General features: G+C 33.1%; 8 protein-coding genes across 8 annotated transcripts in view; 4 read left to right on the forward strand and 4 right to left on the reverse strand.

Annotated features, from left to right (window-relative positions):
* LOC137928899 (bombyxin A-3 homolog) overlaps positions 1-1,431 on the reverse strand; it is a 2,033-nt gene extending 602 nt beyond the window's left edge. Inside the window, exons 1-2 of the mRNA XM_068771904.1 lie at positions 1,399-1,431; positions 51-249 (exon numbers count right to left, since the gene is read on the reverse strand). Coding sequence (XP_068628005.1) covers positions 51-249 — 199 coding nt within the window. The 5' untranslated portion in view covers positions 1,399-1,431. The remainder of the gene's footprint in view (positions 1-50; positions 250-1,398) is intronic.
* Positions 600-4,561, forward strand: LOC137928928 (uncharacterized). Its single transcript, XM_068771933.1, has 3 exons — positions 600-701; positions 3,239-3,838; positions 3,950-4,561. The coding sequence occupies exons 1-3, from the start codon at positions 600-602 to the stop codon at positions 4,559-4,561; spliced, it is 1,314 nt and encodes a 437-aa protein (XP_068628034.1).
* Positions 4,562-12,790: 8,229 nt separating this feature from the next.
* On the forward strand, positions 12,791-19,218 carry LOC137928748 (polyprenol reductase). Its single transcript, XM_068771702.1, has 4 exons — positions 12,791-13,240; positions 14,999-15,187; positions 17,547-17,854; positions 18,627-19,218. The coding sequence occupies exons 1-4, from the start codon at positions 12,913-12,915 to the stop codon at positions 18,717-18,719; spliced, it is 918 nt and encodes a 305-aa protein (XP_068627803.1). The 5' UTR covers positions 12,791-12,912; the 3' UTR covers positions 18,720-19,218.
* Positions 19,219-23,729: 4,511 nt separating this feature from the next.
* On the forward strand, positions 23,730-26,587 carry LOC137928929 (polyprenol reductase-like). Its single transcript, XM_068771934.1, has 4 exons — positions 23,730-23,808; positions 24,032-24,220; positions 25,547-25,851; positions 26,495-26,587. Exons 1-4 carry the CDS (start codon positions 23,730-23,732, stop codon positions 26,585-26,587), a joined length of 666 nt encoding a protein of 221 aa, XP_068628035.1.
* Positions 26,588-29,815: 3,228 nt separating this feature from the next.
* On the reverse strand, positions 29,816-37,004 carry Ostgamma (oligosaccharide transferase gamma subunit). The gene is made up of 6 exons (XM_068771782.1): positions 36,830-37,004; positions 36,475-36,756; positions 35,722-35,862; positions 34,592-34,880; positions 30,487-30,679; positions 29,816-29,934 (listed from the first exon to the last, which is right to left on the reverse strand). Exons 1-6 carry the CDS (start codon positions 36,905-36,907, stop codon positions 29,919-29,921), a joined length of 999 nt encoding a protein of 332 aa, XP_068627883.1. The 5' UTR covers positions 36,908-37,004; the 3' UTR covers positions 29,816-29,918.
* A 4,013-nt stretch (positions 37,005-41,017) lies between these two features.
* Positions 41,018-45,889, reverse strand: LOC137929052 (V-type proton ATPase 16 kDa proteolipid subunit c). Its single transcript, XM_068772112.1, has 3 exons — positions 45,629-45,889; positions 42,897-43,086; positions 41,018-41,979 (listed from the first exon to the last, which is right to left on the reverse strand). The coding sequence occupies exons 1-3, from the start codon at positions 45,717-45,719 to the stop codon at positions 41,772-41,774; spliced, it is 489 nt and encodes a 162-aa protein (XP_068628213.1). The 5' UTR covers positions 45,720-45,889; the 3' UTR covers positions 41,018-41,771.
* Positions 45,890-46,421: 532 nt separating this feature from the next.
* LOC137928664 (periodic tryptophan protein 2 homolog) lies at positions 46,422-68,673 on the forward strand. The gene is made up of 17 exons (XM_068771583.1): positions 46,422-46,525; positions 46,669-46,781; positions 46,859-46,953; positions 49,292-49,420; positions 50,497-50,927; positions 52,302-52,473; positions 53,633-53,800; positions 54,838-55,090; positions 56,020-56,167; positions 56,894-57,085; positions 57,435-57,580; positions 58,544-58,691; positions 59,355-59,498; positions 59,597-59,706; positions 61,201-61,349; positions 63,149-63,353; positions 68,544-68,673. The coding sequence occupies exons 1-17, from the start codon at positions 46,508-46,510 to the stop codon at positions 68,671-68,673; spliced, it is 2,751 nt and encodes a 916-aa protein (XP_068627684.1). The 5' UTR covers positions 46,422-46,507.
* Positions 68,674-74,128: 5,455 nt separating this feature from the next.
* LOC137929016 (sensory neuron membrane protein 2-like) lies at positions 74,129-115,794 on the reverse strand. The gene is made up of 10 exons (XM_068772030.1): positions 115,637-115,794; positions 105,458-105,615; positions 101,083-101,227; positions 93,318-93,486; positions 91,527-91,618; positions 89,186-89,403; positions 87,172-87,297; positions 80,269-80,455; positions 75,475-75,600; positions 74,129-74,857 (listed from the first exon to the last, which is right to left on the reverse strand). The coding sequence occupies exons 1-10, from the start codon at positions 115,748-115,750 to the stop codon at positions 74,627-74,629; spliced, it is 1,566 nt and encodes a 521-aa protein (XP_068628131.1). The 5' UTR covers positions 115,751-115,794; the 3' UTR covers positions 74,129-74,626.
* Positions 115,795-144,179: the final 28,385 nt, after the last annotated feature.

The raw sequence follows: 144,179 nt of genomic DNA on the forward strand, positions 1-144,179 counted from the left end.
GAAGTTGAATGAATCAAAGTTCTTTATCATCAGACATTCCGGTAACTTACCATAAGTAGGTCCGACATCAGATCGCTTCTCGTATCCATCTTCGTCGAAGCATAGGAGCGCAAGCGCTCTCGCTAAAGATCTGCCGCAGTACACCTGAGGGTTTACGTTCTGGTAAGGGCTACCTCCGCCGATGTGTCCTTGCCCGGACGTAATCATGGTCAGGAATGCGACGAAAGAAAGGATTTGGTGGAACTTCATCTAAAAGTAAAGCACTAATTAATAATAACATATATCTACCTACATACATGGCAGGACTTAACAAAGTTAATTTTGAAATTACTTCTTTCAATGAAAGCTTAAAAAGCTTCTTATTTCTTCTCATAGTTGCTGTACGAGGTTACAGAGGGATCATTTACCAGAGGATAGACAGCAGCGCCCTCTACATACTGCAACACCACACTGCGATAGCCAACCCGCTTGCCAAACGTGACGATTATGGTATATCCCCCCTAATGAATGGTATATCTAGAAAGCTTTTTCTTCTTCTTCTACTTTTCAGCCAATGGATGCCCATTGCAAGGCATAGGTCTTTCCCAAAGATCTCCACGATGACCGGGCCTGCATTGCCTGCATCCAAGGTCCACCCCACCCCAGTGGGTCGTATCCACGCAGCTTCTACCAGCTTGTGGTCACCAGTCGAGAATCTTTCGGTACCAACGGCCATAAGTTGCAAGAGAAGCAATTCTTCAAGTTTAGTGGATGATCTTGTTTCTTCTGTGGATCTCTTTACTTCTGATTCGATCTCACAGCAAAACTTCGAGCATAACCATTGCTTTGCCTACGTCTCGGATCCTTGTGTCATCACCGGCATCACATTGATCAAAGATCTTCGTTAAATGATCATTCTTTGATGAAACTAATGTAAAATTCTCTATTGCTGTTGACGTGCCTTTTCTTAATAAATAAAATTAAATGAAGCTTCAAGAGCTAAATGAATGCAACTCAATCACTTAGTTCCGGCAGAACAGGGCCACTAATCTGGTCCATCTTATGCTAGCATGGAGGTCTAAGATAAGTTCCCAAGAAGATATCGAAGAGAGGTGACAACTAATGACCTTCAGGAAGTCCAGATTTTCGATATCAAATTATGACGTGAATTAAAGGAATATTTTTTTTCTTTATATACAGATTACATTTAATAAATTGATATTATATGTAAACATATTTTAATCGGTAAAATAATAGTAAAGAAAAAAGATAAATATGTTTATAAATAACATATCTATTAGAGCCAAAATAATAGCAAAGTTCGTCATATTATTGCTGTAGATTATGTACTTAAAAAGAGATTACAATAAGGTTATAATAATTTAAAAGGCTTGATTAAAGAAAGGTTTTATGGCTTACCTTGTAAATCTACGTAGATCCTCTTCGGCTCACCTGAATCGAATGTGCTTAAGGGGTTGATATTTGCCATTATATACCCTGGCGTACCAGCATAATTAATATTAAACACCATGTCAAGTGAGGGTGTATGTTATTGCTAAATGAGACGTGAAACGTGCAACGTTTGCTGGAAAAATGAATAAATCATGTAAGTCGACGATTCACTAATCTGTTGAAATTATCTACAGACAACAAAATAATTTTATTGCACGATTTAAACCTCTTTTGATATATATTTAAACCAAGAAGTCTATCTAAAAATATACATACGAAACATTTGGATTAAAAATTCAACATCAAAGAGCTGAAAGTTCGACGGAGTTTCAGAAGGCAGCCTTGAGTGTTATCACTTTAGATGTAAAAGCTTTAAAAATGTTAATATATAACTTATTTTCTGATTATTAATATATGGTACACTTCATATAAAAATCAACCTTTTTCTACGTAATAAATAACTTAATGAAAATATAGTAAAAAAGCGTTATAAAGTCTAGAGCTATGCATACACTACTGTAAATATTTTACACCTGTTACCGATCATCCTGTTTAAGTTACATGTATTTTATAAAAGAAAATATTTTTTAATTAAGCGTTTAAAAACAAGCTTCTTTACAGAGGTAATGTTTTTCAAACCTGAAAATATGTCTTGGACTCTCTTACGTTTACATTTAAGTAAAATTTAAAATTAGTACATATTGTAATACAAAATTCGGTCTGTAAATTTTAAAAAATTTAAGGTCCATAAATGATGAAACGAGATATAAAATTAAAGTGGCTTAATAATAAATAAATAAAAAACTAATGTTTAACTCTTTGTGTGCTAGTTTAATTATAATACATGTGTATTTAGTCTTCAACGATATGTTTAGAATGCGGCCATTGTTAGATTTAAAAAAAAATGTCAAAGATGGTTCCATTCCTGAGAGAAAGAGAGAAGAGGAGAGAGAAAAGATTTCATTGATCATAGCAAACTTGGAGAATGGCGTGGTCGCCATCAGGCCATTTCAATGTTTATTATATAAATGTAATTTCGTAATATTCATGTGGTACGTACTCATAAACTCGAAGGTGCTACGCTCGAAGTTGTATACGACAATATACCTGCGACAAACCATCCGCCTTGGTATGTCCAACTTCAAGAAAGAAATCACTCGCTGAATCCAACTGGGTTGGACAGCGTTCAGGAAGCTCTAGAACAGAGTTCCCCAAACTTTTTTGTGTCGTAGACCCCTTGCCATGTTTTTCCGTGTTGGTTAGACCCCCTACTTACCTGATATTGATTTCCTGTAAATTTCTAACTGTAGTGAAGTTTAGTGTTAAAAACTTAATGTAAAAACACATGTTAATTTATACATTTATTAATTGAATTTAAATTAAAACTACTCAAAATAAAATTTTGTATCTACTATACCAACTAAACCAATCTATTATACCAACATCCTACAACTTACACAATTTTATAAACATACATATAAATAATTTAAATGTTTTGATATTATAAGATAGTATGATGTAATTAAATAGGTACTATCAGTGAATGTGTTGAGATCCACTATCGTGGACCCCCATTTTCATGACATGGACCCCCCAAATTTTTTTTAGCTGACGTAGACCCCTTGCAGGTTGTGATAGACCCCTAGGGGTCGATATAGACCACTTTGGGAATCGCTGCTCTAGAACCACTCGTCCCAAATACCGCAATATTTATAGACGAAGGTCTTTGACTAAGGCATTTTGCCGGTGATGACATACGTCACTTACTGAAGGAGCCTCATAAAAAAGCGCAAGGTGAAACAGATAGCAATGGAAAGGGCTATGCTCCGTACGGTACGCGGGGGCAGAGTGGGCCAGAGAGACCACCAAGGGGTGCGTGCACGGGTCCGTGGGGGGTCCAGCCTTCTGGACCCTTCTCATTAACCCCCTCCCGGAAGAGGTGGTAAAGGGCGGAACATACTGGCAAGCGTTCGCAGATGAAGTTGTGCTGGTCTTTTCGGGGCAGAAGGCTCAAGACATCTCGAGTAAGGCCAATGAGGTTCTCGCTCATATTCATGAATGGGGAGTCAAGAACAAGCTGCGGTTTGCACCTCACAAAACAAAGGTGATGGTGCTAACCAATAAGCTTAAATACGACACCCCATTACTGACTATGGGAGGTGAGCCACTCGGCCATACAAGGGAAGTCCGGATACTAGTTATCACGATCGACGATAGACTGACGTACAACAGCCACGTCAAAAATGTCTGTAGGAAGGCCGAGGGCCTCTATCGTCAATTGTGCAGGGCCGCGAAAGTATCTTGGAGCCTGAATTCCGAGGTGATCAGGACAATGTATCTGGCGGTGTTGGAACCTATAATATTGTATGGTGCGAGTGCATGGGCGCCGGCAGCTAGGAAGCTGATGGTGCGCAGGCAGCTCGAAGCGGTGCAGCGGGGGTTCGCACGAAAAATCGCGAAAACCCACCGGACCGCCTCACTGCACTCGGCCCTAATACTGGCCGGACTGCTCCCCTAGGATCTCAAGGTTCAGGAGGCAGCAGAGCTGTTCCCGAGCGACCGAGAACTGGAGACACTAGAAAGCTTCCTGAGACTACCACACCCGTCTGTTCAAATTGGTGTGGAGTTCTCATGTCTGGGGGAAAACGCGGAAGAGGTCCAACTTGCCACTGGGGCTACCGATCTGGCAATTTACACCGACGGCAGCATAGATGACAAAGTGGATGCGGCGTTCTGCGTCACGCGGGACGCCGTAGAGTTAAAGACCAAAAAACTCAAGTTGAGAAACTTCTGCACAGTATACCAGGCAGAGCTGCTGGCATTGATGTATGCGACAGGACATGCAGCCAGCGGTTCGCAGAAAAGAGTAGCGATCTTCAGCGACTCACGGTCCGCCATAGAAACGGTCGCAAAATCTGACACCCTCTATCCCTTAGCGTGCAGTATAAAAGAGAATGTGATGGATGCGAGAAAGAAAGGAAAGGAAGTGAAACTGTACTGGCTGAAAGCGCACGCAGGCACAGAGGGCAACGAGAGGGCGGACCAGCTGGCTAAGGATGCAGCCCTGAAAAGTAAAAAGAAACCGGAATACGAGATGATGCTCCATCTCATTTGTCAAGCGACAGCTTAGGCTGGACACGCTTGGCGAATGGGATAGGAGGTATGCGCATGGATGTACGGCTTAGACAACGCGGATATTTTTCCCGGACGTAGATGAAGCGTATCGCGTTCTACGAGAGATTCAGATGGACACAGTCTTGGTCCAAATGTTCACGGGGCACGGGGGATTCTCCGAGTACCTGCACAGGTTCAAACTCAAAGAGAGTCCCTCCTGCCTTTGTGATCCCGCGGTGGACCAAACTGTGTTGCATCTGATCACCTGCTGCCCCATGTATGGAAGAGCGAGGTTTGAATGGGAGATGGAGCTGGGGGTCGACATAAAGAGGGACATCTCCTCTATAATAAACGACAACCAGCGCCGTCCCATATTTTTACGATTCGCATCAACAGTAATTAAAAATTCAATCAGTAGAAATAAGACTAAATAGAAACAAGCGGGCTCAAAGCAGTCAAGTAGGATTAAGTTATTATTGGATGTATAGATATAAAAGAAATTAAGAATAAGTATAAGCACTAAGTTTTGTATTGTATAAGGATAGACAGATAGGAAATACTTAGTATTAAACGTAGAATTCACATATAAGAATAGACTAATAAAAACATGTGTAATATAAATAGGAGTTAATACTATAGGAATATTAGAAAATAAGCAAAATAATTAGAAACTTAATTGTAACAGAGCCGACGGTGGGGGGTTTTAGTCAGTAAAAGTCTGACACTGCCTGGGCCCTCCATTCCCAGGCGTCCAATGAGGATTTCCCCCCCCCCCCCCCCGTCTAGAAATTGTAATTTAGTAAATAAAGGCTCTGTCTATGTTAGAGGAAAATTTTGTAATAAAAAAAGGGCTATGCTCGGAATTTCGCCTGACTTACGAGAACGGGCAGAACTAATAGTGAGAGAAATTCAAATTTTAACACGCTGAATGAAAAGAAATCCCTGTGTCCGGAGAAGCTTCAATAGCGCCGACATCTAACAGAAACAGAGAGAAAGAGAGAGAAACTCTAGACATGACACAAACTCACGGGAAAAAAAAACCAAAGAGGTTAACTCAATTTTGTTTAGAGGTCATAGATGTCTTCCACCAGAAGACAAAATAAATTTTTCAAATATAATTTCAAGAACTTTTAACATATATTACAGATGCAACGTTGCGTCTCCATTCTTTATAATTCATAACTAAACTTTTTTGTGCTTCTAATTAAAAAATAACCTTATTAAATAAAACTAATTTTAATTAATTACGTTACTTTTTATTACTCTTAAATCCCAGTGCTTAAATGTCACAGATATTAAAATTTTAATGACGGCCATGGGTTCTTTAAAACAAATGTCAAATATACATACATATACAATATACATATAAATAAAATATAATTTGATAAAACCGTCTTAAAATTAATTTTATTTCAATCAGTAAAATTGTAGTTAATCTAATAAATAATTACAGAAATACATTATTAAAAAAACTCTGTTTTGATACATATTATTTTAAAAATGTTTTTAACGAAACAGTGAAGACATCAGAATCTGTTTACCCGTGTTTATGATAAACAGTCTGTCATATTTATATTCAACGAAGTTAGCGACGTCATCTCAATCTGGGCGACACTTAAACTGTCAAATAACAAGGAGGCGAAGCGTTACATCCGACTTGACGTCTGTGACCCTATTCCATGTCGGCGAACGCTTAGGGGGAGATTGAAAAGAAAACAAAACATTAATATTCATAAACGGAATACGTTGAATTATAATGTTTAATCGATTTAAACATACAGTAAACTAACTGATAATTTCTTATAACATACATAGTTTTTGTATGTCTAAATTTAATATAGTTTTTAATTGTTCATAGTTTATTATTGATTTTCGACACATTACATTCATTGATACTAAATGAAATGTACAAAAGGAGTAAATGTACTTTTCGTAAATATTCCCAAAAAAATCAATATTTTATCTGTATATTATACCTTTTTTAATAAACACAGCGACATCTATTGGCGAAAAGAGCAACTAAACATTTGCACTTTTGTCATAATAACTGTTGCGCTTTTTATGTTTATTTCTGTGTTGTGTGTGTGTGTATCCGCCAGCTTTCTGTTGACTAACGCATGTTGAAGCCTGAATCTGAGCCTAATAGGGCCTATGGATCAATTCCCTAGAAGGGAATAGGTGTTTTAAAATAGTTTAAGAAAAAAATCGACAAAATATATAAATATATATATATATAAAATATCTAAAAAAAACTTGAAATTATGAGGCATTTTAAATTTTCTGTAATAATCTCGTGAACAAATAAATTTCCGAACCCCAGTATGTAGGAAGTACATATTATGAGTTTTTAAGTAACTATGCACAGTTTCTTAATTAAACTAGCCATGTGCCATGTCTTTAGTGTAATAAATAAAGTTATAGTTTAAAATTACAAGTCGGGCCACAACAACATGAGAATTTCAATTTTAGGTAAAAATTTTTTTCCACAATTTCCAAATTTTGACGTTTCAAACAGCTGGATTCGGTTCCAACAAGATGGCGCGACGTGTCATACATCTATTGAGTTTTAGCAGTTATAAGCGAATTATTTGGTAGAAAACTGAAATGCAGATATGAATCCAATGGATTTCTCTGATCACAAAAAGCATTCTGGAATAAATGTCAGATATCTTTTGAGACTTTTCAAGAATTTATTGTAGTACAATACCCGGCGCTAAATATTGCACATCGACTTTTGGAACGAGACGACTGACTAATTTCGGCTTCGTAGAGCGTTATCTCTGTCGCACGTCTGACAAAACGTCACATAGGTAGTGTGGGATAGAGATAATGCTCTACGAAGCCGATATTAGCCGATTGTCTCTTTCCAAAGGTCGATGTGCAATATTAATCGCCGGGTACTGTATATACGTTTAGATAATAGACCACAGTGATATTTTTTTTAAAATGAAATTCTCGCCAGTTATTTACAATAATGTTTACTAAATTCTCATTTGTAAGTTGCGTAGTTTATTTTTTCTATTATTTTTAATAATTAATATTCCAACCTGTATTATACTACACTACAAGCATTTGGATCTGTATACAGACTAAATCTAATAGAAATTCGGTTCTGTACAGTCCATCAAACAGATTGTGCCGCGGCTTTTGTGGTAATACAAACAATACATATCCTACAGTCAGTCGATTCAAATATAGACTAGGTGCTGTTACGTATCCTTACACACGGCAACTCCCACAATATGTGTCCTCTGTACATTTAAACATGCTTTTGCTTTTGAATAGGAATGATATTCTACAAAGCTTCAATTTAAATAAAGCAAAACATGATCTCTATTGTCCTTTTTTAAAATTACTATCAACTTTTTCACTTGTATAGAGCTTTATGTTGCCAGGAATTTTCCAACATAAATTTAAAAATATTTAATTTTTTTTTACTATTGACTAGTCTTAAAAAGGTGACATAGGTAGATTATGTTTACACTACGAAAACTAGTGTTTTATTTTAACGTTATTTATCTGCGATCGGTTCTTTTCTTAAATTATTATTATTTAATCTGTGACTTTCTGATTTTTTTTCTGAATATTTTTGATTGACAGCCCGCTGAGCTCTTAAATCGCGTAGGCAGTTATCCTATGAAGTAAGGCAGCCGTAAGAGCCGCAGAGAAGACATCAGCTTGAATATCTTAACAGTCTTGAAGAATTCCGGCTCAATGACGACCAAGATGACCGAACCTTGACATGGCCGGATGCTATTGTCTATCTAATCATAACTACACTTTAAATACATTAAAGGTTTTTGGCCATTAAGAAAAAAAACAATTAAAAAAAATGAATGTTTTAATGATACACCAAAGTATGTAATGCAATTTTTTTTCGTTTAATTTTGCGTACCAAATGAATATTGTTATGAATTATTTTACGTTGTCCAGTGTTTGATATTTAATCTTAAGATATTTCTATTTATAATATCTAAATTAGTTTGATTGTTTGCCAAATGAAAACAAATCAAAAATGAATGAATTTTTAACACTACAGACATAACGCAGGGACAAAAAATGGCGGAATTTAAAATTCAATTCAATAATTAAATTTTCACCATTCTCTCTTTTATAGCCCAACTATAGCAACTAATGAAGGCGATAATCCTTTTTGGGCACCCGTTGAATCGAATTATTAAACATAATTGATTGACAGTCCAAGCCAAATTATATCTAGTCACTTCACGGAAGGTCCTCCAATAAACGGTTCAAAGAGGTTTTCATTCATTCATGTTTCCAATTCGAAGAAATATTTTGTTACTGTTAGAGTTTCTGATTTCGAGGAAACAATCATAAATAATTATCGAATAATAAATTTACGGAAATTGTAAATAAAACTATGGCAAACTATGGCAGTATTTCGTACCGGAAGGTCATGTAAAAATACGTTTTATAATATAACAAAATAACATTTATTTTCTTCTTTTCAGAAGTAATAATGGTCATATTAGCCAATGAAACTTTTTTTTCTACAAAGAAATTGTCTATTGTCTCATGTGAAGTTTTTGCTGCTAGCCTTGCGTCTCTTACAGTTTCATCAGAAACGAGTTCACGGAACGGTGGGGTCCGTGAACTATATAAAATTAAAAGATTTGAGTTTCCGAACCCGTATCAACACTCGGCGAGAGGACGAAGAAGTCACACAAGGCAGCGGGGCTCACCCAACCAGCCCCCGAGGACACAAACCCAGCGCGACCCAGTCGGCCGGCAGAACTCGCGGCTTGCGCGCCTGTCTGGTCAGTGTTACTGATAGTGTATTGAATGAGGAGTTAAGTGTGGAGGGCAGCGTGGACCACTCGGCAATCTACGGAAGGATACTGATCCTACCTCGGATCGCCCACGCTGTTCGCGGCGGCGGCGTCGGAAGGCCGACGCCGTTTACGTAACGGACGGTAGGAAGTGTGGTGAATGATCTTTGAGCATCGCACGCGTTTTTTCGTGCGGTGAGCGGTCGCCAGTGGAGTGGTTGCTGTAGTTGGTGAGTTATCGCTTGCAGTGTAGTGAGTGTCTGAAGCGTGCGGTGTGTGGTGAGGGGATTGTGGGAACCCTGCAATAGGATCTGTAAGAACGTCTTTAGGACGCCTTGCGAGGTATTCTGAAGGAGGTGCCAAGGGAGTAGCGAGAGGAGTTCGCTATGAGGGGGTTGGAGTGGGAAGAGGCCTTCGCGAAGAACGCCTTTAAGCATGCCTCTTGAACGGTTTCGAGGTTGAGGTCACTGTGGAGGTCGATGTTACGTTGGAACTACCTGGCGCCGGTTGAGAGCCGGGTGAAGTGGTTCTGTAACGTCTGTAAGGGTTGTAGTATATGCGCCGGGGCGTGGGCGAAGACTACGCTTGCGTAAGGGAATAAGGGTCTTACGCAGGTCTTATAGAGGAGGAGTTTGTGTCTGTGGGACAGCTTACTTAAGGGGCTGAGGAGGGGGTGAAGCTTGAACAGTATGGTGCGTGCTTTGTTTGCGACAAGATTAGTGTGCTTTCGAAATAGGAGCCTAGTGTCAAAGGTGACCCCAAGGTATTTTACGGTTTTAGTCCATAGGATAGGATGACCGTAAAGGGATATGACGCCCGGATTTTGACCGATTCTACATTTAAGTTGGCGGGATAGTTTGAAGACGATCGCCTGACTTTTGTCAAAGTTAACGTCTATACGCCATTTGCAAAACCATTCGCCTAGTCGATTGGTTGTGCGTTGGAGGGCGCATGTGGAGGTGGCTACATGTTTGCCCGTGGCGAAGAGCGCAGTGTCATCCGCGAAGAGCGCTAGGTTGACCTTAAGGTCGATGGGTATATCGCGAATGTAGAGCGAGGAAAGCAGAGGAGATAGGCAAGAGTCCTGGGGGACACCTGCCCTGAGGAGGCGGGACAAAGAAATCTAACGATGAGGTTTTAAATATAATCTGTGGTCACATGAATAAAACTATCAAACGTTGACACATCTTTGGCGACCAAAATAGAAGTTAATCAAAAAAGTCATAAACTAAAGAAAACAAAATGCAAAAATTAAGAAATTGTCATCTATTTTACATAAGGATTTTATTAAATCATTGTTTTATTTTTATATAACATACGTAGATTTAATTAAAATTTAAAATTATTTTAAAAATTGTTTAATTTACACTTATAGCTTGTGAGTTTTTTCAACTAAAATAAAAATTTGTTTTTTAGCTGACATTAGCTATATTCATTTATGTGTTATCTATGCCATTTGCGTGTAACTTTTGAAGGGTCAAATAATATATTTTTTTAAAATTTATAACGGTGTAACTTCATAGAACTTAATAATAAAATTAAAAATATATGCTCAAAAAGTGTAATTCGACTTCTATAAGGCTTCATTAAAATTATACACACATATTATCTTATACTTCTTTTACAAAATATTGATCTTTCGAAATGTATATCGCGATGACAGGAAAAGCAAATAATTTTAACTCCCTATGTGTGCATGACTGATTTTACACAGTCTCGAAAAGAGAATAATTGATTAATAAACAAACAGATGGCGTCGTGTTTATTTTTGCGCCATTTTTCTCCCTGACGTTGCCACCCTATCGCCTCATCTCTACGCTCTCCGATTTAAATTTGATTGAGACGAGATCCGATTGTCGAACAGAGTGAAAGTGAAATATAGTGTTTATATGTTAAAGCCTATTTACAATTTATAATAGCATATGAAAATATACTTTTTTTATTACAATAATATAACATTTCATCGTTTTGTGTATGGTTTCACTTATTTATAAAAAATAACGAAACATGTTTCTATAAAAAAGATAAATTATTCCCGGCTAAATATCTGTACTAATAACTTTATAAATATGGACACCATTACAGATGCCCTATGTCCACTGCTGTATGCACGCCTCTTCTATTCAATTTCTAATAATATTAAGTTAGAATATATATTTAAAAATCACAATAAACTCATAAATGGTATTGAATGTGAAATAATTTTTGAAAAATTTATTCAATCGACAAGTAAATCTCATCGATAAAGAGTTGACGATAACTTGTGACGGTCATTCTTTACATGCCCTATGGTATAATATTAGTACATATATGGTCGACAGGTAAACTACCGAAGTGATATATTGACCTCGGACAAAAGCCTTTTTATAGAAAACATCTATGTTTTTAATATATAGATTTGTTTTAATTTTTACTATAACCATTACTTTATCATATATTTAAATACGTAAATTAATATCGAAAAGAAAATTATTATTTATAGCTGTCAAACTGACAAAACGTCACTTTGGTATCCATCAAATAAATTTAGCCAAATCATAAGCTCAGTGTTAGAATCAGCTAATACAGTTCCTCTATGGAATCAGTTAAAAAAAATTAAAAACTATTTTACAGTGAATTTTAGTGGCATCTAGCGTAGGATGAAAGTACTTATTGTATCATTAAATCATAAGCTGCGCCATCTATAATTTTTCTAACAAATATGTGATTAACAGAACCCAAAAAATTTTAAATGAAATTATACGATTGATTTAGAATATTTATTAAATGTGTATTTTCATAATAAATGCCTAATTTAGCCATTGGGACATTATCATTTAAAATAACAATTTGAAGTCTAAAACACGTTTTGACATAACTTGCTTGAGTTACCTGTAACAAAATAATTCCTTAATTTATGGTTACTATCAATATAAAAATGTTATTACATTTGAACACTTTTAATAATTCTATCTTTGATACAAGGATATTTTATTGACACGTGCTTTATTTAATAGTTTTGTTAATCAATACCATACAACAATAAGTCGTTATATTTTAAGTCTTCATAAAACATAGATGTATACTATCCTGTAATTAATATTTACTTAATAAATGTTATGTGGCGTCAATTTTAAATAAGTGCTTTTTCATTTTTTACTTAGAATCTAGCAACACAAACCAATGTATTTTGAGAAAAAAATTCAAATTATATTAGTTGTTATCTTTTGCAGTTAACAATTTTCTTGCAATATTATTGTACTCTATTAACATGCTTGAATTTAAAACAAATCTTAAAGAATATATTGTGAGTTAATATTAGAAACTATTGTGTGCAACTTTATATTATTGACATTATTACTTGTCAATAATGCACGTCAAAATGCAATGTGTGTGTTAAATAAAAATACACCTAATGTATATGGAATAAGATGTATTACAGTTTAATAGCGTCTAAGAAACTAGGAATGTTTAAGAAAAGTGGATCAAACGCTACACTATTCGTGATTAGATATACCACCGTTATGTCCCCTTTACTTACTTTCAAACAACATTCTACTACGCTATATCACGGGAGCTTCACGTAGAGTTTACCAAAATGTTAAATATATTAGATTTAGTTTTCTTTAGTCTAGCGTTCATGGTGTCTTTTACAGGTTTTCTAATTAATAACTTCGAAAAACATGTCCCGGTTTTTGTTATTAAGAGCTTTAGATATGGTAGCTTCGCGTATCGAGGCTCTGGCGCTAATTATTTACAAATGACGGAAATCCCGAAAGAGTATTACCGGCACTTTTATTCATTTTCATCCGTTTTCAGTGCATTAACTTTATTATATGCAATTTTAGTTTATTACTTCGAATGCAATGTAAACTATTACATAGTTTTGATATTGAGGCTTATCATGGAGACGAATGAACCAGCAGGTGAGTTTTTTTTTAAACATAGTCATTGAAAATATTGTCAATACAATTTTGGTTATAGATCTTCGTATTTTTTACGTACTTTAAAAATAATTTTATACTGTTATTTCATATATAATTATAAAATTTTGATAATTTTTCGAAGTATATTTATCACATAATATATGTTACATTTGCCACAAAAAAAAACATAGAAACATACATGTCATAAACAATTACATTGAAACTTTTATCTGAAAACATAAAATATAAAGTAGCAGAAAATTTTGCACTTAACTTATTTTTTAAAAGAAAGTTTTATTTTTTCTCTAAATGTGCTATTGAGATCTAGTCTATTAATCTACAACAAGAAGCCATTACCCTACTTTCACTAAAAAGCACAGATTAAATCCTGGGATGCATATTTGCATTAAGTAATTTATGCTAAGTTAAATTTCTAATAGATAAAATGTACAAAAACCAACTATTTTAGGTTTCTGTGATATTTTGTTGTACTGTAATAGTTATCTTAGTTGTTTCATCATGTCAGTCTCCGCTACCAATTTTCTCTACGGCTTTCTATTTTCTGAAAGTTGCACTGAGCTATGCATGGTGGTGCAACATGTTATTAATCATTTTCACAAATATATAACACTTTGGTAATATATGCAATTTTAATAGATGAACCCTGGGACCCTAAGGTTCTAGAATGAAGACTACGGACCCTACACAAGTTGGTCAGCCAACCTTATTAAGGTTGTTGAAAGGCACTGGATGCTGGTGGCTTTATACCAGTCCTTATTACAATCTGTGGGAGAGGTCTAAGTCCAGATGTGGGCGTCCTGTGGCTGGAATAATGATGATTATTAAAAAAATATAGGTCTGACGGTGTATCAAGACATTGATTACCTAAAATCAATTCTAGCAACAGTTATTTTTTAAATAAATCCTTGTGTGACATTATAAAACTGAACTGTAACAATTTGATATAGCGGAATTGTTTGGCTTGAATTTTTTTTCTTAATCTATCTTTTAAAAAACCTGTTGAACTTGTCCTGTTTTGTTTTGTTCATAGATATGTACTATATAATTTATTTCATATGTTGAATAATTACTGTCATCATTTAATTTATAGTAACTTATTTATTTTATTGTATTATAATAAAGTTGTATATACACAATGTATTTTATACATTCAGAGGATATTAATGGGAGTGTAGATAGTTGTAGCGAGTAACAACAATTATAAAGAATTTTAAAGAAGCATTTACTCATGTCCACTTTTGAAACATTGTGTGCAAGTAATAATGGTTATATATTTTATTATTATTATATGAATGTCTATGTCCCTTTAAAGCTTATTTATCAAGGATGGCCAAACTTCGCATCGCGAAGCACTTGCGGTTTTTTGAATGACTATTTTTGATTTCGATTTATTGTCAAACTATTTCAATATCTATATTTATATTACCTTTGACAGCTTCTGGGAAATCAAAGCAAATTACTGGCGCAAACAATTATTATTATTATTCCAACATAAAGTTAAGTGAAATCCAAACGCCAATCACAATTAACTAACCGGCATCTTAAGTATTCTTAAGTGTGCTGTCATGTATGTGTATATCCAAATTCAATATGCATATTTTGTACTTTTGTTTAATTAATTGCAATAAATATGATTTTTGTAAAGAAACAAGATGGCTCTAACTATTAAAGTCCTGGGCTACCTTTGTTATATATAATTAATCATCCTGTACATGTATATATTTTAATTTGTTGCAGTGTCTGTAAAAGCTGTGGTTTTAGCATTAAGTCTTCTCACAGTGCAGTGTATCAGACGTTGCTATGAGACATACTGCCTCCAGGTGTTCGCTAAGTCCAGTAAAATGAACCTTAGCCACTATCTAGTGGGATTAGGTCATTATTTTGGTTGTGTCATAGCCACCGTGGGACAGGCGCCTTTGTTTTGTGGTAAGGATTTATTTACACTAAAAACTTAAATAGTTTTTTTTTTTTTAATAAAGCAATTCACTTGAACAGTAAACTAGGGGTGTCAAACTCAAAAGCTAACTTGGGTCAAATAAAATTTTCTTAGCTTTGTGCAACAAAATCAATGTTCACTGAAGAAAATATTCTTATTTTGACTTCTACTTTTCTACCAATAGATGCCTTATGCAAGGCATTGGCTTATCCCCAAAGCTTCCTTAGGCTGCCTGCTTTCAGCGACTTCCAGCGAACTTACCTATGTCTTCTGACCCTCTAGAGGAGAGTTACCCACTCGGCATTATCTTGACGAGTGATGTGTCTCGTTCACTGCCACTTCAGACAAACAATTCTCAGACCTACATCAGTGACCTTGACTTTTCTCGGATTTTTCATTACGCCACAGTAGACCCCTGTCTAATCTCCTGTAGACCCCTGGGGTTCTACCTGGAAGACTTCAGGAACTAATGATGAAAAATTAAAATTAAATTTGTTTATTCGAAATTGGAATTTTTAAAAGAATCTTTTTTATTTTTGACTGTACTGTGCATGGTGTTATAGTTGTGAAGAAGAAGCAGGAAGAAATTCCACAACGATGTATGCAATAACGTTTCATACAGATTTATACAAATGCAATTTATCAGAAATAGTTTAAATGAAATCAAAATAATCATTTAACCCTTTCCTTACCGCAGTCCGTTGAAGTGACGCTATCGAACCGGGCATGTGCGCCGCGAAGTAAGCACATTGCATGGCAGTACGCTGGTGTTCGAATTTATTCATTTGTGTCACATATTTAAAGATTTAATTGGTATATTAATTAAAAATAGAAGTAAATATAATTTTTAATAATTTATTTGGCTGTCATAAATCTTAAAACAGAGATCTGGGATGACGGCTAACTCAGGCGCTGGTAACGAAAGGGTAAAATTTTTTTTTTATTGAATAATAAGCTGTTTACGTCAATATTTTTAATATTCGTTTTGATTTTTGTGTTTTAACGGTGGGTTAATCTGGATAATTACACATTTAATTTATATTTTCAACACGTGTGAATATAAATAGTTTTTTTATAATCAAATCACGTATTTTCCGGCATCCGTGCTAATAATTGATTCTCGTAGACGATGACGCAGTTGTCTACTGATATTAAAACGTATTGGATTATTATTTATAACTGCTTTTTTTTTTTTAATAAAATCTGGTATAAGGAACCGACTAATATTTCTTAGCCTCTACAGACAAAAAATTACAACTAATATCCCTTGCTTCATTACTCATTGGCAGGCACACAGTCATTAAACGAGCCATGGAGAGTAACCCTATCGTATTTCTCTAAGATATTTAATCAATGTGGAATTTAACGACGATAAAACATAAAGATAAAATTAATTTATTTAACATTGGAATAGAAATCTTTTTAATCTGTCATTTTTTACTCTACTCTGCTTCGGAAGATTTTATAGTTGTGAAGAAGCAGGAGTTGAGTCGCTGGATACAGGTAGAGCAAGACAGGTTATCGTGGCGAAATTTGGGAGAGTCATATGCCTTACAGTGTGCATCAGCTCATATATTGGTGATGATCATTGTAAATTTGCACATGTGCCAAATCTAGGGGGGGTGATCATAATTGGATCATGATCACTCCATCTGACACAATTGACTATACAATGTGAATTAATATCATCTGAAATTTACAAACAAGAAACCTCTGAACAAGAAATACCGTTTGGTATTTTAAAAACCTAAATACCTTCGCTTTGGAATTTCCGTGTATATAACGACTTGTTACTTAATAGTAATTTTAATTTTATACTCTTTATTGTACAAGCTAAAAATATATACAAATTATTGCATAAAGGTAAAGATAAAGAACAATGGGCGGTCTTATCTCACGAGGTAATTTCTTAAAGACAACCATAGTATGGAAACAGTATAAATATAAATAATGTGTATATACACCACCACCTCGCTTTGAGTAGTTTCGTTTTGCGTTTTTTTTTTTTTGAAGTTGCGTCGCTGCTTAATTAGTACTAATTTTTACTGTGCGTCGTTAGATTTTCGAGGTTGCGTTGTTTTGGGTTCGAGTCTTTAATTTTTTTTAAATTTTATTTTTTTTCTAAAAGATGGCAACACTTTTGTTTCTAATTGCGCCGTGTCATCAAAACTCGGGGATTCCCTTTCTAACTTAAAACAACGCATTTTGTATAGTTTTATTTTCACTTTCTTTTGCTAATTTTAGAGTTCAGTTTCAAATTTTAATTAAGTGTCAATGTGCGATGCAGTTTATGAACTTTTGCAAATTTTAAAAATAATATTGAGTACTCTATTTATTTTTTTATTTCAGGCAGCCAAAACAGAGATAAAGTCATCTGGACTGATACAAGAACAACCTTCTTATCTATCCCATGCATCGCTGTCTTCCTCTGGGCGTGGTACGAACAGTATCAGAGTAACATTATATTCGCGAACATGAGAAGGGACAAGAAGACCGGTGAGGTTGTGACAGAAGATCACGGGATACCCCGGGGGAGGGTTTTCGAGCGAATCTCCAGTCCTCATAGATTTTGCGAAATTCTTCTGTATACGGTTCTGATAATTCTGATCCCGACTAAGACATTCTTCTGCATATATCTATGGGTGCTCAGTAATCAGGTTTGTTGGTTTAATTTTAAAAATTTTAAATTTATATTTTTTTGAAAAAATGCTAGAATCAAGGCTTTAAAGATAATAAAAGGGTCTAATTAGTTGTAAATCGGTTGATTACGAACATAAATTACGTTTAGAACATGGTTTGAACCTTATATATATAATTTCTTTTTATGGCCCTCTGTTTTTGAAACTGCGGTCCTCCGACCAAAAAGGTTGCTCACCCCTGGTTTAGACCACGGGGTCTATATATATGGTCTATAGTACCTTATGGCTTCTTTTGTGTCGTATTTCTTTTGTATCCGTACACAAACACAGTTAAGGACTTTCTTTTATATAAGTAACATAGTTGCCGGTCGTAGAGAGTACGGAGAGGAGCCGGTATCGCGCCGGCGCGAGATGACTACAGATCAACTTTTATGAGCCAATACAACGACGGCATCGCGAAGTAACATGCTAAGTTATATGCACTGTGCTTGAACGTTCTAACTTAGTTGAACTATTACTTTTTAGTTATTTTTTATAACTTTATATATATGTAAATATATAAATATATATATATATATATATATGTATATATATATATATGTATATGTATGTATATATAAATATATATATATATATGTATATATATATATATATTTATATATATTGAATATTATTTTAGCGTATATTTAGGTAAATAACAAGTTTTTTACATATTTTTTATATTTAATATGAGAAGATATATTGAATATGTATAAGTACAAAAAATATTAAATCTTTTTTTATATTTCAGATCCAAACGGCAATCCAGGCACATGAATGGTATAAGAAAACTTTCAAAGACTACCCGGTAAACAGAAACGCTATAATACCAAATATATTGTAATAAAAGACACATATATACATATATAAAGAGAGAGAAAGTGACAGAAAGAGATAGAATTGTGATAGAAATATATTTTTATATAAATTATTTATATAATTAATTTTTGAGCAGTTGACAGGCGATTAAAATATTAATTTATGTAAGGGATGTCCAGTGGTGTATTTATGTTTTTAAACTTAAATAAAAATTTTATGTTTGATACATAGTTTTATTAAAAGCATTGAACGATGGAATATAAATGCTGTAGTAATATTGCTACATAAAAAACCGCCATATGTAACAATTCCCGCGGACTTCGTCACAACGCTCAACCGTTCACTCGTCTCGCTCACTCGCACGGCGTGCACTATACGCGCTCTTGCTTGCGCCTTGGCAGGTAGCCAAGGCGCAGCACGTGCGCCCGCGGCCGTTGCAGTTCTCGGGGAGTCGGATTTGAACTAGGGAACAATGCGCAACCGCTCGTAGGCGCATTATTTATTTTCCGGGCACAAATTATGTTAATTATTCAGTAAACGTTTTTCCACATCACAATGCGTATTATATCTGTTAAAGTGTGCTATCCAAATGTCTTGTCGAGTTGCACGCACTTCAAAATGGAGCCTTGTATATTGCGCCACACGCTGAATTAAACTTTATTCAATTGACTTGGTTTCTCTACGAATATTTTCTTTAAAATTCACGAGAGTATGGGGATTGTTATTGTAAATTCTCTTTTTGAGGGTGCCCCGTAAAAAATCCATATCTCTTACAAATGCTACTTGTATGCTCTAATTTCTAGCTGATAGTATATAAATAAAGACAATTTGAATGTTAGTATTCGCAAGATTACAATAAATTTAACGCCTGTCATTTATATAGTAGCAAATATTCTTTATAGAAAATTAACTATGTAATTTTGTGTGTTAAGATGTATAATTTTTTTTATTGTTTTTTCTATTTCTTTTGCTAAACGCAATGTATTCCTTATAATTTTACAAGGTGCTATAGTGTTCTCGCTCCTTAGCCGCTACGGTTGCAATACTTTTATGTTAATAAAGTAAATAAATTAGAGTTACTGTTTACGTTGTATTATCTAAACGGCAAGTTCTAAAAATGAGGTATTAAATATCTTTTGTACTAATAAATAATCATTACTTGAATTGTAATACTGGCAACAAATTCAAAGGCAGCGCAGAGGAAATTTTCGCAGAAGGAGAGAGAACTATGCTCAGAGAGCCTCATTGTGAAAATTATCATCATTTGAGATGTATACTACTAGATTTAGGCGTCTACTATAGATTTCCAATAAGACAAGTAACGGCAAGCCAAGCGTCTTATTCAAATCGATCCTGCTGGAAATCAATGAAGGTGACATATGTCTAGCAGCATATGTCTTACGGCTGTAATGGTAATGATATTGACATCAATATACTATGACTGAATATGAACATACGTTTTATTTATATGTACATGTTAACTACCTGTTAATCCCTTTACTGTTTTAATACTATGGTTGTGTGTAAGAAATTGCATCGTGTGATTAGACCGACCATTGTACTTTTTCTTTACTATTTTGCAACTATGTATATATTATCTGGTGTGGAAAATTAAGTGTTAAATAAAAAAAAAATAATGATAGCTTAGTTCACAGAGCTTAATGTATGTTGTCGGCTCTCTAGAACGCTGCTTCAGCTTTCGTTACTTTCACTGCGTCTGGTGATAGATGTCATAATTGATCGTAATTTTTTTAACGAACAGCTGTTTACTTTAGGTGCTACGGATAGTCCATAGTTTAGCATGACTAGAAGAGGAGAGTGCTTATGACGTATTTATAGTTGTACAGGTCGGGCGGCAAACAATGCGAATTACACAACTACCACCGTTAAACCACTCAACACGTGTTTCACCCCTCTACGGGGCATCCTCAGGAGTAATGTTACACCGATTAGTGTCAAACACAGAGTGATTCTCTCGCCGCATGTGCATTTATCAGCGGGCTGGCGGGCGGTGCACTTTATTGCACAACTACTGCTGCATTGGCGGAAGTAGCTATATATTGGTCCTTTTCCTACTGAGCAAATCTTCGAGCTAGATCGGTGATCTTGATTCTTCTGCAGATCTCCTCATTTCTAATTCTATCTCGCAACGACACTCCGAGGCCGGTCGTAAGTGACCACGTGTTGGATCCGTAGGTCATCCCCCCAACACAAATTGGTCAAAGACCTTCGTCTTCAAACATTTCGGTATTTTGGACGAGAAGAGATTTCGGAGCTTCCCCAAAGCAAGTGGTCTCTTTCTCGAAGTTGGATGTCACTTAGACCTTCATATTTTTTTGCCAATTACCAAACCTGTAAGTCCCAACACCTTAATAATCGTATTTTGGACAGACGACGGGCTTCATTTTTATTTTTGATCTGACTTACTTATTCTACGGTGAAAGGGCAAAAAGTAGAGGGCGCTTAGCCTAAAATCTCTTTTAAAAGATGACCTTGATGATATTATTTTTACAGATTTATAAATAACCTTTGAGTATACAATCATTCCAAAATGATGTTCCAAATGGATCAGACAAGTGGTTCACTTTACACAAGTCTTGTTTCAATTAGGTTAGGAAACCTCCAGGGGTGTCCAACTCCTACAGGGCGAGGTGGTGCCTTTCCGAAATCACCCTTAAAATCAAGTATTACTCGAGGAAATAACATCGCTTGGTTGTTGGAAAATTATATTTAACTCAGTTCTTTATCACGTGATCGTCCCGTGAGATGCATACAGCGGAAAAAAATTATTAAACCACATACATATTACCTATATACAGTAATGAAACGGAACTTTTTTATGCACTGGTCAGGTAAGTTTGTTTTCGTCAAACTGCATAGGTCAATGACCTGGCAACGGGTTGAGTTGCAACGCAAATGACAGTTGGCAGGAAAAAAAAACAAAAATGGGGAACTTTTTTTTTATATGGTTTTTGCATTTCAATTATATATAAATATATGTATAAAATAAATAAATTATTCAGTTATAATATATATATGTATATATATAAATTAGGAATAAATTAAAATGTTCATGATATATTTTTTACATTTTTATCTATACCAAGAAAAAATGAACGGCAAATAATTCTCTACTCTAATCAAGGAAACAGTCATTCAATATTATTACAATCTAAATGTTTTTTTTTAATATTTTAATTTTCACTGGACAACAATAACTTAGACATAAAAATATGTTTTACGTTTTATTCTATACTTAATATATACCTAATAAAATAATTAAATATTATGTTTCATTTACAAACGCCATTGTCGTTAGAAATATGTTACTTATTTAGTCAACTTTCATTGTTATTTTAAATAAACTTTTTGTGTTTCGTAAAATAAAAATTGTCAAACTTTTACCGGTAATTTGTTTTTATGCATGTCATAAAATCATTAACATTTATTTTAAATTACTTTTTTTAAGTTTTTACATCAAGACTGATCTGTACTCCAACATTTTATTACATATTAATTAATTATTAAAAAAAGTTGATGAATGTACAGGTTAAATTTTGATCTTGACATTTAAAGGGGTGAATGTAAAGGTTATTTGTCAGCAAAAAGCTATTACTCCTATTCTCAAACATCTCACTTTTTTTGATTACTCTGAAATATGTTACATTAATTTATTTTTTTCTATCTTAATGCGACAAGCCAATAATTTTCGGCAGTATAAAGTCTACAAGGACAGATAGTAAACAATAAATAATTTTAATATGTAGCAATTCGAATTTTGAAATTTCTTTTACGTCGCCTATTATTTTTGAAACTATTTTATATAGGGTGTACCATATATTAATTAACATTAAATACATACATTCACATTCGCTTTTGTACCTATATCCGGGCGCCCTATATCACACTTCAGTAAGCGTACTTAACTTGGTATTTATACTGTAATTTTGCGAAACATTTGCCTTCGAGTGTTCACAACGTTAACATCCTTGTGGAAAAAAAATAATAATGCTTAACGTACTTGATTTAATTCTTCTCTGTTTAACATTCTCCATCGTCTTCCTCGGTAGTCTTATAACTAATTACGAGAAACATTTACCAATTTCGTTATTAAAACTTTATAAATGCGGCAGTTATGGTCACAAAGCCCACGCTGGTAAATTATTGGATTTAATCGAAATACCAAAGTATTATTATAGACATTTTTATATATTCGCAACGATATTTAGTTCATTTTGCCTTGTATATATGTCAATGGTGTACTTTATGAGATATCAAGTGAATAAATATGTGACAGTGGCTTTGGAAGGAATATTTTTACAAAACGAACCGGCAGGTATGTATTACTTAATTATTTATACAATATTTTGTACAACTAACTTGAATGTGCAATACCCGGCGATAAATATTGCACATCGACCTTTGGAAAGAGACAATCGGCTAATCTCGACTTCGTAGAGCACTATCTCTGAATCATACTACCTGTGTGACGTTTTGTCAATCGTTGTATTTCGTGCGACAGAGATAACGCTCTGCGAAGCCGAAATTAGCCGATTATCGGTCCAAAGGTCGATGTGCAATATTTATTGCCGGGTAATGTAATAAAGTGAACTTTTGTAAATAACAAAATACGTTATATTATATAATTAATAGATTTAAAAGCTTAGTAGTGACTGTATTATATACATTTGATATATTATATATATTATACCAGTAAATATGCGGTACATCATATCCAAATATATGTTATTTTAGAAAAAATAAATAACGTAACACGTAAAAAAATTTTTTAAAAAACTTTTATTACAACATATAAATATTAATTTTTATTTACTTATTTATTATCTGTACCTACAGAAGTGTTGTATTGTTACATTTCAATAGAAAAATAAATTAATGCAACATATCAGAGCGATTACTTTATACAGTATGATTGTAAAGAAATGTGAAATATAGCTTAATTCAATATTTGCGTTTTATATGTAAGTCATGTGATTTACTCAGGGGCGACTTAACCTATAGTGTAGGGTGTGCAATGCAAATGGGCGCCGCCGTCTCAAAGGGCGCTGTGCTCCCTGAGACAGTTAAGAGCATCGTCTTGGATCATCATGGCCGTAACTAATATCATAATGTAAGCTATACCTACTTATATAAGCTTGTTGGAATTTGAAAAAACTTTCTTGTTAACAGTTATAGCCGGGGGGGGAGGGGTCAGGCCTAGGGGGCGCCAGGGTTTCATTGCACACGGACGCTACACGAGCTAGAGCTAGTTCTCGTAAGAGAACGGAGGAGGGAGTAATCCTAAAATATTTTGTAATGATAAAATTTAATTTCCAGTCTCTGCGAGTGGTGCATTAGTTGCTCTAAGTCTGACCACGATGCACTGCGCCAGAAGATGCTGGGAGACGCATTACCTGCAAGTGTTCTCTATTGGCAGCAAAATGAATTTCCTACACTATGGAGCCGCTTTAGTACATTACGCTACTCTTATATTGGCTATAGTGGGACAGGCTCCTCTCTTCTGCGGTAAGATACATACACGGCAGTTGATTTGGCACGTCGAAAAAAATTTTTTTATTAACACCGGTCACCGTTATAGCTCGCGGGAAAATCATTCCCCAAAGGCCTCATTGGTCAAAGATTTTTCGAGTGCCACACAAAGGTGTACCAGGGTAAAAGTAAGGTGTATTCAGGGTCGCAAGAAGTTGCTGTTTTATCGTGGCGAACTTTGGGAGAAGGTTATGCCTTACAGAGGGCGTTTGTCGGGTGTCTTGATGATGATTGCCACAATCGGTGTTTATAGAAGCCGTCAGAGCACTGTGCGATAGAGATGTCGCAACAAAACCCGAATCCGGCTGATCTTTGCCGAAATTACTATTACATCAAATAAAATACCGATTACAATCCGTTTATTTACATTGGATTTTGTTCTGGAATTATTTTTAAATTTTCCTCTGCTTTGTTTGATTTGAAGTCCGTGAATGCGTCCGGAAACAAAAAAACATTTTTGATTTGCTAAAACATATCATATAATGTTATTATTTCATTTGCTTGTTTAACTTTTTTTCATGTATTTTTTCACATTTTTATGCAAGAGAAAAATGCACAGAGAGTCTAATTCGATCTATCGTATTAAATAAAAATAAATAATCATTACTAAATTAATAATAATTTCTAATGTATTACAAATATTTTTTTAAAATTGAATTAAATAAAACTGACTGACAACTGTCAATAATTATTTCCTCGCAAATATTAATGGACATATCTGCCCCAAATAAAGTAGGCTATATTAAGCCTAATCATTTTTAAATTCAGTTTAAATTCGCTTGCTCTAGACGTACTACAAACCACAGGGTCATAAACAATAATATTTCATTTATCATTTTAAAATAACTCGTTCCCGACACTGACAGACGTCATGTAGCGGCAAATGGAGGGTTAAAACTGCCTGGCGATAGATTAAGTCGTTGAAAATCGCAAACCAACGGGTCAACGCTTTCCGAAATAAGTCAAGCAATAATAACCGACCAAGTCGAGGTTCGGCCCTCTCATGCACTCTTGTTTGGAAATGCTAAATGGGTATTATCGACTGACGAGGTCCTCGTGGAGGCCATTTACCCTGGTCACATCCAGGGATGTCTGTCAAAGCAATATTGAGCTTACAGGCATTTCAATTCGGTCAAATAAAAGTTTGTGGCAGTCCGAGCCGAGGCTCTCTAGGAATCCCTCGAACTTCGCTACCTTAAAACATAAGTCTTTTTTAGACCTTTGCGCCCTGTTGATCCCACAGTCCGGTCTTAAAAAAATAGTTGAAACTTATTATTTTTTAATTAAAATGCATATTTTCAGGTAATCAAAACAGACAATTTCTGTGGAAAGATGGTCGTCCAAAAACACTATACGCGACATGCATTCTTGTGTTCCTCGTCGCTTCTTATGAACAGTATAAAAGCAACGTCATATTGGCAAACTTGCGTAAGAGCAAGAAAACAGGGGCAGTGATCACAGAAGAACATGGAATTCCACGCGGTAGAATGTTCCAGATGATCTCCAGTCCTCATAGACTTTGTGAAATCGTTTTGTATTTTGTAATAGCGGCTCTCATACCGACGAGGACAATGATCATTATGAGTTTTTGGGTTTTCTGCAATCAGGTAACGTTCAATCATCTTTATGCTGTTTCATCATCATTATTTCAGCAATAGGAAGACTATAGCTAGCATTAGCACCCGTTTCTCCACTTACATAGGCCCGCTATTGGAAATAAATTGAGGGGGGAGGAAACTTAGTCCATAAGTGGACGTCATGTTGCTAAAATGATAGTAATGATGATGGTTGATTAGATATATAACAATTATTCTTGTTTACATTGATAGTGACACCTTGGTGATGTGAGATACTCATTTTTTTTCTGTGCGGGCCAAAGCAACGTGTTACTAAAATTAAAAATTGGTTATTGATTTATTTTGTTTTGAGATTGTTATAAATTAAATTAGATAGATAAAACAATATTTTATACCACAATGACACACAATTACAAAAAAAAATGGAAAATAAAGGTAAATAAATACAATAAGCTACTCTAAAACATCTGTAGCATAGATCGTAATAAAAGTACCAGCTGGAAGCTTTGAACGCCATACACTTTGGTCAGCTCTAAATTTCAAAGATTGGAGCATCGGTGAATGTTGCCAGTTCATCGATATTCTGCATAAACGGGGCTGATCGGGGAAATCTAGGAACTGCCGACAGCAAATTATATTATTGATTTTTACAAACATGTCATTACTGTTTCAGATCCAATCCTCAGTGCATGCGCACGAATGGTACAAGAAAACCTTTAAAAATTACCCCAAAAGCCGTCACGCTTTGTTGCCTTATATAATATAAACATAAAACGGGATGAGACAGGCAACAAACATAATAAATTTTAATACACTTAAATTTGTTTTATTTATTTATTTTTTAAATAAAATTAAACTTAACGCATAAACTTTGTTTCAAAAAAGTTGACAAATCCTTCATGGAAGTACTAAATATGCGTACATATATGTATTACAATAGAAAAAAGAAACAGATATAAATTAAAAATCATTTTAGAACAAATTACGGAAAGAAAACTATATTGTTTGAAAGAGTACGGTTTACAATAGCGTACTTAATCATTGAGCAGAGGTTAAAAACTGTGTTTTGCGATCGTAGTTCGCGGGTTCGATTTTCAGGATACAATCTTATATAATTCACGTTTGCTTTAATTATAAAGGATCACTAAAAGTACTGTTATATTAGTAGGATTACTAAAGTTACTCTGTGTTTGGCAGTAATCAGTGTAACATAACTCCTAAAGATGCCTCGTGGATTGGTGAAACTCATGTTGAGTGATTTAACAGTGGTATTTTTGTAACTCGCATTGTTTGCCGCATGCGCATTTATCAGCGGGTTGGCGGGCGGTGCACTTTGTTGCACGACTACCACTGCATGTGCAGAAGTGGCTAAATATCGGTCCTTTTCTTACTTAGGATGGTCTTCCGCAAAATAACGCTTGATTCCATTAAATACTACAAAAGATTGCCATTACTAGTAATACTATTTTAAAAGTTAACAAATTTTTCATGTATGTACGGATATGTAATGAAATTCCACAAGATATCTTAGATCTTCCTTTTCTTAGTTATAAATCTAATATTAAAAATATATTCATAAATAAATCTTATTATAAAATGCTAGAATTTTTAGTCGAATGATATGTTTGGAGATTGGTTTGTTGACTCATTTCCACGATTATTATAATACCTAATTAACCCTTTCCTTACCGCAGTCCGTCGAAGTGACGCTACTGAACCGAGCATGTGCGAATGTTCGTATTTTCTTCATTTGTGTTACATATTTAAAGATTTTACTGTTATATTCATTAAAAATAGAAGTAAACATAATTTTTAGTAATTTATTTGACTATGATAAGTCTTATTAAAGCGATCTACACATAAGCCCACATTACAAGATGGATGCCTCCTAGTTTTCACGCTGGTAACGGAAGGGTTAATATTGCCTAGTGTATGTCGACTGAGAGAAATGATTCCTTTACCTATGTCGGCGAAATAGGAATTTCTCTAAGTGCATAAATATTGCCAGGTTTGGTAACAACTCGATTACTTAAACGTATCATATTTTTTAAAGGCGAATACAATACAGTTTTTAATAATTTATTATGAAACTGAAAATATTGACTTATTTGACACGATTAATATTATAATGTACACTGTAAAATTTATTAAATTTCATTTAAAAAAGAAACTGTTGAGTTTCAAGCATCTTACCAATAGATTAGAGGTCTGTGCCGGTGGTAGATTACTACTTAGTGTTATTATACGATTCAAAAGCGCATGTAAAAGTCTCCAATAAAGATATTTTCGTCGCAATAATTGATCAACATGGTATCTTAAAAAAAAATTACTATAAAGAGGTGCGAAGTTGGTTCTTCAAGTGACGTTAGCCATTTTGAACCAGTTCACCACTAGACATTTCTCTTTAGACTACAAAGGAACTACTACTACAGTACCCGGCGATTAAAATTGCACATCGACCTTTGAAAAGAGACAATCGGCTAATTTCAGCTCCGTAGAGCATTATCTCTGTCTCACACTACCTATGTGACGTTTTGTCAGACGTGCAACAGAGATAACGCTCTACGAAGCCGAAATTAACCGATCGTCTTTTTCCAAAGGTCGATGAGCAATATTCATCGCCGGATTTTTTATGGTCTCATAGTAAAAAAAACTTTTTGTTTCACCAAAACTTTTAATATTACTTGTGAAGTTGTGACAAACATGATGGTGGAAATAAAAGATGTGGATTAGGTAGTTAAACATGTATTGTGTTGGGTAGTTCAAAATGAAAAAGGGCTATTTTACATTACATATAAATTTAACAGCAGTGCATGCCAGACACTTGTAATTACGTGACCGAAATTAGAACTATGGATATTTAATGGATTCAGGCGTTACATTGCGGAAGTCCATCCTAAATAAGAAAGGACCAATATCTAGCCACCTCCGCACATGCAGTGGTTGTCGTGCATGAAAGTGCACCGCCCGCCAGCCCGCTCGTAAATGCGCATGCGACAGACAATGCCAACTACACAACCGCCACCGTAAATTCACTCAACACGTGTTTCACCCCTCCACGGGGCATCTTCAGGAGTTGTTACACAGATTAGTGCTAAACACCGAGTCTGCTAAAAACCGCCCCAAGGTAAGTGCCGCCCGGTGCGGACCGCACCCTCCGCCCCCCCCTAGGTACGCCACTGCATGGATCAGTTTCCTACCAGCAAAGCGTAGAATTTTGCTACTACTAGATAGATGGCAAAAGGTGTTAAATCAGAATGGCCTAAATATAATTTATTTAAATATTTATTCATTATACGAAGATCTTTCATTTTCACCACAAAAAACGAAACTACTTTCCGAACAACCCAATATCACAATTTGAATGTCTAATCTTATTATTTAACTAGTTAAAATGTAGGGAACTCTGAGTCCTTCCTCAAATTCTTCAGAAAAGTGGCAAAATACGCAATAGACAGGAATAAAACATAGCCAAATGTAAAATATTATAAATTTAATAAAATAGATTTCATTGAAATTAAAATAAAAAAATGTATAACAAATCTGTGATAAATATTGATGTATACAAGTAAAATAAAATAAATTAAATAAAATCTGTGATATTGTAATAGAAATAGATATAACTGACGTGTTTGAGAATGGATGAAAGGAATGGAATGGTTGAGAAAGAAAGATTGAATTGTGGTATGAGAGGAAGAAGGAAAAAAAGACAATGTGAAGTATGGAAGATGTTATGAATTTATGTGAAAAATTTGGTAAGAAATAAACCCTGTCCCAAACAAATATGGGTGGAACGAGAGGTCCCCAATAGCCGAGGCTATACAAAAAAAATTAAAAAATCTAGGGAACTCCCTAGATGGCGCTAATGAGCGCTTGTTATACATTACCATTTTTTACCATTAATTTATATTTAACAGCGATCCAACACACAAAAACATGTTTGAATGCTCTCAAGATTAAGACAGTAAGGGATGAACAAACAAAAAATCAAATACACACAATATTAAAACTTATATTTATTTCAACAAATATTCCTGGAATTGCACCAACTATTAATAACTAGTCTTTTTAATTAAAAATATACTCTTCTCATATTTTCATTTGAAGAGGAAACTGAAAAAAAAACGTATTAGTTATTAATTTTCTGTAATCATAATGGAAGCAGCTTGTCAATGTCAAAATCAAAACGTTAATATGAATTCGAATTTCAAATTTATTAGTACTAACTTATGTAATAAGACACACAATAACAAAAAAAAACTATATGTTATACTATATAAAATCATATATATATGTAATCATATCATATACAGCAGGGGTAGCCAACCTGCGGCACGCAAGCCACATGCGGCTCTTTAAAGATAATTTATAGCTCTATATTACAGATTTTATATATAGAATCTTTACATATTTATATAAACTATTATATTTACGTAATGTTTACATGTATGTTTGTACATTATAAATAGAAATAATTATATACGTATAATAAATAGTATCTAACTACTTACTAATGTTACCAATCTTACCATATATAAACATAGATCATCATCAATTTAGCCATTGTATGTCCACAACTGAACATAGGCCTCCTCCATAAATTTAAAACAGGTGCGGACATTGAGAGAAGGTAATAGAAGAAAAAATATATATATAATACTTTACCTGTATGGATAACCTTGCGTCTTAGCTCTGAACACCGACAGAAGAAGAGAGAAGAACACACAGACTAACACCAGCCCCACAATGGACTGGAATCTTCTTCTCTTACCCTCCGCTTGAGATCGGACCACCTCTGTATTTTTAACACCACCAGCTGCTTCTATTAGGAGAATCATGCCCACTACCACAGCAGCGTCTGATTGTTGAGTCAAGGTTAAAACATAAGATACATTGGCATTGTAACTTCTCAACATTTGATGCTAGGTCTATTGTGTGTCGAGTATGATGCTCTAAGCCAGTGATTCTCAACCCATGTGCCGCGGCACTTTTGTGTGCCGCGAGATTTTAAAAATGTGCCGCGAAAAATTTAAAATATATATAACACATATACAAAAAAAAATATTCAACGTAAATATTTATATATTGAACCAGCTAATTATATTTAATTTACAAAACGCTTTTCTTAATCCCTAATTATGATAAAGTCATGTTTATGTATTAAAAATTGTCTCAAGTCTACCACACTTGTCTTTTTCCAAATGAGCATGTTGTTTGTGTGATATTTTAAATTTACATGATTTTCCATTGTAATACTAATCTACCCTTTGTAAAATTAGAAAAGTATTTGATTCGTATCCTTATTAATTTGTTGGCATGTAGTTTCGATAAAAAAATAGGAGGTATATTGACTTTGCAATGCACGTATTCTTTGATTTACAATATCTAAGACTTTTCAGATTTTATTCCATTCGATGAATATTTCTGTAATTAAAAAAGTTTGCTGTTTATATCTAAAAAAATCCCGAGGTTTGCTGCTAAATTGTTTCACGAATACAATGGCAGCAATTATTTAAATAAAATTCGATTTTATGCATTAAAAATTGTATTTGTGTGAAAGTTATATAACTTCATAAGGGTTATATTTTTCATTTTCATAAATTACAAATGGTTACAGAATTTGTATATTTATAAATTTAAATTTATATATTCTTCGATTTTTTTGACAGTATTTTTTTGTTTTTTTCAGACCCCTTAAAAATGGACAAATGGATAAAGAAAAAAAAGAATAATGATGATGATGATGCAAGTAACAATAATGATGACATATACGACCAAAGTAATGAGTGTTCCTCTGTTTTAAGTGAAAATAGTTCTATTTTAAAAAAGTATATAATTCCTAGAAAATATAACGACAATTTTTTAAGATTTGGATTCACCTCATCGTTAGAAAATAACATAGTAGTCCCAGAATGTATTATATGCAATTTAAAATTATCAAATAGTGCTATGGTTCCTAGCAAACTTCTTCGTCACTTGGTTACCAATCATCCCTCTTTATCAACCAAAGATAAGAACTATTTTAAAACGTATCTTTCAACAAAAGTAAAACAAGGAAAAAATTTTAAAAAACAATTTTGTGTGTCCGAAAAAGCTCAGTTTGCTTCTTATGAAATCGCGGAATTGATCGCAGTAAAATTGAAGCCCCATAATTTAGCAGAAGAAATTATATTACCTGCTTGCCGTAAAATAGTCAAAACGATGATTGGTGAATCAGCCGATGTTGAAATTTCCAAAATACCCCTTTCTAATGACACTATACATCGCAGGATAAAAGATCTATCAGAAAATATCGAGCAGAATACTACAAAAAATCTTCAAAATTCCTTTTTTGCAATACAAATAGATGAAACCACCGACATCACAGGAAATTCTCAGTTAATTGCATTTGTTAGATTTATCTATGAAGATGATATTATAAATCAATTTTTATGTTGTCGGGAGCTGTCAAATTTTACAACCGGGAAAAATATTTTTGAAGTAATTAATTCATATCTAGAAAAAACAAATGTCTCTTGGAATTTTTGTATTGGAATTTGCACAGATGGTGCAACCTCAATGACCGGGCATATTAAAGGATTTGTATCTTATGTAAAAGAATTGAATCAAAATATAATAGTTACACATTGTTTTTTGCATAGAGAAGCTCTTATAACAAAGTTCCTGTCACCAGATTTAAAGATAGTTTTGGAGCAATGTGTTAAAATGGTAAATTACATAAAATCAAGACCATTGAAAAACAGATTATTCAAGGAACTATGTAAAGCAATGGAGTCCAAGTATGAATCTTTGCTACTCCATACTGAAGTAAGATGGCTATCCAGAGGAAAAGTCTTATCTCGGGTTTTAAAATTAAAAAAGGAAATGAAAGCTTTTTTTGAACAAAATAATAATATTGAATTTGTTGAAATATTAGAAGATTTAACATGGACAACGAAACTTGCTTATTTTTCAGATATTTTTGTCATTTTTAACAGTATTAATTCAAGTATGCAAGGTTCAAATGAAAATATTTTAAATTCAACTGATAAGTTGGTGGGGTTAAAAAGACAAATTTCTTTATGGAAAAAGAAAGCCCAAGAAGGTAATTTAGAAAAGTTCGAATCAGTTCCTAAAGACGGGTATAAAATTATTAAACAAATTGTTCTTGATCATTTGACAACATTAGAGGAGAGAATTGTTTATTATTTCCCGGAATTGGATATTAATAAGTTTGATTGGGTTCGTAACCCATTTCTAATTACGGACACTGCTGTATTTGAGTTAACTTTAAATGAAGAAGAAGAGCTTATTTTGCTTTCAACTAATCGAGATTTAATTTTAAAACATTCTGAAGAATCACTTAATACATTTTGGATAAAAATCAGATGCATCTATCCACTTTTATCTAGAAAAGCTTTAAATATTCTATTACAATTTTCCACATCTTATTTGTGCGAATTCGGATTTTCAGCATTAGCCAATATTAAAACTAAAAAAAGATCAAGGTTGTTAAATGTAGAAGACGATATGAGAGTAGCATTGTCATTTTTACGACCAAATATAAATGAAATTATCGAAAAACATCAAGCTCAAATTTCTCATTAAAGTAGTTTAGTTAATTAGCTTTTAATTTTATATCGTTAAGAAAACTGGCCATTTTGTTGTATTTTTAGATTATTTACATATAATACAATTTTTATGGTTCTTTTTATTCAGTTTGTCATGCCAACAAAAAAACTTCTGTTGGTTTTTTTTCTTTATGTGCCGCCAGATTTCAGAATAGTTAAAAATGTGCCGCAGGTGAAAAAAGGTTGAGAACCACTGCTCTAAGCTGTAGACCAAAATACAACATCTTCACAGACTTCTTCTCTCTACCAAATATTAAATCAACCAATGCTTTCATGGAAATAATAAAACATTTAAAAAACAATTGCACTGTTTTCACAGTTTAATTTGCTCAAATATAAATGTAATAGATGTATTTGTGTTAGTGTCAATATGTGACGTCAGCGGTACTCTGGCTGGGCAGGATTGATGATCTAATCACTGTGTCTCATTCTTTCTACCCGACTAATACAGAATCCATTACTAGAAAATTCGTTATCAATGTACAAAAGCCTGTAACTTACAGTACTTCTTTTTACCATGATATCCTCTTATAGAATTAAGTATAAGCTAATTAAATATATGTATATATGTTAAGGGTAGACACTCTCTTTGGTGGACAGACAACATAGTCAAGATAAAGTTTCTGGATGCAGCCTGTGCAAAGCCACCTCTATCAGTGTCACATGCTCTGAAACATGATGCTTTAGTGTTTTAGTAAATTTCATGGACCCTTCAGCTCCGTGAACTCTTGTTCGATAAAGCTGTAAAAGCATTGGGTCTAACAGCAGTAAATTCACACAAAACAATACAATACAAGGCAGCGCCAACCTGATCATTATGAGGATTTTTGTGGGAGATCTTTACCTTGCAGTAGGTGTCTATGGGCTGACTTGAATGAATGAACATATATGTACAGGGTCATTGGCTATAGATATAAAAGCGGTAAAGAGAGTGAGAGTTAGAAATTTAGATTCATACATTACAATTCCATTTCTCATCTATGGAATGTTTTACTTGCGTTAATTAGAAACAAACATTAGTATTTTTAGTTTTTAAAGCTTCATTATTTCAGAAAAAGTAATATATTTTATGAAGATATACATTATTTTTTCGGATAAAGAAATTAAGTTTAATATGCAAATTCTTCTATACACTACTACCAAACACATAAAAAGGATACTTAAGGCTGCAACAATATAACTCTCCAGAACAAATTGTCCATGTGAACCACCATTAATGTACACTGGGCCATTCTTAGAGCGGTGATAGAAAGGTGGTCCGCGGATCTGGTTCCACATCTGTCCGGAAACCATGCTGAAGCAGAAGAACAGAGCAGCACCGGCCCACATCTGCTTGTTGTAGAGAAACTCCAGGTTGTTGCGACGAAGGTATAGGAAACCAGCGACAAGGATAAATAGCATTGTGAAGGCCACTGCACCCGAGTAGTTAGGTGGACGGAATACTCTGATCTGAAAGAAGATATGAGAAATTATTAAAAGAACTCTTCTACAACTTTTAAACATTCATTATAAACTCAATTATAGGCATCTTAATACTATTATTAATGCATTAATTTTATTGTGGGGTGTATACACCCTATGCGGTGTGGTGAACATTTTTTTTTATCCCAAGTGTATTAAACTGCACTTCTTGTGACTTGACTTATTTATTTCGAGTGCCGTCGATACGACAATCACTGTTACTATAATTATAAAATATAACGAGTGGCGAAGCTCTTTGATAGTGCAATTCATTTTTCAAAATTTTAAATTTTTTGCAAGCCGCAATTGAATACATATTTAAAATACACAAAAGATAGTTCTCTTCTTTCACAAAAATCATATTGAAATTATTTAAATAAAAGTACAAAATATGTGTACTGTAGTTAGATATAATGGCACACATATATGACAGCACTCCTAACAATACTTAAGATACCAGTTAGTTAATTATGATAGGTGTTTGGATTTTGCTACTTTTATGGTGGAATATCCAGTAATTTGTTTAGATTTCCCAGCAGCTAACATAGGTTATAAATTTAAATATTGAAATTATTTGACAACCAATTGAGGCCAAAAATAAGAAGGATTTATATCATTTTTTTTTATTTTGTTACTGATGAATGTATCTAAATAACCCTTATGTATTCATGGTTTCCATATTCTGGCATATTTATGAAATATATACAATGCAAATACGGAGCTTTTTACTATATATTTAATCATTATATGAGCAACATTTGTCTTATTGTAATCTGCTAAATTAGAAACTTGTTTAGTCATATAAAATAAACATAGAAAGAATAAAGACCTGCATGTCAGTTCTATCTTGAATCCATTTTGCGATGGCTTCGGCATGAACACCGGCTCGCTCAAAGTCCATAGAGTCAGCCGGTTTCGGCTTGCCCTTTGCCGGGAAATGCATAATTACTGGTGCAGTATTTAGTCGTAACTGAAAATAAAATCTGAAACATTAGTATTTTTTTTCACAGGGAATTTTCTTCTTATAGGATGTCCTCTGGTGGAAACAGGTCTTTAAAGACTTCAAAAGGTCCAATTAAGAATAGCTTGCATCCAGTGTCTTCTAATGACCCTAACAAGGTTACATGTCTACTTTGTAGTTCTACCTGAGCATACCAGTTTGTGACCTCCAGAATCTGAATGCCCCAGCAGCTGTCTGTCTTGCCTGTTATGTGACCTGACCACTGCTATTTTATCTTGTCAAATACCAAAGGCAAGATTACAAAGACAGGGGATTGAATATCAATTTGTGATTTTAGGGAGATAAGAGATAGGTAAAAAAATGTAAGCAAACAATTTTCTTAGGAACAGGGGCATTGGATTTTTCTACTTCAATCAGCAAATGCATAACTAGGCGATTAGCAATTGTCTGTATACGATTGTTAATCGGCAAAACATTGAATCAATATGTAATTTAAAATAGTACAGTGAATAAGAGTTTACCAGGCATTTATTATTTTGGTGTGAAAATGATCATCTCTAAAGGCAGTGAAATCTCTGAATTAATCGCTGGACATATGTATTAAATTTCATTCAAGCTTACCATTTGGAAGATATCTGATCCATCATCAAAGTCTACAATCCCAAAGAAGAGCTTGTTGTTGTGCATTTGTGAGAAGCGGAACGAGTTAGCGACGATCAGATATTCATCGTATACGTGTTGGCAAATGGCACAGCGTCTTGAAGGAGCCATTGCAGTGAACATGACTATGAAAGAGTAATCTCTAGGTGGAGACTTAACATAATCTTTAAACTTATTTAAATTCAGTGTAATAATCGACTTCTTTGCGGTCAAATCAGACAATTGTTGGACTTTTTCTTCCAGCTGAAACCGAGAAAAACGTAAGAATACACGATAAAATATTCACCGGTGTTCAGTGATATTTTAGACAACTTACACCTTTCGGTCGATTTTGTGCATCACATTTATAATAAGTTAAAAGTATGGTGAATAATAATAAAGATTTATACTTCATTTTTAATACAAGTCTAGAAGATAATTAAAAATTAGAAATAAGTCCCTAACAGGCCAACAATCAAGTGCCACCTAAACGAAGTTTTTTTTTTATAATCTGTAACACTAGCCAATGAAAATCCAGCAAATCAATAATCTGACAGCTAACCAATAGCCTACAAAACTGCGTTCGTAAATATATAAAACCTTATTTTTTGTTTTCAACGATAAATTAAACTGTATATTTTAAGTAAATAAACTACGACGTTTTTTATTCATCATGTTAATCGTTTCGATAATAATAAAAGTAAAAACAATAGTTATCATTTAAAGAAATTATGAGTACAAAAAATATTCCATGGAAAGCTAACTGTTTATCTTAAGTAAATAAACTAGGACATTTTTAAATCGTCATGTTAATCGCTCCAATAATAATAAACTAGAAAGTATGTTTGATAGCGCTACAGAAATAGCTGTACCGCGTCACGTCAATAAGACGATTATTCTTTCTTCTAAATATGTCGACGTTCGAAAATTGTAGATTAGCAAGTGAACAATAATATATGTATGGTCAAATATGGAAGCCACAAATAATTTTACTGCACTGCTTCGAAGAAGTTAATGCTGCTAGTCCTAAGGCTTTTACAGCTTCATCTGACATGAGTTCAGGGAGCGGAATTTGTGTTCACAAAATTACATTGCTATTTATACACTAGCAATGTCGAGTTACTCAAAGAGTCATTCATTGTGGCGATATACTTAAAAGCAAGTCGCATAACCAAAAAGACTATTGTTCTATCTTCACTCAAAGCATGCCGTCGGTTGGGGCATGCAACTTAACAGTTGTGCGATTGTCGAGACGAAATACATTAACTTGCTTCTTATCTGGACTATAGATGTAAAAAAGCCGATTTAAAACGTTTAAAACCAAAAGAGGCGGTTTAAAACCCCAAATAAATCTTTTTAAACGGTTTAAAACTCGCCTAGTAAAATATAAGAACAGTGTTTTTACACATCATTATCGACCATACTTGGTCTTGTGTTAGTTACCTCTGCAGTTTATACCTATGTAGGTAAGTATATTACATATAAAGTACTATAATTATAAAGAAACAATATCACATACAATAGATTAAAATTTGTACCTAAATCATAAAGAAATTGTGAATAGGAGTTTTGACCTTTATTTCCAAGTACTTAAGGTCTACTCAAAGGTCCACTCCTCAATTTCTGTTCAAAGAGTTTGCCGACAGAGAGCCACCGCCGACTGCTATGCACACACACAGTCTGTCAAGAAAGTCATGAAAAGAAATAAAGTGATCATCATGTTGTCGAGTGGACTGTGTAAGATTAGCCAGTTTTTTTTATTACTTTCAAAAAAAGTCGGGTACCTAATAATCTAATTTTATAACAGCTCATTACATTTTAGTTATTTAGTAATGTTTGGCATATTAACGAGTACAAGTACCTTTATATTGAATGCAAATTTGTACATTTTTATACAATACTGGCAACACTGACATGTCCGCACGCAACACGCTATGTATGTGTGTGTGTGGTGTGGAGTAGGCGAGCTGGCAACGTTGCATCTTGACGTCTCTCCGCGTGAGAAGTGCAAGTGTGTGAGTTTGGTTTTAAACCGAATGAAACTGATTGATAAATTTTTTCAAAATAACCCATATAGTTAACTAGGTAATAGTTTTTCAACTTAGCTAGGTAATGTCTACGCTTGGAATAGATAATGTGTTTATATTTAAGAAAAACATAGTCGTCAACACTAAACGTTTAAAATCGAAAAAAATGGGTTTTTTCGGTTTTAAACGGTTTTTTTCGTTTTAAACCGATTGGTTTAATTCGTTTTAAACCGGCCTTACATCTATAATCTGGACAATATAATTAACGGTCGACGAGAGATTGTTCTGGATAATTGGTAATTCGGAATCTCTTCAATAGCGTGAAAATAATATACAGTGGGGCAGAAAGTCGTGCAATTTTTTTTTTAGGTATATTCTCTTTACACAACTGCATAATTTTGAAATCAGGACCTGGTTGCATTTAGAAGGGGCCACTTCTTATACTTTCAATGAATCTTTAGCAGCTGTAATCAAAATGTTTAGTGGAAAAATGATATCACATAGAGGGTACATTCCGTGGTCTGAAGCTCAGATGTCACACTTTTGGAGTTTTTCCTTAAAAGCCGCGTTTACGCTTATAAACCGACGACGGTTGCCCAGATCAAAAACAACATTCGCGAAGAAATGCTCTATGTTCCACCAGCGATATATCAATTTTTTTTAATGTACAAAAAAACGAATTTTTATAATGTACATTTAGGTGGCACACACTACAGGAATGTTATTTAAAAAATCCTATGTGATTAATATATTAAAAATGTTTTCTAAGCTTTTTTTGATTACTGCGTTTTAAGTGTACCACCACATATTGCAGCAAATCAAATTGCGACGGGAAAATACATACAATTCAATCAATAATTTAACAAATTAGTTATTTATACATAGACTTTGAGCCATGCGTAATGGAATTTTCACATCTTTCCAAAACGCGATAACGTAATGTGTGACGTCATGTACGCTTGTATGAGCCCTTACGCGGAAGCGACCAAGTTTAACGGCATCGTAATCTACAAAAAACCCCTTAAAATCCCTTGCCAACTCCAATCTCACACCTGAAACTGTAACAGTCATGGAGCAGCGTCAGTCAATGACAAAACCATTTACAGGCCGAAGGTATAGGGGGTTCTATTTTCGTCAGCAGTAACTCAGTAAGAAAAGGACTAATATATAGCTACTTTCACTATGTAGCTGTAGTCGTGCAATAAAGTGCACCGCCCGCCAGCCTGCTGATAAATGCGCGTGCGGCAAACAATGCGAATTACACAACTACCACCGTTAATTCACTCAACACGTGTTTCACGCCTCTACGGGGTATCCTCAGGAGTAATGTTACACCGATTAGTACCAAGCACCTAGTGATTCGACGTTTGCCATTGCAAACAACATAGCGGAAGTAGCTATATATTAGTCTTTCTTGCTTGGGATGGACTTCCGCAAAGTAACGCCTGAATCTATTAGATAAGTAGTTCATTAATCATGTAATATGAATGAGGAAATAGGAGTAATTTTTGATACAATACCCCAGAGGCTATTCCATGCCATCAAGACCATTTCAGTTATTGGACGTTCGCTTCTAGTTAGGCCTACACAAAGATTTCTTAAGTCCGGATGGCAGCTATCATCTAGCGGCCCTGTAGAAATCTTGCTGAGTTAGTTGGTCTGTCTCGCTAAAGACCCTAGGGGCTATCCATCATAAGTAATAAAGTATTAAGTTTTAACACGTTCCGTAAAATTTTGAAGATTTTCCATTCAGGTCGTGTGGCGTATTTGACTCACACTTTGAAAATTACCAAAAAGTAGATAAGGACGCATGCTTTACGCTTTTTCAATACTGCAAGGCCATAATTACCGGGAAAAAGTTACGTGATATGAAGTTATCAATATTCATCTTTTAAGAATCCTCATTTTTCAATAACAACAATGGCCTGAACGGAAAGTGCAGCGGGGGTTGCATACGCCCCACATGACAGGAATGTGTTAATCTATAGGATATTATTCAAGCACTATTATATTGTTAATACTATAAACATTTTTTTTTCCATTGTACTAAGACCTTTTCCTTGAAAAAAAAATAAGTTACAATGATAATTGTAGACGAGTTCGTAATCAAATAAAACAGGGGTAATTGAATTCAGAAAAAAAAACTAAACGTGAGAAGAAATACTCGATTCATAATTTACAGTAATTTTTAAAATATTTTATTAACACAATTCATTCAATAACACCAAAGATTATATAACATTCTCTAACATGAAACTTAAAATAGAATACAGTTTTCACCTATTCATTATTAATTACTTACCAATTTATTTAATCATTCAAACATTTCGACTATGAGGTATACATAATAAAAATACTTTGAAATATACTTCACATAGTAACTCGTCAGAAAGATTACGATTATAGTATATAATAGTTTTCAATATATATATGTTCCATATGATGCATGTCAAGCGTGTATTAGCTTATTGTAAAAGGAAAATAAAACACAGAACAAATAAGTAGAAACAAAATAATGTGGAATGTACAAATCATGTTTATTAACTGATTCCTGGCAATACATCGTTTGTGACTCGCTCCGGAACGTGTGGGTCACGTCAGGCGACGGCAACAGGGTAGCACAAGTATACAATACGCCCGCTATAACACTGAAAGCATGTAATTGCAAGCCAGGTCCAACGCTAACATTCTCAGTTACAGACGGTACACAGTACCATGAGGGCTGCGGTTTCATAAATTATTTAAGATAACTCGTTTGAACTTAAATTTCTACTCTAACTGTACATTAGTTTCGCCTTATCGCTAAAATAATCTAAAGTTGATATCGCAACGGATTCGTTTGGGGATGTAAACGCGCAAGTGCCGGGGGCGGTGGACGGTGAAGTCTTCACCAAACAAAATGTAACCGGGATTACCTTATTTATTTTCAATAAATTAATTAGCTTTATTACTCCGTTATCGCACGGTAGCGTTAAACTCATGATTGGGACTGAAGCGATGCAGTAAAAATTTGAATAGAAAAATTATTTATACAGTCCGCATCCCGGGGCAGGGCGTCGCCGCAGCATCTAGGCGGCGCAGTGCCGGGGATGAGCGGGAACCTTGTGGAGAATGAAGTTGGAAGTTTACTATACAGAATGGTAGGGTGCCATGAAGCTCTATGCCCCGCTACCGGCGATAACGTCCCTGTGCGCGCTTCGAGAACATTCTCCGTGCACAGAACTCCACGGCACGCGGGTGGTGTGTACAGATTTACTGTTTCGTGTACAAGTAGATGGCGACGATGAGACCGTAGAGACCCAACACTTCGGCGAAAATGAGGATAAGGATCATTCCGACGAATAGCCTGGGCTGCTGCGCTGTGCCGCGGACACCGGCATCGCCCACGATGCCTATGGCGAAACCAGCGGCGAGACCAGAGAATCCGACAGCCAGACCAGCACCGAGATGGATAAAACCTCTGAAATAGGGAATAAATCACTTTAATATAATGTGAGATCCACCAAGAAGTCATTGTAGCCATCATTAATTTTTGGGGGAGGCTCATGTCTTACAGGGCCCATATGTATGTTGATGTAAAAATGAAAAAAAGGATTAATTCCATTTCAAAAATGAATGAAGCATTTGAGGTTTCCATTTAAGAAATTCAGTTTCATTTTGTAATTCACATATACACAATTTGCATCTGAATCATCACAGTCAATTTGATAATGATATACATACATCCGAAAATGCTTTTTCTAATGTAATTCCATTGTATTTATAAAAGATTCAAGTTGTGCTACTGTAGTTAAACAAAAAAGTTTAACCTTGTCAGATGTCATTGCAATGATTGGTCATCACAAGGTCTTTATACACAAAGTATGGCAGCTAACCTTTCAAGCATGGCTTTGAAGGTTTCATTATTAATATTCTATTGGATAACGAAATTGTGAATGCAAATAAATGTATTGAGTTCATTCAAACACCATAAGACCCATTTATTTTTGAAATTATATTTTTGGATTGAGCTTCAAAACCAACTATAAATGGTCCTACCAATAACCATTTAAATTTTGTGTAACAATGTTATGTTAAGACAGAGTGAAGTCTGAAAGTGAATGCTAATGTATTGGAAGAAGGCTTTCTTAAACCTGCAAACCAGCTCATTGAGACAAGACAAGATTTAGTGGGTTATTTGCACAGAGTATTATAACTAAACCCTCTACAATATGATGAACCTTGCATTCACTTGGTGACTCCATGGAATGCTAAAAAATTTCATCCATTCAATAACAGAGCTCAATGTAATTGAAATTAACTTAAAGACAATTTTAGGTTAAATAATTTTGGAGTAAAAGAAATGTAAGATTTTTAAAAATTTTTGTAATGTATTACCTGAAGAGGGTGTAGGTGGGTGGGCTCTCAAGAGAGCCAGCAATCAGTACAGCCACGACCAACCCGTAAATGGCGATAATACCCGCCATGACAACGGGGATGATGGACTTCATGATAAGCTCAGGCCGCATCACCGACATAGCGGCGATACCGGTACCCGACTTAGCGGTACCATAGGCGGCTCCCAGCGCTGGAAAAGAACGACAATTATATAGGACATGGCATCAAATAGTCACAAAAAATCTAACAATAGTATTTATGCACTATGGGTATGCCCCCCCCCCCCTCTTTAGGTGACCCTTTACTATGACATGATCAGTATCTGTGCTAGACTGGTTACAGGATATGCTGATCTTTGGGGGAGGCCTATGCCTTTCAGTAGGGATTTATCAGCTGATGAGTCTTAATAATAAAAATTGATTTTTAATCAAGCTAATTACTGGGTAGCTTGCATTTATGTAAATTATACAGCCACAACCTATAAATTGATTCCAGTAAAAAAAAAATTATTCACCAGAGTTAAACACTTCTGAGAGAACCGCTTGAACTTAGTTGTCATAATTATGGTTGAGACTAGGTCACATGATAGATATTCTTTTTAACTTCACCATACTGCCAAATGGCATTTATAGTACCCGTTAGTTCGAGAGGACATATGAATGGTGCTTAACATATAGCCTTACAAAAGGTAGAGTCTGAGTGCTTCCTTGAGAACCTTGGCACAGGTCACATCTTGCTATATCACCAAATTGTAACATCCAGATTCAGATTGTATACTATACAAGTATGATAAAAGAATTTGTACTTTAAAAATGGCATGAATGCTTTTATTAAAAACATGGATAACTTCATGTCATGGTTACTTCCATTTTATTGAACTTTTTTCTCTACAGTATACACATACTTAATATCAGAAAAAGAATTTCTCATTTTAATTGAATTATCAAAAAAATTTACCTATAGTGACATTTAATCAATCAATAAATAGATAATTGAAATATGTCAAAATAAATTATCTAGAATATTCTAAATTGTCAATTCAGCTGTTATGTCATCAGAGTTTGCTAGAGAATTTTCTTAGATGTATTACATGAACATAATCTAAGTTGAACCATTACTTAACTAAGCAAAAAGCTCTTTCTTGAGGTCCACACCCTATTTATCAGTTCCCTTTGACTTTTACTCATATTTTTAGTAAAATTGTCTTAAATTTGTAGCTTGAATTGTAGACATTTTGTAGATAACTTTAGTGTATTTTGATATTAATCTCAAGTTAACATTGTTTCTGAATTAAACAAGCTTTATATTGATTTTAATGCTTGAATGATGATATATAGGTTTTGGATACGCCCCTTTTACCATACTATCCCATTTATACATCTTTATTATGTAATAGCAGTATTAATATTTTAATTAAATTCCTTTTTACTATCTCTTCTCTATTCTTTATTTCCTATTTTAAGAGTTTAAAGATTAATTTTGAATATCAAAGATATTCCTCTGGTAAATTCCTGTTAAACTAACATTGAGTTATTTGCAAATGCATTCAAGTACTTTCAAGATGTTTATTGGTTTTTCTTATAAAAAATGGTGTCTAGATTATTTTACTACATATTATATCATTGGATAGATAGTCCTTCTTCAGGATCAAGTCACATGACTGATATGACTTATCTTTTTTCAAGCTCTATACTTCCTTCTTTTATTATGAATGAAATGAAGAATTAAGGTGCTATGTATTGATTTTTTTTTACAAATTTATGGGTACACTGTCATATCAGGCTGACATTAACTAAATAATCCATTAGATGTGTAATTAAAATTCCGAACTATTTAAAATTATGCAATAAAACTTTATTACATTATAATCATTACATTGAAAAATATGTAAGATTATTAAGATGATACATAGTTGAATATAGTTAACTAAATCTAAAAGTTAACTCTGAAGTTACAAGTTGGGCAGCTGACTGATCACATGATAACTTATCATGTGACTTAAGTTATTGATTTTCCGCCCAAGCACTGAATCGCCCAGTGCTTAAAACGTAGACAGAAAATAGGTCGCAATAGTTATATAGGTCAAGCCTATAGTACTGGACGAGTTATATAGATATATATATCTAGTAATAACGTTCATTATTCGACATTTCTGTGGAAATATCCCATCATTGTCCACAGCTAACGATGTTGTAAGCTTTACTTTCATTGTATACGAGTTCGATTCGTCACAGGTTGAGAATTCATTAAAAAGAGAATGTTGATGAATTTGAAGCCTTCATGTATAATAAATAAGACTGAAAATACTATTGACAGTAATTGCAACGTAAATTGGATCGCGATTGAAGTGAAATTCCACTTCAACACGAGTTTTTTTCGCTCTTGTATTGGATTAGTGCTACCAACATATTTATCAGTCACATGACAAATGATTCACGTTTTGTGATTTAATTAACGTAAAACGCTACCAAAATCGAAAATTTTCATCCTGAAATGACTAAAAACATCAATACTCTTAAATAATGATCTACATATAGGCTAGTCTGAAACAAGGTGAAGCTGTAACTATAATTAGGGAGTCTTAAAATAACTAGGTTTCCGAGTTTATAAAATGTTACTTGTCCCGATAAGCATAAAAAACATGTACTATGTAAAAGAATGTCTGCAGTGCCAGATTTCGGAGATCGATAACCATTTGAGACAGCCATTACATCGAGACATTTAGTACTTACCGCTGAAGATAATAGCGGACGCCGCCCCCATGACTCCAAAGAAGGGTCCATAGATGGGACTTTCAGTAGATGCACCACCGGCTGAAGACATCTTGATTGTGTAGTGTGGGAGTATTTACAGGTCCCAAAAGCTGTGATGACTATCTGCACACACTCACTCCACGGAACTATTTCACCGCAGACAAATATGGCCCCAGCTTTGCCGACTCGATAGAATGGGTCATATGACGATGGACGTTCAAGGCAGAGCTCGATATGCCCTAAGATCTGATTGGCTTTGTTACGTCGCTTCCGAAATGCGCAACCAATCACGAGCCAAAGATTTCGCAGAGACGTGACGTACAACATTGATGTGGATCGCTGGCCAGCAAATGCATTCTGCGCATGTACTGTTTGAACATTTTAGTACTTTTATATTGTTATAATTATTAAATGTGTTATATAAACTAAAAATGTACTATAAGAAAAATTATTGTGTAATTAAAAAAGTAAACTAATATAGTTAAAACTATAAATAATTCTACATTTATTATAAATAAATTAAAAGTTCTTTTTACAAATTTCATAATTATTGCCATAACTTTATAACTATTGATATCCAGCATTATTTTAAAATTTATGCTAAATTTCAAATAAAAAATAATTCGTAAGTTCACCAATTAATTTTAAATTTGTATACTTTAACAAAAATATAAAAGTAATTAAGGTTAATAATATTAAATTTAACTTAAAGTTTGACTAATGCAAATATGTAAACACTTATATCATTGTCAGTGTCACTTGTCAATAAGTATCATGTGCGTATCACATTGTTTTGGTTACGAACGAGATATTGTTGTATAGGTTTAATTTAAAAGTAAAGTTTTATACATTTTAAACATGAAGTTTAATTATAAGGTTTGTCATATACCATTGTTTCCTTTATTATCAGGGAGTTTAACATTTTTTATAGATCAAAGAGATTGAGTAATATCGGTTTTATAATAAACCAGCGTGTTAATTTTAATAAAACTGTTAACAAACAATTCTTTTAATTCCAGTTTCAAAATTTACTCGGAACCGTGTATAGAAAGGGTGATGTACTTTTTACCAACGATGGGAATTGTGTGATCAGTCCAGTTGGCAATAGAATCACTATTTATAACTTGAAACAGTAAGAAAATTTTATTCAATGTAATCTGCTATAAATAAAATTCTACATTTTTAATATTTTTGGCGCAAATATTTCAGAAATAAAAGCAACACATTATCAGTGGAAAGTCATTACAATTATACAGCGCTTGATGTATCTCCTAACGGATCAGTTCTCTTGGCTGTTAATGAGAGTAAGTAAATTCAAATTTAGAATCATTTACATGAATAGGTAAGGCATATACATGCACTTATTAAATTATCAATTATATTTAATATAAAAAGGTCAGACCACAATTAAGCTACTACCACAAAGCTGGTCTGCTGAGAAGAGCTTGCCAGAAAGTCACAAAATTTCTACCAGTTAACATTAAACCTGCCTACTACCTCTTAACTTAAATCTAGAGTTCTTTACCTACATGACTTACATGATAAGTTACTTAGATCATTAGAGAACTTGAAATTGGTTATACCTGCTCATTCTACTATATATATGGAAAAATCTTTAACTATTGGTGATGTCAGGTTATGGAATGAGTTAGCAGAACCAATAAGATGTGCTAAATTGCTGTCAGCATTTAAAAATGGTAAAAGAGCAATTCCTTGGTCTCCAGAAAAGAATATTGTGTAGAATTTATTATTTATTGTCATAAGTGTTTTACCATTTCCACATAAATGTGTATAAATGAGTATATGTATATGTGTATGTGTATTCATGTATATACATGTTTTTATGTATGTGTGTGTGTGTATAGTATTTGTATGTACACCCTAAACTGCCATCACCTTCATATCTCTCATTTCCACCCAAAGGTTGTCTGGTAGAGATCACCTTGTGTGATAAGACTGCTTCCTTTTTTTATATTTTAGTTATTATCTATGGTGTGTGTGTACAAAAAAAGTGTAAATAAATAAATTTAACAATGTTTAAATAGTATCAATCATACTACCATATTTGGTTTAAGTAATGAAAGTCAATTTAAAGTTTGCATATAAAATCTAATTCATTTAGTGCGAGATTACCTTCAGGATAATTTCGTTATTTGTTTTTCGTTATTCGTTATATTCATCTATAGGATGATTGTTAACAGAAGTAAGATTTGTAAAGAGGTGAATGTATAGTACATTTTTCAGTTATAATACAACTTAGAAACGAATTGTTCCACTACTATATGTATTATTAAAATGACAAAAATAACCCGTGGGAGTTTCTCATGGGTTCTTCTACCAGGAAGAGTTTGGAAAGGATAAAGCTTTAATTTAAAGAATACCATTATCCAGGAGCTGGATCTGATTCTGGTATCTCTAACGTTTTCATGACAGACACAAGAGATACAAATATATGGTCCAAAGTGGATAGTAATTGTAATAAAGGAATATATTCAGATATAGAGTAGTGATATACAGATGACAGATTTGCCCATAGTATTGTTTGCCATTTATATGATCTTACATTTTCTTTTTATACCATTACTATTAAAAGTAGTTTATCTTGGCAATAATGAATTTAACATGCATGAGAGCCATTTAGTTTTTTTATTTTATTTAGTTTTTTACATTTAGATAAGTACATCATGCAGAGAACAAAGTGAAATTTATGAAATAATAAAACTATCCTGTATAAAAAATAAATGTATAAAAATACAACCAATCACAATCCTTGCTTTATAACCTATCACATGAGTCATCTGTGCGGGTCAACTGATGATGTGTGTGACAGAGAAAGATATATGTAAATATGAATGCTTCTAGTTTTGTATTGTGCAGTTGTTGGTGTTGCTTTAGATATAAGCCAGCATAATTATGACCAGTGCTGTGTACAACAGGCGAACAAATTGAATGTTAACCCTTTCATTACTTGCACCGGAGTTAGACGGCATTCACTGGACATGCTGTGTGTACCAGGATGCATCCATTTGCTGTTTCTTATATTACATTGTTATTGATTTCTCTAAGAGTAAAATCATGTTATTGAATGCGCCTTTACTCAATAACAATTCAATAGTATAGTGTGTATTTAAAAACTAAATTTAAAATTTAAAATATATATAAGTATTACGACAGTAATAATCTACTAAGGTTGACTGATAGACATTTTGCTTTCAATTTATAAATCAGTAGGAATAAATCGAAGTAGAATTTGCTTTGTTTGCAGTGCAAATGGCAAAACACAGGAATCTAAATATGAATGTAAAAATTGTAATGAAATATATGTGTAGATTCCTGTTTTAGGATATATCACAGCAAAATAAATTACTAAGAACTATCCTAACTTGTAATTTTAATTAAAATATCAGTAAAACCCGAACATCAGCTTTCCGCCATGTCAAGTGCACAGTTCGCTATGCGCTGCCAGGTTCAGTAGCGTCACTTTGGCAGAACATACTGCGGTAAGGAAAGGGTTAAGTTATATTATGTATAACTATAGGCATTCCTATTTGAAATAAATATTAATAAATAAATAAAATAGGAGATTATCTTAAATTAAGTGGTATAATTAGCTTCTTAATTTTTTTATTGTGTAAATTCCAGAGGGAGAAGCGCAAATGATCAGTCTCGTTACATGTGCTGTTATACACAAGTACAAGTTCAAACAACAAGTGAACGCAGTCAAGTTTAGTCCGGACGGGAAGTATTTTGCCGCTTGCTGTGATGATACTGGTGAGAATTAATTTATTCTTAGATTGGGCTGGAAGGTTCTCTAGTGGCGACCACGTGTCGGTAGATATTGCATATTGGACTCGGGAAAAAGTTGGATGCAGGTAACCCAGTGGTCAATGTGGTGATATTTGGTGGAGATCTATGTCTTTCAGTTGATGGCTATTTGCTGATATGGTGATAAAATTTAATTCAGAGTCTAGGTAATAAGATATACTGTTATATAAACCAGTGTTGATAAAGATGGTTTGTAGCGGGCGTCAATTCGAAAATAAAATCGACATGAGTTGAACACTGATCGCTATAAAAAAAAATATAATATGTTACATAGAGAGCATAGAAATTTTAAGATTGATCAAGATACACTGATATAGACAGAGATTGCATACTAAGTTTTATATATACATAAACCCAAAATGTTGGCTAATAATAAATAGAAAGCACTTTTAAAAATTCCGGAATGGAAAAATACGAGTGTTTGAGTGTTTAATTTCGAAAATGAAGCGGTGTTTCAATTAACTTTATTAAAAAATAATATTTTCTTTTGTTCCAATAATTCATAGGGGATAAAAAATTTTTTTACCATTTTCGTTGCAAATATACAGTTACATTTTTCTCACTATAATAACTTTCCGATTGTCATAACTTCAATAAAAAAAATAGCCGAAATGTTCGAGCTATTCTCAAGATTTTACTTCAGTTTCGTCGTTTCAGCCCATAGACGCCCGCTGCAAGGCATACAATATATTTATGGGGGGATATAACCTAAACGCCACGCTTGGCAAGTGGTTTGGCAAGTGTTGTATACAGAGGTATACAGAGAAGGCTGCCCATCCTCCTGAAACTTGTTTGCAGTGAGCAGTGACAATCCTATATAATTAATGTACAAAGTGTCAATTATATAACATTGTATGTAGACTCGAACCTGCGACCTGACAATCTAAAATCTAAGTCCCATTTCCTTCATCTTATATTTGACTATTTATTTTTGTTTACATGTATAATCAGTGTTATATATATTTAATAAATATAGTATTATTAAATTCATTTATTATTTAAAAATAAGTTTTATATTTCAGTGTTCATAATGACAGCACCATGTACTTTTACTGGAGAATTCCGTTCGTTTATAATGAAGAGAGTGTTTAAAAAGGCATATGATGACGTCACATGCTTAGACTGGTCTACATGTTCCAAGCTACTGGCTGTCGGCTCCAAGGACACGACAACGAAAATCTACACAGTTGATTATTTGGACAACTTAAACATGTACTCATTGAGTGGACATACTGATAAAATGGTGGGGGTGTTCTTTGAAAAGAAGAGCTTGGACCTCATAACGGTCAGTAGGAACGGACAGGTCTGTTTGTGGGAATCGAGCATAGATGCTGATGATTTGGTGACGTCAGCTGTGCAAATATCGCATAAGAAGAGAAGAAAATTGCAGAAGGAAGAAGACAGTGAGGATGATATAGACGAGAAAGACGTTATTGAGAAAGATAAGGAATATGTAAGTAAATTTTTATTTTGTCAATAATTTAGATAGGAACTTATCTATATTAAAATTTAATAAATCTATACAAATAAATAAAATTGCAGTGTCTATTTGTAATATTAAAGAACCGCTTTTTACTGCATATGAATGTATATATCAGAGTTTGACAACCTTTTTTGTGCCGTTATCCATCTAAAACTTTCTAAAGTTTTTTTGTATGTATAAAGTTCAGAATTTTTAAATAAAAGTAAAAAGGTTGAAAACTTGTCGAATCTAGTTAGGAAACACTGATATATGTATGTATATATATATAAATTACATTTTTTTTTTAATTTTTGACTGTCTGTCTGTGACGGGAGTTATATTGGCAGGTAGCTGATGTAATAAAGAGAAACTTAGGCTACTTTTATTCTAGAAAAAATCTTGCAGAAAAATTTTTTTGTTAAATTCCATGCAGACAAAGCTGCTAGCACAACCAGTCTATATTAAAAATTATATATTAATGCTTTATTTTGAACCCTTGATCCATGTAAGTACTACCATAAAATTTATAGATGGGTGCTATCTTATCAGCAAATATGTAGCTTACTTTATTTTATATATATATTATTTTCTGACATCTTAAATATAAAGCTTACTGGCTAACTGATGTTTTAGGTATATAAAGATTGGTAGATCATTAGTTAGTTCTTTTTGTAACTGCTTCCCTTTTTTAAAAAAAAATGTATTATATTAATGTAATTTCGGATATGATGTATGGCAGTTAGAGTTAAAATAAGATCTTGCAGGCCTGCTTAAAGACCTAAACTGCCTCTATTCACCCTAATCCACCCAAGAGGCGTCAAAAAGATGATAATCACCGATACCATCTTGGGGTTTCTACAATTCAAGCAATACATAGACTTCCATAACACTGAAAGCGCTGTTCCCATTGTATCAAAATCACCTGTGATGTCACATCATATACACGCGTGTGTTGCCAAGCCAAGCACAACACAACATACAAACTGAGGCATATAGAGGGTGGTCCAAGGTTGGATCATATATCCTATAAATTGCCAAGTGGTCCTCGCTGCCCACCAAAGCCAGACTCATATTTACTACACTACACTACCTTGGTTTACTGGTCCTGGTGGTGGTTGGACTGGTACTTTCCGATGATTACCGTTGTGGAATTTGGAACATGTCTTTATTTTTATTTATGAATAGTTCACGGATCCTTTCGTTCAGTGATCTCATTTCTGACGGACCTGTAAAAGCCTCCAGGGTTAACAGTATTATATTCCACTGATACAATAGTGCTGGGGCAGTTGTATTGGTATTCAGGTACAGCTAGGTATGTTGGCTGTCTCTCTTAATAACCTTAAAATTGAAATTTAATTATTCTAGCACAGCGATGGAGAAGAAAAGATTGTAAAAGAGAGTATTGTTAGCGAAGAGAAAAAATTGACATATAAGAAACTTGGAAGACATTACATTGGAGATGCAATCAGGAATGCGGATCGTACTGTTAAGTTGTCAGCGGCTCAGTACCATAAAGACACTAAAATGTTAATAACAGGTAATTATATTGGTCTAATAACAGGTAATTATATTATCTATATCAGGGGTGACCAAACTGTGGTTCTTTAAACTATTATTTTTGGCTCCGAATTATTGTCGAATTATTTCAATGTTTAAATTTATATTACCTATGTCAGATCCCGGGAAATCAAAACAAATTATTAGTGTGAACAATTATTATTATTCCACCATAAAATTAGTGAAATCCAAATACTGATAATAATTAAAAAACCGGCATCTAAAGCAGAGTTCCCCAAACTTTTTTGTGTTGTAGACCCCTTGCCATGTTTTTCCGTGTTGGGTAGACCCCCTACTTACCTGATATTGATTTCCTGTAAATTTCTAACTGTAATAAAGTTTAGTGTATGTTCAAAATGTATTGCGACCACAAAGCAAATACCAACATCCTACAACTTACACAATTTTATATACATATATAAATTTTTTTTTACTTCATAGGTACTTTTATAAATAATGTAAATGTTTTGATATTATAAGATAGTATGATGTAAGTTAATAGTTACTATCAGTGTATGTGTTAAGATCCACTATCGTGGATCCCCATTTTCATTTCATGGACCCCCAAATTTTTTTTCGTTGACGTAGACCCCTTGCAGGTTGATAGACCCCTAGGGGTCGATGTAGACCACTTTGGGAATCACTGATCTAAAGAATTATTAGGAGTGCTCTCATATGTGTGCCATTGTATCTAACTTGAATACACATATTTTGTAGTTTTGTTTAAATAATTTCAATAAACATAGTTTTTGTGAAAAAAACATACTTTTACATTTTAAATATGTATTTAATTGCTACTGGCAAATAACGCCACGCCCCACAGTGGGTCAATTTGAACGTTAGGTGGGGTAATTCGAAAATGGACTCGACATGTGTTTAATGCTTTTGCTTTAATATAAAAATTATGTATGTTACATAGGGTGAGGAGGGATGGTACAAACAAGTTTGGGAAACACTGCTCTTGATTGGTAACTTTATACAGGTTGACTAGAAATAGGTGTAAAAGATTTATTTAAAAGGATAAGTTTTGTTTTGTTATTTATTTATGTATATCAATGTATATATAAATAGTCAAAACGCCTCGACTTTTGGTAAAACATTTTTATCTAATATATCCTCGTCAATTTATTTATTATCAGGTTTTACGAATGGCGTGTTCTTCTTACACGAGATGCCGGATATGAACCTTGTTCATACACTGAATATTTCGGAGCACCGTATCAGTAGTGTAGCAGTATCACCACAAGGTGATTGGATTGCCTTCGGTTGTCCACATATTGGACAACTTCTAGTTTGGGAATGGCAGAGTAAGTTAAAATTTTATATTAGGGGGACCGGAAACTAATGTCGTCTCTGTCGACATATTTCACAGAAAAAGCGATTGATTATTACCGCTCTGATATTAAAAATTTGTATACTAGCAAAAGGTTGTTGAAAACGAAAGTAAATATATTATTCATTAGAAATAAATTCTTGTTGAAAATGCAGTCGTCCGAATTTAACTTTAGAAAGCGACATTACTTCTCGGTCACCCTTATAATGTATATTTTTTTGTAATTTAAAAATATATGTATACATATAAAGTACTTTACACACATACATGTATTTAACTATAAATAATTTAAAGACAACATCATTATTTCAGTTGTGTAATGTCCACAGCTGGACATAAACCTTCCCTATAGATTTCAGTTAGATCTGTAGGAAGATGTCTGCTTGCATTATGTTTTTTTACTTTATTTTACCCTAATCTAAAGCAACCACTTATAGAAAAAAATGGTGTATTTTATACAAAGAATAAAAATAATTATCAAAAAAAGCAAATGATACTTGTTGTAACAGCTCCTAATAGATACCGGACTGTTTGTATTTCGTGCGACAGAGATAACGCTCTACGGAGCCGAAATTAGCCGATTGTCTCTTTCTAATGGTCGATGTGCAAAAATTATCGTTGGGTACTGTACATTTTCATATGTATAATAAACATAAAATATGTATTACATATATAACAATTAGTGACAAATGTATGTAAATATCATCTTTATCTAATTCACTGTTCGCTCGCTTCATCCTCGTTCATACATAAATGAGTGGATTAATGTGATTAATGAAGGCGAGGAACAATTATCAATCATAATTTACACTATTATATAGAGTACAGTTTATAATAACCAGATTACTTTAAGGTTTATTTAAACTTTATTATGCAGATACATAATTATATTAACTTTGCAATGATCTTCGAACACAACTTGTAATTCATCACCATATTTGTGAATGTTACCATTATGCTTTTCTAGAACCTTTTTTAATTTTTTTTTAACCCAAACTTTTCTAACTCTAGGTGAACAGTACGTGATGAAGCAACAAGGACATTCTTTAGACATGACTTGCCTGGCATATTCGCCTGACGGCTTATATATAGTTACTGGTGGGTACGATGGTAAAGTGAAGGTATGGAACACCACAACCGGATTCTGCTTTGTCACCTTCCATGAGCACAAATCAACGGTAACCGGTATTGTGTTCAGTGCGAACAAGAAGTTCTTCGTGTCATCATCTCTTGATGGAACTGTCAGATGCTATGATCTTACGAGGTAATTTAATTTTCACCATATTGTTATCTGATAGTAACCTAATGCACCTTGTATAGGCTTCTCCCAGATATCCAACACGTCTGGTCCACCTGGTGACAGCTTCCATGCCGCGTCTATAAAGATTTTGTACTGTTAAAAGTTATTAGCTCTATGCCCTGTAATAGACAAAAAAATGTTTCAGAGTGGTCACTTTATTTTTTAATTTAATATATTAATAAACAAAAATCTGTTATCTTTTATTGTTTACTCTGTGGTACACTTTTAATATTGCTGTCTATTGACGTCAAATGTTTGACATTCGGTAACAGATATTTTAATTTACTCTTTGGTTTGTAAAAAAAGTAAAATGCTGGTAGTACTAATTCACTTTAGTTGTAACTAAGTTTTAAAAAATAGATTATTATTTTTTATATAATGTTATTATCTACATTGGAACACTAAAAAACAGTTTATAGCCCCAATATATAAAGTTACATATTTTAAAATATGCTACAAACTGGCCTCATTGAAATACGAATTTTAAGTTCTAAACTAGTGGGTCCATAAAAAAAATTCTGTTCCTTAATTAAAATCAATGTTAACGAGAGAATTATTAGATGAAATATTTCATTAATTATGACGTCATTAAAAGAAACAATATTAAAATATACGTGAAAGTGAATATAACACAAAATGCAATTAAATACCTATTCAAAAAGGCATTAAACATTGTTTTATTTTTTAATATTGTCATTGAGCCCAGGTCATTGTTTTGACATCTCATTCTGTCAAAAACATATATTTTTAATCTATTGAATTCGTCTAGATTTAAAAAAAAAACTCTTATTCTTTATTTAAAATTAGATGTAGATTCGGGTAAAAATGGGATTGTCACATTGGCATTAATCAATTTTAAACTTTGAATAATGGACATGAAATACATTTTTCAGGTACCGAAACTTTCGGACGCTGACTTCTCCTAGCCTGGTGCAATTCGGCTGCGTGGCTTTGGACTCCAGTAGCGAGCTTTGCGCCGCGGGGGGGCAAGATGTTTTCGAAATATTTATATGGTCGATTAAATTTGGAAAGCTTTTAGATGTGAGTATACCTTGACAAATGGCAGCTAGAGCTTTAAGGTTTTGGAGTATCACCACGTATCCACAAGGTGGAGAGATAATCTTGGTAACGTCATCGGAAGTCGGCTTCCAACCGGTTCTGTTGGATATCGGTGTAGACGAGTGGACCTCCAGAGGTTGAAATGAATATAGAAAAAATAATTTGTCCATCATCAGGGGATATAGCCATCATGGCGATGATGTCGATTCTTGTCCCTTCTATCGAAAGATACTGGCTATATCCTGATGATAGACAATCATGATTTTTTATAATTATTGATATTTTTATTATCTACGTCTACACAAATAAATAAAATTGAAGTGTCTGTTTGTAATATTAAAATAACCACATTTTACAGTACCTGGCGATGAATATTGCACATCGACCTTTGGAAAGAGACATCGGCTAATGGCATGCTCTGTCGCATGACTGACAAAACGTCACATAAGTATGGGACAGAGATAATGCTCTACGAAGTCGAAATTAGCCGATTGTTTCTTTCCAAAGGTCGATGTGCAATATTAATTGCCGGGTACTGTAGTAGTAGTTCCTTTGTCATCTAAATTGATTATATTGTAGGCCTTTATTATTTATATTGTGGGCCTTTATTATTTATATTGTGGGCCGTTATTACTTATATTGTAGGCCTTTATTATTTATATTGCGGACCTTTCTCTTGGGTTTATATTAATTATAACAACTCAACAGGTACTAGGAGGTCATGAAGCACCAGTAGCATGCCTCGCATTCAGCCCCACCTTGTCCAGCTCGCGTTTGGCTTCAGCCAGTTGGGACAAGACGCTGCGAATTTGGAACTGTATAGAGACCAGTTCAGACTGTGAAATAGTTCAGCTGAATTCCGATGCTCTTCAGGTGGCTTTCAGACCTGATGGAGAAGAGGTAAAAGTTTATTTTTTTTGTTTTAGGGAGATAACTTGTTTTGCAAAATTCAAAGTAAAGATTAATTGCACTATGTTTAGATTGCTGTGTTCACTACGGACTATTTTTTTTAGACTTGAGTTATTGCTTTGCTAAATTCGACTTTAACTTCAATAACATTATATCCAGATTGCTGTATCTACTTTGGACAGAAATATTTATTGTAACATTAATGACTTTGTGTTTTAATGAATTCGACTTTAAAATCTATTGAATTATGCTGTGACAACTTATGACGGAATGTTTTTTTATAAATGACGTCTCCTTGTTTCGCTAAATTAGACTTTAAGATCAAACACACTATGTCTAGATTGCGGTGTCGACTTTGGATGGAAACATTTCATTTTTCAACGCTACTACCTGCGACCAAAGTGGAAGTATCGAGGGACGAAACGACCTGGGCTCTGGTAGGTCTGACACCGACCTTGTCACCGCTGCAAAGTTGCTCAAAACAAAGTAAGTTGACATGATTTGTGGTAATTATTGTAAACAATATAATTTTTATTTCCCTAAGAGATTAATTTTGTAATCAATAAATACTGAACGACGCAGCTGACGAACGTCATTATATATTTACAGTGCGTGAACTGTCAAACATGCAAAGTTCATAGTGAACTGTCAAACGCGCAAAGTTCAAACTGAACTGTCAAATGCACGAAGTTCATAGTGAACCCACAAACGCGCAAAATTCATACTGAATTGTCAAATGCACGAAGTTCATAATGAACTGTCATACGCGTAAAGTTCGCACTGAACTGTTAAATGCACGAAATTCATAGTGAACTGTCAAACGCGCGATGTTCGCACTGAACTGTCAAATGTACGACGTTCATAGTTAACTGTCAAACGTGCAGAGTTCATATCGAACTGTCAAAAGTGCAGTTCATAGTAAACTGTCAATTGCACGATGTTTATAGTGAACTACGCGCAAAGTACTATATAATATATTATTTGTGTTGATTTTTTATATTGAAGGTTTTGATTGATTATGAATAATTTTTAATCGATTTTATTTTAATATCTTTAAATAACATTCATAAGAATTGTTTTATTACTATGAAGTGTATGTTATTGATTAAATTGTTGTATATTTGTATCACATTATAATGCTTGAACTCTTTGTTTACATTAGTCCCTGGTTTTATGACATATTTTATGTAAGACTAGCTGTGGCCGCGACTTCGGCCGCGTGTAATTAAATAAAAAAAATATTTAGTTGGTCTAGTGTAATGTTTAAGAATTTTTCTAAAAAAAAGGTCCTTATTACATCAGCTACCAGCCAGCATAAATCCTGTTAAAATAGGTGCAGCCATTTAATTGATTAGTCTGAACAAACAGACAGACAAAATTTAAAAAAAACGTTGTTTTGGTATATATACCGTATATTATTATTTATTAAAGTTTATAAATATTTTGCAGAGCCTTTACAACGATATGTTATTCGGCTGACGGAGGCTGTATACTAGGAGGTGGTAACTCGAAGCACGTGTGCCTATACAGCGTGAAGGATGCGGTGCTGATAAAGAAGTTCGTGATCACCCAGAACCGATCACTCGATGCCATCAGTGTGAGTTCATGACAAATAACTTGGGATGGGTCACCTTATTACATATTCACCACGTTGGATCGGACGGAAAACCCCATTAAACATACAATATCCGGCGATAAATATTGCAAATTAACCTTTGGAAAGAGACAATCGGCTAATTTCGGCTTTGTAAAGCGTTATCTCTGTCGCACGACTACCAAAACGTCACATAAGTGATAACGCCATACAATAGTGTGGGACAGAGATAGCGCTCTATGAAGCTGAAATTAGCCGATTGTCTCTTTCCAATCAAAACAAGTAATCTTTGGGGGAGGCCTGTCTCATATATATTTAAATATTTTTATATGTATATACGTACATAGTAAACTGATGTTCTGTGATGTAGTATGATGGCTTATTATGTATGTGTGTATATATATATATATTTGTATACATACATCCACCCATACATATATATCTGAAATTAACTATACATTTCTTGACAGCTCGACTAGTTAGTCGCTGAGTTCAGTGTTACAATGTTAAAAATGTAAATAGATACAATACTCCTACACTACTACACTATACGACAACATACCAATTTTGTAAAAATACAAATATAAATAAAGAAACAAAAAGTAACAAAATAGGCATACTTTAATATAAATATCTCTATATTTATTTCTTTGATGATACTTATAGGATGTGGTGAATCGACGGATGCTTACGGAGTTCGGGAATATGGCGCTGGTGGAAGAGAGGACTGAGCTGGAGGGCAGTGACGTCAGGATCCGTCTGCCAGGAGTTCAGGCTGGTGATATGGCGGAAAGGAACGTCAAACCCGAGGTACTATTAATTAAAAGATAACTCCTCCATAAGACTCTCCATAAAACAGAAGGAGAGAGAGGACAATGAAATTTCTTTAATTTTCTTTACCGTTGCAGGTTCGCGTCCATTGTATTAGGTTTTCTCCTACGGGAGAGAGTTTCGCCGTCGCGGCGACAGAGGGACTCCTCGTGTACAGTCAGAACGCTGGTATCGACGGCACATTTAGGTAACTCTTTTACTCTTTTTTATTTCTTCTCTTTTCTACAGATTAAAAATTTATTATAAATTATAATGTGGTGCTTTTATTATGTCTAAAAAAAGTCTATAATTACTAATAATAATTTAGTTTTATATTTTTTTTAAAAACTTAGTGTGACAATATTAAACCGATACCATAGATGGAGATATTTTGTGAGAAAAAAAAATATTTTTTTTACCACTCATAGCTTTCTCCAGTCGCAGAAGGATATCATGAGTTACATTGATATATACATATAAATAAAATAGGCGTGTCTGTTTGTGATATTAAAATAATCGCGTTTTACTGCATGCATATAAATATGTATACGGTATATATACAATGTATTTTTTTTTAATTTTTGTCTGTCTTTTTGCTTCGGATAATCTCTACAATGCTTGGATCGATTTTGACGGGACTTATACTGGCAGGTAGCTGATGAAATAGTTACTCGGGCTATCTTTATTTTAGTAAAATTTTTAACGAAAAAAAAGTGAATAAAGTCAATATTATTTCTTGTTAATTCCTCTTGAAGTCGCAGGCACAGCCAGTGTTAGATAAATGAAAATATAACCTTCATATCCTGTTCATGTCACTTAAATCTTAAATATTTAATGGATTCAGGCGTTACCTTGCGGAAGTCCATCCTAAGCAAGAAAAGGACCAATATTTAGCTACTTCTGCATATGCAGTGGTAGTAGTGCAATAAAATACACCGCCCGCCAGCCCGCTGATAAATGTGTATGCGGCAAACAATGCGAATCACACAACCGCCACCGCCAAATTACTCAACACGTGTTTCACCCCTCCACGGGGCATCCTCAGGAGTTATGTTACACCGATTAGTGCCAAACACAGTTTCTGTATCAGCGGGCTGGCGGGCGGTGCATTTTATTGCACGACTACCACTGCATGTGCGGAAGTGGCTAAATATTGCTCCTTTTCTTACTTAAATCTTGCCTTTTATCCGTCATCTTTTTATGATGTTACCGTAAATGCTATAGTATCTCATAAAACTAGATAAAGATGTGTGTATATATGAACAGGATGATTGGTTATAGGTGTAAATTTTTTGAAGGGATATATATGTATAAATTATTGGTATCAATTAATATATGATACACCATATCCAAAAATCAATGAATACAGACGCCATAAGAAGTTTGATAATAATATAGTAAGAAAATATTTTAAAAATCGACTTACTGAATATTAAAATTAATTACTGTTATATATATCATAGTGATCTCTTTATACAGGTTGCCCGGAAATATGTGAAAAACTTTTAAAATATTACACATATAATTAAATTACCTTGTAAGTAAGAAAAGGACCAATATTTAGCCACTTCCGCACATGCAGTGCACGCTCATTAAATAAATAAATAATTACCTTGTATATGTATGTATGTGATATAACAATACTCGATACATTGGCAATCATGAAGTGTCTTCGGGAATTAAATTGGTATTAATTTTTCAGACCGTACCGACTAGAGACCGGCTCAACGCCTCTTGCTGTAAAGAAGCTTCTAGAAGATGGCGAGTGGGGCAACGCCCTGGTGGGAGCGCTTCAGCTCAATGAGCATAAAGTTATACAGGAGTGCGTCGAAGCCGTACCTTGTTCTGATAGTGCGTTTTTATTTTTGATTTACAAAATTTATTTAAGAAAAGGACCAATATTTAGCCACTTCCGCACATGCAGTGGTAGTTGTGCAACAAAGTGCACCGCCCGCCAGCCCGCTGATAAATGCGCATGCGGCAAACAATGCGAATCACACAACCGCCACCACCAAATCACTCAACACGTGTACAACTTAGTGCCAAACACAGAGTGAGTTAATTGACTGAGTGCGCATTTATCAGCGGGCTGGCGGGCGGTGCACTTTGTTGCACGACTACCACTGCATGTGCGGAAGTAGCTAAATATTGGTCCTTTTCTTACTTAGGATGGACTTCCGCGAGGTAACGCCTGATTCCATTAAATATTTACAATATTTATGTTTATATTCTTAATATTCTATAAGGGTAATGTTAAGGCTAAGAAATTATGGAAACAGCTTCTTAATACCGAACTTCAAGGAGTTATAGAATTTGTATCAAATCTGATACAAATATATAAATTATTCAATGTAAACTGTTTTATTATACAGGATGATTAGTTATAGGTAAAGTTTGCCTTAAACTTGCATTTTGATCAATATAAATTTTGTATTTCTGATGTATTTCTTTTGAATGGTATGTTCCATTATACAGGGTGAGTTATAAGTGCTTTCAAAGGTTGAATGTAAATGTCATTTGTTGTCAATTATTGTATGTTAAATCCCATCTAAAATACAATGGTTGTGTTTACAGTGGGACGTCCTTTTATACATGGTGTCTGGTTATCGGTGTAAACTTTAAAGAGGTGAAGAAAAATAATATATAACTTAATGATATGTTAAACCTTTTCTTGAAAATGTATCTGTAGATATACATCAGAATTAAAAAAAATAGTGGCCTCAATTTTGAACGCAAAGTAATCATTTGTATGTGAATGTTTAGGTAATTTCTTAATTTTCGAACGCTTGTTCAGTTTTTTTCTGTTGGCAACCTTCAAAAGTCAAGTGGTATGAATATTAATGTAATATTTAAAAAAAATCTGCCAAGTTAAGGGTTAAGAAAAAATATTTTCAAAAATCGCATTACAACGTATTAAAATTAATTAGTGTTTAATATCTGTCCTTGCAGACTTTGTACAGCTAGAAGATGATCATCTGTCTCATTGTAATATAAAAACTAAATTAATGTAACATACTTCAGAGTGATTCAATATAGGTGTAAAAGTTGTAAAGTTTTTTTGCTGACGAGTGTGATATACATTCATCTCTTTAAAGATTTCATTCCTTTATTCAATCATCCTGTATACGTATAGGGCATACCATATATAAATTATTAGCAAATGAGCTATACATACACCATTTAAAAGCTTTTACATGTATTTCCAAGCACCATGTATAATACTACTACTCCGCTAGCTCAGTGACCCAAAGTGGGTCTTGGCCTCCGAAGCGAGAGACTTCCACTTTCCTCTATCTTGCGCCATTGTCTGCCATTGGCTGACATTCAATTCGCGCAAGTCTGCCTCAACGCGATCGATCCAGCGATACCTGGGTCTACCCACTGGTCTTCGACCCCTCGATTTTTCCAGGTACGCTACCTTCACGCTCCGATCCGATCCCATTCGCTCCAAGTGACCAAGCCAGCGGATTCGTTGAGCTTTATATTCGCCTATTGATGATATTTGGCTGTGCTACTATAGTCTCAATTTCGGCATTCTTTCGGAGCCTCCAAGATCCGTCTTGATTTCTCGTATAATATGTTTTCTTAATTACCATACAATTTTATAAAGCGTGTCATCTATGTGTACAATAATCTTAGCGTATTCGCAGTTGAACTAACGGTGAGGGCTTTGGAAGAGGAGTATGCGTACCGCCTGGCGAACTCCGTAGCCAGGCTCCTGGAAGACAGCAGACACCTGGAGCATCTCCTGCTGTGGGTGAGGGCGCTGGTGACGGACAAAACGAAGTTTCCGCCCAGTGTGCTACTTGCCTTAGAGAAAGTGTTAACAGTGAAATACTCCCAATTAAGTAAAATGTAAGTCAATTTTTTCATCATCTTTTTTCCCGTGTGGTGATCATGTGATGGTTAATTAGATGTAAGAAATATTAGAACAGATTGTTGATAAAATACTTTGAACTGTGTAATTTATTTAGTTTTACGCAAATGTGTCTCTGTAAGGCGTTCACCGCTGGGCAAAAGGCTTCCCACGTTGATTTCCAATATAACAGGTTAGCAAAGAGAATAGAGAAGGAGAATGTCGCAACACTGGTGAGTAAAGAATAGTGTTGCCAGACTTTTTTGGAGTTCTGAAAGATGGTAATAGGGAAAACTATAAAAATCAAATATATAAAGTGCGATAATTGGTAAGAAAATAAATAAGAATTACGAATAAATAAATTGTTAAATGATAATACGTGAAATTATACAATTCTAATGGGAAGGGATAGCAAGAATCAATGTATGTAAGGAAAGAAAGATATGGTGTAGGAAATTAGAGGAAAGAATGAAAGATAGAAGGACAAAAGATTGGAAAAGAAATAAAAATAAAAGATTATTATTATGTAAGTACATACCCTGTCCACCTATGATGGGGGTTAAACTGGAGCCTTAAAAGACAGGGTCATAAAAAATGAGGGTTTGGAAGCGACCAGCATCTAGTGTCTTGACCTTAAGATACATAACTATGGTCACCACTTCATACATTAGCAAGTTGAAGTGGCAGCGACAGACAGCGCTTAGAACATGTATTACCTTCATCCAGAAGAGGGACTTGGAAGACTATATGCAGTGTCATCTGCTCCTGACCGCTCAAACTGGTCTTATTGGAATTCTTTGATGAAGGCTGATATCCATCAATGGGTTATAAACTGTTCTAATTGTTTGGATATGGTGAAGAGGAATTGCATGAATATAGTAGGAAGAAAAGGAACAATATTTAGCCACTCTGCATATGTAGTGGTAGTCGTGCAACAAAGTGCACCGCTCGCTAGCCCGCTGACAAATGCGCATGTGGCAAACAATGCGAACTACACAACTGCCACCGTCAAATCTACAGGAATTATGTTACACCGATTAGTGCCAAACACAGAGTCAGACTCTAAGAAGTGGCTAAATATTGGTCCTTTTCTTACTTAGGATGGATTTCCGCAAGGTAACGCCGGAATCCATTAAAAATATAGTAGGAGTTCAATGTTTCATGTTTTTTTTTCCATTCCAAAGGCGTCCGAGCCTCTGTTTTAACAATCACATATAATATTTCCGAATTGTTTTTTGCTCACGTTTCTGCATTTCACAGTGTTTACTAAGCCTCTTAAAGCATTTCCTTACTTAAATCTCAGGTTTTTAAGTCATTGGTGTCTTGTCCAGTTTTTAAACATTACTGTTCGTGTGACCATTCCCTCATCCCTACTCTATATTGCCAACCTCCATTTCTGTTAGTTGAAAATACCCTATCACCCTAGGTGATTAATCACCGATCACCGTTATTACAATGAACTACTCAACAGAAATCGATGTTTCAGTAATTTTTCATGGTCATCATCTCAGGACTTCCACTTTTGGATATAGGCATCTCCATAGATTATTAATCTGGTTGGAAGCGCCCTTCATCCATCTCTGTGGCTGGTCGACACCTGAACCCCAAGGTCCCTGTGGCCAGCTGTTCAGCGAGATATATGATCTGTCACTATCTCTTCAATTTACAAATCCACTGGACTATGTCTCTCACTTTCGTTCCTGCACGGATTTCTTAGTTCCTAGTGCAATGTCTTATATAAAACCCCAGTGTAACCATCTCTCGTTTTAAATGTTGACGTATTGATTTTTTTGTGTAATTTTTTTAAATAGTAAATATAATCGATTTTTCTTTACGAATTATATCGCGATTTATTTTTATGGTCTCAACGTTTGTAGTGCTCTGAAATCTAATGAATGATACTAGATTATAATTCTCTGAAGTGAAATTATTCATTATTTAATAGTAAAAATGTATTATTAATATTCGTTATAAATATTACTCGGACATTATAAACGAAATAAAGTTCTTTGTAATTTTTATATCGACGAAGATTATCTGAACGGATCGTGTTTCTCGCGTTTTGCGTTACGCAACCAATCAGCTGAGTTTTCAATGTCTACATATAATCTGCTGACGAAATTCACGCGAAAAATTCTAATGAAATATATCTATTTGCGGATATCAAGTTATTCTATATACAGGCAACATTAGTATTATAATTTGATTTTAGAGAGATTTAGAGGCCTCTCGTACCCCTAATTAGTTGGGATCAGGGTCTTTACAAATAAGTTTTTCAGATTTTTCATCTTTATTCTTCACTCACTGTCATACTTCTCAATTTCTTTTATTCTTACCTTATTTCCATCACAATATCTTTCATTTTGTTCTTTCATTACTTCTTGCTTTCATCGCCTTTCTTCTATCATCTTATGACTCTTAGGTGGCTAGGTACATTTTTTTATTCTTTATTTTATTTTATTTATATATATATAATTAAATTTTATATATATAATTTAACTTCTAGTAATTTAAAGTATGTACAGGCAGATAGTAAACAATAATTAATTTTAATATGTAGTAATTCGAATTATGAAAATATTTATTTTTGGGTAGGTTGTATGTATGTAGGTTTTTACACGTATATCGTATTTAAACATTATGAATTTTAATACACAATTAAATTAAAAGTTGTGTATATAGTTGTATATATTAGAGGGACCGGAAAGTAATATCGTTCCTGTCGACATATTTTACAGAAAAACAAAGATTTTTACCGCTCCGGCTTTGCAAATTTGTATACTAGATGGCAAAAGGTTGTTGATAACGAAAGTAAATATTTTTGATTAGAAATAAAAACTTGTTAAAAATGTAGTCGCGCGAATTTAACTTAAGAAAGCGACATTACTTTCCGGTGTTCCTAATGTAAAAAAAATCTATGTGAATATGTGTGTAGATATCACAATTTGTACGAAAGCATTTTTTTACTAATATTCTATCAAGTGGTATATTTTATCTATTTATATATTATATATTTATATCCATTCATTCATTTTGCACGTTTTAATAAAGTAAAAAAAAGTATATATATATATATATAGTAAGTCGAATGAATATGAAATTGAACGTGACAAGGTTATACAGCGTTGGAAATCTCCGTTTAGTTACCGTGGCGTTACGTAAGGGAACATCGATCACCTGACAACGTCATCTGATAAGGTCAAGTGTGTGATAATTTGATAATGGTGATAAAACACCGACGGGACGATGTGTGTGGCCTATTTCTGGTTGAAAAAAAAAGATTTAAAACCTCTTGCTTGAAATAAAAAAATACATCTCAAACATACACTTCATTCTTTATAATTTCATTCAACTTTAGCACTGGTAGTCCAGTGGTAAGAAGCACTTGCGATCGAAGGTCGCGTGTTTGAATCTTATATAACTCGTGCTTTGTATGACGGGAAGCAGCATCCTCTTACTTATTCTAGGTTGATGTTGATGCTTTTAGCCCGGAGGCTTTTAAAGGTTCAACGGAAGGGTTCGTGAACTTAAGAATAAACAAAGCTGGACCTAGTCGAATTAAGACGTTCGCACGTAGTAAAGCGCTCTACCTGCGTAGAGCTGTGTAGTGTTGATGTGTGTATTCTTGGGTCGGCAGCATGGACCACAAGCGAGCTAAGGAGGGATCTGGATCCAACCTCGGTTCGCCCACGCTGTTCGCGGTTAGGGAACCAGCGACCACCCCCCTAGGCGTCCTCTGCGTGCCATAACGATACACTGCAATCATCAACTCTCCTGCCAAGCGTGACGTTTATACTTTATATTTAATGGAATCAGGCGTTATTTTGCGGAAGTCCATCCTAAATAAGAAAAGGACTAATATATAGCTACTTCCGCACATGCAGACGTAGTCGTGCAATAAAGTGTACCGTCCGCCAGCCCGCTGATAAATGCGCATGCGGCAACAATGCAAATTACACAACTACTACTGCTCAATCACTCAACACGTGTTTCACCCCTTCACGGGTAATTCTGGAGTAATGTTACACCGATTAGTGTCAAACACAGAGTCAAATCATTACATTTATTAGGTGCACTTTATTGCACGACTACTACTGCATGTGCGGAAGTAGCTATATATTGGTCCTTTTCTTACTTATTATACTATATCATGGGGTATACCCCCATGGATATCTTAGAGGAAGGCTTATGCCTTCTAGTTAGCTTGTGGAACCACACTTAAACATACACGGGTTCCAATGGAACCTTGGTTTGATAAAAGCCTATACTGCAATACGTAACTGAGTATGGTTTCTCATGAAATGCTCCAGAAATATTTTGCCTGTATTGACCAATAATAAAAATCAATTAATTCCACTCTATATATTTTTGTTCCTAGGATTATAGAGAATAGTGTTGCCAATGTGTTTTATACATTGGTTTAATTTACTTTAAATAATATAACTCTTTTGTCCATTCACTTGCATATCAAAATCAATACAAATAAATTGGGATTGTCTGTTTGAAATAATGAAATAAATGATTTTTACTACATGTATATGAATATACATATATATATTATAATAACATTGTTTTTAAATTTTTATCTGTATATCTGCCTGTTTATTCAAGCTAATCTCCGAATGGTTGGAACGATTTTGACGGGATTTATACTGGCTGGCAGCTGATGTAATAAGGAGTAACTTAGGTTACTTTTATTTTAGAAAAATTATTGAACGAAAAAATTTAATATTTTTTTTGTTAAATTCCACGCGAACAAAGTCGCTGGCATTGTTAGTTTGTAATATTTCGCAAGGCGCGATTCTCGCAAATCATATTGCCAACATTTAAATAAACGTTTAAAGTATGTATGTTATTATAAATATTAATAAATATAATACATTTTTTTATTTTATTTAAAATTATTCAAAATTTAATTAGTAAGGTGGCTGTACTTCTTAGTATTACTTTTAGGTAACCACCACCTGTTATAGTTAATACTGATCAGTGGTTGGATTTAGGATATTTTTTTTAAGATTAACAAAAAGGGAACTACCGTAGATTTATCGGGAATTACAAATATCTTTCAAAGAACTATGTTGCTCGCGGGCCGCAAGTTGGCAACCCCTGGAATAGATAATAAATCTTATAAATTTATAGGATCGATTTAAACGTGTATAATATTTTAATTTTTTTAATTTATATTTCAGATGCGACTTCAATAAGTATACGATTCGCTGTATCAAGTCCGTTGCAGAAATGGCGCCGAAACAGGAAGACGTGGACATGGAGTCGGACAACGAATCTAGTGGACGCGGCACTTTTTCTGACACAGATTAAAAAAATTAATAAAAATTAAAAAACAATATTGTATTCTTTTTTAAATTCTTTATTCAAAATACGATAGATTTCATCTCTTCATGTCAGCCGGTTTGAATGCTAAATGTCTCAGACCCAAGAGGATAGGAAAATAAAGTCAGCACACTGTATTTCTTTTGGTTGCAAATTTCATTCTTAATGTATGCTGTTCTATGAAGCCATTTATTGTGTATTAACTCTTAATACAAAATATTTCTTCGAACGTTTCAAATCTACCAATGGACGCTCTCTGAACATTATTCGTGGTTCTTTTGTAAAATCGTGAACATTGACCACACAAATGTTTCCTAACTCGATGTAGTATTAAACCTTCTTTTACTGCAACATGGCGTCTGAATCGACTCCAAATGCCGGTTAGGCATGAGGATCTGCGAGAAGTTAATGGCGTCGCTAATAAAGGAGGACTAAAAGAGACCAATATTCCTCGATCTTTGCAGGAATATTGCAGAAAAAGCAATCGGTAGAAATAAAAGTTAAAAATGACAATAAGTGTGAACGATAAAATAGCAAATAACGCAAAAAAGAAATGAAATGTACAAAACAAAATGATTAAAATAAAATAATGACATGTAAAACTGAGGAATGAGGTGAGGAACGAATGATATCGAATGAAAGAAGAAACGTGGAAAGAAAGATGAAGTACGAAAGATTATAAGAAGAATGCAAGAAGAGCGCGCAAATAAAAGTAACGTGAAAAAAATATATAAAATGAAATAAAACAACCCTGTCTGGAGCGAAATTTTTAAATGATAAATGAAATATTATTGTTTATGGTCCTGTGGTCTGTACCACATCCAAAGCAAGCGATTCTAAACTACATCTTTAAGGTGATTCGATATCATGTAGCCTTCTTTATTTCAGGCAGATATGTCCATAGACAGCTGACAGGTGAAGTACACACAATTTATTATTGCCCCATAAGCGTTCTTTTTACTGCAGGAACCAGCAGAAACAGAAAACGCACTTGGCTTCAGTGTAAGATCGATCAAAATAAATTGTCTCCTTGGCAATATAGACTTCAGATTTTTTATTCGGAAATCGGTGACACAAGTGTTTTGGAACGCAGAACATCAAACTTAGACGGTCGCTATTACCTTCTTAATATAATTACTACTTCTAACGAAAACTTTTTTTAGAAATACAAGTACATTATACAAACCAAACTTACAGTGCAGGACAAAGGTTTTTCTAAGTAAGAAAAGGACCAATATTTAGCCACTTCCGCACATGCAGTGGTAGTCGTGCAATGAAATGCGCCGCCCGCCAGCCCGCTGATTAATACGTATGCGGCAAACAATGCAAATCACACAACCGCCACCACCGAATTACTCAACACGTGTTTCATCCCTCCACGGGGCATCTTCAGGAGTTATGTTTGGTGTTTGGCTTAAATTTCCGATAAGACCGATTTGCGGCCTCTTCTATCTCCCTTAACAAGTTTGTCCATGTTGTATGTAGGCGTCCTTCGTTGTGCTTGGAAGAAGTATAATAAAGGTTAATACACTATAAAATAAATGAGTAATAAAATAAAAAAAAAACTTCGGAATGTTACAAAGTAATGTATTCGCTTAGAGCACGCCTCGCTCCCTCGTTATTTTAAATTACCGTACATTTGTAACAGAAATAACTGAAGAAAATCTGTGAGAAATCTTCTGTCTAATTATACCATAAGCAGCAAGATATATGTACATAGATATATAATTATTAAATCTGTATTTTTCAATTAGCCGGACATGAATAAAAATTGGCATATTATACACGAGAATTGTTATAGGTGTAAAATATTTAAAATGAGGTGAATAGCTCATTTATTGTGAAATATGATTATGATAATATAGTAAAAAAACATTTTTAAAGTTAGTTATTGTTTTGCTATCTGTCCTAGCAGACTGCGCTGCCAGATGTTATTGGCCTATCGTATTCTGTTAGAGTTTTAGAACGTGTCATAGTGTGATTGAAACTAAGTGTAAAAGATTTGATGTTTATTTTTGCTGTCAAATGAGCTATACATTCACAGCTTTTATAAATGTTTTTTTTGGCCCCCGCTATTAAGATCTCGTTCCACCCCCTACTTATTTCGGAACGGATATATTGAGGCAATATTTTTTTCGTTTGTTTTCCTCAGACATTATTGCTTAGGTCTATTTTATTATTCACTATATATTTCACATTATTTTTACAATTTATATCATAGTTTTACAGCTTAATTATTATGTTATATATAATTTTCACAGGTTTTATCTTTGGTTCTATTATTTAAATTTATGGTTAACATTTTATTTTATTTATTATTTTGATAATTTACCCGTATTTAACAAAACGTTTTTAGGCCTGGGTTTTGTTTCTTGCTATAGCTTCTTTGATGACTCTTGTGCAGAAGCTGAGGAAGGACGTTCTCCCTTCCTATTATAATGGAGACGATGTTTGCCTTCTCTTTCTTTCTACCTATCCGATATTCGGTCTCGATGAGGGCCCTCCCAAATGGGGAATAGTCGGCGACCAAGTGAATCACGGTCTGGTCCTCACCCGGTTCACAGAAGCACGTGGGGTCCTCCCTGAGCTTAAACGGGTGAAGGTACTCAGAGAAGTGCTCCGTGAAGAGTTGGACCAAGACCGTGTCCGCTTCCATACTGCGGAGCGCGGCAGGCTGTGACTGCGTCCGAGAAGAATTTCCGCGTTGTCGATGCCGCCGTACCTTCCATATACCTCCTATTCCAGCCGTCAAGCGTTCCTTGTTATTTGTGCCCATGTCGAGGCCTCCCCGGGAACTCTGGAGCCACTCTAGTTTAAAACAAGTCTTAGATTAGGCGCTCTATGCGCTCTCCCATCTAAAACGAGCAAATTCTGCAAATGATATTTAAGCAGTGACGCAAGAACAAAAAAAAAATCTACACGGACAAAAAAAGTCAAGTAAGTCAGTTTGTCTTTGATAAAAAGGTTTCATTGAATATGAAAGAAGTTATTAGTTTAATAAAATTTATTTTATCTAGATTGGTATGCAAGGAATGCTTTTATCTCCAAAATTACAAATTAATTGCAACACAGAACGTGAATGCGGGCTACAATTGAAGATAACGTTTCGTTGGATGTTTTATAATTTATAGACCTAAGACAGCTCGAAATTCTAACTACGTTTTACCTTGAAAATAAATTATGATCATGATCCTATATATACACTTTAAAGAGGCGTATGTATAGTTTATTTGTTGTGAAATTTTACATGGTATGTCCTATTAAAAATAAAAGGTTTCAGAAATTATAAACAGTGTAAGGATGACAAAGTAAGAAAATGCGTTTTAAAATTCATATCGCTACATAATTAAATATTGTTTACTATTTATCCCTGCCTTTGCACTACTGGTATAATGTAGAGTATCCGGCGATAAATATTGCACATCGACCTTTGGAAAGAGACAATCGGCTAATTTCAGCTTCGTAAAGCGTTATCTCTGTCGCACGAAATACAAACAGTCCAGTATCTATTAGGAGCTGTTACAACAAGTATCATTTGCTTCTTTTAATAATTATTTTTATTCTTTGTATAAAATACGCCAATTTTTCTATGAGTGGTGATTTTAGGTTAGGGTAAAATAAAATAAAAAAAACATGTTACATTATGTTTACGTATTTAGGATAATTACAACTGTACATAATAAACACCATTATACCTATTCTTAAAATGAGATATCGTAATAAAATTAAAAAAAAAATGATACTTGTTTTAGCTGCTCCTTATAGACAGTTGGTATTGCGTGCGACAGAGATAACGCTCTACAAAGCCGAAATTAGCCGATTATCTCTTTCCAAAGACAAATGTGCAATATTTATCGCCGGGTACTGTATACAAAATATCTTGATAGAGAAACACCAAGAATAGCTGTCTCTTTGGACCGTTGAGTGAATATGAGTTTGCTAATGAGGTTCTGAAATTCCATATAATCTCTTTAGAATTCCGATCATTCTTTCTAGGATTGCTTAACGCTGGCCAACAGTGACGATTGACAAGCTATGTCAACTGACATTAAGTCATTGGTAGTAGAAAAATTCTTTTAGAAAGTTGGCAAGTTTTTCTCAAATCAATCTCGACTATTTGTAGACAATATTTTAAAAACAGGAAGATTAAAAAAAAGTACATTAATCTTAAATGTTCAATTTTTTTGGTGACATGGGTAATAAATGTTGATGACATATTCTAGATTGTTTCCGGAATAAGGAGAAAGATAAAAGAAAAAGTCATACGTGAAATCAATTTTATTTACAAAGTCTTTTTCGCACGAAACATAACCGGTGAGGTTTACTTAAACTATGCTGATCACTACCCTGATCCATTTATATTGCAATACTACATATTTCCTTAAGTGCATTTTAAATAAATTATGTTGGTAACACTAAATACGAACCGTCATTAATAATTGAAAAAATAAATAGTTTTACCCTTATATTATGTTACCCGGGCACAGTTAAAACCAGAAAATCTACAATTTATCTCACTATTTAGTGAAAACAAGGTAAGCATGTGTTTACATGATGGCAAAAATGTGAATCTACACGTGCACGGTGCAGTGGATGATAATATAACATCATATATATATAACATTTATTACTTCTTTAAAAAGTAACCACGTGTAAACCCATTTTTAATTTTTTTAATTGTCATTCGCTACAATTATTTGTTCCATCAGAAAAATGTAGCTAAAAGCACTATATTAATTCTGTCATCGAATATACTATATATTATATAACAAATAATATAACAAATTAAAAAGTTTATTATAACACTGGTAGGATGTTAAAATTGTGTAATATAAATATGAATTAATTGTTTCGTAATATATTCAATTTGATTGTAAAATGAACTTCGCGGTACGATAATATTTGAAAAATCTTTCGAATTCGTAAATTATTCAGATGTTTATTATAAAATAAAATATGTGCATATATTTTGTGATAATCTGTACTATTTCAGCTTTAAAAATTTCAACAACGAGATTCTAATTATTCCTATAATACCAGAATAGAAGAATAATATTTTTAATAGCAATAATACTAAAAGCTGTTAAAATTTTATAGCAATGCTTCCAATTGCGTGCTTTGTTATTATTTATGTACAGATTGTCATATACGTCAATGTCAAATTGGAATCGAGTGAAAGAGCGGAGTCTAACCTCAAAAAATTATTTAAAAATCTGTAAAATTGCCACATGCTTCTTAAATTTTGAAATTTGAATTTAGTTCATTTGGTTTAACAAAAAAAGGTTTTAAAAAAATATTCCTTTGAAATCAGAGCAGAACATTGTGAATTTTTGTCTATCATTTAAATAAGGCTTATTCATGGTAACATTAAAATGAAAAAAGTTAGAAAATGAATAGAAACTGAAATATTTATTATAATCACTGTAACGCAAAAAACCGTCACAGAATGCATAAAATTGATCAAATTTATTTTATGGGAATAATTTTCGAAAACGCGTGACAATATTTATTAAATTAATTTTCTGTGGTTAGCCGTCAGATCATTTCGATTTTACATTAATATATGGGACGGTATACACATCCCTTGTACTCCCTTTTTAAAAGATCGTTTATTTTATTATTATATATAATGTTGCTATTAAATAAATACGTATTTAAATAACATAACTTTCTAGTTCTGACACCGACGCATATAATATGCATGATAAATGCATATAATTAGATTCATTTGTGCGCACAGAATTGTCTATACGATGCTTCAATAAATAATCATGTAATTTTGTAAACAATCAACAATTATATTTTTATGAATTATCTAATTAAAAAGTTTTAATTTAGTTTTACATTCACATTTCCCTTTATATTATACATGTGTTGAAATTGGGCCGTGCGCATAATTGAATTGTAAAAGATCGCTGTCGATTTTAATTATTTTTTTCTATCAACGTTTATTGACTTCCATCCTAGCTGAATTCGAGGATCGTGTCATGAAATTAATAGTGTTATTTTTGTTTAACGCTGGAATAGCACCGGAACGCGCTATTAAAATAGCGCTTATTATAACAGCTGCTATTGTTACAGCTAAAAACGCCCATCGTACCGTCTCGACATAACCTAGCAATGTGTGTGAATGCTCCAATTCCTCTTGAAGTGGCTCTGGTATCTCAGCTCCCTGGAATTGAAAAACATTACTGTATTTATGTAATAAATATTGTAAATAAACACTTCGTGCTTATAGAGAAGTTTTGTAAATACCATAGCTTAAGGTAACAGAGAAATTTGGGACTTTGATCAAAACATTTCTATTTGTTTAGTCAAAACAAATAGACACGTATGCCTTCTAGCCTGTGTTTAAACAACACTTTAGGTTGGGAACGTAAATTGTTTGCTCAGTTGTGTGTTAACTCATTTTAAATAACAGTTTAAATGATTATACCATTGAATCAATATTTCTTTTTGACGGTATGAAAAGTTAGTTTGATATTTAATTATGTTGCATTAAGTCTTGTTGATGTAATAAGTTTTCTAAATATTATACAAGGTGATTTCGTAGCTTTAAAGATTTAACATCTATTTCAAATTCTTATATATGAAATGATCAATCTGAAATACATTACATTGTTTTATTTTTGCTACAGACAATAAATTTGGCAGTACTAAATCTTCAGGCATAGATAATAAACAATAATTAATTCTAATACGTAGCAACGCGATTTTTGAAAATGCTATTTCTAACTATGATATTATGTTATTTATTATTTCTAAAATCATTTTCTTTGCAATATTTACCTCTTCAAACCACATCAATGGGAAAAGTCCAGTTCGGACGTTCTGGAGTTGCGGAATTACGGGCATATTTCGGAGTTCTATGTTGAACTGGATTCGTTGCATACCTTTCATCACCACACCTGTTACCTGTAATTAAAAAAAAACATTAAATTGTATGATTTTTTATGGCCCTCGCTATTGGAGGCCTCTCGTACCACTAATTAGTTGGGATCAGGGTCTTTGTTTACAAATAAGTTTTACAGATTTTTCATCTTTATTCTTCTTTTTTTTCATTTCTTTTATTCCTACCTTATTTCCATCACAATATCTTACATTTTGTTCTTCCATTTCTTCTTGCTTTCATCGCCTTCCTTCCATCATCTTATTACTCTTAGGTGGCTAAGTACAATTTTTTTATTCTTTATTTTATTATTTACATATTCTATTTTTTTATTACAGTTTTCTTCGGGTTGTGCTTTCTTAATACATTACAATCCTAATATTAATTGACTAGTTATATTATGTGCAGTTTATTAAGTACCTACTTATCTATACTGTTTTGTTTCTATTAACAGTGTCACTCACCACCCTACGAGCAAACGATAGGAATGATGAGTGAAGGTTGTCGTCGCCCATCTTTAAGGCGATGCTCTCTAAATCTATCTAAATTGTATGATTGTATCCAGTTTGACATTTTATGATAGTGTGATATAATTATATCAACATCATAATGTCAGTCAATAGGTGCCCTCTGCGAGGTTTGGACGTTCCCTAAGAATCGTCTTGAGTCCCATTGACTTTCCACAACTTAGGTCATGTCGTCGGTTTGTGATCACTCGATAATCCGTCTGCACCAACAGCAGTCGATTTCATATAACTATATAATGTGCACAAATATGGCTCTATAAGAGAATTTTAGGATTTATGAAAAGATTGTTGTTTTATGCATTCGATTTTTAAATACTTCTTTTAAGGTTATGGCGCCAAAATTAGATTATTTTGGTAGTAACCTATAAAGAAGTGGATATTTAAACAGTAACGAATAGCAGTATGATTTTTAAAGACGAGTCATTTATAACTCAATTTTCATAAAAGTCTCAGTCTATTATGGAAAAAATTACATTGCAAATTAAAATTCAAACTCAATCTGTAGGCTACTAAATTGTACGTGAACTATGTATAAACTATTTTTTTATTAAATGAATAGTCCACATGACATATATATATATATATATATATATATATATATATATATATAATATGTGTAAACGAATTTTATTAAATATACTTCAACTCATTTATAGTTTTAAAACACATTTGTTCGCGTAATTATTTCAAATTCATTGTTATTGGGTAGACGAGTATTCGCAAGTTTTCTTAGGGGCATCAAATACGTCATGCTGGCAGCACAAGGAAAATTGTCTCAAAGCTGCTAGAGTATTAAGAAATTCAAGACGTTACGCTGTTAGTCAAACATAAGAAGTTTCTTCTCCAACTGTGTCGTATTCAAAATGTTTATTTTAATTATCAAAATCATACTAAATGTCAGTCAAACTGACATCACTCTAAAAAATGAACGTTGTGGTTATTTCTCTGACATATGATATTGTTTTACATATACATATGGTGAACAAATGCATAAGATTTATTCAAAAGACTGTTTTAATTACAAAGTTAATATGCGAAAATATACGTAACAAAAATTTTAAGCGCTTAAACACTTGAGTTTGACGGCCTTAACGCGAGTTTTTAAAATTAGACAATTATGACAATAGGCCGATGATCGCACGAAATGACGTAAGCCATTACAAATTGCACGATAAATGAAGCAACGTGACATGCTACGGAACACATTGTCCTATTTTGTCAGCTGTTAAGAAATATTTCAGACTTTTGATCGAAATATTTCACATGACTAACCTCAATTGGTTTCTCGAATAGAAATCTTTCAGATATGGTAGCTTTTGATCATTAAATACAACATGGATGATAAGTAATGGTCACATTGTAGCTATATTAGATCAGACTCTTAACTATACCACGTAGAGCCTCTATTGTTGGGTAAACTTTGAGTCCGAGAGAGAGACTGATCCTTGACATCGGGCAAGACAATACTCTGCGAGCAGCGGATGAACTGCAGGAGAAAACCACATGGGTTGTTCTAGATTACTTCTGTGAGTAGTATCGAAAGAATTCTGATCCAGTTCGAAAACGTAGTCCTGTTGGTATATAGATGGTATAATGGAAGTATCGTAAAGACAATCTTTAGATAATTTTTTATCTCATTACAAAAAAAAGAAGAAGTATCGAACTTTATTAAATAGACAGACTCTTCTTCTGATTCGTGTACTGGTGTCAGAGTGGTCGTGGTCATGTCCCGGTTGGTTCTGATGCCCATGCAGTCTAGAGAGAGCGTCGCCATATTCCTCGGTGTTTGGCGGAATGAGAACTCGATATAAAAAAGCCCCCATTTTTGGAGACCTGCTGTCCAACTGCCATGTGTGGAGCAGGGATGTTACAATTCGGGCAAAGTATTTTTTGATTTTATTTATATCTTTTACTTTCTCCTTTCATCTTTTACATTCTCTTTTATTACAATTTTCTTCTGTCCTTTACAATTCTAACGTTCTTCACATTCAAATCGTCTCTTGGGCATCAACTTTCTTCCATTATCTTCGTTTCTAGACCACAATTTACCACGTTATCACAATTTTGATTCAATTTTCCGATTTTATTTACACTTTACTGATTGTTGTAATAATTTATTTCTAGTTTTATTATTATACAATAATAGCTGTATTTATTATCATTTTTTATTTACCAAACTTATGTTAACTTTACTCATGACTAGTTTGGGATCTTGCTAGACTCTTTTTGACTTATTTCTGTCCATCATCATCATGTTCATCCCTTTTCCCATCTTGACCTAAACCAAAGCATCCGCTCTACTGACTTATTAGAGATAGATTTTATGATGCCTCACCAATAGAAAGAAATATAAAAAGAAAGTTATACCCCACATACGTTCTTACTGATTATGATCAGAGAAAAGGATCGTGTCTCCTTTGACCACAGTGTATAACTCGCCTTAAACCCTTCCTAACCTTCATATAGCTACCACAATAAACAGTCATACTTTTAGGAGTACTTTAAGATTAGAGAATTTATCGTAATTGAAATAAAAGGCTGTAGTTTAAATTAAACCATAAGACTATTCCAGATGAAATGCTTTTACGGAATATTTGTGTTTGTCGAAATTAGATAGGAATTTATATACCTGGAAAGTTCATGGAAAGTTCGTAGAGTCGCCCAGCGCATAAGTTTTCGTCTTATAGAACTTCTGCAGTAGTTCGAAATCCCTCATTTGTCTACAAGAATTTTTTTTTTTTGTGTTTTGAATTCGCGGGTTTACTATTGGCTGGTAAAATATGAAGATTTAAGTGGCAGCACCACAGGATGGTCACGTATCTGTATGAGTATCACGTGCTCTTATCAAATCAAGCTTTGAAAGCAATAAGGCTATATAAGTTATGCTATATCAATTTATAATGTTATAAATCGATAGGCTGTCACAGTTTATTTATTTAATTTAATATTCTTTATTATACCACGTTATGATACATTTAAATAGTTACATAATAAACAGAAGAGTACAATGGTCGGTCTTTTCACACGAGGCAATCTCTTACAGACCACCATAGTATGAATAAGGTAAAAGTATAAATATTGGGTACTCCGAATATTTTTAAGTTTTTTTTTAAATAAGTTTTATGTAGGGTATGTTAATATTTACGAACTTCTTTCGAATCCATCCAATAACTTATTATGGAAAAAAGATCAATATATTATAACAAATGTACCTTATATTTATATATTTTGTTCTTGATTAGAGGGAAATAAATGGAGCGAGATGAGATGGGGCGTTGGGTCGAAATAATTAAGACGCGTGATCGACACCATACGTACGTGTATGTATTCGACCTACTTACTTATATATACTTGTAAGTATTTTATAATTAATAAACACTGTCCTATGCGATTCGTAAACTATGTTATAAATTAACAGGAAAAAGTTGACTGTATGTGAAATAAGATGACTGAAACAAAGTCCTCCTTAAGTTATGACGTGACCAAAGAGAATAAGGAAACAGTTTTATATATTTTGATTGTGGTTAGTTTTATAATACTTCCATTGCTAGATAATATTCTTCTATGGTTTTACCATACTACCATTGTTAGGATAATATTCGAGTTAGGATATTATTAGAGACAGGTTTTTGAAATAAACTAATACTGAACATATTTTTATTCCAACTCATACATAATAAACATTTTGACCAGTTATGGGATTTGAAGAAATTTTAAAACCAGTCAGCCTGGTCAGAAATAAGGTCGATTCGCATTTTACAAGGAACGAAAAGCCTCGATCATTTGACTACGAGACAGCTGTGTGTATATATATACATAATGTGTATATATATACATAATGATGGAAACCATCTCCCTCTAATGAGCGATGATCAGATTCGACCAATTATTTTGGATATTGCAATAAGTTTATACAGGAAACAGTAAGTAGAAATAAAACATAAGTGAGAAAAGGACTAATATATAGCTACTACCGCTATGTAGCAGTAGTCGTGCAATGAAGTGCACCGCCCACTATCCCGCTGATAAATGCGCATGCGGCAAACAATGCGAATTACATAATTTTGAAAAATCGTGATCGAAGTCCTGGACACGAGAATCAACAATAGAGTATATATTCAATTCCTATCCAACAGTGGGAACATTATATCGACATTGAAAACGTACCGGGTCCAGGTGAACGAAGCTCCTGTGCTTTTCAGGGTCTGGAGATAGTCCGGTGTACACGTACTCCCGCAGCTCTTCAGACGCGAGGTAGAAGTGGGGCAACGAGATGATAGCTGGCGCACCCTGGCAGGGCATGAGGTTCAACACACCCATCAGGAGGCAGCCGTCATGGTTTCCACTCCAATTCCTGAAATTAATTAATTTTATATCTTTACTACCTTTCCTGTCAGGTTTCGTCATATCATAAGTGTTTTATGTGCAGGTCTATCGTAGTACTGTAGAAGGAAATAAAAAAATTAAAACGTATTCCAGAGCGATCACTTTATTTAATATTTTAATAATAAACCACGTTTGTGAAGTAATAGCCGAGCAGTAGACTACTAAAACTTGCATTCTTAGGTCACTGCTTCGATTCCCGAAATTAAATCTTATTACTGGGCTGCATTCTGTTACTCGTCCAACTCACTGTATCGCTAACATTGTCAAAGTTTAACAGCATCATATTCTCGTTGGTGTTTATTGTTTGAGAACTACATTGCACTATGTACGGAATACCTTAGATCGTCTGTGTAACGTGTGTAGCCTACAAAATCTATTAAGTATTATACGCAGTTCCAGCTCATAGACTCCCACTGCAAGCCGTAGGCTTCCCATTAAGATATCTATGGGGTAATCTACCATAATCGCCACGCTTGGTTTTCGAGTTATGGAAACCTGTTTGTGAACAGTGGCAATCTTTTATAATAATTGCACAAATATATTGCAGGGCTAAATTATATCAAATTTACGCAAGACACTTATTTCTTAAGTATTGATATAATATATTCAAACGTTTAAAACATAAAAGTAAAATATAAATTAGTCGAAGATACATTTTGATTTATTTAACATATACACGTTAACATAGTGCAAATATATGCTAAACTAGCACATCGTCATAACGTATGTAGATAAAACTCAAGTAATCCCCGCCTTTTGTTCGACAAAACTAATTGACATATGTCATTGTGACATTTGACAGCTGACTTCACATTGGTGTTGCCTGATATAATTTCTCCTAATTTCTCTTCTAGCTTGACCCTTGCTATTACTCTCATTTTTAAATATTTTTGGTATAATACCATTAAAATACACGTTTTTTTAACAGGAGAAGACGTCGTAATGCAACGGTAAAGTTTAAATAAGTTTGGAATAGAAGCCGTGAGAAAGGAATGATTTTTCAAATGATTTCTAAATGAATACGGTTTATGAAAGAATTGAGAACTAAAAAAGCTCTTAAGGGTAACGTTTAGATCTATAAATCTTGTTATTTTTCATTCTCCTTTAAAAGCAAAATTTTAATCTCCTCTGAACTGTTCATAAGTCACATACGGTAAAGTTTAATGGCCTTTGTTAAACGAAACTTTATTAGCAGTTAAGAGTGTTTTTTATACAGTTAGGAAACCGATTCGACAAGACAAAGTTAATATCGCTCTTCCATATACTTTTTTTAATTTCGAACGTGTACGTACATAAAATTTGCTTAAAATCATTGTATTTTTTTTATGTAGGTTTAGACCTATTTTTTTTTGCTTTATTTAATTGTGTAGTCAATATAAAAAGAATACATATCGACTCGTAATTATGTCAAAGGTCTATATTAATATGGACATGTCTTAAGATTTTAAATTAAAAAAAAAATTCTTAACACACGAAGTTATAAAATAGAAGGTCCTTATTCAGTTTCTTGATATATTGTATTTGAAATCAGTATTCTAAGTCCGTCGAAGACATTTGAATTATACATTGATTGTATAAGTTTATGATAATTACAAAATACATTTAACAATTTAAAGCTTTTTCTACCGGATTTCAATCAACCTGTATTGTCGTTGTAAAAAAAGTTACATTAAATTATTTTGCTATTACAATGTGACAGGTTTTTAATTAATGACAGTCTACAGCAGTGATTCCCAAAGTGGTCTATATCGACCCCTAGGGGTCTATAACAACCTGCAGGGGGTCTACGTCAGCGAAAAAAAATTTGGGGGTCCATGAAATGAAAATGGGGGTCCACAGACTGGACATCATTAGCCGAGGAGATTTAAGATTAACTTTTACAAAATTGACGCCAAATGTTGATTATTTATTATTAAAGCATCAGGTTCATCCTTCTCATTAAAAATATTGACTTATTATTTATGTTACTTTATTTATAGTTTATTTTATGTTTATTTAATGTTACAAAATTAATGTTAAATTAATTTTAATTAATGTTAAAATTTTATTATGAGTAGTTTTAATTTAAGTTTAATTAATAAATGTATAAATTATCATGTGTTTTTACTTTAATTTTTTAACACTAAACTTCACTACAGTTAGAAATTTACAGGAAATCAATATCAAGTAAGTAAGGGGTCTACCCAAGACGGAAAAACATGGCAAGGGGTCTACGACACAAAAAAGTTTGGGGAACTCTGGTCTACAGGGACAGATAATAAATAATAATTAATTTAAATGTGTAGTGATTCGAATTTTGAAAAAGATTTCCATTATCATTATCACCCATGAAACCATTGACTTTGTGGATACCATAGCCATATATTCACCCCTTTAAAATTATAACCAATCACCCTGTATACTAAACATACAACCCCTCACTCGGAAGTGTATGATAAAGTAAGTCGTTTTATTTTATAACCCTCATATATATATGTTAATCTGACCCAGCAATAAATAGCACAGGTCATCGGCCTATTTGGCGTAACTCCATCAGACGTCTTTCTTATTTGGCACATAAACTATACGGAGTTGTATAATATATATATTATATTGGGTCATAAATGTAATAAATTAGTTTTTATTTCACAAAATGGCGTTTTTAAATGTTCAGTTTAAACGTAATACGACTAGTATTTGAATTTATTATTATTTTTTTAAACGGCACCTAAATTAGAACAAATGAAATGAAGATAGATACGTAATTTGCTAATAGAAGGCAATCAAACTAACAAAACAGATGTTTAACCCTTAATAGCCTGATTGAAGTGTTTTTTTTTAATATTACTGTGTTTGCTTGAGGCACTAGATGAAGGAAAAAATTGATTTTTTTTTAATTTCGTTGGAAAGAATATTATACAACAGTAAAATTCGTACAGCCAACCCATAAAAAAACTAATAGAAATGTGAACATTCGGTTTAAAATTGGTATCAAAATTGAAACTCTAGGCTATTAAGGGTTACGTCGTTACAAATTTATTTATTGAAAATTAATTGTACTTGAAGGAGCCGCAAGGTTTCCGAATGACGACCACGATTCGGTAATTGGTAGACAGTAGTAAGTAGACAATCTTTTGAAGGAGGCCTCTTCCTTGAAGTGGGCGTTTATGAGCTGACATAAATGAATTAATAACGTTTGAATACGTTGAATTTCAATATCGAGTCATAATAAAAATGTGTTTCATTCAAACATTTATAAAGCATTATTCAGGTAAATCGCATTAAAAAACAAAAGTTATATGAATAGAAGCATTAGTATTTTCTCATTTAAAAGTTCACATTTTTAAACTGTAACAGAACAGTCTGTGCAAAACTTTTGTACCTTTTATTACATTCGCAGTCGCAACATGGATTTAAAAGTGTTTTTTTTTTTTAATTTTGTCAACATAATTTATAAAGTGTAGATAATAATTCAACTACAGTTATTATGCTCGGAAAAATAGTACAAAAGATTTATAACATAATAATCTTTTTTATTATGTTAAATTGATATCAGTATTGTTATTAGATGATCAAAAGGTTTTTGAATCGCGATGATGAGTTGATAGACGCGGCTCGGGAAGGTCATGCTCTAGGTCAGTGATTCCCAAAGTGGTCTATTTCGACCCCTAGGGGTCTATGACAACCTACAAGGGGTCTACGTCAGCGAAAAATTTTTTTTTAATCTTACGTATATTTTACATAACAGATACAAAATTTTATTTAGAGTAGTTTTAATTTAAATTCAATTAATAAATGTATAAATTAACCTGTGTTTTTACTTTAAGTTTTTAACACTAAACTTCACTAAAGTTAGAAATTTACAGGAAGTCAATATCAGGTAAGTAGGGGGTCTACCAAAGACGGATAAAAATGGCAAGGGGTCTACAACACAAAAAAGTTTGGGGAACTCTGCCCTAGGTGGACCTATCGCATAGTCAAGGTCGCTGAAAAAATCTGGATGCGGACAGCCTAAGTGCTGTCATCGAGGCATTCTTTGGAAGTCTATACCTTGCAGAGGGCGTGTATGTTGACATGATGATAAAACTTTTATCGCATAAACTTTTTTATAACCACATTAAATTAAATATGAGTATTTCTCCTTGTCTCTCATCATGCTGGCAATGCTTGGTTCCTGTCTGTGACATCGTCATTTTCTAGAAGGAACCAGTCGAAAGAAATCGGCAGAAGACACATCCTGCTTGGAGACGACGCCGTCAGAAGAGCGACGCGCCTTGTAACAGCCTGTCGGAAATTATTGTTCCCTATCAGAAACCTAGCCTACGGAGTCGCAGTTGTTTAGTGTGGGGGAGCCATATACTCACACTTGTTTTAATGACTGCGCCCGAAAATGGGTGGGTAGAATCATAATGGTTTAAAGAGTAGTGTAGATTGTGTGTCAACATAATCTGCTTACGCATTTTTCACGGGTTAACCAGAATAGCAGGATCTGGGAAAATTAAAGTCCTAATAGATATATCGGAGTCGCTAATAGCGCAGAACGCGACCATTATGCGAGTTTTTGTGTGAAGGAATCCCATGTAATCCTACCCCCCCTCAAATGGGGAAATAAAACAAATACGGATATAATACAGTTCCTATGGCAAATCATTTTCATTATAGAGACAGTTTGAACACACAAAACTATATTTTCTATTTGAACGGCACGTCTCTCATACGGTGTTCAATATATTTAGTCTAGTATTCAATTTCAAAGAGAACTCTGGAACATAGTGTTATTATGCTAACTGCTATATTATTATGTTTATTTATAGTTTTGTATAAAAATCGATATGAATAGATCACCGAAGGGAATCTAAATAATAATCGATTGTTGAAACTTATAAATACTGGCAACAATTTGCAGTGGCAGCAATAAAAGCAGATCTATATACAAATCTATATAATAATAAATCAATACAATTGTCTTGCCTTACTCGAGAACGGCTTCAGCGATTTCATTCATTTTTTTTCTAAGATCACTAATACTTTATAGAAATGAAATGAAAAAAAAAAAATTGCATAGATACTTGAAAATTTTTAAATAATATAATGACAGTTGAAATTGCACATTTGAGTTCGCTTTGAATTTCGAACATTATGTAGTTCATGCGATGTCAGTCATCACCCATAATTTTTTTTCACATTTAATAAAATAATAAAGTAAATAAGACTGGAATGGACAATAACTTTTGACTGTACAAAGTCTGTGAGAACAGATAATAAACAATAATTATTTTTTATATCTAATATATAAAATTTCTATGTCACAATATTAGTTACCGTACTCCTCGATTTTTACCAAATTTTATATGCGTATCCAGTAGGTCTGAGATTCGGCTACTATCATACCCCTAAGTGATAAGGGTTGTTCACCCTTAAAATTTTTTTTTAATTTTTGAACAAATTTTTCGTGATATTATGATACAGCATACAAAAATACATACAACTCTAAATTTTCACCCCTCTACGATCAACCCTTATTTTATATTTGTTAATTAAAAACATTATTTTTTTGCAAAACAACGTTTGCGAGATCAGCTAGTATTACTATGTATAAAATTAATTATTGTTTCTTAAATTCGTTCTCAAATTACTATTTGAATTTGGAAAACTCTCTTATTATATTTTTTTAAACCTTTTAATTTGAGATAGTATGTGCCATACATTATTTCACAACAAATAAGTACCAATTAAAACCTGAGTTTGTGGGACCTGACGCTTGTACTAGGTTTGTACCTGTACTACAAGTCATCAGGCCCTATCTCTTGAATAGTATTTTGATTTTGACAGTATCGTCTAAAGTGATGGTATTAACAAAATTAGGTTTATACATCCGGAGAAATAAGGAAACATAATTTTTAAGTACTTTTTTTTGTCAGTACTAAGTGAAAAGTGTCATATATTCCGTGTTATGTGATGTTATGTTCTTATTTATTTATTACAGAAAATAATAATACAAAGAATAAGTGTACAAAGCTTAAAAAAATAATTTAAAAAGTTTTTGTCCCTGGCAACTTTTAAAAAATATGTGAATCATTATTATTAATCTCGTTAAGAAAGTTTAACGCAAAATTTATATTTCATTTCCTCTAGATCACTCAATCGGACTGTTTGATTGGATTTGAGAATTGCGCAATCGATTTGATTAAAACGCCATTGAGATAAGATGAATGAAGTTATTTACTTAGCAAATAAGTATTATGAAATATCACTTAGCGAAACAGATAATAAAATGGATAATTAAGTAAATTGTATCACAAGTTGTGTATTTAAGTATGACTCAGGGATCTTTACGAACTTTATTTAATATCCAATATCTTGTATATTGACACATGCATTGTTTGTAACTCATTACAACAGGCTTTTGTTTTAAGTTATTTCCAGATGTGGGTAAGTAGTATGATTTCCTATTCTTCAATCTCCACTGGAAGGACGCACACTAAATGGTCGTACCTTTAGCCTCACCCTTAGCCTCTTCTCAGATGAAGGTTCGTTGGATATCCCTTGTAGTTTTAAGCTAAAGGATGCTACAAGGGAGCTCAATCTGATTCTAGTTTGTATCAAATTGAGCTCTTTCATTCTTTTTATGAGATATACAAGTCAATTTTGATTGTTAGTAGACAAAAAATATAGATAAATGAAATAAATATAGAAATAACTTACTTTCTGCAGAAGCATTTGTTCTCTGGGTGAACACTCTTGGACGCCAGCGCCTCACTTGTCAACTCATAGTAGTACGAACTCATGTTGAAGATGGGTCGCTTTCCGATCAGATTCAAGAATAAAGACCTGGGGTATAAAATGCAATAAATTTTAGTAAACTGTTAAATAAGAAGAAGATCAATATTTAGCCACTTCCGCACATTGGCTAAATATTGTTTTTTTTTCTTACTTGGGATGGATTTCCGCAAGGTAACGCCTGATTCCATTAAATAATTTAACTGTTAAATGTGACCAATACAAGTAATAACCAATTATAAAACATTAAATAAGTGATATTTTATTCGTAAAACTAGGTAAAAGCAATGGAATTAAAATTAAAATCAGACATTATTATTTATTTTGTTAACATTATCGTGCTATTCGTAACAATTGCGTATTATATTACAAAGTGATTTATAGGATGTTCATTTATCTGTTTATTTATTTCTTTTTCTTCCTCTGTTTTTTTATACTTTCTGAAGCAAGTGCGATCCAAATTAGTTTGGTGTATTTATTTATTATTGTATTACATTTATAATATGTTTTATACGTTTTTATTATAAATATATATCTTATATACATATGTATGTATGTTTTGTATGATGTCTGTCCATACTATATTTCTCTGTAAGAGATTGACTTGTGTGATAAGACAGACCATTGTACTTTTTTGTATATTGTTGTTCAACAATTTAAATGTATCCTAACATGTACAATAAAAAATATAAAATAAATAAAATAATGAGTAATTGTTGTAAAAGCTAATCAATGGGTATAAGAGATCTATGTAAGTATACTCATGTCTAATACTACCCTCCCATACTTGCAATTTCATGATTAAAACCATGAGAAAAATTTATGATAATCAAAAAATAATTCACTACTTTGTAGTTTTCACAAATGTGACTGCTTTCATCTTTTCCAATTTAACCCTTAAATGTATAACTCTTATATATACTTAAAAAAAATTATATCTCGCAGATATATACACTACAATGCGAGGAAGAATAGAAAAAAATGTAATATTCCTTATACTTATTTATAAAAAAAATTATGTTGCAGTTATACAACACTGCATTTACTTTTAAGTTTAGTACTCATTTTAGTTTTAAGTGGTATGTTGCAGTTTTTCGTCATTATGCATTTAAGGGTTAAATCGTTTTATTTTAGAAAAAGCTCTATGTAACAAACTAACGCAATGTCATATTGAATTTATACACACTTGTATCCCTTGGATAGTCGATTTCAATACTTTGATGTACTAAAATGCTCAACGGGATATGTTCAAGGTACATTTCGGGGTAATCTGGGCGGAAGGGAGACACTTATTCAATAGGTGTCAACAAATAACTGATAAAACTACCTTCGTTTCGTATTATTCAGAAATCCTGTAATCTCAATTTTGAAGCCTTTTCTAAGTTATCCATTAAATATATTTAATGACATGAAATTACTCTCTAAAGGTATATATAAAATTAAATAATATTTGTATGAATAATATTCTTAGAGACAGGTTCTGCTTCTGCTCAAGAGATTATTAAATATTGTTATGAATTATATGTGAATTGTTTTCGGTTTCTTGAAAAGAGCAAATGTAGTCGCATATCTGCTTTTCGAACACGATGAAAGAGTAATAAATATATATATATATATATATATATATATATATATATATATATAAATACACTATATATTTAGTGTGCTCTATTAGTACTAAACCACTTCTTACTAACATACGTTGTATATAGAAAGAAAGCTGGCAGCCGGCGCCGATCTACAAGCGCTTATCGGAATCAGCCAGTGCGAAAAATCTGCGCTGGTAATAGGCGCCGAGGTTCTATACAAAGCACAAAATCAGCGCCAATAAACTTGTCGGAATCTGTCAGAGAGGTTCGGCGCTGGCTGGTTACGATAAGCGTGGGTAAATCGGCGCCGGTTTTGTTTCCGTATAAGGCTTTAAGTAAGGTGTACATGCCTGCAAATATCAGGCTCGAACGTATAGAGTTTCTGCGGTACATTATTCTCGTCTATCGGTGGGAAGATGGTCGCGTCAGAGCCGTTGATTTGACCGCAGTAGGGGTCCTTCCAAGCTTTCATCACACGTTCGCCCTTGTATGAGACTATGTGGCCCAATTCATTGATGTCCTTTGTACCGCGGACCATCTCGAATGGACCGATACCAGATGAGTTAAACTATAATAAAAGATTTATTTATAAAATAAATTAAACGTGTACACAGTAGCATACATACACTTTTTTTCTCTTTATACAAGAGACTTGCGTCACATTAATAAACATACTTTAATGCTAAATAAACATAATTATATTTATTCTAAAGGATCATTGGTTATATTAAGATCGGGAAGTAATGACGCTTTCTTAAGTTAAATTCTGACTTTTTTTTTTAAATTTTTTAATAAGTTTTTTTTATTTCTGATCATCAATACATTCAATTCCGTTATTAACAACCTTTTGCTATCTAGTATACAAATGTTCAATGCCGGAGCGGTAAAAATCAAACGGTTTTTTTTTGGAAAATAAGTCGACAGAAACGACGTTACTTTCCGGTCTAATAATCGAACTAATTTAATACATGTGACATGTTTAATGTGTACATGTTTAATACACTAGATAACCTGCTAGTTACAATTTTCTGTAAGTTTTCTTATTTTTATAATAAACATTTTAAACAAAGTTTTCATGTTATAATCTGTCGCATTAATATTTGTTTCTTTTACTTTCATCTTAAGTACAATTACATGTTAAATAGGAATTAATTTAATGCATAAAATCACAGGTTAATAGAGACAATAACATGAACAAAGACATGTGCAAATGATAAAATCACAGGAACATTTTACGCCCATGTAAACACATCCTCATTTACATATTACTAACGAATGAGATGACAAATATTTTTAATTCTTAATAATTTAAAGATGCGAACATATTAGAATCCTGATTAAAAATCGTCACCAAATTAATGTAGGTATCCTGAAGCGTCGTAAATACAAAATCTATTTGTACTCGATAGAAAACTTATAAGTTGCCATAACAAAAGGTAATTTCGTGGGCCTCGACAAATAAAGTCAAATAATAAAATTGACATTATATCTCACGGTTCAAAAGACTAGTAATCTTAACTTATAATGTTATGTTTTTATTATCGTTTCCACCGGTAAACATTTATTAACCTAGATTTAGGTAAAAATAGAATTTTTATATCGAAAACATTCAAAAACCAATTTGTTTTCTCTGTCGATTATAAGGAATACCATATCCTCTGTAATACGTCCACTTCTGGAAATTTGCCTCCTACATAGGTTGCCAACATGACCCGTTGGAAGAGACCAGCATCCAGCGTCTTTTGGCGACTTTGACAGAGCTTATAAAAGTAAGAAAGTAAGTAAGAAAGGGACTATGTATATAGCTACTTCCGCTATGCACAAGTAGTCATGCAATGAAGTGCACCGCCCGCCAGCCCGCTGATAAATGCGCATGCGGCAAAACCTTCACCCCTCCACGGGGTATCCTCAGGAGTAATGTTACACCGACCAGTGCCAAACACCGAGTCACAAGAAGAAAGAAAGAAGTCATAAGAAAAAATACACGACTCTAAACACCGATATTGTGAAGAAATTTAGAGGAAAGAACGAAAGACATTGGGCAGGACGAAAGAAGATTATATATAGATAAAAAAAAACCTAAAAAAATTATTATGTAAATACAGACTGTCCACCCATGATAGGAGTTGAACGAAAGGCACCAAAAAACGGAGCAATATGAAGAAACAAAAAAAATATGTATCTAAAAATATATAAAGAAAACAACGTCGTTATTAAAGCCATAATAAATTGTTTTATGCTAGTAGATTTGCGAGGAAACAAATACAATTTATTATAATTATAGTAAGACAGAATAGCTTTAATTGCCGACATGTTTCAATAATGCTATAAACCAGTGGTGTCAAACTCAAAACCTAATTTGGGTCGAATAAAAATGCTTAACTTTAAGTGGGCCGCAAAAAAAATTACTAAAACATTGTTTACGTCCCTGTCTTTCCTATTTCCTTTCCTATTTTAAAATTGACCCAAAGGATAGATTGACTTGATCGGAAAAATATTCATCAAGTGTCGAAATCGAACTGCGGCCCGTGCGTTTAGCTCCCCTGATATAAATCAAGGTTAACCTGTTATCAAAGTGAAACACCGACGATCGTACCGGATTAGCTATGCTCATATATTAGGTCAGTGACCTTTATAAAGTTTACGTTACAGTTTTTTTTCTATGGTGGATATTTTTATAAAATAACTCACGTGAGAGAACATAGAGAAATAGTATCCTTTGCCGTCTTCAGATGGTCGCATTGTCGATGGCATCTTTGCTCGTAATGTCCCGCAGACGAGACCTAAAAATACAAAATTATAAATAACAATATGCATTTTTATTTTCTTCTATATGATATTTCAAAATACATTTTAAAACTCATGTCGAGCCCACTTACTCTTAACAATCAAATTACCACCCTGGAGGGTGGATCAAAAGTTGGGAAACACTGATTTTGGTGATTGATTTTTTATCTCGGGGAAAAAATAAAACAAATATCAGTTTATATAAGCAATTAACTTTTTATTAACATTTGGTCATTTGGTCACTTGCCAGCTAATTATCTCTATATATACCTTGGGTTGGCAGAGAATGCCTAAAGACATCAAGTCTGCCTTTACGAAATTCATAAGAAGGGTGAATATATATATAAATAAATACGCAAAAAAGTACAAACTGCGGTCATATCGAAAACGTAGATTTCTTCACTAACATATATATCCTTATTTACAATAATGACTTCGAAACACAAGGATGCTTTTGTTAAGTCATCGCGGATCAATATCATTAACACAAAGGGTTTTTTCTTACTAACCAATGGCTGTAGCTATAAAATACGTAAATGGTGATGACAAACTAATTGAGTCGTCCTAATTTAGGGTCATCAAAGGTTATTGCGGTCATGGAATTTTATTACGTATAAATAAACAATATTACAATAAAGGGATATACAAGGAAAAACAATAAATATATCGGTCATGTTATACTTAACTTGACTAATAGCGTTATTATAACTGAACTTGTCCTTTAAATATTTCGAGTCATTGCGTGAGATATGACTTGAAATAATTCATAAAAAATTAACGTGAATTTGCTTATAAAATGTTGATTCTTTATTTATCCTTCCAATTTCATTCCCTATTTTGTAATCCCTTTCCAATAAAACACACTTTCGTTGACTATTTTTTAACTTGTTTTAAAATGTATCTTTGAAACAATTTAATAAATTGGTTGTGTTGGTTGATCGTTTTACAACATAAATACACATATTAAAAACTCTGCTACATAATCAATGGTTAAAATATAATCATTAACAATATATAGTGTTAACAATATATCAGAATAATATGTTTTACTTCGTTATATATATGAATTTTGCATCTACTAATAAACTTTAGAGTTTTATCATGTTCTATCAAGACACATACAGAGTAATTGGTTTTAGGGGAAAAAGCTTTTAAGTGTTGATTAAAAAGATAAAAGATAAAGTTCATTTATTCATCATTAGCACTTTTAATAGAATTGTTTTATTCATCATCAACTTATTTTGTAGACCACATGGCATTATCACTTATCACTGATAGCTAGAGAAGCATAGTACGTTTATCCAGAAGATATATACACAAAGTTGTTACAGTCCTCGGGAGTCGATGGTGAAGTTTGAAGTTTCTTCTTGAAGTGCCTCTCCAACTAGTGGAGGTTGGCTATCAGCTTCCTGCTCTCTTCCTTATTTTTAGTTCTGCGTAATAGCTCAGCAGCGCTGGCGATTCCGGTCCACTCTCTAATGTTACGAAGCCACGACTTCTTTCTCCTACCAACCTTCCTTTTACCAGCGACCTTTCCCATCATGATAAGTTGAAGGAGATTGTATCGTTGGTGTCGAAGAACGTGTTCTCTACCTATATATGTCTTATTCGAAAAACATACTAGCAGTGAACACCCTACAGCTGGAGTGATGACGGCAATAAATATAAGAAAAATAAATAAAATAAAATACTCACTTAAAGCGGAATTATCAGCGTCGCAGTTAAGGTATATTCCTCCGAACAGTAAATCCTTCACAGTAACTTTCATGAAAGGATCTGTGAGGTTGCCGAAAAATATTTCAAGAGCCTTGTTTACAGGACTAAGTAAGGCTGGCATCAGTGCGTTTACTGATAATATTACAGCCTGAAAATGAAAGTTAAAACCAAATATATTTTCAGAAAATTTCATGTAGCATAATTTAACATGTTGATCATAAATTTTCGATGATATTAGAACATATTAACTGTTCATCATCATCTTCACCACCATTACAATCATCATCATAATTATGCCATCCGATAGATGCACAACGTAAGGTAAAGGCTTCCAACAAAGATCACCAAGATGAACGGTCAATGATGACAATATCATTTCACCAAGTAAGGGTCTAGCTGCTCGTGCTCGCGACTGGAGAACCTTTCAGCCCAAATCGTCGGTTGCATGAGCAGTGTGCCCCGCAACTATCATTCTAGACGAGCAATTCCTCGAGCTACGTCTGATCTTGGTTTTTAGACACATATGTGTGATCTTCGTCATTGTTAGGACGATGAATATGGGGATATGATGTTTCGAAACAACACCATAGTTTTAAAATTTATTATACTACTAGCTATACCGCGACTTCATCGAATTTAACGAAAAAACTATTTAGTTTTTTTTTCTGTAAAGGAATTCTAAAATAAAAGTAGCTCCCTAGTGTTCCCTATACAATATGCAGGCTTCGTGCACCCACAGTTAAAACTGTGAGAATCAAATCCTCTGCAGGTTTGTTTAGTACAGTTTCAACATAATGTATTTATTTACTATATTCTATCACAGATTTGAGCTTATTCAGAATCCATAACACGATAGATAAATAATAATGAACTTATCGAATTGTGTATCATATATATAAGTCAGTAAATTCTACTCTCGTAACACGAAAGAGGAAACTATGTTACATCCACAAGTTTTAGTTCTAACACTTATAGCCATATATATAACTCTATTATATATGACTATGTTAGCGAAATTTTGCTACGATTCCGTTATTAAATCGCTATTTAGAAAAAAAATAATTGTAAGTTAAAATAGATATTACTAACATAAATTATTTCGTGAATTATGTCAAATATATTGAATATCTAATAGCGGTATTAAGGACAAACATTGTTAAGTACATTAGTACTTAACAAGTAATTGGGACATTTCTAAATATATATGATCGTATAATTGCTGCAATATTTCTAGTAATTTGTTGAAAAGCAGTTACGTGTAAATAGAGATGATCGGAGAAATACGGTAAAAGGGAATTTTGTATTAACTAACAATGTTTTACCCTTCGTTTGCGTAGAACAAATTAATTTAAATTAAATTAAACTTAATTAAACTTCCCATTTTCGACTTTGTAATGAAAATTAATAAAATTTAGCTTTGTTTCTCTGCTCCGGACATATTGAATTGGTATAATTTTCGTTCTTGTAATGGAAACACTTGGTACATGTATTTTATCTTTCGGTAAATAATAATATAGCCGTAACGGCACCTATAGTTAAAGTGAAAGTGTGCAGGTCATATGGCACACCGAATCGTCGCTCAAGCCTTTAGATTCTGGAGTGGTATAAGGCGGACAGATGACCCTGTTAAGGTCATTGAAAGATGCTAAAGGCTTTCAACCGGTCCTATTGAAAATCTCTTTTGATGGCCTATGCCCAGCAGACGTCTTGCGGCTTAAATTATCTTTCTGATGATAGCAATTTAAATAAGTTTTGTAGTAATAATTACAATTATTTAGATTCTAAATCTGATTTCTATTTTCAAACTGATTCTAGTTCTGTTTATAGTTGTAGTTTCAGCCCATAGATGTCCACTTCAAGGCATATGCCTCTCACAAAGATATCTATGGGGTGATATACTATAATCGCTACGCTTGGCAGGCCTGTTGGCGATGTGGTATTTTGGTGCACAAAGAACGCTGCTGCCCATCTTTAGGAAAACGGTTAGTAAGTAGTGCCAATCCTGTATAATTAATACACAAAGTGTGAATTATGTAAGATTGTATGCCGGAAATTGAAACCGCGATGTATAATCGCAGGTATTGGTCCACCACTGGGCAAATTCTGAATTTTTTACTAAACGATAAGACTGGATTTTAGGGTCCAAATAATGGGTTAACCCGTTCATTTAAGTTGATCATTTTGTTAGTTTTAATATGTAATATTATTACTTAGGTGACAGTTAAATGTTAGGTTTATTTTATATTAAGCATAGATATATAGATATATCTTAATATAAGGTCTTCTTAAATAAATTCGAAAGTTTATTATTAATAGAATAAATTAATAGAATAAAAAATTCAATCTCGTATGAGGTTTTATAACAACAGACGTTTACTCTTTTTAAAGATAGAATAATTTTATTCATGGTTTTTAATTAATATTATAATAATATGTATATATCCGATGTTAATTCTCAGTTTACGATGATATTTAATGAATTATTATTATATGCAAATCAATCGTAGCGAATATAAACAACCTGTTTTTACAATAATAACAGGAATGTTGCATTGCTCTGTATTGATGGTTGGTAATGTTTCATGTTAAACTTAACTGTACTTTAAAATATTAAAGTTAATTTTTAACTGTCAATACAGGTTTATTAGTAATAGATGTAAAGGCTAGAGCTAAAAATAAATGGTTTTAGAAATAATAAAAAACGCATGATAATATACAGTAAGAAAAAGCGTTTTTAAAATTTAGATTAATAAATTTATACTGCCAGGAGTTATTGGACTATCTTATTACAATTGAAAAGAAACAATGTAATATTTCAAAGTGATCACTCTATATATATTTAAATTTTTGTTTGCTAATAAATGAATACATTCACCCCTATTAAACTTTTATATGTAAAATCAATCACCCTGTATAAATAAATGTATGCTTATAAAAATATATGACATCGATTTGTCAACTTGATTCGTGTAAAAGATTGATACAATATCGATAGATTCTCACCTTTTCTCTTATAAATAATTTCATTTGCGCTGTATATTCATATTGGAACATTAATTTTTTAAATAATTTTTCGACTACAGTAGTTACTACGATAAGATGGTAATATAAATATTCTATTTTTTGCTTTAAGCATTTTTGAAAGGTATTTTGCTTGCGGCATTTTATTTTAATATTTGTACTCTCATATTATAAGTATACTATATGGCAGCCAGGGTCTTAAGGTTTCAGGGTTGTGACTTCGGACCGGCAACCATAGCGTATTACCACCACCTACAAGGTGGAAGGATGACCCTGACAGTCTTTGGAAAAAGCTTAAGGTCGGCCGACAGCTATATATATATATATATATATATATATATATATATGTATATGTATATATATGATAGGTTGTCAAATATCTCCCTTCCGCTTTTTTGTCTTTTGAATTTCGCGGCTATGTACAAAGCGCTACAGAGCTCGTATTTGGCAATACTATACATAATTTAAAAGGTCTTGACATAACCTACAAAACGACGCTATGCATGATTTGTTTGGATATTGCGTTCAACAGTTATAGACGTGTAAACATGGAGTTCACTAAGGCCAAATTCGCGCTATTTTAAAGTTTTCCTTCGTTAAAGGCAAATCCGCTAGAGAAACGTTCCGTGAGATTAATGGTGTTTTGGGGGATGGTACTCTATCACTTCAAACCGCGGAGGAATGGTTTCGACGATTCAGAGCCGGCGAAAACGACACCATGGATAAGCCAGCCGGCGGAAGACCTGTGACGACAAATACCGATCAAATCATGGACTACATCGAGTTAGACCGGCATGTGGCATCTCGTGACATCGCCCAGGAGATGGGAGTTAGTCACCAAACCATTTTAAACCATCTGCAGAAGGCTGGATACAAAAAAGAGCTTGATGTTTGGGTGCCGCATGATTTGACGCAAAAAAACCTTCTGGAACGAATCAACGCCTGCGATATGCTGCTACGGAACGAACTCGACCCATTCTTGAAGCGGATGGTGACTGGCGACGAAAAATGGATCACATACGACAATATCAAGCGAAAACGGTTGTGGTCGAAGGCCGGTGAATCGTCCCAAACAGTGGCCAAGCCGGGATTGACGGCCAGGAAGGTTTTGCTGTGTGTTTGGTGGGATTGGAAGGGAATCATCCACTATGAGCTGCTCCCATATGGCCAGACGCTTAATTCTACCATCTACTGCGAACAACTGGACCGCTTGAAGCAGGCGATCGACCAGAAGCGTCCAGAATTGGCCAACGGGAAGGGTGTAGTGTTCCACCAGGACAACGCCAGACCACACACTTCGTTGATGACTCGTCAGAAGCTACGGGAGCTCGGATGGGAGGTTTTATCACATCCACCATATAGCCCGGACATAGCGCCAAGTGATTACCCCCTGTTCCTGTCCATGGCGAACGCCCTTGGTGGTGTAAAGTTGAACTCAAAAGAGGTTTGTGAAAAGTGGCTGTCCGAGTTCTTCGCAAATAAGGAGGGGGGGCTTCTACGAGGGAGGTATTATGAAGTTGCCGTCTAGATGGAAACAGATTATCGAACAAAACGGCGCATATTTGAACTAAATCCGATCACTGTAACACTTTTTATAAAGCATTGAATAAAGAGCAAAAAAGCGGAAGGGAGATATTTGACAACCTATTATATATATATATATATATATATATATATATATATATATATATATATAGCTGTTGGTATCCATATCGTATTACCATTAAACTTTTGAGAAGCCTGGTCTTTTATTGTTTTATACGGAAATGTGACCTGGACGCTGAGGATTCTGGAACGTCGAAAATTTGACACCTTGGAAATGTGATGCTGTAAATGGCTTACAACACCGTGGAAGGCGCACCGAACCAAAGTTTCAATTTTCAAAGAAACCAACATTAACGAGAGATTATCGTCTGAGCAAATACGAATTCTGAAGTTCTTTGGACACTTCACCATTAGGACTCAATTAGATGTTTGGTGGTATAATGTAAAGAGGAGGAAGGAAGGTATGTAATTTCGTGGATGCTCTTCAATAGGATGGACAAATCTAATTAAAACTGCCACTAAAAATCAATAAATGAATGCTTTCACTCCGCTGAACACCTAGTTACATGATGAGGAATAACGAGAGTAGCCGAGTCATCAGAACCGATTGGAGCATGACCACGACCATTCGGACAAGAGTACACAATTGAGAAGAAGAATTACCACTAAAAATAGAGATTAGTCCTTCTTCACTTATTCTGCTTGTTATTACCAGCGTTCTTTACCTATTACGTAATTTCATTTTAAATTATTTTATTTTTATTCTATTCGTTATGTCTCTGATACCGTAAATATAAATTTTTTAACATGTTAAATAAATGAAAAAAATGTAAATAATTGACTTTGAATCGAAATATTAGTGATTTCATGGCCGTTTAATTATCCTCAAAATAACAATGCGTTTGTAGATTTTATCGAACATTTTTTCATTATTATGAAGGCAAACAAATGTTTTATTATTGAATGTTTTCTTGAAGCGAACAGAGCCGAATCATTATAAAAAACACAATACATTTACTCAGATAAAAGTACTGATAATATATATTTTTTTTGCGTATTGCGCAAGTAAATTGCGCAGGAAATAAATCTATTCAATAAATTTATAAGTTCACTGTATATCGTAGATATAATCAAGGGTAATGTAACCTTGGAGGTAAGTAATAAATCGTTAGGTGATAAAGGTCATATATAAAACAATGAAGATAGAACCTGAGAATATAATTACTGTATAGAATAGAATATACACTGTACTTTTTACATGTTTTTTTGCAGTATATATATTTTTAATTAAGTAGATTTTATTACTGTGGATGCATTTATGTTATTATTTATTGTTTCCACGTCTAAAAAAAAATGATTGCGAAACTGAAATACGTAACTATTTATATTTTTCTAACAGTTTTATACTTTTATAGCGTGTACGTTACGTATTTCTGGCCAGTATTGCTCTACAATACTTTAATGATAAATCACTCTTGGCTGATCGAATTGAAATTCAAACGCCGATTTAAATTATACCTGTTTGTTTTTTGTTAATTTGGTTGGTTTCTTTTTTAAAGTATCTAATGTCAAAGCAACAACTTTGAAGTCAATTAATGTATCACATATTTTATTCAAATTAAAATATACTTCGTGTTACAATTCCAAAATGACTGTTTTTTTTAAATAACTATAGAATTTAAAAATGGAATTTTTTTTCAGTAAGGTTTGCTCTGCCCATTGAACAGTACGCCACATATGGAGACTACAAAATCGCCATATAGCTGTATTCGTTTGATATAATTCCTTCGTTTTTCTCAAAAGCAAGCGCCGTCTATTTCACAGGTATATTTTGCCTATTTCACATGCATATAGCGCCTATTTCATATGCATACATCACAATAAATATTAAACATCTAATCGATTACACCGATTTCCGTTTTCAAGTTAAATTCAAGTTAGTCAAAAATAGCTTACTACTAGTAATTATTTATTTTATTTATTCATTATTCTAGTTATTTTCTTATTATAGAGGATTGTAGGATCATTTGTATACTTCGTGAGAAGAATGCTGGAAGAATCCAATTTGATCAGGAGTAGACTCAAATTGAAGCCTCCACTGCCTTTGTAGTGTTCACGCTCCGTATTGCTAGCCACTACGTCAACAATGTGTATAAAACATTTTTTAAAATTTGAATTCGGACGCCATCAGTGACATGGTCGCTGCCGTTGTGTTAGGTTGTGTAAATTGTAAATAATCTTTGTATGTGTGAATACACCTTCTTCGATCACTCTTGGCTATCTTACTCGCCAACGTATTCAGGTAGTAAATCACCTTCGCCCGCTAATAGTGGATAAAATACAACTTGAAACAAACCTATGAAGGTTTCAAATACTCTCTGATCGGACAGCAGTCGATAAAAAACTCAATTTTTTTTTGAGATCACTATCTATCAACCTAGGAACTAACATCTATAAAAATAAATTACGCAAGCATTCGTCAAGAGCACAAAAAACGTGTGTTAAAAAAATAATTATACATTTACTTGCATTATTAAAAAATACATTATAAGATTTTTTTTAATTTACGCAAGTATGACAGAAACAAAAGACAATGGATATAAATAATTCAAACGCAATTACTTCCTTAAATTGCTTGTTTATGGCATGTCTATATCTATTATATAGAATTATTGGTTATGGGTGTAAATTAAACTTTTTATATTCTATTTCTATTATTTTCTTTATTTAACGCGGCTTGGACCTTTCATTGTGTGGTCGAGATCGGTGATCATAGCAATCTTAGGGGATAGCATATGCCATGTAATGGATGTATATCGGCTGATATAATAATATATTACATTAATTTTTTTTTTCATCGAAACCCAAGTGGCCAGTAACTTCTGGTACTACAAAGTCTGCATGGATAGATAATTAAACAACTATTAATTGTTATATTTAGTTACCTATATTTTTTATACTATTTTAAGTTTTTTTCAGGAAAGGATGTAACATATATTAATTAAAAGCAAATCATCTAAACATTCACCCCTTATAATTACTACACGTATATATATGATATCCAAACACCTTCATAGTTGAATATATTGTATATATATATAAATATATATATGTATATATATCGAAGTTGATTATAATGAAAAGTTTCTGCGTATAAAAGATTAAAGTTAAGTCTCACCATATAGGTAAAGTTGATCACTGTCAGTTCGTCCCGTTCAGAGAGTGTTCCCGAAGCTTGCTGGTCGAACACGAAGGATTTCTTCAACGTGTACTTCACCGTGTCATTCTCTCCGTAACCCAATACAGTCCTCTCCCGATATTCCCTTAAAAAAAAGGTTTTATTTTTAAATTTCCAACCATTAGAAATCTGAAGATGGACCCTTTGTTGTCAAATTTAAAGAGGCATATGATTGATCTCAAAACTCGCTCCTATGAAAGCGGCATGCGCGGGTGTTTCGATGCGTCAAACAGTAAGGTGATGTAAGAATGCGTTTACAAGCGACTACTTTTAAAAATAAAATTTTTTTAAATAGAATTCTCGGTTGATGAAATCTGTATCTTTAATATCTATGATGTATAGCAACAACAAAAGAACACGTCAGAAACAGCTCACATTTAGATTTCGTGTAAACGCATCCTTAAATATCATAGCCTAATATGCATTTTATGGTATTTAATTTTTGTTACTATACATATTAATGGCATTAAGACGTCCTTTTGGTACAATTCTTTGAAAATCTTTAGAACTATCATCGGACCGAGAGAATCTCGCGTATCGTGTAAGAATGAACCATAAGCTGAGTGAATTGATTTACAAATGATTCTCAGATTCTGCACATCATAAATGCTAAAGATGGGTAGGCTATTTCGAAAGAATAACCGAAATCAGGGCTGCTAAGATTATCTAGGTGGACTTCGCAGCTAAAAAGATCCAGGAGTGAGAGACTGGAATGTATAGAGGAAGATCTCGGGAGTTACAGAAAGAAGAAATCTTGGTAAAGAGGGGTGAAGTGTTAGAGCGAGATGGAAGAGAATCATGATGTAGTTGTAGCGCTACAATAAGTAAAATATAATGACTCATCAAATATAGTTAATTTAGTACTTTATTTAATTGCTCCGTATACAATTTTATTATCTATTCGATATATGATTTTAGAACGCGATATGAAAAATGAGGAACGTTTCATAATTGCCCCCCATTGTCCGATAAGCATCTGTTCAAAAGAACAGCGGTTATTTTGAATTCCATGATGGATTAAAATCATTTTAAATTATCTAATGACATAATAATTTTTAAAGAGGTCATATGCATATAGGAAAATATTGTAAGCTTTAAAATTAAATAAATACCAGGCGGGAATTTATTAATATATAAAAAGAAACTTTAAAGATGTCACACCTATTTCCATTCACACTATAATAAGTGATCATTCTGAAATATGTTACATTAATATATTTTTTTGTTTGAATTTCAACACTCTGCAGGGGCAGATATTAAACAATAATTAATCCCAATATGTCATCATTCGAATTTTGAAAATGTTTTTTTACTATATTACTATTACGTTATTTATAATCTGTGACAATTTGCTGTCAATTAATGGTATACTCTATATAAAAATCAATTGTTTCAAAATATAAATATCGCAATTATATATAGCAAGAAAAAGCGTTTTCAGAATTAGCATTATTACATATTAAATAAAATAATTTTTCTATCTGTCCCTGCAGATAAATGTTAATCGAATTTTTGATATTCGCGGTGTTTTTTTTTAATTTCTTATGTCGAAATGTTTTGGTAAATATTTTTTAATTGATTTTATTTTTAATATACGTAATCTTGACTATTTACTGTCGGATTCTCTATGGTATGTATTATTATGAATGGTATTTACAATATATATTTGATTTGAATTTTAAATTTAATTCAAGCTTTTTAATAATAGTTGTTTTAACTTATAGACACCCACTTCTAGGTAATGGCCTCCGCCAAAGATATCTATGGTGGGATATACCTTAATCACCACGCTTGGCAGGCGGGTTGGCGATCGCAGTGTGGTATTATGGTACACAGAGGATGCTATATCCCATCCTCAGGAAACTTGCTTGTGAGCTGTGGCAATCATATATTAATGCACAAAGTGTGAATTATATAAGATTGAATCCTGGGAATCTAAATCGTGACATACGATCGCAAGTCTCAATATTCCACTGCTCGGTTAAACAGTGTGGAGTTATCATATGCAGGGTACGGTGCTATCCATATTGTGGAAACTTGTTTGTGACCTGTGGCAATCCTATATTAATGCACAAAGTGTGAATTATATAAGATTGAATCCTGGGAATCTAAATCGTGACATACGATCGCAAGTCTCAATGCTCCACTGCTCGGTTAAGCAGTGTGAAATTATCATATGCAGGGTACGGTGCTATCTATATTGTGGAAACTTGTTTGTGAGCTGAGGCAATCCTATACTAATGCACAAAGTGTGAATTATGTAAGATTGTATCCCGGAAATCGAACCTGCGATCCTTTCAGTCTTCCACCGCTGGGCTACCAATGCTCATAAGTGCTATGGAGATTACAAAAACATTAGAGCGTCGTAGTGTTTTAATAAAAATATAAAAAATGATGTTAAAATATTATTTCACGTCTCTCAGTCCTCTACCGCTGCTCCATGGCGTTTCCTAGTCTAGTTTTTCGTAATAGTTATGTAAAATTACAATTATATTATGACTGACGCTGATCGATCTAAATAGATTAAAAATCCTCGCGTACCTTCGTATTTTGTACAGACAACCTTTAAGTAACCAGTCCAGGTAATTAGTATTTTAATATAAAATTGGGTTTATTTATCTATATACATTTGTTTTTACATATTTTTTTTTCAATTTTAATTCGTAATGGATGTAATTTTATAATTGCTCATAAAAAATTGTTTTAATACCCAATACAGGTTGGCAAGCAAGATATCTTGTATCGATGTTTATTCTGTTCGTGATAAGAGAGGTTGGAATTATTTGTACAGTAATTACACTATGATTAAAGTAAAACACAGTAATATACACTGTTAAAGATAATGATTATAATTCTTATTTACTCTTATAAACTGCAGAAATTGACTGCATGTTTTGGTGCAGTTGTCATTTTGTTACCGTACTATTGACACTATTTAGGATATTCCTGGTTTTTATTATTTATTCTTTGACTTTGCAATTTATATTTAGAATGCTATAAATATAGTTGAAAATTGAATATTTTTTAACTAATTAATGCCTGAATATTTGGTAATCTTACTCATAGTCGATGGCATACGTCAGGGGCGGCTTAACCTATAGTGCAGGGTGTGCAAAGCACACGGGCGAGCGCCGCGGCGCTCACTGAGACAGCTAAGAGCATCGTCCTGGATCATCATGGCCGTAACTAATACCATACTGTAAGCTATACTTATAAAGTAGCTTGTCGGAATATGAAATAACTTTCTTGTTACGACGGCAAAGTTAATAGCTATAGTCGCGGGGGTGGGGGAGTCAGGCCTAGGAGACACCAGGGTTTTGATTGCACACGGGCGCTACACGAGCTAGAGTCGCTCCTGTGCCACGTAAAGATTAGTGTTATAAGAGATGTGTATAACATTTCTTATAGTCGTATGAACAAATAATTTTTGGAATAAAATATCTACATTCCTTTTTCGATTAATAACGGTGTTTTTCACGTGAGAAATATCTTCAAATCTAAATGGTTTCTAAGTAGTTTTAGTAACTTACTCTTCGAACTGAAAGTATTAATTGAAATTTATTTTAATAAGACTAACGAACCGAGTTTTATCGTCTATTTCTGTTGGTTCCTTAATATGGTTGTGTATCAGTTCAAAGGGCAGTGTAGCTATGGTTGTCGCAAAAGTACCAGTATATGAGTAGTAGTACGCAAGGGCATGATTGATGGAACGCACACGAGATATTTAAGAACAAATAAATCTCCGAATAACTATGTAGGAATCTAGGTTCATTATAATTTAACATTTTTTTTTCTTCATCTGAGTTAGTGTTCAGCGGTGTGCATTGCTTCGCCTATTGTGATATTGATTGGTTCGAACTTGATCACACTAGCGTATTGAGCTGCGACTTCGTGGTCGCCGCCTATCCTCTTTTTCGGTGATCAAAAGTTATTACAAGTTGTGATCACTGTCAGGAGGTCACAAGCTAGCACTATAGTAAACGAATGACATTACTATGTCATCATCTTTGAATCATATTATAAGCTCATATAACACAGAGTGCACTATTACTCTGTGTTATATGAGCACTAATCGGTGGTAGTTGTGTAATTCGCATTGTTTGCCGCATGCGCATTTATCAGCGGGCTGGCGGACGGTGCACTTTGTTGCACGACTGCGACTGCATGTGCGGAAGTGGCTAAATATTGGCCCTTTTCTTACTTAGGATAGATTTTCGCAAAATAACGCCTGATTCCATTAAATATTTGATAAAAGAAATATTTCCATGTCCTGCCATTAGGGTTTGAAAGAAAACGGATATATGGTTGAACTTACTTGTAGACGTAAGGTCCAATCTCAGCCAACCGAGGTTTCTCTCCATTGATAACTTCCTCAGGATTCGATATGTTGAATATATAGACCTTGAAGGTCATAGCCATCGGCATTTTCCGCCATTTGTCGAACATGATGGACGACTCTTCGATTTGGACACTCTGAAATAATATAAAATATGTAATAAATTTGTACAGACAATTCATCACTACGGTAAAAATATCGTGAAACATGATTAGGTGTCAGTATTAGTTTATAGAAAGATATAGCAGATATAAATAAACAGGATATATTACTATATCTGTGTGCAGAAGATGTTAGTAGTAGTTAGACATAAGATTAAGATCGTTGGAAGACGCTGAATGCTAGCTGCTTCCAACCGTTCCTATTTGAAGGGGGGGCCTATGCCCAGCTGTGGACGCCAATGTGTTCACAAGATGATGATCATGAGGACGATGAAGCATATTACAAATCATTTCGCTTTGATTTTTCCACAGTTATCTTATCTTATATCCTCTCATTGAAGTTGAATAGTTTTTCTTCAAGAAATTTGACATAACTGTGATCAAGAATTATAATGAAATTGTCAAGCCCAGAAAATCAGAGATTTGATACTTGAAAATCATTGATTGACAATGAGAGAAGGTCGCTGATAGTGTTGGAATAAAATTTGGCTCAGCCAAACCATTTTGAACGATGTTTTGAATCTTAAACGCGTCAAATCTTAATTGGTCGATATAAAACTGCATTGGTTCTTCGCAACTTTTTTTGTTACAAACTCGACTGATTGTTCCGTAATCACTGTGTTCACCTGATTCGGTTCATACTTCTTGCTATTCAGCAAACTCAAAAGGTCTATGCGGGGTCGTTTCACGATTGAGGAGGTAAAAACCGAATCGAAGAAGGTTTTAAAGGCTATATGATAAAAAGACTGTTCTGACAGTTTTAAGGATTAGAAAAAGCTATAACAATAGTTCGTTTTATCGGTATACTTTGAATGGAATGTAATGAATTGGAATTATTAATAAATAATATACATTTTATTAACAAATTCACCTTACTATTTGATCACAATATAATATCAGGTTATTTAAAGTAATAATAATGTTTTCTTTTAAAGAATTAAAATTATATGTATGGTCAAATCTGGCTTGAATTCAATAATAGTCTTTTATAAAATTAGTAAGTTAATGTTAGCATTATAGGGATGATAAAATAAAAAATCATGATGGTGATACCATTATCATCATCATGATTTTAGCAATACGATGTCTATAGCTGGACATAGTCACCCTAGAAATTATTTGAATAAAGCCTGCAGTAAGCTTCCAGGAACGAGCGACGCTACGATTGCCGGTGCGCGGTCTTCACTCCTAAAACTTAAGGCTTCAGCGGACATTTGTTCTGTATTAATTTTAACTTGTTCTCTGTTTACTACCTCTTAAACTTGTCAATTCTATACTAGGGCTATGTTTATCTATGTTGGTCTACGGGTTTCCTCATTCCGGATTTGATCTCTCCGAGAAATCACATTGTCGTTTTAGGCGACTTCTATTTGGTTTTAATTGATGAAATAAACCATAGATAAAGAAATGTTGTTCTTAATCTTTGGTGTAAGGTGTTCCATAGTCCTAGTCGTGATTGTCACCGCTGCAAAGTACTAGAAGCGTCGTTAGAAATATTGATGAAAATTTCAGAACTTCCTGTTTTTAATATCAAGTTTATCTAGGACTATAGGTTTGATATTGTTATTGATTCTTTGCAACTATATTAATATAAGGTCGCAGTATAAAGCGGCGATTTATTGTTATTCCTGCGTGACATATTTGTCACTGATCGTATTAATTTTAATAAAATTAACAACTTCTTAACTAGATACGCGTTATTGTTTGGTTGTCTATGTTCCATGCAAGCCATCGAAATGTTGCATCATATGACCGTTGAATATTTATGATCCCTTGAAAACATGAAGACCGTGATAAATAATGACGTCGCAACAAAAGCAGAAAGGTCGGCCAAAATTTTAAGGACAAAGATATTTGCGTAAATTAACAAAGTAGAAACAAATAGTCAAAGATTCACAAAATATTTTAGATTTATTAGTAAAAGAAGAAATAATATTACCATATGCAGTTATTTCGTCTGATAAAGGTAATCAGAAAGATACAAAAGTTTAATGAGATGACGATAATTCAGGACAATTTAAATACTAGTGTGATGATGTCAACACGTTTAATTAATTTGCCATCACAAATAAGAATTCTCTTGTAAAATAATAGCCAGATAATTTACATGCCATTGTAAAGTAAATCAGAACCTATGCCACCGATTATACATTTAGTAAATGACATATGAACTAAAACTTTTTTAAGTATACAATGTTGTCGATTTTCGCGTGAATTAATACCATAGAATGTATCTGTATCTTCATTAAATAGTTCACCAGTAAACATGATTAACGTGCGGAGGTGAATTGCTATACTGAGTATTTTTTTTCTTAAAAATCAACCCAAATGCAACAACAAGGTTCACTTCATTGACGGCATCTGAATCCAAATCAAATATCCGCGTTCGAATATTCGAAATCATGTTCGAAATTCGAATTGTAAGAATGATTTTAAAAAAAGTTTTGAAGGCGTTATCGCCAGCAATACAAAGCGATACATCTACAATAGTATATACTCTAGCATAGGTACTGGCCGAATTATTATACTGTATCTTCTTCTTCTCATTCTGAACTCTTGACAGAGTGGTCGTGATCATTTACCGGTCAGTTCTGGTGTGGCTCGGTGTATTGTGAAGTGAGCTATCCATGTACTGAAATTTAGTCTCAGTTTTCATGACATCTGTCTCTCTGTTGGAGAGCGTCCACGATATCGTATGCCTTCAATTTTGCCTTGCACCACCAAATGTTACATTACGCGTGACATGTCGGGTAAAAAGGCATGTACTGTAAGTACTAGCAACCAAGTTTAAGCTCAAGTAGTCTCTAGTTCACCCTTGACTTAGAAGTGGACAGACCGTGGTGCATATTATCACCGGTTGTCCTTTATTTGCAGGACTTCACCTTGATCGTGAAGTTGAGATCAGCATGAAAGTGGAAGAGGAAAGAAACGCTTACTTCGTGGGTGATGGGAAAATATCGTTCTGCATTTCTGAGGTTCTGCAGAGAAGTGATGCTGCAGACCATTGCTACAAACAAGATCAAGGACTAAAATAAAAATGAAAAAGAAATTTTTACCCTCGGTTTTGAACGTCCTTGCCCCAAACAAAGCAGGAAGAAGATATAAAAAAAAACACTGGCAACCAAAGGTCCAGGTCAAAGAGAAACAAAGAGGTCTAGTATTGACTTTTTAAAATTAATATAGTTATATATAGTACTACTAAACAACGTGATAGAAGCAACTATACTGAAAGGAAAGTATAAAGGAGAAGATGTTCTCATACCACGCATCCCAATGATTCCGACTGATGTGCCATTTGAGTTTAAACGACTACAGTTTCCAGTGCGGCTTGCTTTTGCTATGACCATAAACAAGTCCTAGGGGCAATCATTAAGTGTTTGTGGTATAAATCTGGAAAACTCATGTTTCTCACATGGTCAATTGTATGTTGCGTGTTCCCGTGTTGGAAAACCATCAGATTTGTTTGTCTATGTGCCAGGTAATCAAACAAAAAACATCCTATATCAAAAAGCGCTATAATTAAAATAAAACTGATTTTTGTTAATAATTATGATTCACATGATTAACCATAAAACTATTACTTACTTTTATGTGCTTATATCTGTTCTATTTAATTAGTTTTTTATTAACAATGCCTTATCACCAGGGTGACGGTTATGTTCATGAGAATTTTTTGCTCCGACTATGAAATAGGTAGGAACAAAAAACTGCCACATTACGAATCTTTTTGACAAGACGAAATCTGTTGGGTCTGCTAGTATTATATAAAGTACATATAATCTTTTTTGAACACTGTGTTCTAGTTCATGTGTAGTTTAATGTTCAGGAGAATAATGGAAGAGTACTATGTATCAAACATTACATTGGAGTAAAGATTTTACAACAATATGGTTAATTATCTACAAGAACATAAATCATCTATCTCCTCTCTGTTATTTTGTAAGAATACTTCCCATTTATTATGCCGAGTCAGTGCTGTAGAAAATTGCCAACTTTAACGGTAACAGCAAAAGTTGCTAATATATTTCTTTCTTAGACATTTGATTGCTTCGGAATTACTGTCTGTAAACGTTGAAAGTTTTTGCAAATTTTGAAAGAAGCGAAGAAGGTATTTTTTTTAAGAAAAATCGACTCAGAAGTTTAGTGTTGAGTGATGCGAAGATCGATTATCGATTGTCGATAAAAAAAATTGCATTTATAACATAGATTTATCTTATAGATTTCTAATAAAACTGATAGAAAATCACAAGCATCCGCGGTCATCTGTTGTGCGTGCAATGAAGCCTGCCCAATGCTACCTAAATTTGCCACTTCACTAGCCTATTTCGGTTATTTACCTTCGTCCAAGGATCTTCTTACTGCATTGAAAGCCTTGAATTATTAAATGCACTTCATCCAGCTTGACCTTATAGCAATAAACGAATTAATTGTTACAGTGGTACGGTGTGATACTTCCAAATCTATTTTTGGTGCGTCTGTCTAATTTGAATAATAATTTATAAGCCAATTGTTTTTTACATCACATTCGGGCACTGTTCGAACTGGTTTTGTGATACCATGTAATTATTTGGTTCCAATACAACTAGATTTTACATCTGGATTTCCCTGTATGCTACCTCTCTATATCGATAATATTGTGGAAAAATGAACTGTAAAATTTATCAAAAGTAAAATGTTCACAAAATAGATTTAGAAAGTTTCTTAGACAGACAAACTTTGACGGTTTTATAAATTTACTAGTTGTACCTAATTACAATTTGTTTCAAATCAGCGTTTTGAAATAAAATAAATAAAAAGAGAACGCTGAGATAGAACGTAAAGATGACGAATGAAGAACGATAGAAATTTTAAACGACCAATTGTAACAATAACTTCATATTAGTCGTTTTCTCATGACTGCTAATCGTGGCAAATCATTTGAGTTTCCATTACCATAAATATAAACTAAGCTAGCAACCTTTAACTTGATGTGTTGTTTATTAGTTCAGTTTCATTTGCTATGATGACCCTCAGTATATTTTTTTGTTTACGGGCTCGCTATTGGGGACCTTTTGTACTCCTGTCTTGTTCGGGACAAGGTTTTCATTTCTTTTTTTTTACATCCTTTTTTATTTGTATGATCTTCTGTCATTCCTCTAAAGATCTATCTTTCCTCTTCCCTCATTCTACATTTTTCTTTTATTCTTTTCCATTCTAATTTCCGTTCGTCCATCGTCTCACTTCCTTCGCCTCGTTCCTTAAATATCACAAAATAATCACATTTGTATATTTGTTTATGCACTTTTACATTTTTATCCTCCTTATAATATGCTAGTTATTACTATTTATCACAGATCATAATTTTTTTAAGGTTTTTATTTTCTTAAGGTTTAATTCTAATTCTTCTCCCGGTTAACTTGGTAGCTTACTCGACCTGTATTCGTTTTATATATTTTAGTGAAATTCTTCAATTTTTTCGAGTAGAACTGGAAGAACGCTGGCCTATCGTTGTTCCTTCATATCATTAACACATTATTGTTTAATTGCAATAGGCTTCAAACTATCCTATCCTCTCCGAACCAGTTGTTGTCTTATAGTGGAGGAAAAGGATACTCCGAGTTGGTCTCTTTGAGCGAGCTCTCCGACCTTCTTCAGCTTACGGAGCGGAAGCTGTATTAACTGACATAACAAAATTTTACGAAGTCATTCATAATAGGGTTGCTTGCTTTAGCTATAAATGTTTTTCCCCCGCTTGATATGGAATTAGTTTTACCATTAGATATCAAGTTTCTGGAAGATTCCTGCTGGTTAACATTTACATCTTAATTTATAATCATCTTTTTAATTGCAAAATCATATCTGTAATTGCATCTATCGATTCGTTCTGGTATCTCTAAAAATTCGTTCGGTCGATTTATGAATAGTTGAAACGGCTTGATTACTTTCTGTAGCTCTGATTAAAATGACGCAGTTCTATCGCTATCATTTGGCATGAAATAGAATACGAAATATAAAAAAAAACATAATAATGAACTAACAAACTTTTATACAATTATTCATTAGTGATTTATATATGTTTTTTGTAAGATACGTTACAAGTTTTTGTTAACACGAAATTAACTTAAAAAAACTTCAATCGATCTTACACGACAAGATCAAGGTGAGATTTAATCAAGGCACATTCATATCCTTTTTTTGATATAGATCACAAGTGTGTTTCAAAGTGACCGTATGTAAAATTTTGAAAGTATGCTTGTGAATGTTACTGGCCATGTATTTTATAGTTAATAGGGAAATTCGTTCGGAAATGAAGCTCTTTATCTTACTTCAAAGGGTCACAGTGGGACGTTAGCGCTAGTCGTGTCATTTCCGGATACCTCATTACTCATCCTGGAATACTCTGTAACGTAATTGATTTTTAAAAATGGAAGTTAGTTTTAATTTCTTGGATGATATACAGATTAAAATTTACTATGACATATTGTTTTTTTTCTAGATTTACTTGCCATGGTGCCATTAAATAAATACAATATCAATACACCACCAATCAATTGCATGAGTCCAAAATAACCTGTCCTTGTCACTCTTATAGACCAAATACAGACAATATCGTTAAGTCAATATTGGACGGATTTTTTTTTCAGAAATAGTATATATAAAGTTTTTATTAAATCTCTTTGGTTCATCTACATGTATCTGGCTGGTTTTGATAACATAAAAAAGGTTACATTTAAAAAAAAGTAAATCTTTTTTTCTGGTTATTTTCCATTTGTTTTTTTTTATTATGTAAATGATTTTTAAAGAAAGAAAAACGTCGAACAAAATTTCCGCTGGTTGAATGTAAATAAATTTTCTAAACTATCTCGAATTTTAATACAAAATGAGAAGGAATATATTCCTCAACCTATTACTTCTCACGATGTTAATACATATTTTAAATAAAACATGATAAGAACTTTGGTGCAATCGGAGAGAAAGGAACTTTGTGAGAATTAGTCGCATAACATCTAAATTTCTCAATTCAGATATATTTCGACATACATAAGAACATGCGGGGAAATCCTTAATAGTAACCGAAGGGAGTTCCACTATTTCAAGTATTCCGATAGCCGAAACCGAGGTTTCATCTCAGATCAATGAGATTTGTTATTTTAAAGAACATCGTAACAATGCATCGAACATGCGATTTAATATGTGATTTGAATAATATCCCTAATTGACTTTCTCAAATCTGGTTACGAAAAGTAGTGCAGGATTTTGAATTACAAAATTTGGCGTATCAAGTCATTTTTTTAATAAAATTAATAAAATATACGTGTAAATGTGGACGCGACGTAAAGTGTCAGAACTAATGTCTTGATGAAGTAACAACCTCGGCCTCAATCCACACTTGTTCACCATTGTAGGCAAGTTCATGTTTAGTATTACAATGTAGTGTATATAACGGATCATAAGTGATTCGAATGCATTAGAACAAAATGTATATTTATACTTTTGTTGTATTTTTAAAATCGCAAAACTGTTATGAAGGTTGTGTGAAGGCATCACAAGGCCTAAGCCTTGCAGAGGGCATCTATAGGCTGTTATAATGACAATTTGTATAGGCCAGAGTGCAATGGAGAGAGCTATGCAAATGAACGAATCTTATCGACTTATCTCGAAGAATACTCGAATAAAAATAAATCAAGTAGACATTTTTATTTAATTTAAAAAATCTATTTTTGTATATTCTTTAAGTTTATTAGGATAGCTATTTGTATAACTATCATAACTTCAAATAATATCAATTAATATATATTTTGTCTAATTATAACCAATCTTAAGTAATTTCATTTTGATTATTCTAAATTCGAAATTTATAATCGATTTAATAATTTTACAAGAACTATATAATCCTTAGTTCCATATAATAAAAATAATTAACAACATAAATGTAAATGTCACAGACATAATCAGACAATATCTGATTCTAGAAAGATTTTAATACATGTTTGCAAATGATATATCTTATCTATGTCGCACGACAAATAGATCTGTTTTGAGACGTTAAAAGCGCACATAAATTTATTTGTGTTTACAGTACTGTGAAATGTGGTTTAACAGTTATGTTAAAACAAAGGTGTGAATATTTATCTGTTTTTATCAAAACTGCCTCTGTTACTTAAATTACAAGCTGTTTAACATGAAATGCCATCATTTTAGACATCAGACGTCTACTACTGGACAAAGGCTTGGGCAATAGATTTTTTCTTCTAACGACTTTGACAAGGTTTTGTCCACCTTGTGGGCGGACATCTTACGCTTTGTTTACCGTTTCTATTATAACAAACGTCTTAATGCGAGAGCATAGCTTTTTGAATAAGTTTTTTCCAATTACGATGTAGAATCTAATACATAATTTATGTTCGAAAATAAAAGTTCTTAGCTACTTGGCTTCAATTACGGCATAGATAACTAAAAAAAACTACATCATTTTCTATATCAATATGCATCAACATTACATTAAAACTGAGTTTAAAAGCAAGTACACATCTACATAAATAAAATTGATTTGTCTGAATGTTTTTTTCAAGTACGAACATTCATTTGGCTTATTATTATTACGAAATCATTTTCCTCAAGGCATAAGGAAGGTAATAGCGAGAAAGAATGGAAAAATTTCGAAAAAAAAATTGTAAAACAACGCTTTCTTACAAGCCAGTATAAATGATTACATTTGATCGTAGTTATAAAGAATTTGACCAGCGGTAGCCTAGCGAAGCACTGAGACTTGCGATCATAGGTCGTGTGTTCTATTCCCGGGATACAATTTTACATAATTCACACTTTTTGCATTAATTATATAAGATTACCACTGCTCACAAATAAGTTTCAAGACTGCTACTACCAGCAGCATCCTCTGCGTACCATAAGAGTGCTGCCAAGAGTGGCGATTATGGTACATGCCTATATACATCTTTTAAGGAGTTTCTATGCCTTGCAGTGGGCGTCTGTTGGATGATAAGATGTTGATGAATAAAAATTTGACGACATTCAATATCATCATTATCATTTTAAGCCATAAGACATTTTACTGACACGGACACTTGAATATAGGCCTTATTTAAAGGTATCCTACAGGACTGGTTGGAAGCAGAATTTTCCAGTCTCTTAACAACAAATAGCTTTATAATTATATTAATACTATATTCTTTAGTGTACGAAATATTGTAGAAAACATTTTTATTAATAGTTATTTACTATTAAAACATTATATAAATAAATACAGTGATCACTCTAAAATCGGTTTTAATTATTTATGTTTTTAATTAGACTGCTACTGGCCAATAAATTTTGATAGTATGAAGTATGGAGCAGTTAGTAGAGTAAACAGAACTAATCGCTCTGTGGATAGTAGAAAAAGAAGAGAAAAAATAGGAGATGAGTGGAGTTGGCTGTATGATCAAGTAGGTAATTTAAATTATCTATATAAGAATGATATATATTTATGATTTAATAAAAAATGTATTAAACTGTAAACAATTTGTAATAAGCTAAAAAGGCTATTTATTACGATATCATTTAGACATATATACACGAAAATAAAAAGTTATATACTCAAAAGTTTTAAAAGAGAAAAAAATATTTAGTGTAAATAAAAAGAATTGACCATACAATAACATATCATATAAATATATCATGTGAAATGATAAAGAACTTATTAGTATTTTAATGAAATTTATTTTAAAACAATAATGACAAAATTAAGTCACTTTGTTCCAAAAATAAGTTTGTATTAAATTTAGCAAAACGATGTATTCCAAAAACACATTTAAATTGGTTAATCGTATTTTCCGGGATTTGATATAAAATGGATTGAATATGTCAATGCATATTTCGTTCAGTAGCTTAATATAAATTTATTATAAAATATATATTTTGAATGTATAATATAGATGATGACATAAAATTAATTATATAAAAGTTAGGACTGTTTTACGTTTTAAATATAGATAATAATAATAAAAAATATACTCACTTTTTGCACCCTCTGCTTCACAATTTTGGGGAAGCCCCAAGAGGCCATAATAATGGCAACTATTAATGCACAAAATGAAATCGTAAAAAATAATTTCGGACGTTTCCCTATCATTTTCACTTTATTATTATAACACTTCTAAATTTGAAATAGCGAAAATATCACTTCCGTTGAAACTAATACTTTATTTCTAAGAAAATTAAACGTATGTTTCCATTTGAAAATAAACGAATAATGGCAATTTGAAAATGTTCTCTATTTGAAATAAATTTTCATATTTTAATTAAATAATTTAAAACGGAAACCGATGGAGAGGACCGTCTTCTTCGAAACGTAATAAACAATTATAGTGCCACGGATAGTTCTCACACGCGTGCTATTTTCCTTGTCTTTTTTTTTTCTACATAAAGCAAATGGCTTTTACATGGCCAAGCATTAATGGTTCTGCTCTTATTTCATTCGCTGTAAAAAAGTATTTTCTATTAATTATCTTTGTTATGTATTCGTTATCTTTATATTTTGGAAGTGACCTTTATAAATTACAGTTCAGACCAGTTTTTCGCTGGAACGTGTTTACTCTAGTTAAAACTATATTTTTCTAAATGTTTTTTCCTAATTAAAATTAATTAAGTAATTTAAAAAAAGAAAAGAAAAAAATGAAAAGATGTCTCTGCAAAAAAATATTATCTTTATAATTCAAAATGTCACTATAGATTGTCTTGCGATGACAAATATATATATAACCTTTTTTAATTTTAAATTTTTTTATTATATTTTATTGTATAATAACCAATGTTTCATCAGTGTAAAATTATTATTTATACTACGTACATTACTCTTAGCCTTAGATCTCTTTAATAAATATGTTTAACAATTTTTTATTGCTTTCAAACCCGAATTAGTTAAAAAAACATTTATTAAAAATTAGTTCTCACCACATAAAAGGCGTAATTAAAAACCGGTTCTAATTTTAACTTATTACTTTTAACTATGGTAAGACATATTTTATGATAATACGTCAAGTGAAAATATGTTAATAAATAATTATTATTTTATTGTAGTCTTGGAATATTTATAGTGTATTGTGTATTTTTAAAATGATATCAAATCATGTATGGCGACGAGAATTTTTAGTATTGTTTGTACAGATGTTACACATTTATACTGCCGGTAAAGAATAAACATTCATTGTACCTTTCATATTGCGATAAATATTTTGTCTAAAATAGTATTATATTGAATGTCTATTTCAAAAACATGTAATTTAGTCATCTAATAGACCTATTATTTCATTATGATTATGGAGATACCGAAGGTAAACAACATATTTTGCTTGTATATTTCGAATCCTTCAGGGTCGACGGACCTTGGTGAAAATGATGTATTCATAATATTTATTATCATTCTCATATTATCGTTGTAATATTAACATCAGATATTTGAAGGAGAGAGTTCTCAAAGCCTATTGGTGAATATTACAGGTACGGATTTTGGTTATACACTATACTGGTTGTATTTAAAATTATAATTTGTATAAAATATATTACATTGAGAAATATTCGATTTGGTATCAGTAAATATAAGAAGTAACTTTCTGTGCCCATTAGTAAAAATTTACTTTTATTGTGGCACTGGTGTGGTAGCTCAGACGTAGAGAAGTGAAACTTGCGGTTGTAGTATTAATTACATGAGATTGCTACTGCTCACAAACAAGTACCAGAGGATGAACAGCAGCGCCCTCACCATAATTCCACACTTCCATCGTCAACCTACTTGCCAAGCATGGACATTATGGTATGGGGGGTTCCCCATGGATGTCTTTGAGAGAGGATAATACCTTTTTTTAATGGCCACCGCTATTGGACACCCCTGTACCTCAACTAGTTGATAGGAACTTATTTTTCTTTTAATTATTTTTTTACACATATCATTTTATTTTCGCGCTCTTCTACCATGCGTCTTAAGGTGTTTCTTTCTTTTCCTCACTTCGAGGACAATATCTTGCAGTGGGCTTCTTTGGACTAAAACGACGATAGGCACCAGAAGCACTTCAAATAAGTAACAAAAATTAAGAAGAAAGAGCGTAAAGTATACAGAGATGTACGTGAATTAGGTAAGTATATTTATGTATGTTGTACACAAGTGTATATGTATTTGTATATTTTGTATTCAAGTGTAAGTATATGTGGGGAGTGAATTAAAATAACATTTCTAAAGGGACGTAAATCAGAGTATCTATATTATTGTAATTTAGATGATGTGAACATTTTTTTTTATTAAATTTTGATGCCTCGTTATACAGATTATTATCCATGAACCATATGTTTTTTTTTATATTTAATCACTTGTTACAATAAATAGAGTAGTGTATATTCAGCATTGTGATCGTTTTATTTATCTGGTCTACCATTTAAACATGGTCACCCTGGCAGAGAATATCGTGCGCGAAGAAATGTTTGTGTATTCTAAATAAGTCTTAGGAATATTAAACATCTAATAGATTCAGACTTTACTTTGCGAAAGTCCATCCTAAGTAAGAAAAGGATTAATAACATATATAGTTACTTCCGCTAAGAAAGGGACTAATATATAGCGGAAGTAGCTATTTATTAGTCCTTTTCTTACTCAGATTAATCAATCTGGATGCTTTTCAAATAATATCAAGATGGGCACACTTGATATTTCATACCCATATACAATTGGTGAACAAACTTTAGTATAGTGGGAAAATATCAATGTTAGAGGAAATTCCGTCTGCACAAAATGCTACACTTTATAAAATATGTATAGCTACATAGGGCTAAGAATCTTATATATATATAGTCTAATAATTGAGAATCATATTAGATTTTTAAACGGTTTTATTTAGTTCGACCCGTACGGATTTTATTTGTTTCTGTATTTAGGTCAAAATTAGAAATTGAAATTTAAACACCTTCCCGTTGTGAGATTGATCTTAAATTAGGTACACACATTTAATTTAGATGACAAAACCATATAATAAAATCAGTTACATTATAAATCTAAGATGGCCGCCGATACAAAATGGCGGATTAGATATTTTTCCTTAACCCCCTCAATATGGGTATCAATTGAAAGGGCTACACTAGTAAAACACGATAATTATGTCAAAATTTAAAATTCAAGATGGACGCCGTTCCAATATGGCGGACTAGGTACATATTTTTCCACAACATCACAATATGGGTATCAAAAAACCGTTTAACTTAAAAGTTTTTTAAATGTATTTATTAGATAAGAGGATAGTAGTTCCGAACAGCGCAGTTTTAAACCTCATCTAATGATGTTATGTTGGAAGTTAACCATATACTGTTGCCCTACTGAAACTAAATAGGACTGTTTGTGTGTGCCCATGTGTATGTTTTAATGTCTTTACCCTTTACCCTTTACGCAGTAGTGATATTTACATTTTTTAAATTTTTTTATTAATACTGGCCAATAATTGTTTACACTTAAACAGGTTTACAATGGGGTTATAGTTTCTTGGGTAAACCAGTCTAGTCAAATTGTAGTTGGCATTCATACTCAAAACATTTACACAGATTTTATGATTGTAGGTTAAGTTTAATTTTGTAGATTTAATTTAATACATATGATTGAGAAATGGGCAAGAGGATACAAGACTATGTCTTGTACATATAAATATAGATCTATAAACTATATATATATATATATATATATAGAGAGGCCATGTAGAGTAGCCGTCTGTTATGGCTCAAATGGTAATAATAATTTTAATCCATTTTTATGAACGTGACAACCTCTTATACTCTAACTACATATTTACGTAGTAGAATAAAATAATATTACTTTTAAATAAAGTATGTATTTAACTACAGTAATATATATATATGTATATATATATATATATCTATATATATATATTTTTGCAGGAGTATGGATATAATGTGTTATAGCGAGAACTAACGAAGCTTCACTAGTATTTGAAAATAGAGTTATTTATATGGTCGTTCCAGACGAAATGATTTTATTTGTCAAAGTTACATATCATATACCACTGCGGGAACAAATTCGTGGAGTTACCAAAGTAACGTAACATATGAATTAAATAAGATGTAATAAGTAAAACGAAAGTTACGGATACGAAATCGAATCAGGAATTAAGAGATCTGTAAACGAACGAAGAGAGAGAAAAGCTCAGTGGATTTATAAGTTGTTCTTGAGTAGAAATGATGGACCGAAAAGCCCAGCGATGGACCTCTACACAAAAGGTGGACAAACTACCTTATTAATGTCACACTACGCTGGACGCAGGTTACTTTTTATGGAAAGCCTAGGTCTAGCAGGAAACGATCTACGGTTGAAACGATGAAGATTATGACATTAAAACTGCCCTCTCCTTCATGTCTCTCATCTCCATCCAAAGGTTGTCTGGTAGAGATCGCCTCGAGCGATAAGACCGCCTCTTGTATCTCTATACATTGTTCCTTTTTTAAGTGATTACCTATGGTCTACAATAAAGTGTAATAAATAAAGTTTATCACAGAACGTTACGTAAATAAAATAACTATTCGATTGATAAAGAGCGTGACTTTTATAATCAAAATATAATAGCATTAAAATATATCCATGCAACATTAAGCCGTCGATGATTGTTAAACAAACACGTTTATGTGTTGAAAACACGCTAGATTTATCTTATATAATTACAGACGTATTCCGATTATATTCTTACGAAATAATTATTATTATCATGACAAGCAATGTACAGGATGTTTCGGTTGCAGCAAGTTTTCGAAAAAAGATACCTTACAAGAGTACTGAAAAAGAGTCACAGGAGAGACCTTTAAAAGGAACAAGTTGGCAAAAAACCAGAAATGTAAAAGATTATTAAAGATAAATACTTAAATCTGTGATAAATGAAAAAAATAATAGGAAATTAAAATTAAATTATGTAGGAATATAAATGTAAGAATATAACCAAATATATAGAATATAACAAAATATAAACCTGTAGTTTTCTGGTGGAAAGGCGACGAAAGTGAGGTGATGAATGAAAGAAATGAAAGAATAAAAAAAAAACTGTTTGTGTAAAAATAGTCCCTGTGTACGTAAGATACGGAGGTTATGAAATAAAATACAGGATGATTGATTAATAAAAATTTTAAAGAGGTGAATGTATAGATCATTTATCAGCAATTTAGACTTCTTTCCAATCAGCCTGTATAAAATGATCGCTTTAAAATATTCTACATTAACTATTTATTTTAATGAAATGCGAAAGGTAAATATCTTCTGGCAGAACAAAGTTTGCATGGACAGATAGTTCTTTTAATGTTTATGTAATGTACGAATTTTAAAAACCTTTCAATGCGTTACTTTATATATTATTTGTGATACCATTGATTTATGTAAGAAAAGGACTAATATATAGCTACTTTCGCTATGTAGCAGTAGTCTGATAAATGCGCATGCGGCAAACAATGCGAAACACAACTACCACCGTTGAACCACTCAACACGTGTTTCACCCCTCCACGGGGCATCCCCAGAAGTAACGTTACACCGATTAGTGCCAAACACCGAGTCGGTGTTTGCCGCACGCGCATTTATCAGCGGGCTGGCGGGCGGTGCACTCTATTGCACGACTTCTGCTACATAGCAGAAGTAGCTATGTATTAGTCCTTTTCTTAGTAAGGATGGACTTCCGCAAAGTTACGCCTTAATCTATTAGATACCATCGATTTATGGTTACGGTGTACCATACATATCAAAAATTAAGTTGTATATTCATCCTTTATAATAGCAGTCGTATTCCGATTAAATTTTTCAACGATTCTATTGTATCTAACAAAGATATTATCGCAATAGTGGTTATTATTAAAATCTATATATAGCATAATTGACGTTAAATATGTTTTCTATATGTTGTATGTGTATGGTTTATTTATATTCTATTTTAGTTTATCAGCAACATGTTTATCAGTAATTATTCTAGTCGTATATTAAACGTTGCTTATAATACTGGCTGTTAGAGTGTATCACGCTAACGGTGAATATATATGTATATATATGTGCCAAATCACTAGCAGTTTTCAAGGAAATTGTTAAGGAAGCAATTTTATGACAGTTGATTATTTATTTACTTTTTTAAAATATTAACAATCTTCGTACGTCTTTGCGAATTCCATTAAAACGATTTAAAGGTTTTTATTTTATTTATTATTATATTTATAAAGATATCTCTACCCTTTGTGCCTGAAAAATGGAATATTTCTACAAAATACGGTCGATATCGTGAGGACTCGATATATAGGTAGAAATATTTCAAATATATCGATAGATAGGCATGTATACAGTATATGTATGTATTTATCTCTACGATTAAATTACATATTTATCGTAACTTATAATATCTCGAATTTTCTGTTTACATAATCGCTGACAGAATTTAAGAAAAATGGTAGAAAAACACTTCCTTGGCCTCTAAAATAGGATATTGTGTAGCATCTGTTGTTTATTCGTATTTATGAAGTACCTTTTTCACATAAATATGTATAAATATATTTATATGTATATTATAGGTATTTTTGTATGTATGTGTATATAGTAATGTATGTATTTGTATGTACGTACATCCTAAACTGCCCTCTCTTTCATGTCTCTCACCTCCATCCAAAGTTTGTCTGTTAAATTGTTTCTTTTCTTTCCTCTATTTATTGTCTATGGTGTAAAAAAATTATTAATAAAATAATTTTGATTTAAACATAAATAAAGAAAGAAAAGAAGAAAATAATTAGAAACGCATTTACATGCGTATAGCGTATCTTAAGAGGTTTGAAATCACTGAAATATGTCAATGCATAATTCGTTCAGTAGCTTAATATAAATTTATTTTAAAATATATATTATGAATATATAATAATGATGATGACGTAAAATTTAAAACATTAATAATAATTGACTCTGTGTTTGGCACTAATTGGTGTAACATAACTCCTGAAGATGCCCCGTGGAAGGGTGAAACACGTGTTGAGTAATTTGGTAGTGGCGTTTGTGTGATCGTTTGCCGCATACGCATGCACTTTGTTGCACGACTACCATTGCATTTGCGGAAGTGGCTAAATATTGGTCCTTTTCTTATATTAATAATATTCGAATAAAGAATATTTTGATTTTGATTTAATTTGATTTTGAATGATAATATATAGTTTATTGATAAAAAATAATATGTAACATACACCGAATAATTCATTTAAATTAGTAAGAGTTATTTCTTAACTACAGTTAAATTAACCGTTAAAGGAACCGTCAAACAATGTTATGTTCAATTATGAACGGCATTCGAGGAATGACGATAAGAAAACTATTAAGAAGTTATCGAACAAGGTGTTTGTTGCTGAGTGTAAACAGCTTTGTAACGGTTTGTGATGATGCCACACGCGGTTGCCCACTTTTTACGCATTTTATTACCATAAAACATAACCTTTAGAGCTATAATAATTTTGGTTGTCTAACGAAATATACCTATTTGCTAGATAAAGCCTTATAATAAATAGTTTTTGTTATATTTTGTTATATATGATATATGTGTATATATCGCCGCCTGCACTAAATAAGATGACACTCGCCGTTTTTATTTTTAAAAGGTATTTAAATATTGGCAATACAGGAGTTCCAATACATCTTGCCAATTATTTTGATAAATTTTTGGCTAAAAATGGCGGAGATAGACAAAGACCTGTTTATATTCTCTAAATAAATAAGTAAAAACTTTACGCCTGTATACTTATGTTCTTTTAAACATTTTCACTGCCTTATTTGGCCTTTTTGAGATATAACCGTGTCTCCTGAAATGTTGTATTTTCGGACTGTAAATTTTATTCTGTGGGGGTGGCGATATGTCCTTAATTATTAGAACCTCCCTTTATTATCTTTTTGATTTTGTATATCATAAATATTTTGTTATATAAACCTTTAAAGCAGTGTTAGGCAAGTGTTTCATAATTTGTAATTATTATAATGTGTTATTGTACCTTTTTGGAACATTTCTGCGCTTTTCTGAAGTATACCTATATTCTAAATAAATAAATAAATACTTTTTGTCGAAAAATACACCTCTCCTGTATTATCTAACTGGTCTTTATAGAATTCAAATTTTAAACTGTAATATGTAATGGCTTGAGCCGAAACTCATTTCAAGAAGTCGAGATTCACTACGTTAACAGGATTTCAGGATTGGCGTTCCCGCAAGTCGAAGAATCTAGATGCTAATGTCACCTAGGTAACAGTGTAAGGTACAAAAACACACATAGAATTACAAACGTAAATCGCAGACGGATCATATTTATTGAGTGTTCAAGAGAAAAATTAGAAAATAATAACATACTGCCTGTTGCTTCTGAAAACGTCTAAAAAACATTAATGTTTATAAAATTTTATTGATTTAAAGGATAAGTATTAGTAATAGAATGAAACTTTATAGACCTAAGACTACAAATCTCTGTGTATGAAACATTACGGGTTCATAACGAAATCACAGATAACGTTCAGATAGCTTCCATTATATTAATATATAAATGTACACCAATACCTCGCTTCGCGTCGTGGTTTTGTTCCAAGAAAACATGGCGCGAATTGAATTAAGATTTTTTATAGCCAACCATGTAAAGAGTTTAACACAAAACAACGAAACCTCGAAAATCTAATGACGCACACTGCAAACTATGGATACTAATTAAGCAGCGACGTATTATATACATATATAGTACAACTGTACACGATTTTATATAAGATTGCACATGAAAATAATGTGTTTGGCTATTTAGTTTCTTTTAATGCTAGTGATTTCATATTAATAAAAATAAAAACAATCTTTTAAATATTTCTCACTATAATAAACTCTTTTTGCATGTTTTATTTTAAAGGATTTTTAATTTCCTTAACCGTAAATCAGCGCCGTGGTAAGAGATAAGATTGTACTTATGTAGATGAGTAAGGGTTTTTATTTTTATTTATTCATTTCTTTAGAGCACTACAAATAGATACGTTAAAATAATTACAATTCATTTAGTATTTTTAATTATTACAATTCGAATAATTACGTATACATAGGGATTGTTTACAAGAAAAAAAAGTAAAAGCTCTTAAGTATTATAATAATATTAAATGTATTGCTTCACGTACCAGCAAATAGCTTCAAAGTATTTACACCTATTTCTAATCACTCTAAGAGATGATTTTAAAATATATTTTATTTTATTATGCGACGGGCCAATGCCAATAAGTTCTAGCCTCAGTATGCAGGGATAGATGGTAAACAATATTTAATTTTAATATGTTTCTTATTTTGAAATGTAAAATTAAAACTATATTTCCGAATAAATCTCATTAAATATATAAATAAAACATGAATGCTACCATTTATTCAACATTATCATTTTCAACTAAAATCGGTCATAAACTCCGAACTCTGGGTCTGGATTTTCGTATACATAATAAAGTTCCACAAGGTATCATAGACCAAACACCATTTTTATCTGATCGAAATATGTGTAACTTGGTTTGTTGACTCATTTACATGATAGATATTGTGTTGTATACATCAAAAATTGTTGACTTTCATTTAAAACAGCAACTGATGAATTTCTAGACGGCTCTTCTCAACAGATCAGCGTTTGAAGCCGGTGGTAACTTACTACTTATGTTAAAATAATCGACGATTCATAAGCGCATGTAAATACCTACTTGCATAAAGATTTCCTTATTTTATAAAGAAAATAAGATAGCTATATGTTTATTCCTACAAAACTTTTTACACCTATATTCAATCACCCTGTAATATAATATAATACAATGAGTTACTATTGATGGTATTTCCAAACATTTCCTTATAGGTATTATTTTTGTTTTTAGCTAGGAAAACTGTATAACTGTGTAGTAAAAGGAAGGGTGATATATTTATATATCACCCTTCCTTTTTTCTTGAACTCATTTTGCTTGTTTATAAATAAAATGACTAATTGTGTATCTATCCTATATTTAAGTATTTTACAATAGTTAAGAATGACAGTTAAAAACGTATCTCTCTAATGAAAATTAAAAAAGTCACCGTACAAATATGTATGCAAAATAAAAAAAAGATTAACATAAGTAAATATCATTTTAGGTGAAGTATTTTACTAGCTAGTAACTACCCTTTAGGAAACATAGAAAACACACTGACACATACAAACTTATAGATAAATAGTATATGTAGATATAGATATAAGTTACGTATACGGATGTGGAGGAAGGTGTAGTAAGGCGCAGTGGTAGTCCAACGGTAGAGGACTGAGTCGCAGATTGCGAGTTCGATTCACGAAATAAATTCGTAGTTAATTCACACGTTATGCATTAATTATATAGGATCATCCTCTGGAAACTTCTTTGTGGGCAGCTTTGCATGCCATAATACCATACTACGATCGTGAACCCGCCTGCCATTTGCGATTATGCTAAATCCACCCTTAGATATCTTAAGAAAGACCTCCAGGGTCTAGACTTTGCAGTCTACGGGCTAAAACGCGTAATTCCAGTGTTAATTTCCAACGACTGTCAAATAAAATTAACTAAATACTTTGACGAAATAATTTAACCTATAAATAACCTTACCATCAACCAAGTATATTATTTATTCATTCATTTAAATCGTATTAAAACGTAATAACAGAAAAAATAAATTCACACGGTTAAACATATCATTAAAATTCTCTCAAAGAGTCGAAACATCACACGTATAAGCACTTCCTAATGAGTTATTAAACATACGTCACTTTGAGAAGTAAAATAAATCCGCCATCTTTTTTATAACGCTACAAAGTTCACATGTATTACGAAAAAAAAATTATATTATAAAATTTAAAAATGGAACACGCGTTCGTTATTTGAACGTATATAAAAAAGTATACGTGAAATGAGTAAGCGCGATTGCACTAAACGGCAAACTGACCGCGAGCAACGTTTTAAAATATGTACATTTAGTCACAAACGAGTTATCGATATGTTATTAGATTGTCGCGAGTCCCGGAAGACGATTTATGTTTGCCGGCGACTGTACCTAAATGGAAAGGACATATATGTCTCGGGTTTAAAAGGTAATATAATTATTGTTTAATAAAGCATATTAGGCGTTATTCGTTGAACTTTTCGAATGTATTGTTAAAATCATTAAGAACACATAAAATGTATTTGAAATAAATTAAGTAATATATGAATATTCTATAAGATGATGGTTGTAGGTGTAAAGGCTATAGACAGATGAAATTATAATTCATTTACTGTCAGTTAATGCATGGCATACTTAAGAAAAGCGAAGAAGTGGTCACCCAAAGAAAACCTAGTGGTGGATGATCACTGCAAAAGTGAAGGCAGTTGGAATGACGTGGAGCGAAGTAAAACGTGAGGCTCAAGACTGGATGGCGATGTACTAGGCGCTCTCTGCCCCATCTTGGGGACATAGGAATAAATGATGATAAATGTACGGTATATTCTATTAAAAATTCAATTGTGTAATTAAAAGAGTTTTCAAAATTCGAATTATTAAATAAATTTAAATATTGTTTATAATATGTCTCCGCGGATATTACAATGCCACTAATAAATATAAAAATGAACTATATATGTGTCCCTTTAATTTTTTTTACATCTTTAACCTATCATCCTGTATAACGTTATAGATGATGTATGAGTATATTAAATGCAGCAGTGATATACTAGCGGTAAGGACTGACACTTACCTGTACTTCGCGGGTTTGATTTCCAGAATATAATCCTTGTATAATTCATACATTGGGCATTAATTTTAAAGGATTGCCACAGCTAAAAACAAGTTTCCAGAAGATGGACAGCAGCTTCTTCTACGTACCATAATACCACACTGCGATCGCCAACCCGTGCGTGGCGATTATGATATATTCCCCATAGATATCTTTGGGAAAGGTTTTTGCCTTACAGTGGACGTCTATGGGCTTTTGCTTAGTTGTGATTCCGATATCTAGTCAAGTAACAGCACTAGAACTTTCGCTTTGAATGTAGTACTAATGTAATTTTTGGTTATCATAATATTCCAGAGCTTTCTAGAGAAGAACAGATTGTATTGATAAGGAGGAGAGTGCTGTCTTTACTGTGCAAGGCACATTAAATTTAATATAGTAATGTTTATTGTACACGCTAGAAAATACACACATAGTTGTCTTATCACTCGAGGCAATTTATTCGTGACAACCATAATATGGAAAAAGTAGGGAGGTAAATTACGGGTAGTAACGTGTAAAAAAATACATATATGTATAGCATATATACTTATATTAAATATACAATAAAAATATTACGGTATCATAAATTTTATAAATATAATAATCAATAAAAACATCAAAAAGATTTGGATCGTACTTGCCTCAGAAAGAATAAAGAAACAGACAGAATAAAATGATTTATAGGATAAATAATTATTCGTCTAGTAAATATTTAAATGGAAGGTTGATTGAAGAGCGAAGCGATTTGTGTTTACTTGATACTAGTGAGTATTATTCTAAATTCAAATTCAAAATATCATTCTAGTAGACATCGACATGGGCTTTTGAATCGTAGATTATTTTAACATTATAAGTAGTAAGATACCACCTGATCAGACCTCTGATTTGTTGAGAGGAGCCAGATACAGATACAGTTGCTATTTTAAATTAAATTTAACAATCAAGTCAACTAACCAAGATCTACATATTTTAATCAATTCGAAACTTTAGCTTACTACAATAAGATCTATTTAATATTATACTTTTAATTTTAGATTCAAAACTATAAAAAAGAAGGTCTAAGATATCTCGAGGAACTTCATTATATATGCGTACACGCAGACCCACGCATGATTTGTTAATTTTGAAGTTCCAGGCCGGTTTCAGATGAGAGGTGGGAGAAAAAATAAAGAGATAATTGCAGTTGTACTGTACGAAAAGGCTTTAGTAAAGGAAGTTATTATAACCATCAGCGGAAAGTAAAGTATTTACGGAGGAAAATGAATCGAAAGTAATTATTCAGAAGACTGCTTAGTTTGTTGATTAAAGTTAGCACATATCATTATAGTTAATAATAGGAAGGTTGGGTGATTTTAATTTTGGAGGGAAGTAAGTTTTTTGAACGACGTAAAACACATAACAAACCAGAGAATAATCTTAATTCAAATAAAAATAGTATAATGTTATTAGATCAAATTAAATCTCAAATAAGATGCATTCATAATAAAAAAAACAATGTTATATATTTCTAGAAAATACGTTATTTTATATGCATGATTATGTGTAATGTAATGCGTAGAAAATCATACAATCAGATGTATTATAAACAATAATATTTCATTCCTTCGCCTACGTCTTATCTAGTTTAAACCAGGTCAACTTTTCCGATCAGTCTTTTATATTTATTTCAATATTTTACGCCATTCATTGTACACTATAAATAAAAACTAAATTAAAAGAAACAATTATGTTTTTTTGCCTACTTATTCTTTATAAAGATCTCTCCTATGACTTTTTTTCAGTACTCTTGTAAGGCCCTGCAACTCCCCTCGTTGTCCTGATGCGATGTTTCTATCTTCGAAACCTTACTGCAACCGAAACATCCTGTATATCTCTTGTCATGATAGTGATAATAATTTCGTAAGAATATAATCGGAATACGTCTGTAATTATATAAGATAAATCTAGCGTGTTTTCATAAACGTGTTTGTTCAACAATCATCGACGGCTTAATGTGGTATGGATATATTTTAATGCTATTATATTTTGATTATAAAAGTCACGCTCTTTACAAATCGAATAAGTATTTTATTTACGTAACTTTCTATGATAAACTTTATTTATTACACTTTATTGTACACCATAGATAATCACTTAAAGAAAAGGAACAATGTACAGAGGTACAAGAGGCGGTCTTATCGCTTGAGGCGATCTCTACCAGACAACCTTTGGACGAAGATGAGAGACATGAAAGAGAGGGTATTATATCTACCACACAACAAAAGATAATAATAACCGACCAAGTCGAGGTTCAGCCATTTCAGGCGCCTTTAAGTAGGAATGCTAAGCGTGTAAGTGACAGCCACAGCCGAGGATTTCTTTATAGGACCTGACATTAGTTCAGTCTATGGAGGAATCGTTTAAGCTAATATTTTTTAACCTTTTATGTGCGATTTTTTATATTAAAACCTCGGGTCAATTTTCGTATCGCAAATTGCTCTCCAGCAAAGAGTGGGCCCCACGTTGGGAAACATCGCTCTAAGTGTTTAAAGAGTTAGCGATATTCCAATCTAATAATATGCAACGGGATGTTATAGCCCGTATTGTATCCGATGGGAGCACTCGCAACACTAAGTTGATTAAACCACGGATTCTTGTAACAATAAAGCAATAAGTATAAAATTACAAAGAAAGTTTTAAACGAGTACATAGCGACTCTTTTGTTTTATCAGTTACTTTTAATTGCCTCGAATCTAAAGTATTCATTGAAATTGCAACATAAACATTTCTGTTGTTTGGAGATTTTGTATTTGATCTTCTTATAACTTTTATTACAGCTCTTATTACAGATTACTACGAATATGATAGTAGGGTTAAATAAGGTAAGAAAAGGAACATAATTTAGCCACTTCCGCACATGCAGTGGTAGGCGTGCAACAAAGTGCACCGCCTGCCAGCCCGCTGATAAACGCGTATGCGGCAAACAATGCGAATTACACAACCGCCACCGTCAAATCACTCAACACGTGTTTCGCCCCTCCACGTGGCATCTTCAGGAGTTATGCTACACCGATTAGTGCTAAACACAGAGTAACAAATCAGTAGAGGCACTAATCGGTCATACGTTGTTGTTGCACGACTACCACTGCATGTGCGGAAGTGGCTAAATATTGGTCCTTTTCTTACTTAGGATGGACTTCCGCAAGGTAACGCCTAATTCCATTAAATGTTAAATAAGGTGTTATAGAAACCGCTGTATCTCGCCTAACGACAGGTTGAAGAAAATGGGCGCCGCCACAAGCGTTGTCGGCGGTCTGACGGAACGGAATGACAGGAGTTTTTGTCCCCGGTCGATATCGTGTCGTCGCACATACCGCCAAAGCCGTGGTACAGCGGTTTCAATAGCATTATAACTCTTTGTACTCGAGGATGTTTCCGCGCATCCAACCGGGAACTCGCGACGTTTTGGAATACTTTTGATGAATTTACGTTAATGTATTTAATTAACGTTTCCAACGTAAAATAATTACACATTAAAAAACTTTTATATTTTAGTATCTTGGCATCATTACGGACAATTTCTTATACATTAGTCTTTGTAATTTTGTTTTGTTTGATATTTTGTGAAGCAATTGCCGAGATATATGCCCGGATTTTTGGGACAAGTAATACGGTGATATGTTGTTTGATGTATTCCTGCATGTTGATTTCATTGAGAAGAAGGTTTTGCAATCTTTCCTACTACTGCTAGAATCATATGCAGCTAAATACTTAAGCGGATGTTTTCGGAATTTATAAACCCCTAAAAAATTTAAACCACAATTTCAAAGATTCAAACTTCAACTTTTCTCGACTCTTCGCCGCGGCTGTCAAGTTCATAGTGAAACCGAAAATGCATCTGGTTCGTGGTTGCTTAGTAATTGCGACAAGAAAATCGCATCTGCATTTGTAGGGATATCATTTTAAACTTCGATTATACAAAGAGTAGGAACCAATGTCGAAAGAAGAAAACGTAAAAAATTACCGCCGCGCATCATTTACCGCAGCGAACGAAGTGGTGAGCGACAGTGAGGATAATATAGTCCAAGACGAACAAATAATACATCTACGTAACGAAACAACTTAACTATAGCCTGCTTATTTAGATCTGCCAAGAAACATTAGCTCATTTATATATCGGGATTATAAATCATTATTAGGATCACTTAAAATCATTTTATTAGATATGAAGTGAAGACTGGTCGGTGAAGGTGAACGTCAATGTATTACAAGGAGACCTCCTTAAACTTGCTATGCGGGCCGTCAGCCCCGATCACTGTACTCGGCCATACAACGCAATGAGCCTGGCAGCCACACTATGAACCCATGGAATACTGAGAAATCACATCCGATGAATTTACAGCACAGTAAATACTTTTATTCCACTTTTAATACTCTTATAGGCCAACTAGCATAGTTTCCACTAGACAACTTATCACTTCGATGGTTATTGAATGGTGACCGAACTCCCGACTCAATAATAAAAACGCTGTTTCAACCCCACCTCTCTCAATCCTTTTACTGGAAATTGTCACAAAAGGGTAACGGGGTCGAGTAGTGTTGCTATTTAAGAAAAATAAAACTACCTTTTATTTAATGGAATCAGGCGTTACCTTGCGGAAGTCCATGCTAAGTAAGAAAAGGACCAATATTTAGCCACTTCCGCACATGCAGTGGTAGTCGTGCAACAAAGTGCACCGCCCGCCAGCCCGCTGATAGATGCGTATGCCGCAAACAATGCGAATTACACAACTGCCACCATCAAATCACACAACACACTTAGTGCCAAACACAGAGTCTCTGTGTTTGGCACTAAGTGTGTTGTGTGATAGATATTAATTATATAGACTATAAAAAGTAATGGAGAGAGCTATGCCAGAAATTTCGTGATCGAATCAGAAATAAAGAGATGGCGCAGATGAACCAAGATCACGGTCGTAAGTCAAAGAATCGTTCGTGCAACTGATGGCTATTGGTAACAGTTTTCAAATGGCGACCACGAACCGAAAGACGCGACGTGTATGGTCTCCCAATAAATGTTCCGACGACATATTTGAGGTCATGGGAAGCGCAAAACTAGTCATTGTGGTTATTTTTGGGTGAGGCCTATGTCTTGCAAAAGACATCTATTGGTTGATTTGATGGTGATGTTGTTCTAGACAGGTTGAGACTAAGGTAATATATAGCGCCGTAATTAAATATCTAGACAAAAATGGTAGTATAATAGAATCAGTTGGAAGCCGGAAGTTTTAATTGTTAAGATGACTATAAAAATAATTGCTGTTTTTGGTTCGACGTTTATTGAATATATTAAAGCTAGGATCACGTTGAAAACTAGTTTTTATTCATACGAATTAATAATTAGCTGTATATTTGCTGGCGTTGAGATGTTTGTTATACATTTTTGTAATATATAAACTGTATGAAATTCGTTTGCTTGAGAATTTGTAACCATTGTTTTACATATCTTCATCTCAGTCGTCTGTTCATTTTTAAAAGTCATGCCTATCTTGAAAAGCCATGACGGAATCGATAACAAGGTTTTTCCTTTTCTAATATAGTATGAAAAGAGCTTGTCATCGATCAGGTTGTTGCCTGTCAAGGTTTTCACCCGTAGTCACTCTGAGTTCCTTAGGTTCTGCAAGGTTTAGTAGAACAACAAACAATCGACAAGAACAAAACTAAAGAAGGGTGTAAGAACAGTGAGGAAGAATAGGAGTAAAGAAAGGTACAAGAATTAAACAAAAATAAAATCTGAAAAATACATTAGCACCTGAAAAGCACCTTGCTCTACACATGGCCTGGAAATATAACAATAAAAAAAGAAAAGGTCTTCGACCTTAAGGCATCATCAGCTATCTGTTTTGCGCTTGACCTGTTCATTGCCGTTTCAACTTACGAATTCGCAATGCTATTTCGGTTACTTTCGTTTGTCCACATATTTTATACCCGATTCGATCTTGAAAGGAAATTCTGAGATTCTATATGGGCTCGGTTCATAGTAAAAAGAATAGCGAGCAAAAGTGGATTCTATCTGGTGAATATAGGCTATTTAGAATCCCATTTTGCGTCAGGATTTTGTACGAATAATGACTCAAAATAGTTGTAGAAATTTCAATAATTCTTTACTATGTAAAACATCAGTTTGGGAAACTTCCAACGTCATTAGATAGAAACTACGGTATTCTTTGCGGGGATATATCGACATTAAGCTCTCTCAACTTTGTATCGAATTTACCTTTGAGATCAGAGGACCAGATCAGATGTTACTCACCATCCGTCTTAAATTAATTTGCTTCTACATTCTAATTTTTAAGCGATTTTTAACAATACCTTTTGCTTTGAACAGTATATTATTAAAGTAAATTACTGTGAGATATAATAGTATGAATCGTTGATATCTATTCGGGATATACAATAATCGTCATGCGTGGCAAGCGCGCTGGCGATCGCTGTGTGGGATTACGGAAGGAAGAGGACTCTGCGATCCATCCTCTGGAAATTTATTTGTTAGCAGTGGCAATTCAAATTGTTGCACGAGAATCGAACCAGGAACTGCGATCGTTAGTAACGGAATTCTTAAATTTTTCACTATTACATTTTTTCATAAGGACATGTTGTAAGTTTTTATACTAGTAAAGTCAGTATTGTCAGCCACACCTATCAGTGGAGACAAAATAGATAAGTTTTATTTTTCTCACTTTACTCATAATAATGGAATAAAGCTTTTTACCTTCAACTCGATGTAGGTAACAGTCTGAAAAAACTGGTTGTCATTTCTATTACTTTGTTATCCGGGAGCGTTGTGAGAAAGGATTTTAAAGTTTTTGAAAGTAATTTGTTTCGAGTATAGTGTCAAGATTTAAACCGTACAGTAAGAAATAGACTTTCATAATTTGTAATACAGAATGTGTATATCAATTTGAAGTATTGTTATTTATCAATTTGAATATTTTTTTTCACAATTACATAAGTTTGAATTTAACACTAGCAGGACCCGATTCAAACAAAATGGCATTACTTACCATACATTCAATAAGTCTTTAGCAGTTGTAAATTCAATGTTATTATCTCGTTGAGGAAACATTCTGTGGCCTCCCCGGAGACGAGATCACACGCCACTGGACTTTTTTCTCTGGTATCACAAGAGCGGCGTTTATGTCAAAAAATCGATAACAATTGCCCAGCACAAAGACAAAGTTTGCTAAGAAATATCCGAGCGATGTACTAGTCAGTATTTACGAATTTACGGTGTGTACTTTTAGATGGCATAAATATCAGTGGTGTTAATTTTAAAATTAAAATTCTCGTGTGTTTATTTTTTTATTTAATATTCTTTATTGTACACGCTAGAAAATATACACAAAGTATCATAACAATAAAGAAAAAAGTACAATGGGTGGTCTTATCACACGAGGCAATTTCCAGACGACCATTATATCGAAAGAGTAGAGAGATTAATAACGGGTAGTTAACGTGTACAAACTTACACACATATGTAACAAGCATATATGTATCATAATAAATACGGTATAATACATTTAATAAACATATATAATAAATAAAATAGTCAAACTGACTTGGATCGCACTTGACTCGGAAAGAATAAAGAAGTAGAAAGAAAAAAATGCACTAAGAGGTTAATAATCATAGGTCTAGTAAATATGGTTTAACCACTTTATTAAAAATAGGTTGTTACTTAGTACGTCTTATATTTAGCGGTAAATCCTTCTACAATTGAACGGCCTGTGATATAATAGATTTGGCCATAAAAGTCGATAAATATAAACTTTCTTTCTTACTCTCCGTGGCTTTTTTCTATGATTTTTAATCATTTGCTCAATATAATGGCCGACCTCATATCTATCCTTACGAAAACAAGATTTCAGATTACTCCACAAATTTTCCTACCCACAGCAGCCTTTGAACAGCCGCTTTATGTTTAAGTGCGGCGACTATTGAAGTCACTAAATTTTTTTGGTTAAATTTATCAATCATATCACTATCAGCAATAGTAAAGCACAGTACTTTACCATATCGTACCATAGTGGATTGTGCTGTACCATACCACAGTGTACTGTACCGTACCGTACCACAGTGTACTGTACTGTATCATACCGCCATCAACTGTACTTAACTGTATTATAGAAGACCATGTCGTAATGTACTGTTTAACTACATATAAAAGATCGTTATTAAAACATGGGAAAATAGAGCTCTCTTCAGTGTATTATAAAACACGATTTTCTTTTAGAAAACTAGAAGAAATGTATTGTATTTTTCTGTACAATGATGCGAAAGTATAAATAGTAAATTGATATGCAATAAATGAGTTCCTTTAAAACTATTTTGCAAATTGCTTGACATCGAGTTTTCTCTTAGGTAAGAGGAAGAATAGTATTGTGTACAGTTCTTCTTTCTTCAATGAAATAAACTTGGAAACATAAAGTTTCCTTGAAACCGTTTTACAAAGCGTTATACTGTAGTTTTCTTTCAGAACTAACAAGTCGAAAACTCATTTTATAGCTTATTGCATTTAAAACACGATAACTCTAAACAACGCACTTTGTGTGACGTTAGAACTAGACAACTGTGTTTGCAAGTCTGCAAAACTTTGAAGATTAATTAACATTTTTAAGTTTGTGTTTTGATTATTTTATTATTTGTCTTGTGATGAATCCGTTGTTTTGTTTATGTATTTCACACAAGCGTTTTATTATTAACCACACTTTACAGGGGAGTCCAATTGTAGGCGGTAAATAGTTATTGGTGCACATCAAGTCATCATGTATGGGTCATAATGAAATGAAAAATAATTAGTCCACGCGTCAGGTACCATTGCTCGTTAGAATTTTAAATGAATTTATTTATTAATTTGCTTTCTATTCTTCTTATTTTCAGCCGATGGATTCACACTGCAAGGCGTGTGCCTCTACCAAAGATAGCCGCGATGACAGGTATTATGCCCGTATCCATAGGCTTCGATTTTTACTATGAAGTCGGTCTATACACACAGCGTCTTCCGGTTCGTAGTCACCTTGAGAACCTTCCGGTCCTAACGGCTATACGAGTACTGCTCTTCCAGACGAGCAACTCTTCGAGATCTTTTCATTTCTCGTTTGATCTCGTAACGAAATTCCAAGTACAGCGCTCTTCATTGCTCTCTGGATGACATGAAACCTTCTCATGAGGCCCGTCGGAAGCGACCACGTCTAGGATCCGTATGTCATCACCGACAACACACATTGGTCAGAGACATTTTTTTTCTCGCTTTACATTGCTTGTTATCAATGTTTGTTATAAAATTGATGTTTTTTTTTTTCATTTATTTCTCTGTAAAGGTCGATCGTAATGAATTATTTATTCAAGACTACATTGCGCTTGTTCGTTTAACTAAGTTGCGTTTCTATTCTTTATTAACTGTGCCTCGCGACTCCGTCCGAGGAATATAAAAAAATAGTTTTCTTTTGTTCGTTATTTTATTTAAGTGAGCTTGACATAATTTTGACAATTTAAATAAATTCTTATGTCACCCATAATTAAATTAAATCAGCATGTACTGTCACGGCAATGTATGAACTTAATTGAAATGATAGTGGCGCCATCTATCAAAGATTGATAACACTAACTTAAAAACCGTGGGTTCATGCACCATAACTTTGCTGAAAATCGTTACATGATCAAATGCGTAGTTTACGATTCTATTAAGGACATACAGACAAACATTCACTTTTAATATATAGCTTTTAAATACAACGATTTCATGATAAAAAAAAAACACTTTCAAACTAAGGTTTTTATTTCAGCGAATCAAATTGACAATATGATATAAATAAAATAATGGATATATGTTGTTGACATTGAGAGTTTTTAGAACTGGCCAATTGATAAAAGAATATATATTTTGAAATTCGATAAAAGAACTTTACTAATCTGTTCAAGTGCACTATATTATTTTATCATTAATCTTCTTAAACTTTGGCAGTAAACTTAAAACTTTTTTTCAGCCTCTTTAGGGATTTAATTCATTAAAGACAGGCCAGTAACTTCTGGCGGAGTACAAAGTCTGCAAGGCAGAAAGTCAAGAGTACTTGTTTTTAAAATGTAGCTATATGAAATTTAAAAACGCAATATCTTTCTACATTATTATAACATTATTTATTATTTTTTAAACCATTGATTTTTAGACAAGGTGTACAATACGTCAATTGACAGTTAATATAAATTTTATGCAATAATGCTACATATAAAAACATTAATATGGAATACATGCATATCGTAGAATAGGTATAGTTTGAGTGCAACGCCATCTAGCGGCCACGCGAGCACTATACATGTGTTCATTAAAGTTACTTTTTTCATTAAGGTTGTCAGAAGAATTTATTTAAAAAGACAATACTATATGTACTTCAAGTGTTATACGATGAGCTGTGATTACAAGTAATATACGAGTACTTAGTCTGGCCATAAATACTGTTATAATTAAAATAACTGAACACAACGAATCTAGTTTACGGATCCTTTCGCTCCGTGAACTCAGTACCGATGAAGCTGTAAAAGCTCTAGGGCTAACAGCATTAACATCAACAGAGAAAAAAGCAGTGATCACAACGTTTGACATATGCAGCAAACCACATCGAATAAGCCATATATATATATATATATATATATATATATATATATATATATTTTTTTTTTTTTTTTTTTTTTTTTTTTTTTCGGTGTTCGAACTTGAACTCCTCCGAAACGGCTTGACCGATTTTTACCAAATTTTACATGCGTATTAAGTATGTCTGAGAATCGGCTACTATCTATTTTCCATACCCCTAAGTGATAAGGGTGGTCCACCCCTAAATTTCATTTTTAATTTTTTAGACAATTTTTTTGGTGTTTATTTTATTATGATACAGCATACAAAAATACATACAAACCTAAATTTTCACCTCTCTACGATCAACCCTTATCTTACATTTGTTAATTAAAAACTTTAATTTTTTTTTTGCAAAACAACGTTTGCGGGATCAGCTAGTATTTTATAAAATTTATTCAACAATAGAACGTTTATATTCGAAATTTAAAAAGAGGTTTTGCATAGGTTATGTTGATTTGACATGAACCGTCATGTAGGCTACAATTATTGTCATATATCCGGTAATAAAACCACGGTGACGTGAAGAACGCTCCATCATTTTTTATAAATACCCCGCCATTATCGAAACCGTGAAATGATATTCTACCATATGTTACAATACAACGGAAATGATGATTGTTATCTAAGTTTCAATTTGGAATGACTATTTTTTTTTAATTCTTGTCAATGGACAAAAAAATTTTTATAATACTAATTTGTACAAGATGATTGGTCATAGATGTAAAAGATTTAAAGGTGTGAATATATATCTCGTATGATGTCAATTATTATTAGGAGGAACGGGAAAGTATTGTCGCTTTCTTAAGTTACAAATCAACAATATATTTACCTTCGATATCAACAACCTTTTGCCATCTAGTATACAAATTTTCATTGCCGGAGCAATCGATTTTTCTGTAAAATATATCGACAGAAACGACATTACTTTTCGGGCCCTCTAATATATGGTACACCTTATTCAAAAATCTATAGTTTCAGATATAATAAATATATTAATGATAATGTAGCAAGAGAGTTTTCAATATTCGAATTAATACTTGTTAAATTTATTTATATAGAGATATAAAGCATATTTTAAAATTATTTCTTTACACAGGGTGATTAAAAACAGGCGCAGACTATTTACTGATTAGTTATACATTTACTCTTTTAAACCTACAACAAATTAACCTGAATTAACGTTAATTTCAGAAAGAGAAAACCTTTTCAAAATTTACAACACGGCCATGTAAAATAAGGTAACCGACCGAAAACACATTTAAAATTAAATAGAATATAAAATAAAACGAGATATTTTCTTTACGTACATTTTATTCAGTTAATGACATGGAATAATTACATCGATCCATTATGTAAATGGGATTTTATATTCTACAGTAAAGGCGCCAAGCGTGATTAATGTTCTTGGAAAATACAAAATATAAAAACCCAAAAAAAATGTTGCATATTTATTATAGTAATGTGCATGAAATAACCTTTTTTTTGGGTACATTGCTCATGCAATCGACGGTCTTTGGTGCCGAATGGTTTTCGCGACAAAGGGCAAGTAGTCGCGGCGTGAGTTAGTCCGCTCCTAGGTGGACCGATTACTTAGTTAATGTAAAGAAAAATCAAACCGGAAAATTATTAACAATTTATTATAAAAGGTCTCTGCGATATAACGGTAGAGATGAGAAGACGTGAGGAATAAATATATAGTTATAGCTGCGGAAGGTCCTGCGTCGTAAAAATTACTGTGGTCTTACACAGCTTGCATCCAGGGACCTTTGGAGGAGGTCTCTGCAGTGGGCGTCCATCAGCTGACTTATTTTTTAGACCTTTTTTTAACTTTAGGAAGATATAGTGTCTCTTTATAGTTATAAATACTTTTTTTCACGTTCTTATTTTTATTTTTCTTTGTCTCCGTACATTTTTCACAATTTAATTCGTTAATCATCTTTTTTACGTCACAATATCTTATATTCTCCTGTTTTACATGTCTTCTTATGCACGTCGACTTCCTTTGTTTTCTTCCGCTCCTTAAATATAACAGAAGGCTACTTACACACACACATGCACACACACACGCGAACACACACATATATATATATATATATATATATGTATATATATGTAAAGAGTTTTGTGTCTTATTAAAAGATATTTGTAACACTTTATCAATTTATTTAACACACGAACAAATTTTTATTAGCGCTTGAGGCGAGCAAAAAAGGACGTGTGTTCGTCGTGGAACTCTGGGGCGCAATGTACTCTGCGACCGAGTGAAAGCAGGCAATAGAACAAAGGCGCAAAAGAAATAAAAGTAACAAAAGCTCTGCGCCCGCGTCACCGGTGCATGCATGTGCCCGCTGCACTAATTCGGCACACTAAGTTCGCCCGTCGGCTACGCTCGCCCACAAAATCTTATATCTATTATTCATTCAGACATCACATCAGTATATATACGACTCCCACATATATATTTAGAATAGATAATGACCTTTTAATGTTCATAATTCGAATTTAAGAAAGCATATAGGTCGTGTCAACACGGCCATCCGATCAATGATGCTCTTCTGCTACAAACAGGAAGGCAATCTATCAGACCGATGTTTGTCATCATGGGCACCTTAGAACCGAGAACTTTAATTTTTATTCAGTTATATTTTCATTGCTTTGAAATTGTACAATTACAATTGGCGACATTTGTGAAAACTAAAGTACATTTACGTTATGACATTACTTTTGCTCCACCTGTTTCTTTCATCAATATTTTAAACACCGATGAGATTTATTTATTTCTAAAATTTCCACTTTTGGTACAATATAACTTTTTATTAAAACTATCGAAAAATAGAATGTAACTACAATAGAATGAACTCTTAGTCATATTTTAAATAATAATAGAATCAAACTAAGCTCTATTGTAAATATTATTCAATTTAAAATAATTCAATGAGTGCTCCAAACGCGCACTGATCTGTGAAGAGCTTACAATAAAATGTGTTGAGATTTTGTCCGGTGGTAGAAGTTGGATTTTAAAATCAAAATTGTCCGTAAGCGTTGAACAAAAGAGCAAGAAAGAGACAGCGCTAGCTTTGTCATACATGCGGATTTTTAATTACGATGACATTAGACAGGAGAAAAATACATTTAAAAAACTTTTAATTCAAACGGTTTTTTGATGCCCATATTGTGGTGGTTGTGGAAAAATATGTACCTAGTCCGCCATTTTGGAACGGCGACCATCTTGAATTTTAAATTTTGACACAATTATTGTGTTTTACTAGTGTAGCCCTTTCATTTGATACCCATATTGAGGAGGTTAAGGAAAAATATGTAATACGCCATTTTGTATCGGCGGCCATCTTAGATTTATATTGTTATTGATTTTATTATATTGTATTGTCATCTAAATTAAACGTGTGTACCAAATTTTAGATCAAACTGACGGCGGGAAGGTGCTTAAATTTCAATTTCTAATTTTGACCCAAACAAATTCCGTACGGGTCGAACTAAATAAAACCGTTTAAAAATACGGGTTTGCAATAGAAGCGTATTAAAAGGTTAATAATTCTTTAGCAATTGCTTGTTGTTCTCGACTCAATATTGGATGGTTACATGATGCTCCATATAAATTTAAATTAGTATTTTACTTTGAGAAATTAATTATCATGATGCATTATGACTTTAAACCATTTACGTTATAAAAGAGTTTCCATGTTTTAGTTTTATGAACTTTAATAATTTATTGCAAGACTAGCTGCGCCCGCGAATACGTCCGCGTGGTATTTAACATTTATTTTCTATTATGAATTTTTCTTAAATAAACTTAACCTAAGTTACTTTTACATCAGCTATTTGCCAAAATAAATTCCAGCCAAAATCGGTTCAATCATTTCTAGAGATTAGCTAGAACAAAAAGACACATACACAGAAAACATTTTCCTTATGTACCTTATTCTATACCTTATTATATTACAAACAGATATTCCAAATTTAATAATTTCTGTTAATAATTCTGAGGAATGTTTTTACCATTTCAAATTCGTTTATTAATAATACTCAGTTCATTTGGTCGTAATTTGATTTATTATTTGGATCACAAACAACAATATCAAATGAAAGGACCTATTGTTTACTAACTTCAAATGAAAATATAAATTAAACAACAGAAATCAAGGAACTATTGTAAACATTGGTACAAACATTCGCTTGCATGGTCCCAGGAGAAAACTGACCACATAATGTTAGCGTTTTGAACGTACTTCTAATTACGTGTTTGTTTATTTAAACAATTTCTCGTCAATCGCTGTTCTAAATAGTATTATCCCATGAGAAATTAAATAAAAAAATTTGTATTTTATGAAACAATGTTACCATACTTTGGCCATGTTTTTAAACGGTTTTATTTAGTTCGACCCATACGGAATTTATTTGGGTCAAAATTAGAAATTAAAATTTAAACACCTTCCCGTTGTCAGATTGATCTGAAATTTGGTACACACATTTAATTTAGATGACAATACAATATAATTAAATCAATAACATTATAAATCTAAGATGGCCGCCGATACAAAATGGCGGTTTACATATTTTTCCTTAACCCCCTCAATATGGGTATCAAATGTAAGGGCTACACTAGTAAAACACGATGATTATGTCAAAATTTAAAATTCAAGATGGACGCCGTTCCAATATGGCGGACTAGGTACATATTTTTCCACAACCACCACAATACGGGTATCAAAAAACCGTTTACTTAAAAGTTTTTAAATAATAATATTTGCGGTATGGATCAACACTGTAGCTTTACTTATAGATTCTACAGGTTTGACAGGCAGACCGTAGGTGGAGATATCTTTTAATTTGACCCCACTGTTGGAGGTTTTTCGTACTTCTCCTGTCCCGAGGTACACAAGGATAACAATTACAATAATAATTTGTTTACTAAATTTTCTTTTTTCCATACACTTCTTCCTTCCGACTCAATATCATCTATTCATTCTTCTTTTGTTTGTTACAAATTCTTGCATTCCGTTTAATTCTTTGTATTCCTTTATACTTCGCCTAATTTACGTCGCCTTCCCTCAACGAATAACTACAAGTAGTACATTTCGTTTATCTGGATCATTTTTATTTCTCTAGCTTTATTATAGAACTTATACAAAATATCTCAAAAAATCTTTCCCTGTAGGCATGGGGAAAAAGTATTAAGAGTAAAGGTTAGAAAAAGTAATAAAATGATGCCAAATAGTAAAATAACAAAAGAATTATAAATGAATGAAATAAATATAAAGAGACTGTGATAAAAAATTATAATAATTTATGTAAAAAACTTTGATCTAGGAATGTAGATGAAGGAAGGATATGCAAGGAAGAAGGTATGCAAGCGAAGAATGACAGATCGTGTGAAGCGTAAATTAAAAACATATTTTACAAGAACTTTGTAACGTAAACGGAGATCATTAAACAAAAAAAAGTCTCGTTCACTTTAGTCAGTTTGAGGCCTCCTCCAGGAACCGAGCAACGGATGTTAAATCACATGTAAAAACACGATATTTAGACGCTGTTGAACTCTTAAAGTAATGAAGTGGGATTTCCATTAAGTTACCTAGTGTAAACTTGTAAAAAAAATGAACTTGCTAAAGGCTTAAACTTTCAATGACCCTTTGTTGTATAAGTCGCCTGTTATAGTGTAATTAGTTTTCAAGTTTCCTCAACAAATAAAAATAAAATAGTATAATAAGTTCTTAAAAGAGAAGCTAAACTTAGGCTTTCTTTTTTAAGATTTCAAGACCACACGGAGGGGCCCCGTCATAGGTTCCTAGAGTAATTAGAGCGATTAAACTGGGAGAAGAAGTGGCAGAAGAAAACAGTAATGCTTCCATCTAGAATGATCTGGATTGAACTCAGCCATGGTTTACAAACTAACGTTGCTGGTACGAGAGGCTTTTTCTCTACTGACTGCGAATGATTTGTTATTAATGTCATTGCGTAGTCCGGAGACTTGAGAATATATCAATAACCTAGTACATCGCGGCATTTAAATGGTGTTGGAGGAATTGTTTTTTCTGTAGCGGCATCTGCAATTAAAAGTTTGAATGCTCGATGCGCGT

The sequence above is a fragment of the Battus philenor genome, unplaced genomic scaffold, assembly GCF_028537555.1.
Source record: "Battus philenor isolate CCGP_79_NKW_IND1 unplaced genomic scaffold, ilBatPhil1.0.hap1 SCAF_4, whole genome shotgun sequence".
Taxonomy (NCBI): Eukaryota; Metazoa; Arthropoda; class Insecta; order Lepidoptera; family Papilionidae; genus Battus; species Battus philenor.

Bases quoted from the DNA above. Each gene is read 5' to 3' on its own strand.
- LOC137928928 (XM_068771933.1), top strand. From the start codon at position 600: ATGACCGGGCCTGCATTGCCTGCATCCAAGGTCCACCCCACCCCAGTG. The intron at 702-3,238 runs GTACCAACGGCC...TGAAACAGATAG, and splicing joins CACCAGTCGAGAATCTTTCG to CAATGGAAAGGGCTATGCTC. The intron at 3,839-3,949 runs GTGCGCAGGCAG...CTGCTCCCCTAG, and splicing joins CGGCAGCTAGGAAGCTGATG to GATCTCAAGGTTCAGGAGGC.
- LOC137929016 (XM_068772030.1), bottom strand. From the start codon at position 115,750: ATGATAGGGAAACGTCCGAAATTATTTTTTACGATTTCATTTTGTGCA. The intron at 89,404-91,526 runs GTGAGTTATTTT...CTTTTATTATAG, and splicing joins ATTTCTCTATGTTCTCTCAC to TTTAACTCATCTGGTATCGG. The intron at 75,601-80,268 runs GTACGTTTTCAA...TTTTAATTACAG, and splicing joins GCTTCGTTCACCTGGACCCG to GTAACAGGTGTGGTGATGAA.
- LOC137928664 (XM_068771583.1), top strand. The intron at 56,168-56,893 runs GTGAGTATACCT...ACAACTCAACAG, and splicing joins AATTTGGAAAGCTTTTAGAT to GTACTAGGAGGTCATGAAGC. The intron at 57,581-58,543 runs GTAAGTTGACAT...AATATTTTGCAG, and splicing joins GCAAAGTTGCTCAAAACAAA to AGCCTTTACAACGATATGTT.
- LOC137928748 (XM_068771702.1), top strand. From the start codon at position 12,913: ATGTTAAATATATTAGATTTAGTTTTCTTTAGTCTAGCGTTCATGGTG. The intron at 15,188-17,546 runs GTAAGGATTTAT...TTTTTATTTCAG, and splicing joins ACAGGCGCCTTTGTTTTGTG to GCAGCCAAAACAGAGATAAA. The intron at 17,855-18,626 runs GTTTGTTGGTTT...TTTATATTTCAG, and splicing joins TATGGGTGCTCAGTAATCAG to ATCCAAACGGCAATCCAGGC.
- LOC137928929 (XM_068771934.1), top strand. From the start codon at position 23,730: ATGCAAATGGGCGCCGCCGTCTCAAAGGGCGCTGTGCTCCCTGAGACA. The intron at 24,221-25,546 runs GTAAGATACATA...GCATATTTTCAG, and splicing joins ACAGGCTCCTCTCTTCTGCG to GTAATCAAAACAGACAATTT. The intron at 25,852-26,494 runs GTAACGTTCAAT...TTACTGTTTCAG, and splicing joins TTTGGGTTTTCTGCAATCAG to ATCCAATCCTCAGTGCATGC.
- Ostgamma (XM_068771782.1), bottom strand. From the start codon at position 36,907: ATGAAGTATAAATCTTTATTATTATTCACCATACTTTTAACTTATTAT. The intron at 34,881-35,721 runs GTCTTTATTCTT...ATCTTCTTTCAG, and splicing joins AAGATAGAACTGACATGCAG to ATCAGAGTATTCCGTCCACC. The intron at 30,680-34,591 runs GTATCCTTTTTA...CTCAACAATCAG, and splicing joins TTATATTGTTGCAGCCTTAA to ACGCTGCTGTGGTAGTGGGC.
- LOC137929052 (XM_068772112.1), bottom strand. From the start codon at position 45,719: ATGTCTTCAGCCGGTGGTGCATCTACTGAAAGTCCCATCTATGGACCC. The intron at 43,087-45,628 runs GTAAGTACTAAA...GTTCTTTTCCAG, and splicing joins GTCCGCTATTATCTTCAGCG to CGCTGGGAGCCGCCTATGGT. The intron at 41,980-42,896 runs GTAATACATTAC...TCCCTATTTCAG, and splicing joins CCCACCTACACCCTCTTCAG to AGGTTTTATCCATCTCGGTG.